Source organism: Orcinus orca, chromosome 1 (genome assembly GCF_937001465.1).
Source record: "Orcinus orca chromosome 1, mOrcOrc1.1, whole genome shotgun sequence".
Lineage (NCBI taxonomy): Eukaryota > Metazoa > Chordata > Mammalia > Artiodactyla > Delphinidae > Orcinus > Orcinus orca.
Window position 1 is genome coordinate 187,614,263 of NC_064559.1, and position 106,972 is coordinate 187,721,234.

At 46.5% G+C, this 106,972-nt stretch overlaps 2 protein-coding genes across 2 annotated transcripts; one reads left to right on the forward strand and one right to left on the reverse strand.

The window, feature by feature from the left end:
• Nucleotides 1-22,978: 22,978 nt before the first annotated feature.
• LOC101281471 (signal recognition particle subunit SRP72-like) lies at nt 22,979-39,537 on the reverse strand. Its single transcript, XM_049696384.1, has 3 exons — nt 39,390-39,537; nt 38,962-39,121; nt 22,979-24,313 (listed from the first exon to the last, which is right to left on the reverse strand). The coding sequence occupies exons 1-3, from the start codon at nt 39,535-39,537 to the stop codon at nt 23,116-23,118; spliced, it is 1,506 nt and encodes a 501-aa protein (XP_049552341.1). The 3' UTR covers nt 22,979-23,115.
• A 16,675-nt stretch (nt 39,538-56,212) lies between these two features.
• Nucleotides 56,213-85,667, forward strand: SPOCD1 (SPOC domain containing 1). The gene is made up of 17 exons (XM_033422306.2): nt 56,213-56,308; nt 56,860-57,006; nt 57,700-58,059; nt 74,690-74,728; nt 75,727-75,903; nt 76,367-76,408; nt 76,563-76,623; nt 76,946-77,036; nt 77,795-77,954; nt 78,062-78,178; nt 79,831-79,956; nt 81,841-81,973; nt 82,203-82,353; nt 82,671-82,806; nt 83,345-83,434; nt 83,724-83,910; nt 84,827-85,667. The coding sequence occupies exons 2-17, from the start codon at nt 56,899-56,901 to the stop codon at nt 85,492-85,494; spliced, it is 2,646 nt and encodes an 881-aa protein (XP_033278197.1). The 5' UTR covers nt 56,213-56,308; nt 56,860-56,898; the 3' UTR covers nt 85,495-85,667.
• The last annotated feature ends 21,305 nt before the right edge of the window (nt 85,668-106,972 follow it).

Here is a 106,972-nt window from a genome sequence, read left to right on the forward strand (position 1 = left end):
TGTCTGGCTTAACAGTCTGGTCAAAATATGTCTGCGGATGGACAAGGTCAGTGATTGACTCCGTGGAAGGAGAGCCTTAGATGAAAAGACAGTCTGAAGAACAGGGAGCCATAGGGATGAGCTGAGAATGAGGCTTATGCATGTAGAGCAGCTTAGAGACGGCGTCACGCGGGCAGCATGCTTTCACATTTGAGTTTATTTCTGAAAAAGGAATGCATTCAGATGGTTTAAAATTCAAGAGCTAGGGTAGGTACACAGCACTGTGAAAAGTCTTTCTCTTACCCATATCTCCACTTCCTCTTCCTGGAGGCAACCACAACTCCTCCCACCCCAGTTCCTTGTTTTTCCTTCCAGAGATTTGCATACACTAAAATTTGCATATACCAGTACATATGTGTATATCTTGTGTGTGTAGCACTTTTATACAGTGCTAGCAGGCTAAGCACATCGTTGTACCTTTGATTTTTTTCACTTTACACATCTTAGAGCTTGTCTGCAATATAGTGGAAAAAGCCTGCTCATTTTTTAAAAAATATATTTACGTAGAATACCATTATGCTGATTTAACCCGTTGAGGCAGCATTTGACCACTGATGTTGGTATGACAACAGATGACAGGGTGAATAATTTTAGTTTGCACAGTAAATAATGTCAAAGTTACAGGTGGGTTCTCTTGGCCTGCTGGACTGTGATATCATCTCAGTGAAAGCAGACTGAGGGGAAAGTAACATTTCTAAGCACTTGATATGCCAAAGGGTTCATAAAGCAGTGGTTCTTTAACTTTGGTGTCTTGGAGAATTACCAGGGGAGCTAATTAAAAGTGAGGCTAAGCTGGCTTCTCCCTCCTCCACTGCCCCAGAAATTCTGATTCATTGGAACCAGTGGAGGGGGCGGGGGGAGCACAGGTTCCCATAAAGGTGGTCCTCAGACTCAGCTTTGAGGAGAACCGAGTTCTGCGGAGGGAAAAGAGCTTTCCACTGAAGGAGTCACTAAAGAGTTCATTAATTCAAATTATTAAAATAATTTAATTCCCATATTTTTAAGCCTGAGAAGAATTCATGAACAAGAAAATGATTTTTTCAAACGTTTCAGAAGGCTATGCAGTCTCCCCACCCCTGCCTCCCTGTTCTGTCTTCTTAGAGACAACAGTTTCTTGCCAGTCATTATTTTGCAGGGACATAAAGTCCCTACCACACTGCAGGGAGCACCATTGTGACTGAGGAATTACGCCTTGCTCCTAGTTAGAGGCAGTGCAATGGGCTGAGAAGAGCAACAAACTTGGATTTGGGAGTCCTGGGTCAAATGTCTTAAGTATCAGCGACTTGGGCTTCCCTGGTGGCGCAGTGGTTAAGAATCCGCCTGCCAATGCAGGGGACACAGGTTCAAGCCCTGGTCCAGGAAGATCCCACATGCCGCGAAGCAACTAAGCCCGTGCACCACAACTACTGAACCTACGCTCTAGAGCCTGTGAGCCACAACTACTGAGCCCAAGTGCCGCAACTACTGAAGCCTGCGTGCCTAGAGCCCGTACTCTGCAACAAGAGAAGCCACCGCAATGAGAAGCCCGCGCACCACAACGAAGAGTAGTCCCCACTCACCGCAACTAGAGAAAGCCCACGCGCAGCAACGAAAACCCAACACAATTAAAAAAAAAAAACCAGCAGCTCCCTGTGGACCAGGCACCGAGCTCAGGATTTTACATGCATTATCTCAGTTAATCTTACAATGACCCATTTTACAGAGAGCAAAACTGAAGCCGAGAGGTTTCATTATTGCCTGGGGTGGGAGTGGGGGTCTCACAGAGCTAAGGTAATGAAACTAGAAGTTTGAATTCAGGTCTAAAACCCTTGCTCTGAACCACTCTGTCTGGAGGACCAACCTCTTGGTCACTGGGCATTTGGGGAAAAGCTCTTCGCCACCCTCACTTATCCAGCCTCCATAACGCTTGATGGAAACCACAGATTCATTGTCTTTCCCACCTTGGGAGCTCTGTGAGGACGTGTCTGCATCTTGTTTTTCACTGTAGACGCAACACCTGCCATCTGGGCAGACAGCAGGCACCCAAAAAAGGACTGCTGTGATGGGGTTTGGGTAGAAAATCCAGGAAGGGTGAATTCCCATAACTGTTGCAATTCTTCAGCCCACTAATTTGTTTTAGAATTGTTTTAATTTTCAATAAGTGTTTCCCAATTATAGACTGATATGTGCTCAATACAGATCAGAAAATAATTTTTAAAAATCTAAATATACATAATTACACCACTAGGAAAAAACCCTTTTTTTTATACAGCAGGCTCTTATTAGTCATCAATTTTATACACATCAGTGTATACATGTCAATCCCAATCTCCCAATTCATCACACCACCACCACCCCCCCACCCCCCAGCGGCTTTCCCCCTTTGGTGTCCATACGTTTGTTCTCTACATCTGTGTCTCAATTTCTGCCCTGCAAACCGGTTCATCTGTACCATTTTTCTAGGTTCCACATATATGCATTAATATACGTGTTTTTCTCTTTCTGATTTACTTCACTCTGTATGAGTCTCTAGATCCATCCATGTCTCAAAAAATGACCCAATTTCATTCCTTTTTATGGCTGAGTAATATTCCATTGTATGTATGTACCACATCTTCTTTATCCATTCATCTGTTGATGAGCATTTAGGTTGCTTCCATGACCTGGCTATTGTAAATAGCGCTGTAATGAATATTGGGGTGCATGTGTCTTTTTGAATTATGGTTTTCTCTGGGTATATGCCCAGTAGTGGGATTGCTGGATCATATGGTAATTCTATTTCTAGTTTTTTAAGGAATCTCTGTACTGTTCTCCATAGTGGCTGTATCATTTACATTCCCACCAACAGTGCAAGAGGGTTCCCTTTTCTCCACACCCTCTCCAGCATTTGTTGTTTGTAGATTTTCTGATGATGCCCATTGTAACTGGTGTGAGGTGATACCTCATTGTAGTTTTGATTTGCATTTCTCTAATAATTAGTGATGTTGACCAGCTTTTCATGTGCTTCTTGACCATCTGTATGTCTTCTTTGGAGAAATGTCTACTTAGATCTTCTGCCCATTTTTGGATTTTTTTCTGCCCATTTTTGACCTTTCTCTCATCTTGTCTGCCTACTATACACACACACACACATATATAATATATTATGTATAACATATATATATTATGTATATATATAAAATGTAGGCAGGCAAGATCATTACATATATGATATAATGTACCCATATAAAATGTGTGTATTGATGTATATATATCCCTGTCCATCTTGCTCCCATTTCCCCCTGTTAAACAGGCTGAATAATCTCCACTTACAGGGCTCCAAGGAGGTCCTTGGGGAATTTTTGCTAGCACAGTGCCAGGCACACACTGACTGACTTTTTCTACATGAAAGTAAAAAGATGGCAGTATTTCAGGGAATTAGGGGGGCTGGACCTGTCTTGTGTTTTACCACAGGAGCCTCCAGCCCTACCTGTTACTCTGCAGTGCTGACTGCAGGGTCACCAACAGCCTCCTGGTTACAGCAGGATCCTCAGGAGCCCTCACTCCGGGAAAGACACTGTTTCCAAAGGACCCACGTGTCCGATCCCTGTGGCCTTTGCAATTCTCACTGTAGACAAACGTCTTGACCTCCTGTTTGTCTATAGTCTCCCTTGCGTTTGGTTGATGTGGGTCAGTCCTCTGGAGATAGAACACTTCTGGGGCGCGGATTTACTGTCATTTCTCTCAGCTCCAGGAGCATCCCCAGCTGTGGAGCTGCAGTAGATTACATTTCTGTTTAAACCATTCACTATCCATCCTGGGGGAGGGTTATACTACATCTCTGCCCTATTGAATTCAGGAGTGGCCATAAGATTTGATTTGGTCAATAAAACGTGGGTGTCAATGGCCGTGTCACTTCTAAGCAGATGTTTTCAGCTAGCTTGTGGTCTGCTATCTTTTTCTTTTCTCTCCACCATGAATCCAGCAATGTCCCTGAGAGGGGCTGTTCCTTCAGCCTGGAGTGACAATAATACAGAGTAGGGACAAGCTGACCTATGATGACATGTAACATGAGTGAGAAATAATTATTTGTCAGAGAAAAAACCACCTGTCTCTGAGATCTTGAGATCATTTGTTACTATAGCATAATCTAGCCCATCCTGCGTCTCTGTTACAGTGGCCTTGGGCATCTTACTTGACTTCTTAGAGCTTGAGTAGCCTCATCTGTAAAATTGGGATAATTGTGCTTACTTCACTTACAGGGTTTTTTTGGGGGGATTTTCATAAACAATGGATTAAAAGCGCTTAGCCTAGTTCCTGGATCTCAGTAGCTGCCTGTGAAATGCTAGGTGAATCTCAACCTGATTGGCAGTTGGAGAGAGGCCAGACACAGACGACTGACGAAGGGAGGCCTTCCATTAAAAAGCCGGATAAACACCGATGTCCACAGTAGCACTATTCACAATCTCCAAAAGGTGAAAACAAGCCAAATGTCCATCAGTGGATGAATGGATAAACAAAATGTGGTGTAGACATACAATGGAATATTATCTGGCCTGAAAAAAGAAGGACATTCTGACACATGCCGCAACATGGATGAACCTTGAAGACATTATTCTAAGTGAAATAAGCCAGACACAAAAGGACAAATAATATAGGATTCTCCTCATTTGAGGTGCCTTGAGTAGTCAAATTCATAGAGACGGAAAGTAAAGTGGAGGTTGCCAAGGGTTGGTTGGAGTGGGGATGGGCAGATTTAATGGGTATAGAGTTTGAGTTTGGGAAGATGGAAGTTCTGGAGATGGAAGGTGGTGGTGATAGCTGCACACAGTGTGAATGTACTTAATGCCACTTACCTGTACGCTTAAAAATGGTTAAAACGATAAACTCTATGTTGTGTATATTTTATCACAATTTTATTTATTTTTAAAAATTGGATCATTTGTCTTTTTATTATTGAGTTGTAGAGTTCCTTATATATTCTACTACAAGTCCCTTATCAGATATATGATTTGCAAATACCTTCTCCCATTCTGTGTACTATCTTTTCTACCTGAACTCTTTTTTTCAGTCAATATTTTTTTAATTGAAGTATAGTTGATTTACAATGTTGCGTTAATTTCTGCTGTATCGCAGAGTGATTCAGTTACACATATATATACATTCTTTTTAAAATATTCTTTTCCATTGTGGTTTATCACAGGATATTGAATATAGTTCCCTGTGCTATACAGTAGGACCTTGTTGTTTATTCATTCTATAAATAAAAGCTTACATCTGCTAACCCCAACTTCCTACTCCATCCCTCCTCCACACCCCTCCCCCTTGGCAACCACCAGTCTGTTCTCTCTGTCTCTGATTCTGTTTCATATTTTAGATTCCACATATAAGTATTTTACTACAATTTTTAAAAGCTGGATGAAGCTTCCTTTTCCTTTAAAATAAACCGCCCTTCAGGCGTCCCTGGTGGCGCAGTGGTTGAGAGTCCGCTTGCCGATGCAGGGGACACGGGTTCGTGCCCTGGTATGGGAAGATTCCACATGCCGCGGAGCGGCTGGGCCTGTGAGCCATGGCCGCTGAACCTGCGCATCCGGAGCCTGTGCTCCGCAATGGGAGAGGACACAACAGTGAGAGGCCCGCGTACTGCAAAAAATAAACAAACAAAAAAACCCCTTCATTCCTTTTTTTACTCTGCTTTATGTTGGGCCGACCTCATTTGGAGTCCTTTCTTGTTCTAGACCACAAATTTTTATCTTTTCCTTTATTATTCTTTTTATTACACACATCACACATGGTCATTATTAAAACAATTAAAATGCAGATAAGCAGAAAGAAAAGAAATGTACCCATGTACTCACCCTGCAGTAATAACCACTGTTTATGGTTTGGTATATCTCATTCCAAACATTTTTCTAAGCACTTATACATATAATTATACATACATCTATATACCTTTATACAAACTTCATTTAAACATAAAATCAGGTCATATTATATATACTGATATAAAATCCTGTTTTTTTCCCTACAAAATAATAAATAACATGAACAGTTTTCCACATTAACAAGTATAGATCTGCATTGTAATTTTAAAGGGCCTCACAGACACCACCTGTATATATGGAAGTAACATCTTTATTTAACCAACTCCCCATTGATCGACATTTAGGTTGTTTCCATTTTTTGGTTGTTGTTGTTATTATAAGCAAACTTGTGGCAAATATAATGATAATGGTACAACTTTTTTCCTATGTACCAGGTTCTATGCTAAACTCTTCACAAGCATTATTTAATTTAATCCTCACAAGAATGCTATAAAGTAATACAGTTATAATCTCTGTTTTATAGGTGAGGAAACTGCAATTCACAAAGGTTATTTGTCAACATCATCCAGCAAGTGACTGACAACACTGGGATTTGAATGGAGCTCTGCCTGGTACTACAGCCCATCCTCTCTCCTTTAAATTGCGCTGTGTCCCAACTCCTGAAATAGGGCTCCTTAAATTCCCTTTCCTGCAGCCACAGAGTGGGAGGGATTTGTGGGCAAGGGGCCTGGAAGGTCCCTCATATAACCCTTTTGAAACCTAAATACCAAGTCTTCCCTGGGGAATGTCCAGGAGGTCTGAGATCTGGGTCATCTCTGTAAGGGAGTAGGCCCAGCACTATCTGATGTCGCGTGCTCTCGACCTGCAGGTTTGCCTGTTGTCGGCTCAGCCCCAAGAGAAGCACACTGGGCCCACAAAGCTTTCTTTCCAGCTGAGGCTTAGAGGTTGCCAATCCAACCTGGAGTCTTGTGCTTCTTTGCCAAACAACGCAGGTGCTCCGTGGGTCCAGGCCCACGGCTTCGTTGAGTACACATCCCTGGGAGCAGCAGCCACTAAGAGGTGATTCTTTGTCCACTACACAGTTGGGGAACTGCTCGTCTCAGTACAGAACCTGCTTCGCCCTGCTTATACCTTTTAAAAAGCGTGTTGTTAGGTTCATACAAATTTAGAATTGTTATACCTTCCTGGTAAATTATCATTATGAAATGACTACCCCTCTCCATTATGAGATGTTTTGGGCTTTAAAGTCTATTTTATTCTGTAATGAATCTAGCCATGTCAGCTTTCTTTTGTTTAGTATTTGTACATGCTTTTTCTACCTTTCCACTGTCAACCTTTTTTGTATATTTATTCTTTAGGTATATTTCTTATAGACAATATATAGTTGGATTTTTATTATCTACTCTGGCAATCTTTGCCTTTCAAATGAAATATTTATTTTTTAAACCTCAAGATAATCTTACCATTATTTACAGTCAATATTCATTTAGACGTTTTACTTGGGATCATTTTTTGTCTGCCTGTAACAAAACATTTAGAATGTCTTTAGTGTATTTGATCTTCTAGTGGCAAACTGTTTCAGTTTTGTTTGTCTGAAAATGTCACCTTTATGGTTGGTTTTCTCCTCAATGCCTAACATGTTGGAAGAAAACAAATGTCAATTCAGAATTCTACACCCAGCAAAAATATCCTCCAGGAATGAAGACAAAATAAAGACATATCATCATTCCACTGAACTCTTAGTTCTTTCCACTTGCTCTTCCCTACCAATCCCAAGAATTTGGGCAGAGACCACAAAGATATTGAGCTTATCTAAGACTCATCTTCTTTTTACTTCATCTCATATCCTGATTTCCCGTTAAGTCCTGTAAACTGTATTACAATCTAACCACTTCTTACTTCCTCCACTTCTACTACCTTAGCTTAAACTACTGTCATCTCTCACCCAAACTGTAGCAATAGCTTCCTAATTGGTCTCTCTGCTTCCTCTCTTACCACCCACATGATGTTGACACAACATCCTTTTATAATGCAAAGGAGATATTGTTATTTTCTGCTCAGAACCCTCCGATGTCTCCCCATCACATTTAGCATCAAATGCAAACTCTGTGCATAGTGTCCATGATGTAGCTTCTCCCTACCTCTCTCACTTCATTTCCTACCACACTCCTCCTTGTTCACTGAGCTCCAGCCACACTGGACTCCTGCTGTTCCTCACTCATGCCCAGTTTGCTTCTATCTCAGGATCCTCCCAGGTGCTCCTGCTTCTGCCTGGAGTGTTCCCCCCAGAGGGAGCCCGCCTCCCTTCCTCACTTCATTCCCACCTCTGCTCAAATGTTAACTCATCAGTGAGGGTTTCCCTGAACTCCCTAAAATAAAATTCTCTCATTCTCTATCCTCTACTCTGCTTTAATTTTCTTCCTAACAATGATAACTTCCTGACCTTATGTCATATGCACTAGAGTATAAACTCAAGGAGGACAATAACTTTATTTTATTCATTGTATTCGTCCCTCGTGTCTCAAATAGTCCCTGGCAGGGAGGAGGTTTTCAATAAATATCTGCTGAATAAATGGATCTGCACAGTTGTATATGTTATAATGAGAATGCATATTAAAATATTTTAATGCAAATATAGCCCAAGTGTCTAACCTCATCAGCTTGTTACCACAAAGTTGGGTTTAATTGCCTGATTAACTTTTCATATTCAACCTGTAATGACTTCAGTCCCGTTCATGTGATGGCAAATCCTCAGTCTTTCCTCAAAGGTCCCCGCAGTTATTTCTGGGGGTCCCCGCAGAAGGGCTCACAGGAGTGATGTACTAGAGTTGGCATGTATAGCCTCCCAAGAGTTGATTGTTAAATATTCAGGAATTCTGTAAGTTGATTGTCATACCATGGTAGCTTGAAATTGGTCAGAGTGGAAGTACTTACACACTGGCAATCAGAGAATGCTATAAATCATGGTGGTGTTTTAAATAAAAAAAAAATCGTAGAGCCAGTTTACCAGTACGAGGTTCTACAAACTAATTAGTAAACTATTGTCTCCAAGTGGTATCAGCTGTCCTCCAGCTGAGCCCCCCCCCCCCCCCAATGGAAGGCTCTTGGAGAACCCTGCCTAGTGCCTCGTCCCATCCAGACAGGGCCAACGCACCTGCTAAGGCTATATCATATACTCTCAGGGAGCCAAGAGTCAAATTTAGGACTGCTTATCCAGTAGATACAGAAATGGAGGGGAGCTTTGAAGATACAGGGTTTCTCCAAAACCTCCCTCAGTGTCTCCTCTCACCAGCTGACTTTGAAAGCTCTTAGACTTTTTGTTTTTTTTTTAATCAAAGCTCCATAGTGGTGGTGACAAGGCATGGCTTGATGACTTTATCTCCACCCCCCATGCACCCACCCCCTGCCCCCTTGGAAGCCTCTGCTGGTTGTGTTTTCCAAACCCATTCCTCATTCTTCCTTACTGTAGCTGTGATGACAGAGCAGCAGAATGACAGAGCAGGAGACAGAAGAAGCCACCATAAGGACACTGGAGACAAAATAAAATCCCTTGACTCGCTTAAGCCACTGTTAGCTGGCTTACCTACTACCTGACCAATTCCTAACTGAAACACTTCTCTATAATATCCATCACCTTCCCCAAGCCAGCTAAGTAAAAACATATTTGCCATGCAAGTACAAGAGCCCTAGGCATCCTCCCCACAACTTGATGACTACCTCCAGGCCTCTATGTAGACTCTGGACCTGCCCTCGTGGTTCCATATATGTCCCTTCTGCCACGTGCTGCACTACCCCTCCCCACTGACCCACCCAAGCAGGAGGTACGCAGAAGATATTTCTCCTGAACCTGCTCCCTCCATAGGTCAAGGCCTTCACGTTGAGGAAATAGCAGAGTGTGGGCTTTTAGGCTTGTGTTTGAGCCCTGATACTTACAACTGTCCTGAGGAAAGTTATTCATTTTATTCTCAGTTTTCTCATCTGTGTAAGGAGGTCAATACTCCCAGCCTCCTAGGGTTGATCGCTGTAAGGATTAAATGAGAAAATGCCCAGAGTAAGTGCTCAGTGGGTATTAGCTCTTACAGACAGGGCTGTAATGAACTTTATGGTCCACACATATCACACCTAATAATTTCCTTAGGATAAATTCCTAGAAGAGGAATTTCTGGGTTACGGTTTCTGCTCATTTCGGATTTTGACCATACTGAAAATTGTTCTCCAAAAGGGTTTATACCAATCTGAGAATCTCCCATTTCTCCAGATCTTCATTAGTACAACGTATTATCATTTTCCTTACCTTTGCTGATTTTGTAAGGCAAAAAGAGCATCTCACTTTTTTCTTATTAATTTTTAAGTTGGATGTATTTTTTTTGTGTGGTACACGGGCCTCTCACTGTTGTGGCCTCTCCCATTGCGGAGCACAGGCTCCGGACGCGCAGGCTCAGCGGCCATGGCTCACGGGCCCAGCCGCTCCGCGGCATGTGGAATCTTCCCATACCAGGGCACGAACCCGTGTCCCCTGCATCGGCAGGCGGACTCTCAACCACTGCGCCACCAGGGAAGCCCTGGATGTATTTTTAATGGCTCACAATGTTGATCACTTTCTCATGTTTGTTGGTCATTTGAATTTCTTTTGCAAATGTCCGGTTCTCACACTTTGCCTGCTTTTCTGTTGGGCCATAGGAGGTGAGGGAGATGGAGGGAGGAGCTGAAGTTGGTTTGGGTGATGCGGTGGCAGAGGAAATGACAATTAGTAGATGGATATGAGAGAAGTTTAAGTGGTTTAAGTTTACATGGCGGTTTTGGTGATGGTCTGGATGTGGGTAGAGCAGGAGAGGAGAGAAGGCAGTTAACAATGACATCCAGGTTTCTGGTTTCAACTATTGGTTAGGTGGTGGTGGCTTTTTCTGCGATGGGGAAGATTGGGGGTGAAGATGATGTTTTTCCTTTTGGTCATTTGAGTTTGAGGTGCCCTGTGGAACATCAAAGGTTAGCAAACAGTTGGATTTGTAGGTCTGGAGCTCTGAAGACAGATGTGAGTGGGAGAGTCCTTGCTCTGCTCCTGGAGACCGTGAGGCAAGAGGACCTGCTAGAGAAACAGGAGACGTGCCAACACTGAAGAGATGGACAGAGAAAGATGACTGGGAAGGAGGGATGGGAAAATAAGTGGAAAACCAGGGGTATGAGGGGCCATGGAAGCCAAGGGAAGAGGGTGCTTCAAGAAGAAGGTGGTGAACAGTGTCAAAGGAGTTGAATAAGACAAACTGAGACATGCCTGTTCAGCTTTCCAGACGAGCAAGAGCAGTTTAATGGCGTGACAGTGGCAGAAGTTGGGCTACAGTGGGTTGAGGGATGGAGGAAGCAGATGCCGAGTGCCAAGTGTCTGTGGGTTTGGAACCACTAAGGAAGCAAGAGTAAAAGTGCTGGCTAGAGTGGCCCTGCCTATTTCCCCGCACCTTCACCAATACTGGATTTGACCATTTTCTACTCTTCACTTACCTGATAAGGTAAAACTTCCTTCTCATTAGTTTTATTTTCATTTATTTGATTGTCAGTGCAGTTGATTGGTTGTTTTCCTGAGAAAAGTCTCCTCTCCCCAGGTTGCTAGACTCAACAAATAAAAATACGGGATGCCCCGTTAAACATGAATTCCAGATAAACAAGAAATACTTTTTAAGTATGTCCCAAATACTGTGTGGGGGCATACTTACCCTGTAATTTTGACTGGCAAAGTTCCCCCCACCCCAAGGTTATAAAAAATAATCACCTGCCCATGTTGCTAGCATATTATCATTTCATTTAGATTTTTTAAGCCATCTCACGTTTATTTTATGAGATAGTATTCTAACAACTTTTTCTCAAGTGGTTAGGAAATTGTTCCAGCACTACTTATTGAACAAACTCTCATTGATTTAGAAAACCATCTTTGTCATATCAATTTTTTCTTTCCTTTTTTTTTTGGCTGCGAGGCACGCAGGATCTTAGCTCCCCGACCAGGGATCAAACCCATGCCCCCTGCAGTGGAAGCGCAGAGACCTAACCACTGGACCACCAGGGAAGTCCCTCATATCAAATTCTTTTACGCACTTTGGTCTCATCTTTCTATTCTGTTTCATTGTCATTTGTCTGCTGTGTTGTACTAATCATTTAAAAAACTTTTCTTCTGTATTTCAGGATGCTTTGACATCTTGGGGTCTTACTAATCCTGAAGAGACTGCCCCTCCCAGGGCTAGCTAATTCCTAGAGATGGTAAACAAGTTGTCTCCAAGTATGCGTATACAAGGCAGCCAATCCCAAACCCATAGCTATTGATCCAACCACCTTCTCTATCTCCCTCTCAAACACCAGGCCAACATTCCCCTGCCCTAAATCACCCCAGGGCAACACACAACTAGGGACCACTCTCAGAGCTGCTGAAATTATTCAAACTATTCAATCCTAAACCTGTTTAGCGGTTTACCCTGCCTTACCCATTTCTTCCTGTGAAAATCGCAGTAAACCTCTCGCTGGTGGTTTCCCCTTCCTCCTTCCTCCTGACCTACACTGATTGTTTCCTTACCTGGCCCAGCATGGCAGGGCATGCCCGTTCCTCTTGGGAACTGTAAATAGCCAACTCTTCTTTCAAAGGCAGCTGTGTTTGCGTCTGTCACCTTACCATACCCAATTAATACAAAATCCCAGGCACGTTTTAAAACCTCTGTGCCAGTGCCGTATTTTTTTTAATTTCTAAAACTTTGTAATATTTTAATGGATGGGCAGAAGTGTCTCTTATTTTTCAGACTTTTCCTGAATATTATTATTATTTAAAATTTATTTATTTATTTTTGGCTGCGTTGGGTCTTCATTGCTGCGCACGGGCTTTCTTTAGTTGCGGTGAGCGGGGGCTACTCTTCATTGCGGTGCACGGGCTTCTCATTGCGGTGGCTTCTCTTGTGTGGAGCACGGGCTCTAAGCACGCGGGCTCAGTAGTTGTGGCTCTCTAGGCTAGACTCAATATTTTTAATGGAGTTTGGCCGGAATTCCAGATATATAATCATATTAACTTTAAATAATGATTATTTTTCCTCCTTCTTTTTAATATTTATACCTCTTTTCATGTGCTTCCCTAATCAAATTGACTAGGACTTTCAGAACTCTGTTAATTAGAGTTGTGGTAGGGATCTTTGATTTTTCTTTACCTAATGGAATTATTTCTAGAGTTTCATTGTGAAGCACGATGCTTAAAGTTGGTTTGAGACATTTAAAAAAATAATCATTTCAAGGTATCATTTCCATTTTACTAAGACTTAGAATAGTTATGGATATAAAATTTATCAAATGCATTTTCATTATCTTTTAATAATATATCATTTTCTTTTTCTACTTATTAATAAGCTAAATTATATTAATAGATTTTCTAATATTGATCTTTTTATTTTTGTAAAGAATACCTGGAGGGCTTCCCTGGTGGCGCAGTGGTTGAGAGTCCACCTGCCGATGCAGGGGACACGGGTTCGTGCCCCGGTGCGGGAAGATCCCACATGCCGCGGAGCGGCTGGGCCCGTGAGCCATGGCCGCTGAGCCTGCGCGTCCGGAGCCTGTGCTCCACAATGGGAGAGGCCACAACAGTGAGAGGCCCGCGTACAGCAAAAAAAAAGAATACCCAAAAGAAGTCATGATATATTTTTCTTTTAAACCAATATTTTAGTCTATTTTCTAGAATAAATTATATTAATAGACTTATTAATATTGAACTATCTTAACATTCCTATAGTAAATACCTCTTGATCATGGCATATTTCTATCCTAATATACTATTAGGTCCTCTTTGCTAATATTTTTAAAAGAGTATAAACTCAGTCTATAAACTCAGTTACACAAGAAACATCACATTTCTCATTCTGCCACAATTTTATTCAGAAGTTTTGCATCAATATGTGTAAGTGAAGTTGGTCTATTCTGCTCCTTTTCTGCACTGTCCTTAAGTTTAGAGCACAGGGTTTTTGTAAAGAAAACCAGGAATATTTCCTTCTTTCTCTCTGGCCTGGTACAGTTGTCCCTATTAATTGACAAAACTGCCTGATTTGTAGGCTGTATTATTCCCATGTGATACCTGAGGAGACTGAGGTTCAGACTTGCCATCATTAAGCCTGGTGTCAAGGTCTCTGAGAGGCAAACCATATCAATGAAAGACAGTGTAGCATGGTGGATAAGAGTTTGGGCTGGAGGGCTAGGCTAACTAGTCAGGTGACCTTGGGCATCCTTCCCCCCACTCCCCACCCCTGAGTTCTTAAGAGAATTTAACAAGATGATTGCGTATAGAACTGAGGACAATGCCTGGTACATGGTAAATAAATACTAAACAGACAAGAGTTGGAAAACAGAATGGAACAAAACAAAACCCAGAAGGCTATTTGATGAACCAGGAATCAGGCCCTGGTTCAAGGGAGAAGAACTGTCCCAAGGATGACTCCTGCCGAGCTGAGGAAAACCCTCAGAAACTATCTCTGCTCATAGCAGCACCCCCTCTCTGGTACCCACATCCCACATGCCTTCCAAATTCAGCACCCCTTGCCAGCAAGGAGCTGCAGGGACCATTGCAACAGTCAGCCTTCTGCCTGGAGACCCCAGATTCTCCCAAACCAGGGCCCTACGTGTAGGTCCATCGTCGCCCGGGATTGCATTCAAACGAAGACTGTTGAGTCAATTGCCATTTTTACTGATGTGTCCTGAATAATGTAAAAGGGGTTCGATGAAGAAATCTCATACCTGAAGTGGCCTTCTCTCGCTCACACCTCCCAGTTGCCTTGAAGATTCAGCCCTTCACTCTCAACTCCCACCCTAGCTGGGTGAGCATCTTCTTTCTCCTTCCAGTCCTCCCACCCCCATTCCCTTCCTTCTCCACCCTGTGCCCACTCATGGTGCCCAGCCCCCTACAGGACCTTCGCCAGCAAGGTATTTTGTCTTGGGCTCTGATCGCTCCTCCCACAAGAAGCAGCTGTCCCTGGAATTTGTTGATGCTATTCTTTGGTGCCCTTGAGGATGATTTTTGTCTGCAGAGAAGACTATTAAGAAGGTTTATTTTTGGTTTTAAAAATGGAGTCAGTTGGGCTTCCCTGGTGGCGCAATGGTTGAGAGTCTGCCTGCCGATGCAGGGGACGCAGGTTCGTGCCCCGGTCTGGGAAGATCCCACATACCGCGGAGCGGCTGGGCCCGTGAGCCACGGCCGCTGGGCCTGCGCGTCCGGAGCCTGTGCTCCGCAACGGGAGAGGCCACAACAGTGAGAGGCCCGCATACCGCAAAAAAGAAAAAAAAAAAAAAAAAATGGAGTCAGTTTATTAAAATTACAAATTCACAAACTTTGGTTCTTAGGCTTATAAATCTTATTATTCTATTTATAAGCCTAATACATTTTAAGAATAAGTTTTAAGGAGACTGAATGATGTTTGGTCCCATTTACAAGCTCAGTTAATTAAACACCTTCACCACTGTAAAACTGCACTGATAAATTTAAATAGATTTGATTTTTTTTTAAGTATTTAAATTTTCTCACTTAACAAACAAAACCTTCCTAAGTGCAAAATAATTCTTATCAATCTAGAAAATTAAACTAATAAATATGGTGAGCCTAAAACTCACTTAGGTATTCCAATGTCGTGCATTACATTAGTAAGATTTCTACTGACAACCATACGTCTTAATCAATTACTCCATTACACACTTATGTTAGAGTTACACAGTTAATTGTCATTCTAATAGACCAGATACTCTTAAACATTACAAATACGTAAAATACCAAATATGAATAGATTTCTTCTTATCACAGCATTATTAATGCTATGGTTTTAGTTCTCTTAGACCTTTCTACACTTAATTTTAAATAATAATAGCTAACACTTACATAGCATTTTCTGTGTGCCAGATTCTGTTCTAAGTGCTTTTCATATATTATGTATTAGCTCGTTTAATTCTCACAATTCTTGACCACAAACTTCAAGTGGGCCCTGAAGGCTGCCTGGCAGTCACACTATATGGCAATGAATCCTTCACTCTCACATGCTTTCAAGTGACAATTTCATACATTCTTTCCAACCTCCGAACACCTCCTCCCCATCTCAGTCTCAGCCAGTGACCTGTCTCACAATGATTCGCTGGATTATTCCCATCAGCAACAGACATACTGTGATTTCTCCCACCTTATAAAGTAAGATGAAATAAACCTTGTTTTTCTTTTTTTTTTTTTTTTTTTAAAGAACAGATTTATTTATTTATTTTTGCTATGTTGGGTCTTCGTTTCTGTGCGAGGGCTTTCTCCAGTGTGGCAAGCGGGGGCCACTCTTCATCGCGGTGCGCGGGCCTCTCACTATCGCGGCCTCTCTTGTTGCGGAGCACAGGCTCCAGATGCACAGGCTCAGTAGTTGTGGCTCACGGGCCTAGTTGCTCCGCGGCATGTGGGATCCTCCCAGACCAGGACTTGAACCTGTGTCCCCTGCATTAGCAGGCAGATTCTCAACCACTGCGCCACCAGGGAAGCCCCCTTGTTTTTTTTTTTAAACCGTATTTTCCCTGCCAGCTATCAAGCCATTTAAAAAAACTCACTTTTGCGGACAAAATCCTCGAAAGCGTTCTTGTCCTTGCTCTCCATTCCTCTCCCCTCGTCTCCTCTAAACCTGCTCCAATGAGTCCTCCTCTCCCAGCGCTTCACCAAAACTGCCTTTGCTCATCTTGCCTGACCCATCAGCAGCAACTGACACAGCTGATCACCCTCTCTCTTCCTGGAGACACCACTTACAGGACCTCCCTCCCTCTGGGTTTTCCTCCTTCCTCACTGCTCTCTGTCTCCTTTGTGATTCTTCCTCTTTTCTCTTCTCTCTCGTTGGAAGCCCCAGTCTTGGGCTTTGCTGCTCCACTCTTTCCTGTGTAGTTTCATTCCCTTGGTGTGCCTATCCAGGTCCATGGTCCTCAGTATATTTATTTACACGCCTATGTTTCCCAAATTATATTGTCCACCCAGAGCTCTTTTCAACTCCATGCTCACGTATCCAACCACCTACTTACTCAACATCTGTACTTGGATGTCTAAGAGACATCTCAAACTGAACATGTTCAAAACTGAATTCCTGATCTTCCTCCCATTCCCAAAGCCTGTTCCACCCAAAGTTCCCCCCACCTCAGTTGATGAGGCTCCTTCCAGTTGCTCAGATCAAAAACCATGGATTCCTCTCTGTCTCTCACATCCCATATTCCAAACGGGAAATTCGTTGGTTCTGCCTTCAAAATATACCCAGAATTTGGCCATTGCTTACCACCTCCACTGCCATCACCCTTGTCTGAACCATGGTCTTTCGCTTGGATTGCTGCAATAGCTTCCTAGTTGGTCTCCCTGCTGCTACCTTGTCCACTCACATTCTGTTCTCCACATAGTACTAGAGGGATCCTTTAAAATGTGAATCGGATAATGTCAGTCCTCTGCTCAAAACCTCCAGTGGCTCCCCATGGCATTCCGAGTAAAAGGCAAAGTACTTGCAATGGCCTCTAGGGCCCTCCGTGTTCCGGTTCCTTGTCCTGCTCCTTTTCGCCTACTCAGCTCCAGCCACACTGGCCTCTGGTTGTTTCTCCTGCATCCCAAGCACGCTCATGCCACCACCATATGGGCTTCACACCAGCTGTTTCCTGGGCCTGGAAAGTGCTTTCCCCCAACACCTGCTTCCACTCATTCCTTCATCTCCTTCAGGTCCTCACTCAAATCTCACCATTTCCACGAGGCCAACTCCAAGCACCTTATTAATACAGCAACCTGCCCGCCCAGCCCTTGCTGCCTCTTACCCTGCTCTGCTTTTGTTCCCACAGCATTTGTCATCTCCAAAAAGACATACTTACTGATTGTGCTCACTGTTTGCCCTGCTAGAGGCCAAGACCTTTGTTTTTTTCCCCAATGTCTACTAAATGCCCAGAATGATGCCTGACATTGGTAGGCACTCCTCAGTAAACAGTTTTATATGAACAATTCCATTAGAGAAGTAAAATTTTAATTTGCATTTTATAGATGAGGAAGCTGAGGCACAGAGAATATAAGGAATTTGTCCCAGGTCACCCAGCCAATGAGTGGTGGAGTAGGACTTGAACGGACAAATCCACGTGCCTAAAAACTACCCTAAACCACCTCTTTGAAACTTAAGAAATGGGAAATTCCATGTAGGCTACTCCCTGGATTCAAGTTACTTATATTATCTAATTCTTTTTACTCAAAGAAGAGTACAGTCCTGGGAATTCCCTGGTGGTCCAGTGGTTAGGACTCCATGCTTTCACTGGTGTGCCCCCCCACCCCCCCAAAAAAAGTGCACTCCCACTCAGGTTGGGACTGAATTTTGCTTTTTTTTTCTCTTAAGATGTGTAAACATGATTTTCTGTTTTACAGTAAAGACCTTTGAACTTGATGAGATCGCTCATTCTGTCATGTTCTTATGGTCACATAACTCTAGGCACCAAACATAAGCTCCATGAAGACAGATATTCTTGGATACTCTGTATCTTCTGTTCCTTACTGATTCTCCAGTACCTAAAACAGTGCCTGGAGCAAGGCAGGCACTCCATAATTGTTTGTCAAATGTCGGATGGATGATATTTGAGATGATAGCCAGTTAAATTTTAGCTATATTATATGGCTTTGTCTGACTCACAGTCACCATTCATCATGCCATACTCCAATTTATTGCACACACTACTTGTTCCTTCCGCTTTTCGTTGTCTGAAAGTGCTAGAGTGCCTACTGTGTACTGTGATCCTCCACTGGTTTTACTTCCCTGGGTAACTCCTCCCAACTCCATGTGATCTGGGCGGAGTTATCAGTCATGGTGCCCAAACCATTAAGCCATGGAGGGGTGAAGCATGGCCCAGCCCAGCCCAATCCTATGATTGATTGACCCTGTTAACTGAAGCAATCAGCTGGGAGTTTTTATTATTGTTGTTATTATTATTACTATTATAATTAACAAGACGTTAAGGTACTCTTTCTTTTTTTTTAAAAAAATTATTTATTTATTTTTGGCTGCGTTGGGTCTTCGTTGCTGTGTGCAGGCTTTCTCTAGTTGCGGTGAGCAGGGGCTACACTTCGTTGCGCAGGCTTCTCATTGCGGTGGCTTCTCTTGTTGCGGAGCATGGGCTCTAGGCACGCGGGCTTTAGTAGTTGTGTCTCGCGGGCTCAGTAGTTGTGGCACGTAGGCTGTAGAGTGCAGGCTCAGTAGTTGTGTCGCCCAGGCGTAGTTGCTCTGTGGCATGTGGGATCTTCCCAGACCAAGGCTCGAACCCGTGTCCCCTGCATTGGCAGGCGGGTTCTTAACCACTGGGCCACGAGGGAAGCCCAAGTTACTCTTTCTTATGTTTCACAAGGGAATGAGGTGTAGGCTGTCAGTGAGGTTGCCCCTGAGGATGCCAGTGGATCTCTTTCTGCTCACATAGAGACTGTGTGGCATGAGGGCATGGAGCCAACATACAAATAAACGTAGAGAGACGGAGAGAGAAAGAGAAAGTGAGGGAGGGAGGGAGACAGAGAGACCTATGCCATGCTTTTTAATATTTATTTATTTATTTAGGCTGTGCAGGGTCTTAGTTGCGGCACACGAGATCTTTAGTGACAGCATGCGTGTGGGCTTCTTAGTTGCGGCATCCATGCGGGATCTAATTCCCCAACCAGGGATCAAGCCCGGGCCCCCTGCATTGGGAGCACGGAGTCTTACCCACTGGAACACCAGGGAAGTCCCCTATGCCATGTTTTAATGGTAGTTCTTCAATAGTATTTAAAATCTTTTCTTTGATTATTGGTCTGTTCAGCTTTTCTACTTCTACTTGAGACAATTTTGGTAATTTGTTTTGATAGATTATCATCTTCTTGTGGGTTTACACATTTGTTGCCATGGTGTTATCTTGTTATCTTTTAATTCCTTTAGCTACTTCTGTATCTATATCTATCTCTCTCTCTCTCTCTATATATATATATTTTTTTTGCATTACGCGGGCCTCCCACTGTTGTGGCCTCTCCCGTTGCGGAGCACAGGCTCCGGACGCGCAGGCTCAGCGGCCATGGCTCACGGGCCCAGCTGCTCCGCGGCACGCGGGATCCTCCCAGACCGGGGCACGAACCCGTGTCCCCTGCATCGGCAGGCGGACTCTCAACCACTGCGCCACCAGGGAAGCCCTATATATATATGTTTTTATACTTAATTAGGCTTGCTAGTGGTTTTGTACTTTAAAAAAATGTTTTCAAAGAACCAACTTTAATTTATCCTTTTAACTGCTTTTTTTAAAATATATAAATTTATTTATTTATTTTTAAAATTTTTGGCCGCATTGGGTCTTCATTGCTGCATGCAGGCTTTCTCTAGTTTCGGCGAGTGGGGGCCACTCTTCGTTGCGGTGTGTGGGCTTCTCATTGTGGGGGCTTCTCTTGTTGCAGAGCACGGGCTCTAGGCATGCGGGCTCAGTAGTTATGGCACGTGGGCTCAGTAGTTGTGGTCCACTGGCTTAGTTGCTTCGTGGCATGTGGGATCTCCCCAGACCAGGGCTCAAACCCGTGTCCCCTGCATTGACAGGTGGATTCTTACCCACTGAGCCACCAGGGAAGTCCCTTAACCACTTTTTATTTCTTTCTTTTCTACTACCTTAATTTCTTATTTTATTTTTATTAATCTTCTTCTACCTTTCTTCATTTTGTTATTTCTCTAGGTCTTAGGTTGCGTATTCAGTTCATTTGCTTTCAGCATTTTTTTTTTTTTTTTTTTTACATTTCATTTGACAATTACAATTTATTTGAACTGAGGTTTCAGTTGCTTAATAATGACTGATAATAACGACTGGCAATTACAATGACTTAGAGAACTATAAATTTCTCTGTGTGCCTTGGGTCAAAATTTTCATTGGCGGATAATTTTCACCAAAATTCTGTAGCTTAGTTAACCTAAAAAATTATTATCCTTCACCACAGAAATTTAATGGAATCCTAAAATCATAAATTTACTAACAATTATTTTTGTAATGGGGTTTATATTCAGAAGGAATAAATATCTGTCACTTACCAAAAGACTGTTCTGAGAGCTCAAAAAGTATAATGCCATAATAAATCATTCATATATGAAGGTCTCTTGTTTAGATGCTACCACAGTTTATGTTAAACAGAAAGGCAGCACCACATTTCTTACTCTTGTAAAGGAGGAAAGCCTTTTAAAAAACTCTTTGAAGACGTTTCAGTAGATATGTTCAGAGTCAAACACAGCAGCACTTTATTAACAAGGACAGAGCAATATGATCACAAGGAAATACTCATAAGTCTAAACTGAATGCTATCTTGGGCAGCATAAAAGGAATACTAACAAGTGTAGGCATCCCAGTGTGTCTGTCTCACACCTGTTCAATGGGAAGGTGACTCATAAGCCAGGCAAGAACAGAGCGACACTGATACCACACACTGACTACTTCATTACTTTGAGAAGGGTAGTGAATGGTCATACCCCCAACTAGAAAGAGGAATCATTTGAGACCTATCAGTTGGGCCAACAGTTCTGTTAAGCTTTAATACTGCCTACTCCTGAACTCTGGTATTAACCTCCTCTCTGTGTAGGAAGTCAATGTTCATGCTCTTGATAGGGGCTGTTTAAATCTTTCTGATTTCTGTCAAATCCATCTGACCTCAGAGCACTGGGTCTAAGAGTCAACTTCTTGCAACATTGATGTCTTTCCCTTGAGATCTTTAATAGTGCTAAATCAGCATAATGTTATCATAATTTGAAAATGACATGGGGGCACAAAAAAGTCCTAATTTATATACATGTGTATATATGTATATACATACACATTCTTTTCATTACTATATGTGTGTGTGTGTATATATATATATATATATATAGCATCCCATATTCCAGTATCACATGGCAGAGAATTTACAGTCAGAATAATCAAGACATTTAATTTAGTTTTCCTGTGGCCACTCATGTAGTGAACTGAAAAATACCAGTGTATTAATAAGGTCCCTTTTTATTACATGCTATTTCTAAGCAGATATTTGGAATGCTCAGAAGACTCCACTTTCAGTCTCCTAAGGCCTCCTAAGACATAATTTAAAGTGGGACTTGATAGAACAAATATCTTTGCACTCTAGTTGAAACAGAAGTAGCTTCTGTTTATATCCTAGGAAACCTTGGATAACATGCCTTGTTTGTGAAATTGAAAAAAACAGCAGATCAGCACACAAAGAGAAAGGATGCAACAGATATCAAAGTGGGTAAATGCCCAACTATTCTGACTCCTCCTCATCTGTGCAAAGCAAGGTGGTACAAGTAGGCCAAGTCTGACTGGGCAGAGTTTGAGGAAGATGCTTTTCTGTTTGATGAACAAGAAAATAATTTTATGAAAACGTGGGGATGGGAGAGGGAGCAGCTCTGTGCTTCTTGCTGTGTTACCTTTTTTATGTTCCCAGTGTCACTGAGACTAGTTTAAAAATAGCCTACAAAAAGAATGTTCTAATCACCAGCCACCTTTTCCACCTTTCTTCTTTTTCTGTTGCTGTTTCTTTTTTGTTGCTGGAGCCCCTGCAGGTTTCTGGTGTCTTGGGGGTATGATATTACTTGTAGATGTAGATGCTGTTGCTGCACTGCCAGGTCGTGGGGAGGTGGGTGGGCTGCTCACAGTTTTACTGGCATCCAATTCAGATGAAGCTCCTACAGTTGCTCCCTGGGTCCCTTTTCCAATCTGATCCTTCTTTTTACCCTTCTTTCTTCCTCGGTAGTAAGAACGTTCACGCATTGGTAGCCATCTTTCTGGATCTGGGGTCACTTTTGGGTCATAATTTTTAGGCAGTTTTCCCTTCTTTTTTTTCTTCTTTTTTTTCAAATCTCCCTGTCCTTGCTCCTTTGGTTGACTATCTCCAGCAACTTTTCCACCCTTCTTCCGAATGTACGTAGCACCAGGAGAATTTTCAAGAGCCTCAACATCTACTTTTAGAGACATACTATCTGATGAAGGCAAGTGTTTACTAAGGGCTTTTGCCTTCTCAGGATCTACAAGTGAGTAAGCAGAAATAAGCTGTGCCAGGGTGTGAATATCTTTTGGATTTTGTTTCCATAGCTGTTCTAGGTCACTAATTGCCTCCTTCTTCCGTCCATATTTGAGTTTGAAGTTTGCAGCTTCTCTTATCAAGGACAAATGAGCAGGAGATTTGGGCTGACGGTTTTGATACCACTGGATAGCTTGTGTGAAGACCTCAATGGCACTGTCAATATCTTCCTCATGGCTGTACATTGTCACTAATGCAGACACCATGCCTGGTTTATGCTTTTAACTGCTCTATGCTTCTCAATATCAAACATGCTTTGGAAATATTACCTTGGGAAATTTTCAGCTGTGCCATGGTCAGCTTAATTTCAGCAGCGTTTTCTGGATGCTGATCTGCAAATTCCTGAAGCAACTCTATTGCTTTTGTGTGCTGCTTTTCACGGCAGAGCTGGGCAGCTTGGATTAACACAGGAAGGAGATGCTCAGGACTTTGGGACTGTAAACTGGCAGATATTTTGCGACACTGTTCTGCCTGGTTTGTGTACATAGCAAGTAAAGCTTTGTTAAATTCTATAGCTTGCAGTTGTTTCTTGGAAAGCTTAAACTCCACTCCTTCTGCATTGGTTAATTTCACCTTCTTCTTGGAGTCAAAGACATTTTGGTCCTTGTTAATTGTAATGATGTTATTTGCAATCACAGCTAGCAGTGCTACATCTGTTGGTTTTAGTTTTATTATCTGATTGTAAAGTTGCAAAGCCTCCTCTGTATGACCCTGAAGCTGCATAATATAGGCCATCTGCCCGTGGATGATGGCCAGTTCTGCCTGTGGGTCTTCTTCAGTCCCATCAGAGTCTTCTGATAATGAACGGCGGCAAAGATCTTCAGCTTTTTGCAGGATTTTAATTGCCTGGTTCAGCTGGCCTTGTCCTATCAGCGCACATGCAGCATTGTAGCACAGTTCGTGTGTGCCTTCTTGGAGACCCAAGTTCTCTGGAACCACTTTTTCCCAGTTACTTTGAGCTGCAACAACTGCTGAAAGGTTTGTTTTTCTCTCCTCATCATAATCATCTTGAGAGTTTCGGACAAGATCTCTATACACAGCCAGGCATTCATCATAGCGTTCTAATCGGTACAACACTTGTCCATAAAGCTCCTTTAGTTTGTCTGTCTGCTGGTTGGCACTTTCTATTGTCTTCAAGGCATTCTCAATTCTGTTCAGCCTGTACTCACAGTATGCCTTCTCGAAGGAAAGAGAGTTATTGGCAAACACTTTGGTGTGAGTATTGATGACATTCAAGGCTTCCTTGAAACTTCCATTCTGGATAAGGCACACAACTTTACAGTGTAGGGCAGTTACATCATCCTTGTTGATCTGCAGTATCTTGTTGACGGTTTTGAGAGCGCGCGTGAAGTCGCCGTTCTGGCCATAACGGTTCACTTCACTCCAGAGCGCAGGTACCGAAACCCCCCCACTCTCAGCATTTTTTTAACAGTAAAATAATTTGAAGTTATAAATTCTCTTCTGAATAAAGATCATTATACCCCATATGTTTTGCTATAAAGTTTTCTCTTTTCCTTAATTTTATTATTATAATTTCTGTTTTTATTTCCTCTTTACTCAGGTATTCTCTTCCATCCACTTTTCCTGGCTAATTCTTACTTGTTCATCAGATTTCAGCTTAGACGTTATTCCCCAGGGAAGTCTTCCTGACCCTGCAAATCAGGTTAGAGCATCTTGTTATAAACTCTTACAGAATTGATACTTCTTCTTAATACACATCAGGAATGATTATTGGTGCGATCATCTGTTTACTCTCTCTTACCTACTAGGCTGAAAGCTCCTGGGTGCAAGGACCAGTTTATCTTGTTCTGTGTTTCAATGTGTATTTATTGAATGAATGACCGAAAAATGGTTATTAGGGAGAATGTGAAACAGTACAACTCTTTGGGTGGGGAACTTGAAAATACTTTTTAAAAATACACGATTGCTTATACAATTACCCTTTGTCCCAGAAATCCCACTTCCAGTATTCTGACCTAAAAATATGCTGGGAAAAAAAATGCTGCAATGATTTACGCGCAAGTTTATTCATTGTGGCATTATCTGAGATAACAAAAGGTTGGAACCAATCCAAATGCCCATCACTAAGACTGGCTGAATCAGCTGTGGTCCATTCACACAGTGGAATACTCTCCAGCTGTAAAAAGAAACGTGGAAGGTCACTGCAATGGAGTGATCTCCAGATATATTGTTAAGCAAAAAACACAAGGTGTAGAACGGAATATCTAGGATTCTATCTTCTGTGTAACAATGGGGAAGAAAGGGATATAAATATGTATACAAATTGTTTATATTTGCAAAAAGAAACAAAGAATAAACCAAAATAATAAAAATGAAAATGATACCTTATGTGGGAAAGGACAGGGTAGAGGGACAGCAATAGAAAGGAAAATTTCCACACATAGACTGTTATGTGGTTTTGACTTTGGAATCAGGTAAATATTTTACACATTCAAAAATAACGTTAAATCAGAAAGAGAGGAGTAAAAAGCAATCTCTAGAATTTGAAAACAATCTGAAATGAAGAACCTTGAATGTGTATCAAGTTACTGATATAACCAGTCAGTAAAAATGATTGTTTCAAGTGGCTTTACAGCACAGCATATCCACTACATCTTTTTTTTTTAATAGATCTTTATTGGAGTATAATTGCTTCACAATACTGTGTTAGTTTCTGTTGTACAACAAAGTGAATCAGCCATATGCATACATATATCCCCATATCTCCTCCCTCTTGAGCCTCCCTCCACCCTCCCTATCTCACGTCTCTAAGTCACCGCAAATCACCTAGCTGATCTCCCTGTGCTTTGCTGCTGCTTCCCACTAACTGTTTTACATTCGGTAGTATATATATGTCGAGGCTACTCTCACTTTGCCCCAGCTTCCCCCTCCCCGACTGTGTGCTCAAGTCCATTCTCTATGTCTACGTCTTTATTCCTGCCCTGCCACTAAGTTCATCAGTACCTTTTCTTTTTTTCAGATTCCATATATATGTGTTAGTATATGGTATTTGTTTTTCTCTTTCTGACTTACTTCACTCTGTATGACAGACTCTAGGTCCATCTACCTCACTACAAATAACTCAATTTAGTTTCTTTTTATGGCTAATATTCCATTGTATATATGTACCACATCTTCTTTATCTATTCATCTGTTGATGGACATTTAGGTTGGTTCCATGTCCTGGCTATTGTAAATAGTGCTGCAGTGAACATTGTGGTACATGTCTGTTTTTGAATTATGGTTTTCTCAGGGTATATGCTCAATAGTGGGATTGCTGGGTCATATGGTAGTTCTATTTTTAGTTTTTTAAGGAACCTCCATACTGTTCTTCATAGTGGTTGTATCAATTTACATTCCCACCAACAGTGCAGGAGGGTTCCTTTTTCACCACATCCTTTCCAGCAGTTACTGTTTCTAGATTTTTTGATAATGGCCTTTCTGACTGGTGTGAGGTGGTGATACCTCATTGTAGTTTTTTGTTTGTTTGTTTTATAAATTTATTTATTTAATTTTGGCTGTGTTGGGTCTTCGTTGCTGCACGTGGGCTTTCTCTAGTTGTGGCGAGCGGGGGTACTCTTTGTTGCGGTGCATGGGCTTCTCATTGTGGTGGCTTCTCTTATTGTGGAGCACAGGCTCTAGGCGTGCGGGCTTCAGTAGTTGTGGCACACGGGCTCAGTAGTTGTGGCTCATGGGCTCTAGAGCGCAGGCTCAGAAATTGTGGCGCACTGGCTTAGTTGCTCCACAGCATGTGGGATCTTCCCGGACCAGGGCTCGAACCTGTGTCCCCTGCATTGGCAGGCGGATTCTTAACCACTGTGCCACTAGGGAAGCCTCTCATTGTAGCTTTAATTTGCATTTCTCTAATAATTAGTGATGTTGAGCATCTTCTCATGTGCCTCTTGGCCATCTGTATGTCTTCTTTGGTGAAATGTCTATTTAGGTCTTCCACCCATTTTTTAACTGAATTGTTTGTTTTTTTGATATTGAGCTCCATGAGCTGTTTATATATTTTGGAGTTAATCCTTTGTCTGTTGTTTCATTTGCAAATATTTTCTCCCATTCTGAGGGTTGTCTTTTCATCTTGTTTATGGTTTTCTTTGCTGTGCAAAGCTTTGAAGTTTAATTAGGTCCCATTTGTTTATTTTTGTTTTTATTTCCATTACTCTAGGAGGAGGGTCAAAAAAAATCTTGCTGTGGTTTATGTCAAAGAGTGTTTTTCCTGTGCTTTCCTCTAAGAGTTTTTATAGTGTCTGGTCTTACATTTAGGTCTTTAATCCATTTGGAGTTTATTTTTGTGTATGGCATTATGTAGTGTTCTAATTTCATTCTTTTACATGTAGCTGTCCAGTTACATGTAGTGGTGCCCATTTATTGAAGAGGCCTTCTTTTCTCCATTGTATGTTCTTGCCTCCTTTGTTGTAAATTATGTGACCATATGTGCGTGGGTTTATCTCTGGGCTTTCTATCCTGTACCATTGATCTATATTTCTGTTTTTGTGCCAGTACCATACTGTCTTGATTACTGTAGCTTTGCAGTATACTTTGAAGTTGGGGCGCCTCATTCCTCCAGCTCCATTTTTCTTTCTCAAGATTGCTTTGGTTATTCGGGGTCTTTTGTGTTTCCATACAAATTGTAAAATTTTTTGTTTTAATTCTGTGAAGAATGCCATTGGTAGTTTGATAGGGATTCCATTGAATTTGTAATTGCTTTGGGTAGTGTAGCCATTTTCACAACATTGATTCTTCCAATTCAAGAACATGGTATATTTCTCCATCTATTTTATATCATCTTTGATTTCTTTCACCAGTGTTTTATGGTTTTCTGAGTACAAGTCTTTCGCCTCCTTAAGTAGGTTTATTCCTAGGTGTTTTATTCTTTTTGTTGTGATGGTAAATGAGATTGTTTCTTTAATTTCTCTTTGTGATTTTTCATTTTTAGTGTATAGGAATGCCAGGGATTTCTGTGCATTAATTTTGTATCCTGCAACCTTACCAAATTCATTAATTAGTTCTAGTAGTTTTCTGGTGGCATCTTTAGGATTTTCTATGTATAGTATCATGTCATTGGCAAACAATGGCAGTTTTACTTCTTCTTTTCCAATTGTATTCCTTTTATTTCTTTTTCTTCTTTGATTGCCATGGCTAGGACTTCCAAAACTATGTTGAATAAGAGTGGCTAGAGTGGACATCCTTGTCTTGTTCCTGATCTTAGTGGAAATGCTTTCAGTTTTTCACCTTGATGCTTGCTGTGGGTTTGTCATTTATGGCCTTTATTATGTTGAGGTAGGTTCACTCTATGCCCATTTTCTGGAGAGTTTTTATCATAAATGGGTGTTGAATTTTGTCAAAAGCTTTTTCTGCATCTATTGAGATGATCATATGGTTTTTCTTCTTCAATTTGTAAATATGGTGTATCACATTGATTGATCTGCGTATATTGAAGAATCCTTGCATCCCTTGGATAAATCCCACTTGATCATGGTGTATGATCCTTTTAATATGTTGTTGGATTCTGTTTGGTAGTATTTTGTTCAGGACTTTTACATCTATGTTCATCAGTGATATTGGTCTATAATTTTCTTTTCTTGTGATATCTTTGTCTGGTTTTGGTATCAGGGTGGTGGTAGCTTTGTAGAATGAATTTGGGAGTGTTCCTCCATCTGCAAATTTTTGGAAGAGTTTGAGAAGGATCGTGTTATCTCTTCTCTAAATGTTTGATAGAATTTGCCTGTGAAGCCATCTGATCCTGGACTTTTGTTTGTTGGAAGATTTTTAATTACAGTTTCAACTTCATTACTTTTGGTAGGTCTGTTTGTATATTCTGATTCTTCCTGGTTCAGTCTTGGAAAATTGTACCTTTCCAAGAATTTGTCCATTTCTTCATGCTTGTCCATTTTATTGGCATATAGTTGTTTGTAGTAGTCTTTTATAATCATTTGTATTTCTGCAGGGTCAGTTGTGATTTCTCCTTTTTCATTTCTAATTTTATTGATTTGTGTTCTCTCCCTTTTTTTCTTGATGAGTCAGGCTAAGGATTTATCAATTTTGTTTATCTTCTCAAAGAATAAGCTTTTAGTTTTATTGATCTTTGCTATTGTTTTCTTTGTTTCTATTTCATTTATTTCTGCTCCGATCCTTATGGTTTCTTTCCTTCTACTGACTTTGGATTTTCTTTCTCTAGTTGCTTTAAGTGTAGGGTTAGATTGTTTATTTGGGATTTTTCTTGTTTCTTTAGGTGAGATTGAATCGCTATAAACTTCCCTCTTAGAACCGCTTTTGCTGTGTCCCATAGGTTTTGGGTTGTTGTGTTTTCATTGTCATTTGTTTCTATGTATTTTTTTATTTCTTCTTTGATTTCTTCAGTGATCTCTTGGTTATTTCGTAGCACACTATTTAGCCTCCATGTATTTGTGATTTTTACAGGTTTTTTTTCCCCTGTGATTGATTTCCAGTCTCATAGTGTTGTGGTCAGAAAAGATGCTTGATACAATTTCAATTTTCTTAAATTTACTGAGGCTTGATGTATGACCCAAGATGTTATCTATCCTGGAGAATATTCCGTGTGCACTTGAGAAGAATTTGTATTATGCCACTTTTGGGTGGAATGTTATAAATATCAATTAAATCTATCTGGTCTATTGTGTCATTTAAAGCTTGTGTTTCCTTATTTATTTTCTGTTTGGATGATTTGTCCATTGGTGTAAGTGGGGTGTTAAAGTCCCCCACTATTATTGTGTTACTGTCGATGTCCCCTTTCATGGTTGTTAGCATTTGCCTTATGTATTGAGGTGCTCCTGTGTGGGGTGCATAAATATTTATAATTGTTATGTCTTCTTCTTTGATTGATCCCTTGATCATTATGTAGTGTACTTCCTTATCTCTTGTAACAGTCTTTATTTTAAAGTCTATTTTATCTGATACAAGTATTGCTATTCCAGCTTTCTTTTGATTTCCATTTGCATGGAATATCTTTTTCCATCCCTTCACTTTCAGTCTGTATGTGCCCCTAGGTCTGAAATGGGTCTCTCTCTAGTAGACAGCATATGTATGGGTCTTGTTTTTGTATCCATTAACCAGTCTTTGTCTTTTGCTTGGGGCATTTAATCCATTTACATTCAAGGTTATTATTGATATGTATGTTCCTATTACCATTTTCTTAATTGTTTTGGGTTTGTTTTTGTGGGTCTTTTTCTTCTCTTGTGTTTCCCACCTAGAGAAGTTTCTTTAGCATTTGTTGTAAAGCTGGACATCTTTTGTTTTTTTTTAACTTTTTAAAAAATAAATTAATTTTATTCATTTATTTATTTGTTTTTGGCTGCATTGGGTCTTCATTGCTGCGCGCAGGCTCTTCTCTGGTTGCAGCGAGCGGGGGCTGCTCTTTGTTGCGGTGCATGGGCTTCTCGTTGTGGTGGCTTCCCTTGTTGTGGAGCATGGGCTCTAGGCGTGCAGGCTTCCGTAGTTGTGCGGCACGCAGGCTTAGCTGCTCCGCGGCATGTGGGATCTTCCTGGACCAGGGGTCGAACCCATGTCCCCTGCACTGGCAGGCGGATTCTTTTTTTTTTTTTTTTTTGCGTTACGCGGGCCTCTCACTATTGTGGCCTCTCCCGTTGCGGAGCACAGGCTCTGGACGCGCAGGCTCAGCGGCCATGGCTCACGGGCCCAGCTGCTCCGTGGCATGTGAGATCTTCCTGGACCTGGGCATGAACCCGTGTCCCCTGCATCGGCAGGCGGACTCTCAACCACTGCGCCACCAGGGAAGCCCGGCAGACGGATTCTTAACAACTGCGCTACCAGGGAAGCCCTAGCTGGACATCTTTAAAGAAACATTTTTCAGGGACAAAAGAACCGCAAAGAAATCTTAACACTTCATTTGGAAGTCGTATTGTTAGTAAAAATATTGGCATTATTTTTGAAACTATTTTATATAGATCACATGATAATGCAAATCAGTAATGATGTTAATACTGGAATCCAAGATCTTCAGTGTCTGAGAAAAGAGATATGAGGATAAGACCAAAGAAGTTAAGTAAGAGCCTTGAATGTTACATGTGAATTGGAAATATTAGCAGAAACTCATAATCCTTTTATTTTTCTGTTCAAAAGTATGTACTTCCCAGTTCTGTTCACTGAAAAATTTGGACGCAGTGATAACCCACCATCAATGAGCATACCTAGTGCCCAGATGTCTTTTCCAGCTACCATGAACCACGGCGCCTTGGAGGATTGGCTAATTCCAGGTCTAGGGCAGGAAATAGACAACGTGAGCCTGGGACATCTTGTTGGGTCAGAAAGCAAGGACATTGTCAAAGAGTAATGGGATCACGTCCAAAGGAAATATAGAAGCCAAAAAGAAGAGACACCCACTGGTTAAAGATGGGAGAATTTGAATAGCAGAAAGAACAGTGACTGATAATGCTTGAAACACACTGAATATATAAGCACTCATTTGTCCATATTGATGCTCAGAGAGAGAAAGCCGCAAATCAACCAAATATCATTAAATACCATTGAAGGTAACTCGGGCATAATTCCTCATCCTGAGGATTAGCAATGAAAAGGAAAGAATTAAGACTTTATCCTGTCATTCTTCTACTATTTCATCTCAACCGAAAAGCCCGAGTTTATGAGGGAAAGTTCCTTATAAAAAATTCCAGCTAATAAATGTGGAAGGATTGATAGGATTAGAAAATCATCTTTTTTACAGCCCCTAATAAAATAATGGGTTCAGGCAATAATCACCAACGGATGAAATTATTATATGAAAAGTTGTTGGGGAGTTTTATCATGGAAGGGTCAGGCTGTCACCGCCTGAGCTCACTGGTTAATCTTAGCACCGCTATGTGTGTCTCCTGATGTGATGTCATGTGACAGCCCCGCCTATCAAGTGTCTGCCTGTGCTTGGATTCCCTCAGAAAAGCAGACCCTAGGAAGAGGATTTGGGTTCAGATAGTTTATTTGGGAGATGATCAGAGGAAGTACCTTTAAGGGAGTGGGGAGGTGAGGCAGGGAAGGTAGAAACCCAATAAAAATGAATTAATGAGTGGGATACCACTCAGACAGCTGGGACCCAGTTCTTCTGGGCACCCTCTGAAATGCTGTGCAGGACATATGTTAGAAACCTCCTCTGAGAGGCAAGGAAGCTGGAAGTGTTGAGCTACCCGCCCCCACCCTGCTCTGGTCAAAGATCGCTCCTGGGGTATTAATACCCCGGCTCCTCTCAGGACCAGAGAATGCCCTCAGGATGCAAGACTCAGAAGGGCACTGGGGGGACTCTGGGCTTCCACTGCAGGGGGCACTGGTTCGATCCCTTGTTGGGGAACTGAGATCCTGCAGGCAGCATGGTGCGGCCAAAAAAAAAAAAAAAAAGAAAAGAAAAAGAAAAAAAAATGAAGGGCTTTGGTACAGCCCGTCTGCAAGTGGCCTCCAGGATTGGCCAAGAGGAGCTGGCCAGGCACCAATGCCAGCTGCTCTGGTGCCTTGCCGGAAGAGTTGACTTCTAGTGACAGGAAATCCTGGGGATGGAGAGACGAGGTGAATGATACACACAGAAGCAGGTGGACAAACCCAGAATGGGGGACATCCTACAGGACAAATGATTTCTTCAACATGCTGTTCTCTGAGCTGGTTACCACTGGGGGCAATGGGCCGAATCCCACTGGAGCCCCTCTAAAGACCAGCGAGGAGGAGGCCTTGGAGTTGTGCCTCTTAAGGCCAGAAGCTGAGGCGTTTATCCAGGACTCCCGTCCCCCACGGTGGAAGGTAGCTCCAGGGACGTCAGCTTCCTACATTTCCAAACTATGCCTGCTGGAAGGCTGAGAGGCCTTCCCCAGCTAAAGAGAAGGCCGAGGCAGAAAAGCCCAGGGAAGCCACAAGGCGCGTTTGAAGTGGGGGTCAGGGTGCGGGCAAGGTGCACAGAACCAGCCCCCTAGCTGCCAGGAGTCACCGGGCCAGTGGGATGTGGGGAGGGGCACCACCGTGGTCTGTAAGCGTCTTGGCAGATTCTCACGTGGGCTCAAAAACGAAGAGCCAATGGCTAATGTGGCTTTCAGCCAAGGTGGCCCCTGGTGCCTACTTAAGTGGCCCCAGAGCCTCTACTGGTGACGGTCCAGTGCCCATAAAGCCCCCTGTAGCGGTGATTGATGGAGAGGGCTCAGCAGTCTCTGGGCACTGACTCCCTTCCCTTCCTTGTGGTCCCACAGGTCCGGTTCCCTCATCCCAAGCCCCCCTGACCTCTTCCAAGGTCATGCCTCATCCTGATCCTTTTCCCTCTCCCAGCCCGGTGACCCCATTTACTTCCCGGGTGGCACATGGTGTGGGTCTTCTCTGTTCTCTTTTCAATCTGTAATTAAGGCGTAAACTCTTTCTCCTGCTTCCTTCAGGACCTTCCCTTTCGATTCTCAATAGCATTTTCTTCTCTCGGCAAAAGCAGCCTCTTGAAAATCAAAGGCTCTGCCTTTCAAAAGTGTGGTTTCTGATGTGAGCTTCAGCAGACTATCTGGGAAGTTAAAAAAACAATGACATCTGAACGTTGGCTGTTTCCCTCTTTTTACATTCCAGCTATAAAAGCACTAATTCTCCTGGAGGTAAAGTGGAACCTCTGATTGGCTGAGGAAGTGGGGAAAATAAAAGCGAAATAGTTGCTTTGAGCTGTGCTTGTGTTGCCTTCCTCCATGTCTATGGCAGGTTTGTTTCGCAGTCTGTTACATGTCTTTTAACTTTGCTCCTATAGTCTCCTGTCATTCAGAAGTGAAATGTTTCTATGTAGTCAAATCTATTCACCTGTCCCACTTTTCTTCTAATGGTTTATGAGGTTTTTAGCATTTAGTTCTTTAAATCAAAGGTACTTTGTATGTGTGTCTGGTGTGAGGTAGAGTTCAAATTTTATATTTTTCAAATTGGACAGTCATTTGTCCTCATGCCATTGATTAAACAGTCTATATTTCCCTTGTGGATTTGAAATGCTAGACTTATGATAGATAATATAATTTCTCTTGTTTTATAAGTATTTTTATTTCTGGATTGGCAGTTGTCCCTTAATTTTACTCATTAAATTTTTTTTCATGTGGGGAAAGGGAGAGATGGTGAGTTACTGTTTAATAGGTACAGAGTTTCAGTTTGGGGTGATAAAATAGTCTGGAGATGGATGGTGGTGATGGTCGCATAACAATGTGACTGTACTTAACGCCACTGAACTATATACTTTAAAATGGTTAAAATGGTAAATTTTATGTTATGTGTATTTTACTACAATAAAAAATTCTAAAATTGATTTCTACTTGTGTGTGTTTTCTACGTATCTTTTCTTCTAGTATAACTTGAGAATCAGCTTGTCAAATTCCATTAAAAAAATACCTTCCAGGGCTTCCCTGGTGGTGCAGTGGTTAAGAATCCGCCTGCCAATGCAGGGGGCACGGGTTCGAGTCCTGGACCGGGAAGATCCCACATGCCGCGGAGCAACTAAGCCCGTGCGCCGCAACTACTGAGCCTGCGCTCTAGAGCCTGCAAGCCACAACTACCGTAGCCCGCGCGCCTAGAGCCCATGCTCCGCAACGAGAGAAGCCACCGCAACGAAGAGTAGCCCCTGCTCGCCGCAACTAGAGAAAGCCTACATGCAGCAAAGAAGACCCAATGCAGCCAAAAATAAATAAATAAATTTATTTTAAAAATACCTTCGATATTTTGATTGAAATCACATGAAATTTATAGCTTACTTAGGGGAGAAGTGACATCTTTATAATACCGAGTCTTTCCATCCAGGAACGTGGTGTGTCTCTCCATTTATTCAGATCTCCTTTTATGTCCTTCAGTAAAGTTTTATAATTTTACTCACATCAGCTTATTCCTAGATATATAGTGGCTTTAGTTGCCACTGTGACTGGAATCATGAGTGTGGCACAGGACTGTCACTCAGGTCTGTCCCCAGCCCAGCCCCTGAGATGAATGACAGCATCCAAAAGACACATGAGACAAGAAGAATTGCATGAGTCATTTCACCAAAAGCCTCTGCAATAGGCAGCAGAGAAACCTGAGTTTGTCATCAAAGGGGTCAGAGGGAGAAACGGAGGTGCTGGAGGTCGGGACCGAAGCTCAACATTAATGCTGATGTAGTTAAAAAGCCTCTTTCACTCTGCAGAGCAAATTGTGGCTTTGGAGCCAGGAGACCTGAGTTTGAACCCTGACTCTGTCACTCACTAGCTGTGTGGCCTTGGGCCAGTTGTTTAGCTTCTCAGAAGCTCAGTGTCCTCACGAACAAAATAAGGGTGAATTCTAATTATATATTTAGTTGTTTAATTAATTGTCTGTCTCCCACCGGACTGTAACTCCACACGGGCAGGGTCCATATGGGTTTAATTCATCAATGTGCAGGGCTGCTGCTAGCCCATACGGTGCTTTCCAGGGAGTTCAAACAAGGCATCCTTCTGAACAGACACAGCTCTGTGAGCCCCCAACTTGGTGACTGGTTCATGCGCTGCAACTCAGCCCCCACTTGTCCCATACTGGGTGCCCTTGTGCAGTGAGTGACCTGCCCTGTGTGTAGAGTCAGTGCTTAGCCTGGGCCTGGCACATGGGAGGCACTGAAGAAATTTATTGAATAAGTTGATGATTCGATGTGGGGTTTAGCGAGAAGGAGATGAGGAAGTCCCTGAGGGGTTCTCATTTGTGCTCAAAAAGAAGTTCTCTACAGGAGTTCTCTGGTGGTCTAGTGGTCAGGATTCAGTGCTTTCACTGCCATGGCCCGGGTTCAATCCCTGGTCAGGAAACTGAGATCCCACAAGCTGTGCAGCGCAGCCAAAAAAAAAAAAAAGCTCTCTACTTTCAGGCGCCAAATAACATGGAATTGTCCAAGTGCTTTACTTCCTATATTTCTGCAGGGGCTTGGGATGGCGTCTCCTCGCACCCAGACTGGGACCCCTACAGGAATGGACCAATCTGATGACCTGGTGAGGTGGACAGCCCAGGGCATTTTTGCATGAGGCCTAGGAAGCCTCCAAGAAACAGCCTCCCTCAGGGAGGAGGGAGCCTCACTTGGTAACAAAGCCTTGAGCAATCCAGGGAAGTAAAGATGAAGAGTAACTGGGGAAGCTCTCTGAGGAGGGGAATGAAGTGGTGCCCTGAAGCATGAGGAGGTGCCAGGCGCATGAAGAGCAGAGAAGAGCATTCTAGGCAAGAGGACAACATGTGCAAAAGTCCTGAGGCTGGAGAGAGGTTGCTTGTCTCCTTTGGCGAGTTGAATATTGGCCAGAGTAGCTGGCCTTCCATCCATCTTTTTACAGAATCTTCACTGATTAGGTGCCCTTTGGGATTTCCTGCAACCATCCTCCTCTTCGTGAACTTGGTGAAGATCAAATGACTGAGTCACACCCTCACTACACCACCGTCTCCCCAGTATGTATTCCTTCCCTGAGTACAGCCAGCCTAGGAGTTGAGAGTCATCCCATCAAGATAGGTAAGACCTCAGCTCCACCGTGTATCGGCTGTGGACTTTGTCGACCCCCTCCTTCACCCTCTGTAAAATGCGGATAAGATTACTGACCTGACTGAGTTGTTGGGAAAATTCTCAATAATAAAGGCAAGAACAAAGGAAAGATAATTTAAAATGCCAGGAAAAACATAAAGATGCAGAAGTAAGGAAATATACAAGCTCACTCCTTGACTCAGCAATGAACAATATTTAGATGTTCACAGTAATCCTTAAGTTTTTACTTTTTTTTCCTTCTTTCTGTGCTGGCTGGAACTTTCAATACAACATAGAACAAAAACAGTAATAGTGGGCAACGTTGCCTTGTTCCTGACTTTCAAAAGAATGGTTAGGGGCTTCCCTGGTGGCGCAGTGGTTGAGAGTCCGCCTGCCGATGCAAGGGACACGGGTTTGTGCCCAGGTCCGGGAAGATCCCACATGCCGCGGAGAGGCTGGGCCCGTGAGCCATGACCGCTGAGCCTGTGCGTCCGGAGCCTGTGCTCCGCAACGGGAGAGGCCACAACGATGAGAGGCCCGTGTATTGCAAAAAAAAAAAAAAAAAAAAAAAAGAATGGCTAGAATGTGTGCCATCCGAGATGAATGCTAGCTTAAGAAAATGTGGGAATGGTAAAATCTGAGTCCTCACAGAACCTCTGATCCTTTTCTTCTTGCAACTGAACAATGGTTTTCATGCTTCAACCATTCCAGGACTCCACATTACCTATGGGGTAAAGTTTAAGCGTTAAAAAACAAAAACAAAAACCCAGCATTCAAGGCCTCTTACCCTTTCCCAATCCTATGTCTTCAGGGTTCACCCACTCTTCTCATTCCAAATGTCTGTACATTATAGAACACACCCTTGATGGTATCTTGAATTATAATATTTGTCCTGTGCCTTTATGCCTGCCTGCCTTTGCATAATGCTCTTCCTTTTGCCTGGGATACCCTTCCTTTCATGTACTCCCACTCATCTTTCAAAGGCCAGCTCACCTCTCCAAGGATGCTTTCCTCCTACCCTCTCTAGCATTTGGTATAAGACCCTTTTACAGTCTGGGGCACAGGCCCCAACACATACAAGGGTCTGTAAGTGTCTGTTGAACAAACACATAAATGAACCCTAAGACTCCAGGTCACCAAAAGGAAAAAAAAGTCCCATTCTTCCAACAAATCTAGGCCTCAGCCTCCAAACTCCCACATGTGTTCAAAAATGTTGTCTTCTGCCTTTATAGTGGATCAACAGATTGGCTGAAAATAAAATTCTTGAGTCACACTTTCTCTCCTTGGCTGACATTGTAGGTGGTGCTCTATTGAATTCTAATGCTGGATGCTGTCACGAAGAAGTCAGAGGCCAGCCTGGTGTCCCTGCCTTGTAAGTGACTTGTCCCCTTTCATGGAGTTGCCCAAAAGATTCTTTCTGAACTTTGAAATCTCATCACTTTATTAGAATATATTTGGTATGGATCATTTCAAGTCTGTTTCCCTGGGTCTCATTTACTTTTTAATGTCTCTCTTTTTTTTTTTTCCTAAAACATTTTCTTGAATTATATCTTGTAATCATTGTTTGATGCCATTATTTTGGTTTACTTCTTCTGTTAGGTACATACGGTTTCTCTTTGTCATTTTCTTTCATCAGTTAAATTAAAAAGAAAAAAACCTTTTCAGTTCATTTTTCTCACTCTTCTTATTTCTCTCCCCTCTGTCCCTTATTGTGTTTCAGCAGAGTCTGTTTCTTTCATGCTACTTTCACCTTGGCTTTCATTTCTGTGACATTGTAATTTCCCTGAACCCTGACAGCTTGTTTTATTTCCTTTTGTCATCTTGCTGTTATTTCCACGGGCTCTTAGATTTCTTCTCTGTACTCTTGTTTTGTAGAAATAAATGCTTCATTGAGGATTTTTGTTTTGGTTTGGTTTTATTCTGCTGAACGTTCTTTGGTTTTTGTTTATTTGGTTCTTCATTTGATGCCTTTGCTTGCTCTTGTCCTCTTGTTTTTGTTTCTTGTATCTGTGTACCCCACTTGAGATGGTTCATGGTTGATTACTAATATTTGAGTGGTGCAAGTTTTCCCTGGACCAGCTGTTTGCAAGAGGTTTATGCTGGGGAGGGGCCAGAGCTCTTTCAGGATAGCAGGAGTTATTCTTATGACTCAGGAGTGCGTATGAGTTCTTTGAGCCTTTAGCTGGTTGCTAATCATGATAGGGCGTTTCGCCGTTTAGAGTCCCTCCCCTCCCCCCCCCCAAACCTCATTTGTCTGTGTGATTCTTTTTTTTTTTTTTTGCGGTACGCGGGCCTCTCACTGCTGTGGCCTCTCCCGTTGTGGAGCACAGGCTCCGGACGCGCAGGCCCAGCGGCCATGGCTCACGGGCCCAGCCTCTCTGCGGCATGTGGGATCCTCCCGGACCGGGGCACGAACCCGCGTCCCCTGCATCGGCAGGCGGACTCTCAACCACTGCGCCACCAGGGAAGCCCTGTCTGTGTGATTCTTAATTCAGCCTCAACTCGTCTGTTTCACGACACCCAAGCAGGTCCAGGGAAGCTCCTGACATGGGCCTCTACCCACCCCATCCATTCCATTTCCCTGGTGGCGTGCCCCTCACCATCTCACTCTGAAAGATGAATTCTCTGCTTCCTCCTGAGCCCCTTTCCGACCTGCCCTGCTGTTACCTGCTTTTCCACCGAACTGTGATTCCATTGTCAGATCTCTCCTGGTTTCCTCAAAGATGGCCTTTGCATCTTTTCCCCCCTTTGTGTTGCTTTCTGGGAAGAGAAGTGGGGAAGGACCAACTTGATCATTTTCAAATAAGACGTTCCAACTGCATCATGGATACTTCCGCTTCTCTCCTCTACGGTGGCTGCCCGTCGAGTCTATGAGCGCTGCGGGATCGGCCTCTGTTGACCTCTCTGGTCTCGTTTTCATTGCCCTCCACTCTGTCCACAGTGCACTCTATCATTTCCTTGGAAGCCCAAGATCTTTCCTGCCTCAGGGCTTTTACTCATCCTTCTCCCCCTTCCTTCTGCTCTTTACCTGGCTGACTCCTACACATCCTCCGGATCTCAGCTGAGAGAGTCACCTCCCCAAGGAGCTCTCCCTGACTTCCCAGCTGGGGTTCCACAACCCTGTCAAATGCTCCAGTGCTCATCACCTTTCCTCCTGGTGCACAGTCAGGACACATCGTGATCTTTCCCCCCATGCTGCTCTAATTCCATCCAAGCAGTGAAACCGGGCACTTCAGTAGCCCACGAGGCTTTGTTCAGGGTGAAAGCACAATTGCCATTTGGCCTTTTGAAATCCTGACAATAGTACTGGGATCCTCATTGCAGGGGTAGCCAGAGTTCCTGGGACTCCCAGGGATGGAAGGAGGGTCTTTGTGAAGAAAGGCCAGGCGCCTCCCCAGGAGTGTTTAATCCAACGAAGAGGGACAGAAGATTCAGCAGGGTTGTTTCCTGGTATTGTTAGGGCGTCGGCCAGTGGCGGGGTGGGGCACTGGTCCACAGAACTCTCCGGAGGGAACAGGGCTAAGCTGCCTTCCTGAGACAGCTTCGGTTGTTCTTTTAATTGTGTTTTGATTGCACAAAGGACCTTTAAACAGCACTAAAGGCAATGTTTAAAAAGAAAGAAAAGCCACTGGACCCCATCCATCTTACACATCTGATGTGCTGGAAAGAGGCCTGGGCTTGGAGTCCAGCACACCAGGCTTGGCAGCCCTCTTTGCCGATTCCTGGCTATACCACCTCGGGCAGCCTGTTACCCCCCTCTCTCTGCCTTAGTTGCCTAACCTGTAAAGGGGAACAGTTTCTACCTCATGGGGATTTGGGGACAGTTGTGGAAGTAAGTAAGATCACATATGTGGAAGCCGTTTGGCATAGTGTCTGGTGTATGGTGGATACTTAGCAAAGCTTCTTTTTTTTTTTTAAATCAAGGCAACTGTTTTCATTTTCTTGAAATTTTCAGAAAGCTTCTGCCAAGCCTTCATCAAGTCCAGATGAACATTTTGCACTTGTGATCATGCTTTAAATTTAATTTTGCAGTCTGCTTGTACACTTACTGTATCCTAAGTACTTGTTTCAACATTTTCATGATTATTTCATAGTGGACGAGCCACTGAATCAATGTGTCATCATTTATGTAGCCATTCTTCTGCTATTGGACATTTTTCAGTGTTGTAAATAATTCCGTATCGAATTCTGTATTCTATATTATTGTTGCTTTCATTGGTATCTCATTTGTGTTTCTCCTACTAAAGGTTGAATATTCTTCCACGTTTACTTACTCCTGCTATTTCCTCACCTGACTTGCCTGCTCATGACCTTTGTCTGGACTTCTCTTAGCAACTCAGATATTTTTTATTGCTGTGTATGAAATCTTTACATAATATAGACATTAACCATTTGTCATTTTCCCCACTCCCTGGGGACAGCTTAATTTTAGTTGTTTTCTTAATAGACAAACTAAGTGTTTCATCTATCAGTCTTTGTGTTTGTGATTTCCTTGGTTGAGTTCATTGTTTAACCAACAAACACCATGTGTAAAATAGGCACATGGAGAGGTGGGGGGAGGGAGTAAAGGACACCCCATCTCCTGATTTCCAGAAGGTCTCAAGTTGGGGATAGACATGAACACAGTCACGATGTTGCCCCAGTAAGTGCCAGAACAGTAAGGGTTGCACCAGCACCAGCAGTGGACTGAGCTCTCTCTCTGCGCCAGGCCGCCTTCTAAGAATTTGCATACACTCTCTCATTTAAGCCGCACAGCAACTCTTTGACTTAAATACTGTTATTATCCCCATTTGATAGATGAGGAGAACGACCCTCAGAATGATTACAAGACTTGTCCAAGCTCCAACAGCTAGTAAGAGCTGAAGCCAGTATTTGAAATCAGCCAGTCAGGCTGTAGAGCTTGCCTTCCTAACCACCAGACTAAACCAGCTCCCCAGGGCATCCCCAGAGTGGTGATGGTGGTGAGGACAGCAGTGGTAGGGATGGAGCTGTACATCAAGGAAGGCCTCCAGGAGGAGGTGTCGAAACTGAGAAATGAAAGATGAAGACAACTTCACCCTCAGGCAAGGGGCTGTGGAGGAACGGGCATGCCATAAAGAAGGAGCAGCTTTTCCAAAGGCATGAAGCTGTGACCCCCCTGAGAGACTGTGATTTGGCCAGTAGCCTCAAAGTACAGGTGGTTCTTTCATTATCCACATTTTATTTATCTGTGTATTCATCACAGGCTCCATGTTAGGTGCTAGGGATCCAGAGGTGAACAGGACATTCAAGATACCTGCCCCATGGAGCTTTCGCTCAAGGTGGGGGAAACAGACAAGAAAGATGTACTGAACATTTGTCATTCATCACTGCTTAACAGTTTAAAAAATTCCTTTCTATCTGTTGATGAGCCCTTATATCTTGAGTTTCTCCTTCCCGAAGCAGAAGTCAGCCCTCCTTGAAGCGTGCAGATGTGTGACCTACTTTCCTCCAATCACACTCACCCCCTGAGACCACCAACCAGGAGATGGCTATGTGTGGGAACAGCTACACGTGGGGCACACCTTTTGCTGGCCTGGGTGGTGGCCAAGGCAGTACTGGTTCCGGGGTCTGTGACAGCAGCAGCTCCCCCATCAGTCCAAGTTCTGCAATGTGCTTCTTGGAGATGCTCCTGAGCTGCATCTAGAGCTCAGTTCTCCATCATCCAATGAGCCTAACATCCCTAAGTAAATTCTCTTTCTACTTAAATTGGCCAGAGTGGACTCCACTGTCTGCAAGCAAGAATACTGTGAATATGTCGACAAACAAATAAATACGCACACCAGGGAAACCAGGGGGTTTTCCCAGGGTTCCCCAGTGGTGGAGTCGAGATCCAAACCCAGGAGAGTGAGAATCCAGAGCCAGCATCTCCTCCTAGATGCCCCTGGATCAGCGCCCCCTGCCTAGTGGGTTCAGTCCTACAGGGCTTGCTGGCCTCAGGTGACCATCCAGTCTTCCATCTTTCAGGTAGAAGAACACGATTTCCTCTCCCCTTGTCAGGTGCACCATTTGCAGGTGGCTGGGAAGGAAGCCTTTGCATGTGGCGCCCGGGTCCCAGGCTTTTGATCTCTTGCAGCGACTGCTGTACTATCTTCCTGCCCTGAGGACTGCAAGGCGATGGGATCGTGTATTTTTGTTAATGTTACTGTCACGCAATTCTGTATCCATCTCATGGTCAGAAATAAGGGAGGGCTACAGCCTGACAGGGCCTGTCGCAGGAAGGGAAGAAGGGGAGAAGCAACCCAGGTTGTGTGGCCTGGAGGTTGTGGGCCATCTGAGCCCCCCACGTCTGTGTCTTTGTGGGGAAGGAGGGCTCAGTGCCCCTGGAAGCCAGCTGTTTGCCCTTGACCTCACTGTTAAGACTACTACTGCAGAAGGGAAAATGGGGACTCCTGCCCGCAATTCAGGGTCTGCTTTAGTTAACTCAGCATCTTGTTCTGGGAGACAAGACAACTCGCCCAGACCACTGAACTGACAGCAAGGGAAGTCGATTGCACACAAGTGGTCTATCCACTGGTAGGGCCTGCCTGTTAGCAGCAAAAGACATGAGGTGTTTTTCTGCTGAATGCATTTCTTTGCATTTTCCAAAGCTGGTGGATCAATAGCTACAGAATTTCTGTCTCAGCTCCTTACACCCTCAGGTGGGAAGATGCGCCATTAGATAACTCAGGTTCCACTGCTGTCAGCGACGGCTGGCCATGGCCTCTCTAGACCCTCATGACAGCCTTGTAGGGTCTGAACTACTGTGAGTATTTCAGAGATACGGAAACCGAAGCTCAGAGAGGGGAGTCATTACCCAAAGTCCTAGAGCTGGTCCTTGGCTTCAATGCCCCTGTGCATGTAATCTGTTTGTTATTACCATTGTCAGTTGCCCGGGCTAGGAGTAATAATGATCCTCAGAGAGGGAAAGTTGCCACTCCAAGGTCACAGAGCCAGTGAATGTCAGCTCTGGAGTTAGCAGCCAGCTCGTGGGATTGCAGAGCGCTCTGCTAGGAGAGCTCGTCAGCCTGGGCTTGTCCAGCCTCCACATGCCTGCCCTGGGAATAACGGAGAAAGGCCAGAGGCACTAAGATTTGTGTTTCTCTGAGCAGCCCCCAGAGGGAGAAGCTGGCTCCTTCCCCATCCACCATACCAAGGGCATCAATTCCTGGCTCCAGAAGGACCTACTCCCCAAGGCTGCAGTTCTATTTTTAGCCTTGAATCCATCAATAAACAGAGCCCGGCAAAGCAGGCAACTTCTGGCTGCCTGATATTAGTAAGAAGAAAGACAAGGACTGTTTATTAAGTATTTTCTGTGTGCTGGGCATTATGCGACATGCTCCACATGGATTATCTACTGAAATCTTCACAACATTCCTATGAAATGACTACTATTATCATCATCATTTTATGAGTAAGGAAAATGAGGCTTGAAGAGGTTGGAGAATTCGCTTGAGGTCACATGGCTGATAAGCTGCAGAGTCAGTGTCCAAATGCAGATTACACCCAGGTTTGTGGGACTCGAAGTCCATGCTCTTTCCAACCTGGGAGTCTCCAGATAAGAAAGCCTGGCAGAGGGAACAGCACAGGCAAAGGCAGGGAAGTGTGAAGTGCAAGGCCTCTTTGGGGAACAGTGAATAGTCCAGTGAGATTTGGGTTGAGAAGGAAGATGAGGCCAAGGCCTAGAGCAGGGCAAGATTCTGTAAGATCTTGAATCCCAGGGGGTTCTGGATTCTGGATTCTGGAAAGACTGTGAGTGGAAAAATGATATTGTCATGTATGAGCTTTAGAAGTAGAGGATGGATTTGAGGGAGAGACTGGGACTACTCCCACTACTAATAGCGGTAATAGCTTCCATTTATTGAGCATCTACTATGTGTGTTAGGAGTATTAGGTGCATCTCATAAGTTATCACCTAATAGACTTTGGGGGGCTCATTCAATGGTAGCTGTTTGGAGGCTATTATTATTTCTCTTTTACGATGAGAAAACTGAGGTATTGAGAGGTCAAGTAACTGCCCGGGGCCACTAGGATTGGAATCCGAGTCTGGTTGATTGCAGAGACCTTGATGCTACCCTGACCAGATGGGAGGGCGAGTAATAAAAACAGTTTTAGGCAAAAGGACATTTATCTAAAGTCCAGGAATGAAGAAGATAAGGTAGGTTGCAAAGATCATAGAGGCAGAATTTTTATTTTGTTTTGTTCTTTAAATAAGTTTATTCACACACACTGAGGACAGCAGTTACGTCACTACGGTTACAAAGTTTTCTGGGGCCGGAACTGGCAGACAGACTCAACCAGGGGAAAGGGCATTTTTTCTGCAGGGCAGTGGCTGGGGAGGGAGGAAAGGGCAGGGTCCAAAGTTCAGGTGTGTCCAGCAGCTTCGAGGTCCCCCATGGTCAGAGGTGCAGCCAGGGCTGGGGAAGTGGAAGCCCAGTAGCAAGGGGCAGGGGTGAGTGAAGGGGGATGGGTCAGTCTGAGTCTCAGCTTCATCTGATATCTGACATCAAAAGTCTCCAAGGAGATAGGAAATATACCCGTCCCCTGACACACATACAATAATGGGGGTACATCAAATGTCAAAGGGACATAGGAGCCAATTGAAAGAGCTCCCGGTGAGCAAAGCTGGACCAGTTTGAGTGACAAAAGAAATAAAGTAGCATTGGATTACAACCCAAAGTGTACAATAAATATCCATGAGTCCTTACTGATACAAATAAATGATTGAACAAATGATGTAAATAAATGTATTAAGAAGAGACAAATGCCCCATGTGGATTTCCAAATAATTTATGTAGACGTTCCGCCCTCAGGGAGGTGAAGAATAACGCCCCACTGCTTAAGTGTGTGTTGCACACAGTGACCGCCTTCCTGAGTACAAGGGTGGGGGTGAGGGGGACACAGAATAACTTTTTCAGTGGAGAAACCTGGCAAACGCAACCTCAGCCAGGTGATCAAGGTCGACAGTGCTAAGCAGTCATGTTGATATGACGTGTGTCCATCAGCAATCTTGGGCAGGGTGCCAGCAGCTTTGCATAAAAACAGGCATGAGGGCTTCCCTGGTGGCGCAGTGGTTGAGAGTCCGCCTGCCGGTGCAGGGGAACGCGGGTTCGTGTCCCGGTCCGGGAGGATCCCACATGCCACGGAGCGGCTGGGCCCGTGGGCCATGGCCACTAAGCCTGCGCGTCCGGAGCCTGTGCTCTGCAGCGGGAGAGGCCACAACAGTGAGAGGCCCGCGTACCGCAAAAAAACCCCCAAAAAACCAGGCATGCCCACCTGCAGCGGCCACAGCCCGGGGTTACTGCTGACTGCGTCTGTCCACGACCCTGTGGGATGGGGATCAGGAACCCTGGAGCATCTGGCCATTGATCGCCTCAGCTGCTAGGAGCTCAGAGGCACAGGAAATCCAGTCCCTTCAACCATGGCCCAGGTCTAGAGGGGGAGCCGGGCTCAAGCGGCATCTTGGGAGGGCTCTGTCAGAGGCCCAGCAGTGCCAGCAAACTTGACTGGGATCCCTGGCTACAGAGTTCACAGTGTCCAGTGACATGACCTTGAGTCAGAGGAGCAAAAGTGCCTAGAGGAGGTCCCTGGGGCTGGGGTCCAGGCAGCTGGCAGCCTCAGCAGAGGCCTTAGCTACAGTGGCGTATCTCCACCTTCAAACGAGACCAAGCCTCAGGATGAGGCGCTGCATCCTTGTGTTCTGGAACCTCTTGCCTGGGGCCCAGAGGGTCTGCTTCTGGTTTTCCAGTTCATGAGTCAACAACCTGGAACATGTCCTTCAGCAAATCAGAGAACCTGGGAGGCGGAGCGATGTTGAGCCAGAGGCCCGTCCAGGCTGGTCTCGGTGGAGGGGACAGCGCTGTGACCTATGAGCGAGCAGCCCCACTGCCTTCCGCTGAAGATCTCTGGGGCTGGGGCGTGCAGTGCACAGCACTAGTGCTGTTGCTGGCTGGCAGGAGCTGGCCCGGAGCTGGCCGTGCAGGGGGTGCCTCCGGGGAAGCTTAGCTCCCAGTGACTTCTGTTCTCCCTCCAGGGGCTTGCCTCCTGGCTGCTCAGTGTGGTCCAGATCAGTCCCTTCATTCCCTGGGTTCCACAGCTTGTGAAGCCAGGTGGAAGAAAGTGCACAAAGGCATCCATGGAAAATGAACTTTGTCCTCTCTGGCCCTCCCCAGAGGCTGGAGAAGCCAATTTACAAAAATCAGCTCATCTCAGGGAGTGAAGACTGAGCTTCCCCCTAGATAAATCCATGGTGGAATCCAGTGTGGTAGCCAGAGGGAAAGAGCAGAGCCAAGGCCCAGCCTGTTGAGTAATTGACTGGAGGGAATCCTGCCAGATGAGAGCTGCCTGGTGCCCCAGCAAGGCCCCCAACCCTGGGAACTGCTGGGAAAAGCAGAGGGAGAGGTGGAATTGATAGACCTCACGGCTGATGACAGGTAAGTCTGACTTCCAGGTTTCTGGCTGGGAGGACTCAGTGGATAGGCCCCAGGACACTGGGAGGGGGATGTAGGAGGAGGACCAGGTGGGGCAGGAACCCAGCGTCCCTGGCTAGAGGCTGGGAGCGGAGATGGCGCCTCTTGGACAGGGAGGACAAGGCCCTTTGTGTCAGGACTCCACATCTACTCACTCGGCTGGTGCCCAGCCGGGAAGGCCCAGCCCCGGAGCCCTCAATCAGTGGCAACTTCTCTGCCATACGAGCAGCACCTCGGCCTCCTCCATCAGCACCCTGTCTCTCCCTGATTCTCAGGAGCCCCTTTGTTTCTTCCCATCTGGGCTCCAGGCCTCAGCTCTCCCCATCCCCTTCCCTTCCTCCGACGCATGGAATTTCCGGCCCTGCAGCCAAGTGTCACCTCCCAGCCTGCCAATCTAGACTGGGCCTCAGACACTTTGGGAGCGGGAAGGGAGGGAAAGAACCACCAAGTGTTGGTCTTTGGTCTAGGTGCTCCTCACGTCACTCTGCCAGGTGCATTGCCGCCCTCTCACTAATGGCAGCCCTGGGATTTGAACCTACGTCTGGCTGGCTCCAAAGTCAGTGCTCTTTGCGCAAGAGGAGAGAGCTGTACTGCCCACATGCTCTAAACACTGAGGCGGCCCCTTGCTCCTTCATCTCCATCATCTCCTCTTCCCTGCTTCCTTCTCACTTGGCCGTAAACTCAATGCTCCCTTTTCTGGAAATCCTCTCCCCTTGACCTTGCAATCCTCTCCTTCCTTTTGCTATCAAACTGCCTGCTTGGTTTCCTCTGTCACCCCACCCCTTATCCCTCTGAGTTTTGATCAACTCAACCCTCACCCCTTCCCCACACACCCAGCGCAGCCACTCCTGCTGGAGTCACCAACCCACCGGGCTTCACGATGGGCCCTTTCTTTCTTTTTTTTCTTTTCCCTATTATGGTTTATTACAGGATATTGAATATAGTTCCCTGTGCTATACAGTAGGGCCCTGTTGTTTATTTTATATATAGTAGTTTATATCTGCTAATCCCAAACTCCTAATTTATCCCTCCCCCACCCCCTTTCCCCTTTGGTAACCATAAGTTTGTTTTCTATGTGTGTGGGAGTCTGTTTCTGTTTCAAAAATAAGTTCATTTGTGTCATACTTTCAATTCCACATACAAGTGATACGCTGGGCCTTTTCTTAGTCCTTATATTTCCAGGTTCTTCTGTAGCAATTGACACTCTCTTTTTTAAAAATTATTATTTATTTTGGGCTGTGCCGGGTCTTAGTTGCGGCATGCAGACTCTTAGTTGCAGCGTGCATGAGGGATCTAGTTCCCCGACCAGGGATCGAACCCGGGCCCCTTGCTTTGGGAGCACAGAGTCTTACCCACTGGACCACCAGCGACGTCCCAGGCAATTGACACTCTCAACAGATAAACTACTCCTTGAAAAAATAAAAGATTTGTTTTTCCTTAAAAATGTAAAGGAAATATATGACCCCCCAAAAAATAGAAAGAAGAAAGAGAGAGAGAGAGAGAAAGAGAGAGGCAGGCTACTAAGAATTAGAAAGTAGTCATTAACCCAAATGAACTTATCTATGAAACAGAAACAGACTCACAGACATAGAGAACAGACTTGTGGTTGCCAAGGGGGAGGGGGTTGGGGGAGGGATGGATTGGGAGTTTGGGACTAGCAGATGCAAACTATTATATATAGAATGGATAAACAACAGGTTCTACGGTATAGCACAGGGAACTATATCCAATATCCCGTGATAAAATATAATGTAAAAGAATATGAAAAAGAATGTATATATATGTATAACTGAGTCACTTTGCTGTACAGCAGAAATAAACACAACATTGCAAATCAACTATACTTCAATAAAATAAAAGAAAAGAAAAAAAAAGAAAAAGTGGTCATTAAGAAGCGAGAAAACGGCACTGTTAGGATGCAGAGTCATTGGGTTTCTCCCACGTTGGTGGTGGGAGTGTAAGTTGGCACTACTTAGGAACACAGTCGGGCATTAGGGTGTAAACTCCAACATTCACCCATCCTATCTAGTAGTCACCTCTGGTGCCAGTGTCACATCCCCTTAGTTCACCTTTAAGCCACAGCTGTAAACCCCCTCCGCCCAGCTCAGGACTCACGTGTGCTGACAGCTCCCCCCACAGCATAGGTACACATTTTTCTGTTTTCTGCCCAGGGTTTTCTCCACTGGGTGGCTGGGGGTGGCAGCACTCAGCCCATGCACAAGCACAGCCTAGAAACGTAGGGAAGTTAGCATCCCGGGGGCATCCCTTGATCAATGGGGCTCAGGAGCCTGCAGATAAATGCCCCTGCTGTCCATCCTTCAGGCCCACAATTCTGGGAACGAGCCCCCGGCAGTCACCTCACTATTTCTCCCTTATGTTGTATTTTCCTCCTTCCCTGTCTCACTCTCTCCTGCTTCCTGGCATGACTCCTCAAATAAATTATCAGCATCCCTTTTGTCTCAGGCTCTGCTTTACGGGACCCAAACTAAGACAACTGTGACCCAGCAATTCCACTCCCAGCTCCATATTCAAGAGATAATCTTACCAGGTACATCAGGAGATACAAGAATGTTTCTGTTGGCACAAAAGCACTGGCAGGAGAACAGACACAGAAATTCTCGAATAACATACAATGGAGTATTATACAGCAGTCAAAATGAATGCAGTAAGGTTAAGTGCAACAGTCTGCATGGAATTTAGCAACATAATTTTGAGTGATAAAAGTATATCACCAGGGCTTCCCTGGTGGCACAGTGGTTGAGAGTCCGCCTGCCGATGCAGGGGACACGGGTTCGTGCCCCAGTCCGGGAGGATCCCACATGCCACAGAGCGGCTGGGCCTGTGAGCCATGGCCGCTGAGCCTGCGCATCCGGAGCCTGTGCTCCGCAACGGGAGAGGCCACAGCAGTGAGAGGTCCGCGTACCGCAAAAAAAAAAAAAAAAAAAGTATATCACCAGGGGGACTTCCTTGGTGACACAGTGGTTAAGAATCTGCCTGCGAATGCAGGACCCTGGTCAGGGAAGATCCCACATGCCACCGAGCAATTAAGCCCGTGCGCCACAACTACTGAGCCTGAGCTCTAGAGCCCAAGAGCCACAACTACTGAGCCTGCATGCCACAACTACTGAAGCCCATGCGCCTAGAGCCCATGCTCCACAACAAAGAGAAGCCACCACATTGAGAAGCCCGAGCACCACAACGAAGAACAGCCCCCACTCACCGCAACTAGAGAAAGCCCGCGCATGGCAACGAAGACCCAACCCAGCCAAAAATAAATAAATAAATAAGTTAATTAGTTAATTAAAATAAAAGTATATCGCCAAATATCACACTCAACTGGTACCCTTTTTATAAATATTGAATACTAGAAAAAAATATACTTTTGGGAAATAGATATAGATTTGATAAAACTACATAAAAAAGAAATCAAGAGAACACGGAACACAGGATTCAAATTCACTTTGGGTGGATTGAAGTGTGGAGGACCAGATTGTAGATGCAAGTTCTTATCAGCGTTTTATTTTTCATATTGGGCAGTGGCTCCATGGATTGTTTTATATTATTAAAATAAATACATAAATTCATAAGCAATTTAAGGGAGGCCTTGTATGGACCAGTGATGAGAATCTGTACTATATACCCAATGACTGTGATAAAACTAATTATGTATTATATTATGTTTGTAACTTTTCTGGGAGCTTAAAATTATTCCAAGAGAAATGACTTATTAGCAGGGGGAAAAAAACCTCACGGAAACCAAAATACTCTTTCCTTGGCGTTGGACTTGAGGTTGAACTACCAGCTCTACTTCTCTTCAGATTGTGCAGGATCCTAGGGAAGTTACTTCACCTACTTGAACCTCAGCTTTCCTCTTCTGTAAAAAGTGAATAATGATGCCTTATAGCGCTGATGAGAATATTAAATGAGATAATATACAGAAAGTCCTGACCCATAGCAAATGTTCAATAGATATTTTCTAAAGAAACCATCTGACGCCTGCATCCTGTCTGCATCCTCCCATGTGGTTACTCCATCTCTGGTTTCACTTCTATGGGTTCAATGCAAGAAGCATCTGAGAGGGGAAAAAAAAAAAGTAAATCCTGGTGATAAATTGAAGTAAGTACTGACTGTAAAAAAGTTAAAGAATAATTTTATACGTCTTAAAAGAAAGGGAAAAAAGGGTGAAATTAAAATAGCAAAGAAATGGAGATGTTTTAGGAGGGGTGAAATCATGTTAAAGGAAATTGTCTTACTCGGGAGAAGAACAAAAATGTCAATGTAGACTTTCTTGGATAAATATAAATGAAAGTTCATATGTTATAAATTTAAGGGTAACTGTTAAAGATTAGAAATAGGAAAATATAATTTCCAATCTGGTGGAGGAAAATAAAGGGGGTAAATATAATTTGACAAGTCCTAAAGAAGGCAAAAGGAATAAAAAGAAAGCAGAGAATTCGTGATAAGAAAGCATAAAGAGCAATGGTAGAAATAAGACCAAGTATATCAGTCGTCCCAATCATGTGAATAGGTAAAACACACTAATGGGAGACAAGAGGCTCTGATTGGATTTCTAAAGCCTAACTATATGCCGTTTACAAGACGAATAGTGAGAAGCAAAACTACACGTAAAGGATGAAAATAATAGAAAAATTACACCAGGTAAATACTGACTGAAAGGCAGAAATGTATTCATATTAATATCAGAAAAACTGAATTAAAGCAAAATAACATTAATAAGAAGAAAGAACATTTGGCACTGATGAAAGTTATAATGTACTAAAAAGATTTAAAATTATTTATGAATTTGTATGCACTTTAAAAAGTGTTTTGAGGTATATACAGCAGGAACATACTGAAGTAAAGGGAGAACTTGACAAGTCCACAATAATGGTGTGAGATTTAAAAACACACCTCTCAGAAATTGATAGATCAAGTAGATGAAAAATTAATATATTATAGAGGAAAATGTGGAAGGACTCACTCGGCATCTATACCCACACCCTAGTGTGCAGAGGATGGAAAGCTAAAAACTGTTTCCCAGAGTCTCTGACAGCTAGTGTTCCAGATGTGGATTAGTTTCCACCACTTGGTGCCACGGTGCAAGATCTAGAAGGTGGATGAGAGGCAGAGATCATTGTCCTTTTCCTTGGGCTGTTATTGCCTACAAGCACAATCCTAGAGCCATCGAGTTTTTCTGTGTCAATGACTGGCCTCTGGTTTTGTGAATGTTAGGAAGCGGTGTCTGTGTTGGCAGTGCTGGTGTCCCACTCTTTGGCTTGTTACAACAGTGTATCATAAACGTGGTTCTAGCGATAGATAGCATCGCAGAGACCCAACCTCAAGTGCACTCCTACAGCCCTTCCAATGACTCTGTAAAAACTTAATGCTCATTTTGCTTAAAATACCTGGAGTGGTTTCTGTTTTGTGCACTGAGCGCTGATTTCTACAGATTCAGATTACTATAGATTACTATGGATTTGAAAATGTGGTTATAAACCTTTAATATATAAAGAGGCAAGAAAAGCTTACACCATTAAACTGAGAATTTACATTATTTCAAGCACACAAAGATTTTTAAAATTTATTTTATTTTATTTATTTGTTTATTTTTGGTTGTGTTGGGCCTTTGTTTAGGTGTGTGGGCTTCTCATTGCGGTGGCTTCTCTTGTTTCGGAGCACAGGCTCTAGGCATGTGGGCTTCAGTAGTTGTGGCACTCGGGCTCAGTAGTTGAAGCACACAACAAATATTAACGGCTCACAAAGGAAATCTTAAACATTTCTCAAAGTCAACATTATATACCGTTTTCTCTCATCACAATGCAGTAAAATTACATTTATTTTCAATAATAACAGGTAGCTTTAATTTTTTCATTTATTTGAACCCTAAATGCACACATAAACTTCTAAATTATCCATGAATAAGAGAGTAAATTATAACAAATTATAAAATACTTATAGCTGAATGATGATAAAAGCATCACCATTACCTATGAGGGCTTGTAGGATGCAGCTAAAGAAGTACTTAGAGAAGAATGTATAGCATTAAATGAATTAATTATGAATAAAAATAGTTTTAAAATGAGCTGAAGGTTCAGGTTAAGAAGGAATTAAAAGAACAATAGTAAACCAAAGGAAGTTGAAGAAATCGAGTAATGAAAGAAAGAGCAGAAGATAAGGAAGTAGAAAATATAATGACAATGGAAATTCCCTGGCGGTCCAGTGGTTAGGACTCGGCACTTTCACTGCTGGGGCCCAGGTTCAATCCCTGGTTGGGGAACTAATATCCCACAAGCTGTGTGGTGCAGCATATATATATATACACACATACATATATATATGTATATATATAATGACAACAACAAAAAAAAAAACAGATAACAAACAAAACAAAAGTCTAATTCTTTGAAAAACACCCTAGAAAGACTGATCAGGAGAGAGAGAAAGAGAACAAGCCCAAATAAACATTATTAGGAATGAAAAGGGGAATATAACTCTGATACAACAGAGATCTTTTGAATCATGGAATACTATGGACAACTTTGTGCCATTACATTTGAAAACCTTGAAAAAATGGACAAATTTTAGGAAAATATAAATTGCTAAAATTGTTTCAAAAACAAATAGAACTGAACAAACCAATAGTCATTTAATAAATCAACGTAGTAGTAAAATGTCTCATTCACCAAATGGCACCATATAATTTTCCAATGAATTTCACCAAATGTTATAAGGAGTAGAAAACCTAGGGACTTACCTGGTGGCGCAGTGGTTACGAATCCGCCTGCCAATGCAGGGGACACAGGTTCGAGCCCTGGTCCGGGAAGATCCCACATGCCGCGGAGCAACTAAGCCCATGTGCCACTACTGAGCCTGCGCTCTAGAACGCGCGAACCACAACTACTGAAGCCCGCACGCCTAGAGCCCGTGCTCCGCAACAAGAGAAGCCACCGCAGTGAGAAGCCCGCGCACTGCAACGAAGAGTAGCCACCGCTCGCTGCAACTAGAGAAAGCCCGTGTGCAGCAACAAAGACCCAACGCAGACAAAAATAAAATAAATACATTTAAAAAAATGAAATAGGGATAATAACAGTATTTACCTCTTAGACTTGGTGTAAGAATTAATATAGGTAAATTAAAAGAGATAAACATAGGATTAATATAGGTTAAGGATTTAGACCAGTCCCTGGCTTGAAGTAGCACTATTTGTATTAGCCATCATTGTCCTTTTATCCTCTATGCCACGTGGTACCTTCATTCCCCCTTTCTTTACCCAGTGGTGGGAGACATCCATTATCTGAATGGACCAGAATAACAGTCCACTTGGTCTTAGGGGTCCTGGTCCACGTCTCTGCTATCATGGCCAGGACATTCCATAGTGGGAGGTCATCTCACTCCCCAAATTTTTTCTTTAGAGCAGTAATTGTGGTCATTGGTGACATCAATCTCAACTCTTACCTCATTTGTGACCCTGGCAGCCATATCGTGAGAGTTTTCAATATGGATCACGCTACAACTTCCTTCTTTTTTTTAATTAAAATTTATTTTCTAGAAGTTTTAGATTTAAAGAAAAATATTGAAGATTAGTATAGAGAGTTTCCATATACCCAGCACTCAGTTTCCCTCACTAACATTTGCTTTTTTAATTCAACATTATGTCTTTGAGATACATCCATGTTAATCTACATATACCTAAATGTATTCATTCTAACTGGGTGTAGTAATTCATTGACCTGGAAGCTTCTCAGCCTCACATGTCACAGGTTCAGTGCTGGGGAATTCCATCTCCCTCTCAGTGAGGTCTATCAAATCCCTGGTTCTGAAATGAAAGTATTTACATAGTCATAATGTTATAAATGTCATTTGGTTTTCAATGTTAAGAAATACATACAGGCAAAGTATGGCAAACTGAATTATGTTTACAAGAGAGAATGTACATGCTAACAACCTTAAAGCAAAAGTTAAGGTTGAGTTGATGGAGGAAGGCAGAAGGGGGGAGGGGAAATCAAGGGAAATTATTCATTTCACACGGGAGAGTCAAGAGATACAATCTAAAGAAGAAACAGACATTTAAGACTATTATTTAAACGGATACAGTTGACCCTCCATATGTTCTGGTTCCAGATCTGGATTCAACCAACCTCAGATGGAAAATATTTTTTTAAAATGTTCAAGAAAGTCCCCAAAAGCAAAACTTGAATTTGCTGGGCACATGCAAAATACTTACACAGCATCTACCTGAGGTATTATAAATAATCTAGAGATGACAAAGTATTTGGGAAGAGGCACATGCGTTATATACAAATGCTGTGCCATTTGATATAAGTGACTTGAGCATTCGGGAATTTTGGTGCGCCTGGGGGCTGGGGAACCGAATCCCCCATACAGAGAGAAGACTGTAACAGCAACCAATGGAATAAAAAAAAAAGAAGATGAATATAAAAAAAAAACTGGGAGGAGAAAGGGGGAAAGGTTGATTAATGAAATCACACAGCAGGTAGTCAATAGATACTGTTAACATTAATAAACCAAGTAATAGAGGCATGAGTATATTATTCATAGTTATATGAATTTTTTAAAAAGAGAGAAAGAAAGAAAGAAAGGAAGGAAGGAAGGAAGGTTGTTCCCAAGAGTTGGGGAGTGAGACGACATTTTTAGCTTTTTATTTCTAATCTCTCTGTTGGGCATTGCATCGGGTGTGCATTCTCATCTATATGAATTATATTTGAGATAACAATAATTAAAATAAATAATTGAGCAAAAATCTAGATCTGATTCTGACACTCCTCCAGAGGTTCAGGCACTAGATCTGATTCTGACACTCCTCCAGAGGTTCAGGCACTAGATCTGATTCTGACACTCCTCCAGAGGTTCAGGCACTAGATCTGATTCTGACACTCCTCCAGAGGTTCAGGCACTAGATCTGATTCTGACACTCCTCCAGAGGTTCAGGCACTAGATCTGATTCTGACACTCCTCCAGAGGTTCAGGCACTAGATCTGATTCTGACACTCCTCCAGAGGTTCAGGCACTAGATCTGATTCTGACACTCCTCCAGAGGTTCAGGCACTAGATCTGATTCTGACACTCCTCCAGAGGTTCAGGCACTAGATCTGATTCTGACACTCCTCCAGAGGTTCAGGCACTAGATCTGATTCTGACACTCCTCTAGAGGTTCAGGCACTTTCAGTAACTCCCCATCGCCTTATGAACAAGTTTAAACTCTCAGGCAGGCAGGCAAGCAGGCAGGCAGGTAGGTAGGTAGGCATTCAAGGCCCTTTGTCACCGGGCACCTCCTCCGGGAAGCCCTTGGTAGGGGAGAGCGTCCTCTGCCGGACACGGACGCCAGCACGCCTGGGGTACCGCCCTTCGCGTATCAACAGACTCCGCCCTCATCCCGCCCTCAGGGCTGCACGCCTCACGTGTTCTCAGGCCCTTTACAGATGGGGGTGGAACCCCGAGAGGTGGAACCCAGAGACCCCAGGTGAGAGCGCGTAGGTCGGTGGGGGACTGCCGGGTCAGGCCTGGGAACCTGACTGGAGTGTCTGTCAGACCCGGCCCGATGTGAGGCGGGGTCGGTCAGGAATTATGGGAATTAACGTCCTTACGTGTCTGCTTGGTTCAGAGTGGTTTAAGGGCTGGGCTTTCTGTTGGGGAGAGAATCCCGGCTCTTCCACTTCTTATCTGCGCGTGTCCTTGGGCGAGTCACTGAATTTCACTTTCCTCACCTGTGGCTGCCAGCATGAAATGAAATAATGCACAGAAGTAACTAATTAGTAAATGATAACTGCTGTTATTATGGCCCATTTAAGCAAAAGTGTGAACTCCCAGAGAGGGGAAGACCTTAAAGGTGGCCGTACCTCAACCCTACTTGGAGACAGGCCTCCCCTCCCTCACCTGGGGTGCTTACATCAGTGGTACCTGGAGGTGCCACCTGTAAGGGAGGCAGCCTCCCAGGTTCCCACTGGCCTGGTGTCCTGAGTGGGCTGGCGGGTCAGACCCTCCGAGATGAAGTCCCTTTCTGTCTCCTCACAGGGCCTGCCTTCTTCTTTGGGCCCCTGTCGGTGGGCAGACATGTCTCAGGAGGCAGCTGCAGAGGGTTCCAGCACAGAGGACCCCGTTCTCAGTCTCCACAACAGCTGTGGGCTTTTCCAGGAGGATATGGAAGAAACCAGCTCCATGGTAGGCCTGGCACCAGACCTGCCAGGAGGGAGCTCTGGGGCCCCAGTTTGGGTGGGCAGCAGGAAGAGGGTCCTCAGGGAAGAGGCTCAGCAAGGTGCCAGCTCCCAGGTAGTGGGTGCTCCTGGGACTAGCCTGGAGGCCAAGGCCCACCTGGTGGTCCTGGGGCTGCAAGCTATGGGAGAGAGCCAGGATTCGGTGCCCGGCCCCAGGCTCCACATCCAGCTGCCCACAGTGCCTGCCCACAGGAGGGCTCAGGCCTCCAAGAGGCTCCAGGTTACAATGCACGACATCTTAGCTGGAAGCTGGCCCAGGAATCTTTGTAGTGCGTCCGTGGGAACAAGACAGAAAAGCAGGAGGTCTGAGGCCCCCTCAGAGGATGAGGGAGCTGATGACTTCTTGTGGCTTGGTCAGAGCCCTGGTGGGGACAAGCCCCAGTCTGTGGGAGACTCCCCCCAAGGTGCTGACGTGGAGTCCTTGGGAGGCCCTTGCAGTCCTCTCTCTTGCAAGGACACTGGGTGTGGGCCTGGAGATTCAGGTGGAAGTTGGATGAGCTGTGCCTCAGGGATTGAGAAGTTTGAATATTTGCCCACTGCAGAGGGCGGGACCCAGCCAGGCAGCCCCTGTGACCCTGTCAGGTCCCCACTGCCCAGTGGAGGCGAGTCCCTTCATCCAGCTGCCCGGGATCCTCCACAGAGCCCTGTACTGTGCCTGGGAGTGTCAGGAAAGGCTTCCACAGAGCAGCAAGAAGCCAGACACATCGTGGGGCCTGGCGGTGGTGATGGCCCTGCCACCTCACACAACCAGGAGGAGTTGGAGGTCAAGGTTCAGCCAGTGTCTGGGGGGATGCCAGGACAGGGACTCGCTGCTGCCCTGCAGCCTGTAGCCAGCAAGGCTAGCTCAGGCCCATGCATGGGGCAGAGAAGATCCAAGTGTGCTAAACAGTTGAGAAGGAGCCCGGTGCCCCATGCCCAGGACCAGGGCACTGACAGATGCCCAGACGACTCCAGCCAGGACCAGGCAGAGGAATCCAGCCCAGGAGACTGCCCCAAACTGGTAGGTTGAGTCTGAAAGGTTGAGATAGGAAGGGCATCATTATCTTTTGGAGTCAGTGAGTCCTGGATTGAAATCTTATCTCTGCCCACTTCCTTGTTGAGTGACCCTGGAATAGTTTTTAACCTGTTTCCTCATCTGTAAAAAGGGAATACTAATTCCAATTTAATGGTTTTTTTTTCATAGTATTTGCATATAACCTACACACATCCACATCCTATACTTTATTTTATTTTTTTAAATTTATTTATTTATTTATATTATTATTTTTTTTTTGCTGTACATGGGCCTCTCACTGTTGTGGAGCACATGCTCCGGACGCGCAGGCTCAGCGGCCATGGCTCACGGGCCCAGCCTCTCCGCAGCATGTGGGATCTTCCCGGACCGGGGCATGAACCCGTGTCCCCTGCATCAGCAGGTGGACTCTCAACCACTGCGCCACTAGGGAAGCCCTAAATTTATTTTATTATTATTATTATTTTTTGGCTGTGTTGGGTGTTTGTTGCTCCGCGCGGGCTTTCTCTACCTGTGGTGCGGGGCCTACTCTTCGTTGAGGTGAGCGGGCTTCTCATTGCGGTGGCTTCTCTTGTTGCAGAGCACAGGCTCTAGACGCATGGGCTTCATTAGTTGCAGCACAGGGGCTCAGTAGCTGTGGTTCATGGGCTCTAGAGCACAGGCTCAGAAGTTGTGGCGCACGGGCTTAGTTGCTCCGTGGCATGTGGGATCTTCCCAGACTAGGGCTGGAACCCATGTCCCCTGCATTGGCAGGCGGATTCTTAACCACAGTGCCACCAGGGAAGCCCCAATGGGGTTGTTTTGAGCAGCAGTCCCTAACCTTTCTGGCACCAGGGACCAGTTACATGGAAGACAATTTTTCCACGGACCGGGGTCAGGGGATGTTTTCGGGATAATTCAAGTGCATTACATTTATTGTGCACTTCATTTCTATTATTATTACATTGTAATATATAATGAAATAATTATACAACTCACCATAATGCATAATCAGTGGGAGCTCTGAGCTTGTTTTCACTTGCCACTCACTGATAGGGTTTTGATATGAGTCTGCAAGAAATTGATTTGTTATGGTCTCTGTGCAGTCAAACCTCTCTGCTAATGATAATCTGTGTTTGTAGCCGCTCCCCAGTGCTAGCATCACCGCCTCAGCTCCACCTCAGATAATCAGGCATTAGATTCTCATAAGGAGTGCGCAACCTAGATCCCTCGCATGCGCAGTTCACAGTAGGGCTCACGCTCCTATGAGAATCTAATGCCACCGCTGATCTGACAGGAGGCGGAGCTCAGGCGGTAATGCGAGCAATGGGGAGCGGCTGTAAATACAGATGAAGCTTCGCTCACTCAGCCGCAGTTCACCTTCTGCTGTTCAGCCTGGTTCCTAACAGGCCACAGACCAATACCTGTCTGTGGCCGGGGGATGAGGACCCCTGGTTTTGAGGGTTAAATGAGATGATGGTGTAAACTAACGTGCCTAGCATAAGGCACAAGGTAAATCCATTTATGTTAAATTTGCTTTTCCTTGAGTGTTATAATAGCCTTATGAGACAGGCATTAGCCCTGTATTTCCAGATGGGGAAACTGAGGCTCAGAGAAGTTATCAAACTTCTCTAAGCTCACACAGCAAGGGAGGCAGTGCCTGACTGTGTTCCCTGTATTCACTGCTTCCCTTTCCATTGTTCTTTTACTGATAGTAATATTGGTCATTTTATAAATAATCATAGCTAACACCAAAGGCAGAAGATGGCATTACCTGTGTTTGATGTATATTTCTCACATAGTTGAATTTTTATTTAAGTATTTGATTTACAATATCATGTTAGTTTCAAGTGTACAGCATAGCAATTCAGTGATATATATATATATACACACACATATATATATACACATATATATGTATATATATTGTTTTTCAGATTCTTTCCCCTTATAGGTTATTACAAAATATTGAGTATAGTTAGTTCCCTGTGCTATACAGTAGGTCCTTGTTGGTTATCTATTTTATATATAGTAGTCACATAGTTAAATGTTTATCACATTGATTGAATATGTATTCTGTGCTAAGTGCTTTTGGTTTAGTCTTCACCTGAAGCCCAGAGAGGTAAGGTTATAGGCCCAAGGTCCCACAGCTGGTAAATGACAGAGCCAGGATGCAGACCCAGGCAGTCTGTCTGGAGAGCTTGCTGGGCTGCTTGCTTGTGCACATTCCCCGCTAGCATCACAGCAGTAATAGCAGCTGGCCTGCCTACCACGAGTTGGGTATATTCCCGAGCTCTTTATCTTCCATCTTCCTAACAACCATACGAGGTAGATACTAACGATGTATACCCATTTTAATGTTGTGGGCACTGAGGCTCAGACAGGTAAAGTGACTATGTCAAGACCAAACAACAAATTAGTAGAACTGGGATAGGAACCAATGAGCTGCCTGTGTGATTTACCACTATTTGGTACTATAATTACATTAGAAGTGCTATTACATTGTCTTTGCAAACATCACTCAAAAACATTAATTTTTAATAAAAAAAACTAATATGTGTTTATTGTAGAATATAAGGAAGAAATAAAAATCCCCATAATGCCAACATTATCAGCTATCTCCTGTTAACATTTTTTTTGTAATTGCAACACGTTTTATTAATAATGTCAAAATTCTATTAGAACCTAGTCTATGTTAAGTTATAAGATACAGTTAATATTCTTTTTTTTAACATCTTTATTGGAGTATAATTGCTTTACAGTGGTGTGTTAGTTTCTGCTTTATAAGAAAGTGAATCAGCTATACATATACATACATCCCCATATCCCCTCCCTCTTGCGTCTCCCTCCCACCCTCCCTACCCCACCCCTCTAGGTGGTCACAAAGCACCGAGCTGATCTCCCTGTGCTATGCGGCTGCTTCCCACTAGCTATCTATTTTACGCTTGGTAGTGTATATATGTCCATGCCACTCTCTCACTTTGTCCCAACTTATCCTTCCCCCTCCCTGTGTCCTCATTCAAGTCCATTCTCTATGTCTGTGTCTTTATTCCTGTCCTGCCCCTAGGTTCTTCAGAACGTTTTTTTTTAGATTCCATATATATGTTAGCATATGGTATTTGTTTTTCTCTTTCTGACTTACTTCACGCTGTATGACAGCCTCGAGGTCCATCCACCTCACTAAAAATAACTCAATTTCATTTCTTTTTTTTGCGGTACGCGGGCCTCTCACCATTGTGGCCTCTCCCGCCACGGAACACAGGCTCTGGACGCGCAGGCTCAGCGGCCACGGCCCACGGGCCCAGCCGCCCCGCAGCATGCGGGATCCTCCCGGACCAGGGCACAAACCTGTATCCCCTGCATCGGCAGGCGGACTCTCAACCACTGCGCCACCAGGGAAGCCCTCGTTTCTTTTTATGGCTGAATAATATTCCACTGTATATATGTGTCACATCTTCTTTATCCATTCATCTGTCGATGGACACTTAGGTTGCTTCCATGTCCTGGCTATTGTAAATACAGCTGCAGTGAACATTGTGGTACATGACTCTTTTTGAATTACGGTTTTCTCAGGGTATATGCCCTGTAGTGGGATTGCTGGGTCTTATGGTAGTTCTATTTTTAGTTTTTTAAGGAACCTCCATACTGTTTTCCATAGTGGCTGTATCAATTTACATTCCCACCAACAGTGCAAGAGGGTTCCCTTTTCTCCACACCCCCCCAGCATTTACTGTTTGTAGATTTTTTGATGATGGCCATTCTGACTGGTGTGAGATGATATCTCATTGTAGTTTTGATTTGCATTTCTCTAATGATTAATGTTATTGAGCATCTTTTCATGTGTTTATTGGCAGTCTGTATTTCTTCTTTGGAGAAATGTCTATTTAGGTCTTCTGCCCATTTTTGGACTGGGCTGTTTGTTTTTTTGATATTGAGCTGCATGAGCTGCTTGTAAATTTTGAGATTAATCCTTTGTCAGTTGCTTCATTTGCAAATATTTTCTCCCATTCTGAGGGTTGTCTTTTCGTCTTGTTTATGTTTTCCTTTGCTGTGCAGAAGCCTCTTAAGTTTCATTAGGTCCCATTTGTTTATTTTTGTTTTTATCTCTATTTCTCTAGGAGTTGGGTCAAAAAGGATCTTGCTGTGATTTATGTCATGGAGTGTTCTGCCTGTGTTTTCCTCTAAGAGTTTTGTAGTGTCTGGCCTTACATTGAGGTCTTTAATCAATTTTGAGTTTATTTTTGTGTATGGTGTTAGGGAGTGTTCTAATTTCATTCTTTTACATGTAGCTGTCCAGTTTTCCCAGCACCACTTATTGAAGAGGCTGTCTTTTCTCCATTGTATATTCTTGACTCCTTTATCAAAAATAAGGTGACCTGGGACTTCCCTGGTGGTCCAGTGGCTAAGCCTCCGTGCTCACAATGCAGGGGGCCCGGGTTCGATCCCTGGTCAGGGGACTAGATCCCACGTGCTGCAACTGAGAGTTTGCATGCCACAACTAAAAATCCCACGTGCCGCAACAAAGATCTTACACACAGAAACAAAGATTCCGAGTGCTGCAACTAAGACCCAGCACAGCCAGATAAATAAATAAATATTAAAAAAATAAAATAAGGTGACCATATGTGTGTGGGTTTATCTCTGGGCTTTCTATCCTGTTCCATCCTGTTGACATTTTGATATATGTCCTTTCTTCCATTTTTTTCCTATGCATATAAGTCTTTTCTTTGCCTAGAAAGGGGATCATGCATGTCACAATTTATTTTTTTTAATTAATTAATTTATTTGTTTTTATTTTTGGCTGTGTTGGGTCTTCGTTGCTGTGTGTGGGCTTTCTCTAGTTGTGGTGAGCAGGGGCTACTCTTCATTGTGGTGCACAGGCTTCTCATTTTCGTGGCTTCTCTCGTTGCGGAGCACGGGCTCTATATGTGCGGGCTTCAGTAGTTGTGGCACGTGGGATCAGTAGTTGTGGTGCACAGGCTTAGTTGCTCCACAGCATGTGGGATCTTCTCGGGCCAGGGCTTGAAGCCATGTCCCTTGCATTGGCAGGCAGATTTTTAACTACTGTGCCACCAGGGAAGCCCCATGTCACAATTTATAACTTGATTTTTTAGGTATTAAAAAAAATTGTTTTACAATGAATTTGTTAACACAGAGTGAGGAAATCCTGTTTAATACCTCCCGGCCCAATTGCCCTTTGTCTGCTGTTAATGGTTAGCATCCTTCCAGTCTCCTTTTTATAACTTCTATACATATATGAACATCTGTATATTGAAGGCACCTTTTTATATATAAGTAGGTTCATGCCATGCCTCATTGTTCTGGGACTTACACTTTAATTTTCAAGTGCTGTAGTATTCGAAGGTGTTTCCCAGTTGGTACATACAATTTTGCAAATCTGTGCTTTCCCTGAACCCTGCCTCATAGCGGTCTACAGGCACTGCCAGGACCAGAGGATGGGCTGGGTCTTCCTCTTCTCATTTCCGACCACTGTCATGTAAGTTAAGAGCACAAAGCTCAGAGGCTGACAGACAGGCATTCAGTCCTGGCTTTGCCACTCTCTGAATGTGACCTAGGCAAGCGGCCTCACCTTTCTGAGTATAATTTCCTCATCTGCAAAATGGGGGTATTAAAAGTACTTACGTCATAGGGCGGTGTGAGGAGCAAACGAGATGACACATATGTGTGTTCAGTATTTAGCATAGTGCCTGGTACAAGAAGAAACTAAAAAATGTTACCTGTTATTGATGTATACAATTTTGTCCTGCTTTAAGGACTGCCGGGGTGAACACTCCTGTGCATCTGGCTTCTCCCCATTTCAGATTATTTATTTGGGCCAGATGCCCGGAATTGGAATTCCTGGGTCTGCAGTGTTTTGAGGGGGTATTTGAGCTTGGTGGTGGAGCCAGGTTCCTGCCCACCTTGACTGGAAGCAGCCCACAGCTGCTCTCTCCTCCAGGCCCCATCGTTGACTCTGCGGCACAGCCCCATCATTCCACAGCTTCCCAAACAACCTGTTGCCACGGCAACTGGTGCCAGCTGAAGGAGAAGAATTGAGGCTGGGCTGTGACAGGGACGGGCAGGTGGTTGAGGACAGGGCTGAGTGGGGCGTGGGCAAGCATGGGCATAGTGCCCAGCTGATCTGCATCCCCTTTGAGGGCCCTGGCACCTTCTCCTGGAGGCAGCTTGGCTCGTGTCGGGGCAGATAGACGGGTTCAAGGTCAGGCTTTGCTTCTTACAACGGAGTGACTTTAGACGAGAGATGTCTCTTCTCTGAATCTTGTTGCCTCCTCTATGAAATGTGGGAATCAGCTGGGCCCCAGAACTGCTGGGAATCTGGTATGAGAGGCTGGCTGTGTTGTATTCTTTTGGTGTGAGATAGAGACTCTTAGAGGGGGGGTGGGGAAGTTGGTTGAAGCGCCATTTTCTTCTCTATTTGATCCCCACGGGGGTCAGTTAGGTCTGGAGCCACTCAGCGGATGGGATAGCGGGGACGTGGGGAGGGCAGCTCTGGCAGTGTCCCCTGTTCTGCCTGTCACAGCTCGGGAGGCACACAGCTCCTCCGGCCCCACCTAGGCTCCCACGCTCAGGTACCCCGTCTGCAGCTAGGAAGCATCAGGAGTTGTGAGAGGGAGGAGCATGTCTCCAGCAGATGGACAGCCTAAGAATAGCTCTTTAAGTGCTTACTGTATACCAGGAGCTTCACATAGGTCATCATCTCATGTTTAATCCTCACAATAGCATGAAAAGTCAGTGTTAATACCCTTGTTTTGCTCATTAAGAAAACTGGGATTCCGAGAAGCTAAGTGACTCACTCAAGGTCGTGCAGTAAGTAAGCAGTGGAGTCAGGATTTGAATCCAGGCCTGTTCAGTTCCACTCTGTGCACTGAGCCAGGATGCTAAAGGCCTGGCTAAGGGATTTAGATTTTTATGGGGCTTTATTTGTTCAGCAAACAGGGAGTGCTCCTCCAGGATCTCAAAGTCCAGTGTGGGGAGACAAACAAGTAACCAGAGTTGAGATTCAGATTGACACCTAGCAGATTCTGGATACCCAGAGAGCAACTGAGTCTTCCCTAGGGAGGGGTGTGTGGGAGGGCTTGGAGGTAGGGTAGGGCACAGGAGGGGGCTGTGGGAGCTGGATCTGGGCAAAGGAAGTGGGTGTGCAGCAGGCAGAGAAGGTAGGAAGGGCATACTAGGAAGAGCGCAGAGCACATGCAAAAGTACAGACACAGGGAGCAGCTTGGAGCATTGCAGGAGCAGAGCAGTAGGTGGGGTGGGGTCAAGAGGGGAGAAGGAAGGTGGGAAAGATCATCGAGGACAACATTGCTTAAAGGGAAATGGAGAGACTGAAGTCTGGTCAGGTACCGGGAGGGACTCTCTCAGGGGCAGGAGCCAAGGAAACTTAACAACATCAGAGTTTATAGAGAGAGCTTGCTGAGTCCCAGGCGCTGTTCTAAGAGCCGTGAATAATGATAATGATCCTTGCATTAACACTATGAGGTTGATACTTGTATTATCCCCATTCTACTGATGAGAAAACTGAGGCACAGAGAGGTTAAGTAACTTTCCCAAGTTCACACATATCCTAAGTATTGGCAGTAAGTATCCTATTGCACGAATATACCACAATTTATTTATTCCTTGACTCCACGTGGACATTTGGGTTGTTTGCAGTTTTTTGCTATTACATATGGTGCTGCTATGATGAACAGTTTTGTATGTTTCTTGGTACATGTGGGCAAGAGTGGCTCCATGGAATATTCCTGGGAGTGGAATTGCTGGGTTATAGGGTATACACATATTCAACTTAAACAGTGCCAGATGTTTTCTAAAATGGCTGAAAATAGTTTGTACTCCCACCAGCAGTGCAAAATTCCAGTAGCTCCACATCTTTACAAACACTTGATGTTATCAGACTTCAATTTTTGCCAAAATAGGGATACGCTATGGTGTCTCAATGTTGTTTTAATTTTCATTTCCCTATTACTAAGAAGAATCTTTGCATGCATTCTGGTCATTTCTGGTTAAGTCTTGCCAAAAAAAATTTTTGGTTTTAACTTTTCCTTACTGATCTGTAGGAGTTCGTTATGTATTCTAGATACTCTTCCGTTGTCAGCTATATGTTTTGCAAATATATTCTCCCAAAGTGTGGTTCATATTTTGCTTTCCTTATGGTGTCTGTTGATGGGTAGAAATTCTTAATTATTAAAAATTGTTTTATTGCGGTAAAATATACATCACATAAAATATACCTTTTAAACCATGTTTAAGTAAGTGTACAGTTCAGTGACATTAAGTACATCACGTTGTTGTGCAGTCATCACCACCATCCATCTCCAGAACTTTTTCATCTTCCCAAATTGAAATTCTGTACCCATTAAGCAATAACTCCCCATTCTCCCCTTCCCCCAGCCTTTGATAACCACTATTCTACTTTCTGTTTCTATGAATTTGACTATTCTTGGTACCTCATATAATTGAAATTGTACAATATTTGTCCTTTTGTGACTGATTTATTTCACTTAGCATAATGTCTCCAAGGTTCATGTTGTAGCATGCGTCAGAATTTCATTCCTTTTTAAGGCTTAATAATATTCCATTGTATGCCTTTACCACATATTGTTTATCCATTCATCTGTTAATGGACATTTAGGTTATTTCCAACCTTTTAGCCATTGTAAATAATGCTGCTGTGAACATTGGTATACAAATATCCAAGTCCCTGCTTTCAGTTCTTTTGTGTCTATGCCCAGAAGTGGAAGTTGAATTGAATTGGAATTAAAAAGAGGTAGAATTGCTGGAGAAATTCTTAAGTTTAATGTATCCTAATTTATATGTATCCTAATAAGTATAATCTTTTTAAGGAATCTCTTTCCTATCTCAAGGTCATGAAGATGTTCTTCTATGTAGTGTTGTGTTTCCTTTCACACTTAGGTCTATAATTTGCCTGGAATTGATTTTGTGAGTGAAATGGGGTATATCACTTTTTTATATGGATACCCAATTGTTTCAACACCATTTACTGAAAATTCTGTCCTTCTCCAGTTATACGCAATGCCAGCCCTGTCATAAATCAAGTCTCCATATATGTGGGATTGGTTTTGTTCTCCCTATGCTCATCTTGTTTAAAATTTCTTTCCTTATGCACATATTTTATATTAATTATAATTAATAATAAATTAATTATAATAATTATATTATAATATATAATTATAATATAATTAATTATAATAATTATTAATACTTCTTGATATCTAGCAAGAAAAGTCTCCCAATTTTGTTATTTTCAGGAGGATCTTTACTCTTACTTTTTTTTCTCCTTCACATAAATATTACAATCAGCTTGTCAATTTCCACACTTGAAAAAACCTGTTGAGATCTTAATGGGAAATATACTGTACCTGTAAATCATTTTAAGCAGAACTAATATTTTTATAATATTGAGTCTTCCAATCCATGAACATAGTATATTCCTCCATTTATTTTGATCATCTTTATTGTTTTTCAATAAAGTTTTATACGTTCTTGCATATAAAAGTCTTGCATATCTTTTTCAGATTTATTCCTAAATACGGTATCTATATATAATATTTTGTTATGGAAAATTTCAAATATATGTAAAAGTAGATTGAATTTTAAGCAGGAGTTGGCAAGTTATCACCCACGCTTTGGTCACCTCAGCTGGTTTAGTAAATAAAGTTTTATCGGAGCACAGGCACAACTATTTGTTAACAAATTGTCCATGGCTGATTTCCTACCTCAGTGGCAGAGTTGAGTGATTGCAATGGAGACTGTATAGCCAGCAAGCCTAAAATATTTTCTCTCTGGCTCTTCACAGAAAAAAATTACCGGCGCCTGGAATGAAATCTCTTGTACTCATCACCCAACTCTAGCAACCACGCATTATTTTCTCTAAAGGTTGACCATAATTCCTTAATATCAAATATTTGTTTAATATCCAAATTTCCAATAGTTTCATAAAGATGATAATTTATTTTTATACTTTGTCTTTTTAAAGTCAGGATCTAAGTAAAATCTACATGTTGCAGTTGGTTGATATGCCTTGTAAGCCTCTTTTAATGTATAGGTCTGTTTCCAATCTTGTTTTTCTTGCAGTCATTTTTGAAGAAACTAGGTTGTTTTTCCCGTAGCTTATTGCATCGCTGTGGTTATAGTGCAACCTCTGTCTTCCTCTGTCTTCTGTATTTTCTGTGAACTGGTGGTTAAACCTGGAGCTTTGATTAGATTTGGATTCAAAGTTTTGGGGCCAACTACTTTTTAGGTAGTGGTACGGTCTTTCCATCAGAAAGCACATACTGTCTGATTTTATTTCTTTATGTTTTTATGTATTATAAAATGGTAACTTTTAAAAATTGCTGTTTCTAACTATTGATGGTATATAACATGCAATTGATTTTGCAGAAATCTTTTATTAATTTATATAATTTACCTATTAGGATTTTTTTTTTTTGCTTTCTATGTAGGTAGTCATATAACCTGCAAATAATGAGAGTTTTGTTATTTCCTTTCCAATTCTTACATCTCCCCCACCCCCTTTCCTTACTGTGCTAGCTAAGACCTTTAGTATAATATTGAATAGAAGTAGTAATAGGGTAACAGGGAACTTTGTCTTGTTCTGGATTTCAAAGGGAATGTGGTCATCATTTCACCATGAGTGTGATGTTTGCTGTGTTTTTATATAGATACTTTATCAAGTTAAGGAAGCTCCCTTCTATTCCTGATTTGCTTGTTATTCTGAATGGACAGTACATTTTAAGAAGTATATTTTCTGCATTTTTTTGATGTAATATTTTTATTCTCTTACTAATGTTAATTTAATGAGTTGGGTTTTTAAAATATTAAGTCAATCTTGCATTTCTGGAATAAACCCCAAATTGATCATGTTATATCTTTTTTATGTTTTCTGAATTCATGTTGATAATATTTGGTTTGGAAATTTTGTATTTCTGTTGATGAGTTAACTGGCCTGAAATGATTTATTCTTACAGTGTCCTTGTGAGGTTTTGGTATTCAGTTTTGCAGCCTCATAGAATGAATTGTAGAGCGTTTTCCCTTTTTGCATTTGCTGCAGTAATTTGTATAAAGTTGGAATTATTTGTTCTTTGAACATTTCGGTAGCATCACTGGTTAAAAAAAAGAAGTCTCGACTGGTGTTTTCTTTAGGGAAGATGATTCCTTCCCTACTGATTCAATTAATTCTATGCTTATAGATTTATTCAGTTTAAAAAATTTTTTCCTTGAGTCAATTTTGGTTAAGTTACATTTTTCTAGAATTGTATCCATTTAATCTGAGTTTTCAGATCTACTTGCATATTGGCATAAAGTATTGCACAATAGCCTCTTATCTTTTTAATATCTGTGCACTCATGATTACTCATTCTAAATATTGTCTTGTTGTCCTTTCCCTCTTTTCCTTAGGCAGAGAATTGTTTTTTTTTTAGTCTTTTCAAAGACCTGATTTTTGGTTTTGTGGATCCTCTCCACTATATGTTTGTTTTTAGTATCATCTTTCTTTCCATTTATTCTCTTATTTTTATAATATTTTAAGAATGATGCTTAGTTCATTAATTTTCTATCTTTTTCCTTTCTAATAGTCATTTAAAGTTCTAAAGGAACCTCTAATGATGATGTTAGTTCCATCCACACACTCTAATATATGTCTTTCTTATTATCATTCAATTCTCAGTATTTCATAACTTTTATTACAGTTTTTCCTTTGGCCTATGTGTTATTTATTTATTTTATTTATTTTTTGGCTGCATCGGGTCTTAGTTTTGGCACACGGGATCTTCACTGAGGCATGCGGGATCTTTCCTTGTGGCACATGGGCTCCTCCCTAGTTGAGGTGCGCAAGCTCAGTAGTTGTGGCACATGGGCTTAGTTGCCCCTCGGCTGTGGGATCTTAGTTCCCCAACCAAGGATCAAACCCACGTTCCCTGCATTGGAAGGTGGATTCTTTACCACTGGATCACCAGGGAAGTCCCTGGCCTATGTGTTATTTAGAAGTGTATTTCTTAATTTCCATTCATATGAGTTTCTTTCTTTACTTTCTTTCTCTATGTTTTTCTGTTTGTTATTGCTTTTTAACTTAATCATATTATGGTCTGAGAAAGTGATCTTTATCTGAGTCATCTGATGTGGTAGCCACTATACACTTGTGTCTACTGAGTACTTGAAAGTTGGCCAGGGGACTTCCCTGGTGGTCCAGTGGTTAAGATGCTGTGCTTCCGATGCAGGGGGCGTGGGTTCAATCCCTGGGAACTAAGATCCCACATGCTGCGTGGCACGGCAAAAAAAAAAGAAAGCTGGCCAGTCCAAATTGAGATGTACTGTAAGTGTAAAATACATACAGGATTTCAGTGACTTAGTCACTGAAAAAAAGAAATTAAAATTTCATTAATAATGTTTTTTATAGATTACAAGTTAAAATGATAATATTTTGGATGTTTTGAGTTAAATAAAATATAAAATGAATTTCACTTGTTTCTTTTTACCTTTTTTAATGTGGCTAGAAAACTTAAAAATACACCTATGGCTCGCATTTGTAATTAATTGGTCAGTGTTGGTCTAAAAAATACTAGTCTTTTGAAATTTGTTGAGATTTGCTTTATGGCTCAGGTTGTGCTTAATTTTCATGTATGTTACATGTATACTTGAAAAGAATGTGTATATTAAGAACAGTGTTCTATATATGTACACAGATTAAACTTCTTCATTGTTTTCATTCAATCTTTTTTATCCTTACTGATTATTTTGTCAGCTAGATTTAGCAGTAGTTAGAGAAATACATTAAAATTTCATGCTATAGTGGTGGTTTTGTCTTTTTCCTCATAGCTTTGTCAATTTTTACTTTATGTTTTTTGAGATTATGTTATTAGACGCTTATACATTTAGAGTTGTTATAGCTTTCTGGTGAAATTGCTAATCTTTATGTAATGAGGTCTTTGTCTCTAATTATTTTTTGCCTTAAAGTTCGTTTTGTCTGAGACTAGTGTAGCTACAAAACTTTATTTTGGTTAGTATTTGCCCACTCACATATTACTCCATTTTTTTCTCTTAACCTTTTTGCATTGTTGTGTTTCATAAATAGGTTTTATAAGTGTCTTATAATTGGATTTCCTTTCTTTAAAGTTCTGATAATTTTTGCATTAATCTGAAATATTAGTCCATTTACATTTGTTGTAGTTATGATTTATTTGACTCTACTCCTACTGTCTTATTTTGTGCTTTGCATATATCCTGCATTTTCTTATACACTTTCTCCCTTTTATTACCTCCTTTTAGATTGATTACTTTTTCTTATTCCTTTTTATCCCTCTATGCCCTGTTTGTATTCTTTTGGTGGCTGTTGTAGAAATGTTAACACAAATACCTGACCTATCAAAGTATAAAGGAAGTTACTGTCTTTATCTTCCTCTGAAGTAATACGATGATCTGGGAATGCTTTAGTTCCAAGCATGCACCTTCCCAATTTATGTGCTATTGTTATCTAGTAAGTTGGTCCTAAGTTATTTTTTTAATCCCACAAATTACACAAATATTATAGTTTCATATAATCAGTGTTCGTTTAGATTTAACAACATAGTTATCATTTTCTTTGCTCAGAATTCCTCTCTACATCTCAGCTTTTATATTTGGGATCATTTTTCCTTCCTTCTGCCTCAAGTTCATCCTTTAACATTTTGTTTATTGAGAAAAATAAAATTATCAAGAAAAACAATAACTCTCTTGGTTTTCTCTATGATATCTTTATTTTTTATTTTAAACCATTTTTAAAATTGAAGTATAATTTACAATATTTCAGGTGTACAGCAAAGTGACTCAGTTCACTGAATCTGTTCTTTTTCAGTTTCTTTTCCATTATAGGTTATTACAAGATACTGAATATAGTTCCCTGAGTTACCCAGTAGGTCCTTATTGTTTATCTATTTTATATGTAGTAGTGGGTATATTGTAAATCCCCAACTCCTAATTTATCCTTCCCCACCCCCGCTATCCCCTTTGGTAACCATAACTTTATTTTCTATGTCTGTGAGTCTATTTCTGTTTTGTAAATAAGTTATAATATCTTTATTTTATCTTCATTCTCAAAAAATATTTTGTGTGGATGCACAATTGATATTTTCCTTAAGCATATTGAAAATATTCTACTATGTTTTGCTTCCATATTACTATTGACAAGTTAGCTGTTAGTCTAACTACCATTCCTTTGTAGGTAGAATGTCTTTTTTGTGAGAGGCAGGCATTATAGCGTTAGCGGTTAAAGGTGTGGCCTCAGACTGCCAGGATTTAAATCTTAGATCTTTGGTTTACTAGCTGTATGACACTGGGCAAGCTGATTAACCTCTCTGTGCCTCAATTTCCTCTTCTGTAAAATGGGGGCAATAATGGTACCAGTACCTAATTCGCAGGGTTGTGATGAGGATTAAGTGAACTAACAAGGAAAGCATTCAGAACAGTGGTAGCACATTTTCAGTGCTATTAAAGTGTTAGATTTTTTTTTCCCCCTCAGTGCTTTTAGGATCTCCTTTTTTTAAAAAATAAATTTATTTTATTTATTATTTTTGGCTGTGTTGGGTCTTTGTTGCTGCATGCGGGCTTTCTCTAGTTGCGGTGAGCAGAGGCTACTCTTCATTGCAGTGCGTGGGCTTCTCATTGCAGTGGCTTCTCTTGTTGTGGAGCATGGGCTCTAGGTGTGCGGGCTTCAGTAGTTGTGGCTCGTGGGCTTCAGTAGTTGTGGCTCGCGGGCTGTAGAGGGCAGGCTCAGTAGTTGTGGACACGGGCTTAGTTGCTCCGCGGCATGTGGGATCTTCCCGGACCAGTATCCCCTGCATTGGCAGGCGGATTCTTAACCACTGCTCCACCAGGGAAGCCCAGGATCTCCTTATCATTGGTGTGGAGCAGTTTCACTATGATGTGTCTAGGTGTGGATTTACTTTCACTTAAACTTTTTGAAATTCACTGAGCTTTTTGAATCTGTAAATTGTCGTCCTGTATCAAGTCTAGAAAATTCTTAGCTGTCTGTCTTCAAATACTCCCTCTGCTCAATTCTCTCCTCTCTCTTTCTGGAACTTTAGTTCCAGAGTGATATTAGTCCTTTCGCTCTAGCCTTTGTGTCTCTTTGATTGTGTTTCACGGTCTCTGTGTTGTAAATATTTTGTATAATTTCTTTAAGTCTGTTTTCTAGTTCACTAGCTTATTTCAGCTGTGTCTAATATGCTATTAAACCTATATATTGACTTTTAAATTTTAATAGTTATTATTATCATATTTTTATTTCCAGAAGTCGTGTTTTGTGCCCAACCAAATCTGCCCTTCAGATTATATATATATAAATATAATATTTTTAATACATATTTTTGCCCTTCACTCATATGTTCTACATTGCCTTTTATTTCTTTAAACATATCATACATACATATGTTGTATTCTTGTCTGATAAGTCCAGTATCTAAAGCCTTTGCTGGTCTGATTCTGCTGCCTATTGTTTGGGAACCTCATAACACTGGTATGTGGACCCCTGAGAACAGGGGCCAGTCAAAAGGTTTTAAACTGTGAAGGACTATTCTTAATCTCTTTCCTGTTTTCCTTCCCAGATGTCCCTTGTTTTCTCTCTGCCACCCCCTCCCCCCCATCTCAATTTACTTTTTTGAAAGGCTGATTCATTCCCATGGTTAAAAAAAAAAAAAGTGAAAAATCTCCCTCCCAACTCCCAGTCCTATTGGAAGCCTCTGATATCCAGTTCTTGTGGATACTTCCAGAGATATTTCATGCAGATTCAAGCAAATACAATGAAAAAATCTTTCTCTTTTTAAAGCAAATGGTAGCACACTACACACATTGTTCTGAACTTGTCTTTTAATTTAAAAAGTATGTTTGTGCTTATAAAAGAGACACATGCTCATTCTGAGTAACATAAATACCCAAGTGTCTACAAGTAGAAAGTGAAAATCCCCCTGGAATTTCATTCCCCAGAGATAACTTCTATTATGCATCTATAAATATATATTTACATAAATGGGTTTATGCAACACATACTGCTCCATAACCTATTTCTTTCTTTTTCTCCAAACAATACAGCTTGACATCTTTCCATGAATCTTACCATATCTCTCAGTGCTCCCCACATAGCCCAGCAGTTAAATGCCTGGGCTTCGGAGTCAGACAGAACTAGGTTCTAATCCTAGCTCTGTCACTTAGTAGCTATGGGACTTTTCAGAGCCTCTCTGAGCCTCAGTTTCCTCATCTGTAAAATGGGGATGGAAATAGTACATAGTTCATAGTGTTGTTCTGAGACCTTAATAAGATCATGTATGACATGCTTCTTCCAGGGTCAGCTGCTTTATAAGCCCTTGATGAATGGTAGTTTTTTATTACTACTCACTCTTTTTAATGGCCACTTAGAATCCGTAGTATGATATGTAACCATTTATTAACCATTACCCTTTTGATGGACACTGGATTGTACCCAATTTTTTTGTTGTTGTTATAATTGCCAACCCAGTGAACACTGAATGTACATCTTTCACCTTTGTGTGTACTTTCTTGTGAATTCCCTGCAGTGGGGTCACTGGGTCCTCTGAATTCTAATGTCTGTTTCTTCTTTCTCTCCAAGGAGGCAATGAAAATGGCCCATGGGGTGAAGCATGTGTATTACGTAGGTTTTTTCCTTTTTATTACTGCTGTTTTTTCTCTCTCTCCTGAGGTGTGGTGGGGTGGGAGGGGTCCTCCCCAGAGACGATCCCAGCCCCCTGCCCCAGCCTGCCCTCCTCCGGAGCTTCCTAGTACTCCCCACTTCCTATGACGTGAATCTCAGACCTCTGTTTTCCCCCAAACCTTGGAACCTGACCATTCATGATCATTCATTCAAGGATTACTTTTTACACCCATCTACTTTCAAAACAATTCCCTGTGGTTTGTAATAAATTAAAAGAATCAAAACACACTCAAATGGGTTAAAGTCTAAAGAAAGCAAGAAAAGGGGGAGGAGAAGGGGAAATCTTGTTACAACACCCCACCCCCCAATCCTGGAAAGGTACAACGTCTAGGCTTAAAGTTAATACTAAGCTTCCTGGCAGCCAATGCAAAAAGGGGAGCAGGAGAGATTCTATAGCTCATTAGAAGACCCAGAACCACTCTGCATCTTGAAATGGTCATGAAGGGCTTCCTCTCAGGGGCAATAGAGGGGTGATCAGCAGGCTTTCAGAGGGGGTGTTGGACGTGTTCGCCACGTGGCTGTTTCAGGGCAAAAGGCGAGTCAGTGACCCTGGAAAAGGGGTATGACAGAGCTTTGAGGAAGAGAAGGTGGGCTCAGAACAGGATATGGCTCCCTGGTAAGATGTATCTCTGGTCAGAAGGGTGAGAAGGGTCTCAGTACAGGGTCCAGGTAACTCTGAACATGGCTGGGAGTGAGAGGGGAAGCCGAGAGGATGGGAATGAAGACAGGCTTCTCTCCTGGGATGGAGGCCAGGCAGTCAGCAAACATTTATAGAGCCCTCCTCTGTGCCAGCCTTTTCTGGGCATTAGGAATACAATGGGGGCTAAGACGTACATGCTCCCTGTCCTCATGGAGCTTACAGTTCAGCGGGGAAGAGCGAGGACAGTAAACAATTGCAGGTGAGGTTAGTGCTCTGAAGGGCTCTTCTCCCCTGGCAGGTTGGTTCTGGGGCAGTGATCCACCTCCTGGGGGCCATCGGCTACGGCCAGGCAGGGGGGCTCCTGCCTCTGAAGCTGGAGGTTCTGGAGGACGTGATGGAGGTCAACTCAGCCTCACCTGTCCAGAGGCCCAGATTGAAGGAAAGGCCCGTGGCCCGGGGCCCCACGGGGTGCCAGGTACAGAAGATGTTCTTTACACTGACAGGTCTCTTCATCCTGTTGGGAGAGGCACATGCACACCTGATTCACAGAGATGGTGCTGCAGCCCAGAGAGACGCCGTGACTTGCACATGGTCACACAGAACGTAAAAGCCAGAGGCAGAGTTAGACCTCTGCTGGCTGGCCGCCCCCGGGCGGTGGTCTGTGCATTCCTTCTCCTGCACTGCAGAGTTCAGGAGCTTGACTGGAGCAGAGGAGGAAGGGAGGGGCTGGGCCTCCATGCATTTGGGGACAGAGCAGTTGTTGACCTTTGTTCCTGGCCACCCCTCATGTCCTGCCATTCCAAGATCCTCTAGCCACCTCCCTCAGGGGGGACAGCATGGGGCTCTGGTGGCCTCTCTGACCCCTTCCACCATCCGAGGAGTCATTCCTTTCTGCCCAGGGGCTCCACCTTCTTCTGCACATGCTCATTCTGTTGCAGGAGGGGGTTCCCGTTCAGGAGGCTGGTGCAGAGTGTCCAGGGGTGAGTGCTTCTGCCCTGGCCACGCGGCATCCCTCCCTGGAGCACGGGTAGGGGGAATGTGGGACTGGGGAGGTGACTGGGGAAGCAGGGTCCCCCTGGGGCTGGGAGGCTGCACCCGGGGACAAGGCCTCGGGTCCTCACCCCTCCCCTACAGTGTGGCCCAGTGGAGGCTGAAGAGGAGGAGCCTGGGGAGCAGGCGCGGGGAGAGGACTCAGGTGAGGGGCCGTGGAGGGTGCCCCTCAGCAGCCGTCTGTCTTCTAGGGACTGCTGAGCACGCAGGGGGCTCCCACCCAGCTCTGGGCCCCAGCCCCTGCTAAGGCTCCTCTCCTCTCCCACCCGCAATCAGCCTGTAGTCCTTCCCCAATGGGGTGGGGACCGCTGGCTGCCTGGACTCGGCTCCCAGACAGACATCCTAGACGCCCTGGGTCTCTGAGGGTGGGACACTTGCCTTGCCTGCCTAAGCCCCTCAGCATTGAGTCACCCCCTCCCCTTGCCCCTGAGCATCCACTGGGTGCCAGAGACTCTGTTTCCCCACAGCTCAGCTTCAGCCCCAACAGGAGAAGCTATCCCTGGATATTGGGGTACGGGGCACTGTGGTCCGTGCCATGCGGGAGGCACTGTGGAGTCGGTAAGGCCTTGTTCCTCGTTCCCTGACATCCAGGACATCCTGAAGGGCTGCCTTCACACACACCACCTCCCAGAGCTGTGCCGTGTTCTAAGGGCTTCTGTGTGTACGACTAACCCCATTTTATCCTGTGAGGTCATTTGCCCACACGTTTGAACCTGGGTCTCTCTGGCTTCAGGGCTGTGCTTTCTCATTAAGCCGCTGCAGCTCTCAGTGTCTGCTCAGGTCCTCGTGGATGTCGCCCACAGCAAATGCTTTCAGACACAGTGAGACTCTGTGTTGGGACTATCTCAGAGATCTGAGCACAGAACTGTCACTTTACTAATGGTGAGGCCAAGGCCCAGAGAGGACAGGGTTTTGCAAAGGTCACACAGCAAGTCAGTAGCAGATTCAGGGTTACATCCAGGGCCAGGGCTCCATCCCCTCCCGTGACCCATGCCTTGCCCTCCCCCCACCAGGCTTCCTCCCCTCCCTCCATACCCCGGTTTACTGGCCAGGGATAGAGCAGGGGCTGAGCAATCCGATCTTGCTTTTCTACTCATCGTGTGGCCTCAGGCAAGCCCCTTATCCTCTGTGAGCCTCAGTCACCCCATCTGTAGATGGAGAATGATAATACCTCTTCTTCACGGAGTTGGGGGGAGAATAAATGGGCTCATGTAGGAAAATGTTCAGAATAGAAACCAGAGTTGGCCCAGACCCTGCTCTCCACCCATGTCTCCCTCTCGGGCTCGGTGCCCTGGCCCTGCCCTTGTGCCCCACAGCCTTCAGGAGCGCCCAGACCTGGCGCTGAGTGAGGAGGCCGTGGAGGGCATCGCTGCCGGCATCGAGGCAGCCCTCTTCGACCTGACACAAGCCACCGACGGCCGCTACAAGAACAAGTACCGCAGCCTGCTGTTCAACCTGCGGGACCCCAGGAACCCGGTGAGTGGGGCTCTGGGCTAGGCTGGGTCCCCCTCAGAGGTGGGAAGCCCTGGCAGGATGTTGGGTGGGGCTCTCCAAGCGGTGTGGTGCAGCCCCTGCCCCTGCAGGACCTGTTTCTCAAAGTGGTTCACGGAGACGTCAGCCCCCACGGCCTGGTGCGGATGAGCTCGGTCCAGCTGGCCCCCCAAGAGCTGGCCCGCTGGCGGGACCAGGAGGAAAAGAGGGTGAGCTGTTGGGTCAAGTCAGGACATGGAGAAGGGGTTTGGGGAGGGGGAGGTCCGAGGATGGAGCGGGAGAGACAGACAAAGAGTGAGGAGGAAGGTGATGAGACAGGGGAGCACAGGACAGACAGAAACAGAAACGAGGGAACAGAAAGATCGGGCAGACAGGGAGAGAGTCAGAGAGACTCTCCCCACCAAAAAAGAAGGGAAAAGAGGCAGAAATGAAGGGGATTGGAGATGGAGAGCTCAGTAGAGAGGTGACACCAACGGGGGTGTTGTCTTCCACTTGCTTTTCTATGGAGCTGGGCTGGGGGGGTGGGGGGACTGGGGATGTTGGCGCAGAGTCTGGAATCCAGGATTGTCATCCGCCATCCATGGGGCACAGACCCAGTGTGATGACCCTGCTCCAGTCCAGCCCCAGAAGTTCCAGAAAAGGCTGGAAGTCTTCCTAGTGCCCCAGGCTGAGCGAGGAACCCCACAGCCTCCAGCAGTTCACAGATACACCCCCATACACCCAGGGGGAACTGCACAGGGGCAGGGGAGGTGTGGGCACTGAGCCAGCTTCAGGAGATGCTTGCATAATGTTTGTTGGTGCCCCAGTGAGAAAGGGACTGACCGAGGGAGCAGGGCCTGTGGTATGGGCTAGGGCAATAAGGCCCTTATTCTGACAGACACTGGGCTGGTTAGAATTAATAACTGGAATCCGTTAGGAGCATCTGTCCACTCTGAGCTTCTGTCCGGGCACTGTGGGCGACCAGGACCAGCTGTGTAGATTGTGGAGCCAGTGCAGAATGAAAATACGGGTGCTTTGTTCAACGATTAAGAATTTCAGGGACTTCCCAGTGGTTGAGACTCTGTGCTTCCACTGCAGGGGGCACTTGTTCGATTCCTGGTCGGGGAACTAAAATCTCGCATGCGGGCAGCGCGGCCAAGAAAAAAAAAAAAAAGAATTTCAAGATGATGGCAGTATTTAGCATGGGGCCCTTCTAGGCACAGGGCCCTGGGCTACTGCTTGGAGCCCATGCCCACAAAGCCAACCTTGCTGGGAGGACAGGGCTTCTGTCCTTCCGGGGTTGTTAGAAAGGAAGAGACAGGCTTTCAGGAATCGTTTCAGGTAGGATGACACTGATCAGCAATAAGAATCACAAGTAGCATTTACTGTGAGCCAGGCTCCAGGCTAAACACTCAACATAAGCTGTTTAATATGATGCTCTTAATTTCATTTCTAGAGAACAGATCAACTAAGGCTTAGAGCAATGAAGGGCTTGCCCAGGGCCACACCATCTTGTGGGCCTTTATTAATGACAGCTGGTGCTCTAGCGCCCGTGCTCTTTCGACTATCCCACACTCTTCCCAGGGCAGAGGGTGGGTGGGATACAGTCGGGCAGATTTGACTCGTGCGAGAAGGCGAAGTTCAAGAAGGCTTCCTGGGGGAGGCCGGGTTTGAGTTGGAGGGTGAATGAGTGGAAAATGGAGAAGTAAGGTGGATGGTGGGGGGTCTCCAGGTGAGGGACTGGCAGAAGCAGAGACGTGGAGGAAGGGAAAGGGCTGGCACGGAAGGGGGGCCACAGCGGAGGGGCTTCAAGGGAGCACTTGGGCTCTTGGTGGCCAAAGTCCTCCAACCCTGGCTGAGCTGGGGCTGCTCCGCCCCTCAGAGCCTGGAGATCATTGAGCAGCTGCAGAAGGAGCCGTGCAGCCTCCCGGCCTCCAAACTGACCCACAAGGGGGAAGTCGAGATCCTGCGGGACATGGACCAGACGCTGACCCTGGAGGATCTATTGGTAAGTGGGAGCCTGACGTGGTGCCAGGCAGGGCCTGTGACCTCGGATCCCACCCCTCACCTCACCAGCTGTGTGGCCTTGGGCAACTCATCTGACTACGCTGAGGCCCACGGTCTTCATTGTAGATAGGGGCGTGACGGTGGCCGCACAGGGTCTGGGTGAGCACGGGGTGAGACAAATGCCGGCACCGGGCCTGTCCGCACCTTCTCAGCGCTGCTGCCCCTCCTTTTGGCCTAACCCCAAGGCACCTCCTGTGAGTAGTAGTGAGTCCTGTCTCCGCAGTCCCCCCCAACCTCAGGCATTCCGACCAGATCCCAGGTTGGGAAGCAGGAGGGACACGCTGTTTGAGGCAGGGACTTTTCGGATGTAAGGAGCAGAGACTTGCTCTATTCAGCAGAAGAACTTAGGGATGCGCCGGCAGGGCACCACCTGGAGTCCAGAGCAGCCTGTGCAGAGTGTCCTTTTCTTTGTGGGGGATCTGCCCCATCCTCCTGTCCATCCTGCTTCTTCCTCCCCCTTGGCCCCTCCTCCTTGCACATGGCTCAACAGGATGGCTCAGCAGCCCTCGAATCAGTGAACCCATCCCCTCAGCCTCCTGCAGCCAATCAGAGCGCCCCCTTGGCTCACTTTAGTCGCTCTCAGGAGAAGGCTGCTCCGGCTTTGGTTGGGCGTCCCGTGGGTCAGATGTTCACCCCGGTCTAATCAGCTGTGTGTCCGGGATGGGGGAGCGCAGGGTCCCTTGAGCCACGTTCGTTCGCTGGGGAAATGGCAGTGACCTTGACCGACAAAAATCCCTGCTCTCCCTCACCAGTATCCAGGCCAACAAGCAGACCTCCTGGCTGTGCGGAGAGGAGCCCTAAGAGGGCGTGGCTGCTCCCCAACCCAAACCAACCTGTATTCCCTGAGTAAATTGAATGTAAATATAGGGGGAGGAGCCAGAGAGAGGAAAGAGAGAGCGGGCGGCAGAGTAGGGGAGGGGAAGATAACACAGAATAGCAACATTTCCTCCGATTGAACACCTACTATGTGCCACTTTTACCAACAACGCCTCATTCAAACCTCACGATATAACCTACGAGATGGGTGATGCCAGTTTCCTGGGTGAGGCACCTGAAACCGTTTGCCCAAGGTCACTTAGTTGGCAGTGGGGGAGACTGGAACCCAGGCTCTCTGACTCCAAAGCCTGTGCCTTGTCACTGCTCTGGAGGTGGTTTTAAGGCAAGAGTGAGAGTTTCAAGATCTTTTCAAATCTTCCTGAAGCAATCAATGTTTGTTGTGTGTTTAAAGCTGTTTCTATTATGAGGAAAAAAGGGTGATTTGGCATTGGGCTTCAAGGTTCTTAAAAACGTTCATTCTCCCCAGTTCTGTCGTCTGCTTCTGAGAACTCGTCCTAAGGAGATAATTGAAAGTTTAGGAAAATACTTTCAGCATAAGGATGTCCTCAGTGTTATTTGTTACAGTGAAAGCCTGGGAACGACCTGATTGTCTAGCAGCAGAGGTGATGCGTACACTCCAGCCCACCCCATCAGTGCAATGTCTACAGGGACGGTGTAACACGGCAGATACCTTTGCTGTGCTTCATGGACACATGAACCACAAAAGGACCCCCGAAACTCTGTGTATAGATAAACTATTATAAAGGAACACCCGGAGTATCAACGGTTGTTTCTAAGTGGTGGGACAAGGGGGGATTTTTTTTTTTTAATTTTCAAATTTTCTATATTTTCTAAATTTTCTGTAACAAGTTCACGATACCTTTGTGATTAAAGAATATATTATTTAGAAAAATAAAACCACAGCCCTGAGGGCCCCCTACTCATGGAGGGCTGCTGACCTCCCCAGCCGCCTTCCCGGCCCACCCCTCTCTCCTCCTTTGCCTCCCAGGAACCCATGGTGTCCATAGACTGCGGCCCACTGGCCCTGCCTGCCACGTCGAGGGGCACCACGGAGCAGCACGAGGACACCACAGAGCAGCACAAGCACCACTTCCTAGACCCCAGCTGCCGCATCTGCATGGGTGGGAGGGAGACACAGGAGGGGCACAGGGGTGGTGGGTAGGCTGGGGCTGAGTGTGGGGTTCAGCGGCAACAGGGATTCATGGCTTGGGGAGAAGGTGGTGGGGCGGGGGTACCTGTGTTCCAGGTCACCTCAGAAAGGACCTGGTTCAAACTCCGTTTCTAATGCCCTGGGCTGGCTTCAGCCTAGCTGCCGGCCCCCTTTTCAGCTCCTGCCTCTGCTCTTTGCAGACTGGAAGCCCTTGTATGAGCGGCCAGCCTCCTTCATAGCCACCAGGAGGATGGGGGATGATGCTTTCCAGAGAGCCCCAAGCCTGGTCCCTATGTCCTCTCCAGAGATGCCCCAAACCAAGGAGAAGCCTCCCACGGAGCCCAAGGACAGGTATGGGGCAGTGGGCAAGGAGGTGGGCAACTGGCAGGGTGGGTGGGGGAGGCCACCTGCTGGGGCAGCAGACACAGGCTGGGTTTTTCCATATGGCCTTAGGCAAATCCTGCCTCTTGTGTGGGCCTCGGTTTCCCCATCTGTGCAATGGAACTAATCATCCCTGCCTACTGGTCTCTACCACATAAGGCCATGTTTGGACCAGTGTTCCAGCACCCACAGTGGAGACACAGGACCTTCTCTGAAAACTAAGGAGCTGCTGGGGAAGCCCTGGTGACCTGTTCATCTGGCCCTGTTCTCTCTGTCCCTCCCTCTAGGCTCCAGATGCCTGCTGGGTCCACAAAAGCCCTGCCCAGCCAGCCGCCCTGGGAGGGGTCTCTGGACATGTTCTCCATTAAGCAGTTCCGGGTCAAGGCCCAGCTGGTCTCGGGGCACAGCTTTTGGCTCATCCGGGTACTCCTGCCCAGCTCGCCGAAGACGCCCTTGCACACTGACCAGCCCAGTCAGCTACACACACCCCCGTTCATTCATTCACCCACCCACTCCTTCTGAAACAAGTCATTGGCTCCCTCTCTGTGCTTGGCCCTGTGCTAGGCTAGATGCAGCCCCACTCGTGCAGAGACACATGGGCAAAGGACTCCCTATAACCCAAGGCATAAAGCAGGAAGGGCCCAGGAAAAGGGTCTGGTGCATCCTGGCCCAGAGTAGGGTTTTAGGAGTTATTGTTGAGTGAGTGAACGATCAGCCAAGTGTTGGATGAGGGTAGGGGTTAGAGGAGGGAGTGAGGGGCTCCTGAGAAGTGGAGGAGATTGGCCAGGACAGGCTGTAGGCCTCCAGGGGTAGTTAGGGCTTTCCAGCAGCCACTGGGGCTCCTGATATACTGCCTGTCAATCCTCTTGGCCACAGGCTGTGGCTTCCGGGTAGCCAGTATTGAGTCTGCCTAAAGTGGGCGGGAAGCTGGGAGGCTGACTGGCCTCCTACCTGTCCCCAGGCCCTGCCCCAGGTGATCCGCTCTGCAGGCTGCATCCCCCCCAGTGCTGTCTGGGACTTTCTGGCCAGCATCTGCCCAGCCGAGGCCAAGGTAACCACCCACCCTTGGGCACCACCTCTCCTCCTAGCACCATATCCCCAGCCCTGAGCTCTTTTTCACTCCAGCTCTGGAGCAGAGGCCTGGTTTAAGATATCCAGGTCCAGTTCCCACTGTGACTGCAGACTCACTGTGTGACCCTGGGCAAGTCCCTCTGTTTCCACCTCTGGAAAATGGGGCCACCCTTCCTCACAGGGTTCTCAGAGGTTCAGATGAGACCAGGGGTGTTCACAGGAGCAGAGAATGATTGTTCCTAAACCTGCTCTTCTTCCTGCAACCTCAGGACGTCTGCGTGGTCAGACTGTGCCCACAGGGCTCTCGGGACACCCAAAATTGCCACCTGCTTTATTCCTACCTCAACAACAAGCAGTGCCACGGCCTGGCAGCTGTGGAACAGGTGGGGGTGGTCCTGCTGCCCCTGCCTGCCTTCCAGCCCCTGCCCTCCAGGCTGCGCCCTCTTGGAGGCCCAGGTGAGTGCCCAATGCCCATCCCAGGCCCTATCTCCCCTCACTTGGTGACCAGACAGACGTTGTAGACACAGTCACCCCTGTCTCCATGGAGGCAGACACATCTCAGAAGGGAACTTCTGAGATGGGCAAACGTGAGAACAAAAACTTCTGAAGAGCTCAGACTTGTATATTGTTTACTATATGCCAGACACCATTCTGAAAGCTTCACTTATATTAATTCAGTTAGTCCTCAAAATAACCCCTTCAGGATGGTGCTGTTAATTTTTTCACTTCATAGATGAGGAAACTGAGGTAGGGAGAAAGCAAGTGTCCAGAGTCACAGCCAGTCAGTAGCAGAAACTGGCCTGCTAACCACCACACATACAGTCTCTCCCATCAGGCACCTTGATGAGAAACTCACCAGTCACATTTGACCCCAGCATAGCAGAAGAGGCAGGAACCACCAACTGGCTGAAATTAGGACCTAAATAAAAGAGGAAGGAGAGATGTTTTCACCACAGCTATCCTGGGCCAAGCTTGGCTTTTGTGCCTGGATAGCCTCCAGGGTGTGGATCCAGGAAAGCATGGGAGGGGGCTGGAGGGGGTATCAAGGGGAAGACTGTACCTGTTGCTGAGTAGTGTTTGATCTTTCTGGGCTGCCTGTCCTGGGGACAGTGTGGTACAATGAATCATGCAGCCTTGAGATTAAACCATCCGTGCCCCAGTCTCAGCCAGGTGAACCCTTTCACACACTGTGAGAGCAAATCTTACACCCTCCTACTTAACTTTCCTAGCATCTCATGGGCCCCATCTCACTACTGGAAAGCTCTTCTTGGGGTCTAACCTCCAGACCTCTTGCCACAGCCAGAATGCAGCTTCTGGGGGCTGTGAGTTCTCTCCGTCCAAGCCTTTGGTCTCTTTCCTCCTCTTTCTCCAGGCCTGGAAGCCACTCACGCAAGCCTGTTGCTGGCTGTGCTGCTCCCCAAGGCAGGGCTTCTGGCCAAAGCAGAGTTCAGCCCCTTGTGGGGGAAGGTTCGCAAAATGCTCTCCTTCAACAGAAAAGCGGAGATGAGATGCCACCAGCCAGAGGCCACAGGGCCAGACGTGGCCCTGAAGGGATCCCCTCCCCCGGTGGGTGCCCTGCAGCAGGGCCAGGGCAAAGGCAGCCTGGCCCCAAGGGGAATCTGTGCTTGGCAGAGGCCTGCCAGAGGCAGGGGGAGACCGTGGGGAGAGCCTGAGACCTGGCAGGGTCCTGGGCGAGGGCAACGGCATCCAAACCCAGGCTGGCACCATTCCTGGCATCCCTATTCAGCTTCACCAGCTGGCCATGACCAGCACCTCCACCGGGCTTCCTGTCCCCGCCAAGCCCTGCTTCAGCATCTCAAATCCCTGGTGGCCATGAGCCAGCAGTTCCAAGCCTCACTGAGGTCCCTAGGCCAGGAGCAACTTCCCCGACCTCCTGCCCAGCCTCCTGCAGCCGCTGGGATTCTTGGCCTCCTCTGCCAGTCCCCTGCAGCTCCAGAGCCCCCTGGCCCATCCCTTGACTCCTCTTTGGGGTCTACAGATGGAGCCGGCTCTGAGCGTCCCCTTCCTGCAGAGACCTGACCCTCATTACCCACCAAAAGAGGGGCTTTAATTCCCTAACCAGTGCTGAACCCTGAGGTGCTCCAGAAAGAGCAACAGGGGCAGAGGAAGGGGATGGTTAGCTGTTTGAATTTCCTGTTCTGCAGTTTGCTTGGTGTTAATTTTTGGTTTAATAAAGAATTTGGCAAAGTTGAGACTGCATCTGCTGGCTGGACAGGAGGGACCCTGGGCCTGGCCACGTGTGGGTTGACGTGGGTGTGTCTGGGAGTTTCTGTGCACAGATATAGCAGAGCTAAAGTGTTAGGGATGGAGGGGGCAGCCTTGTCAGCTGCTTGTCTGAGGTCCTTAACCATCACTGTGCACCAGGGTTCAGCTGTTGCCATGGTGGGCTCTGGAAGCATTTTGCAAGTATTTTGAATTGGGTGGAAGAAGTGATGGGAGAGAAGGCAGCACTAGGTTGGGGGGAGAGAGAAAAACGAGGCTTTTGAAGGGGCATAGACACTTAGAGATTGTTAGAGAGGAAAATGAGAGCAAGTTGCAATGGATTTAAAATTTTTCAGTTACCAAGAGTTTTTCCTTTGGAGAGTTGGGGGTTACCGCCGTAATCCCTACGCGTCTCTGTGTGTATCTGACGGTCGCTGTGTGTGCGCATGCCTGTGACCATATGTCTGTGTGGGTCTCTGTTGAGGAAGTTGGGAGGTCCAAATAGGATGTCTCCTCTCTGTTCCTCTTGCCAGCTCCTGGGGACTGATACTGGAGAAAGCCAAGGGCCTTGGCCTGGTGGGTGGGGGTGGACATTCAGGATGGGGTTGGAGGCTGGTGTTACAGGGCAGGATGGTGCTGCTTTGCCTGGGGCCTGGAGTGAGCTCTTAACAGCAGCTACAACTGGAAGGCATCTCCGTGTGTGTGTACCTCCGGAGAGCTGAGTCTAGGCATTGCCATGGGAACTTAACTGTCTCCTCACTACCTAACCCAGGGTCCAGAAGCAGGGCCTGGCTTGGAGGACAGAACTTGTGGCAGGACCCCACCGTTCACCCCTGCCCCGGCCTGAAGGGGTGTATCTCTTCCCACCCCTTCTCTGAAGTCTACCCATGTACCAGCCTCGCCCTGGGCTGGGAAAGATGGGGCAATAGTTGGGGGAGTCCCACTTCTCTGCCCCATGAGCTGTGCTGCTGCCCTACCCGCGGCCGACAGCAGAGGGGGCCCTAGGCCTTGGGATGGAGGTCGGGGCTGGCAGGACTGGAGGCCAAGCTGGAGGCGGGGCGGAGTGTGGGAATTTAGCCGTAGGGATTGGGCGCGTGTGTGTGTGTGGGGTGGGGTGCCGGGGGTGGGACAAGGAGGGGGTACTGGGCAGGTGAACCGCGGGTGGGGGGAAGCTCCGAGGGCCTTGTGAGGGCCTCAGTGCTATATGCAAATTACCCAAATTACCCTGCAACCTGCGGCTTGACTCAAGTCGGCAGCAACTTGGGTTATTTTCTTAACACAGGGCAGTTGGGGGACGGCTGTGCGCCCTCTCCCTCCAAGCCCAGGACTTCCTCCCGTTTGCTGCCTTCCCGAGCACTCAGGGGAAAAAAAGCTCCGTACTCTGGGCTGGGACTTCCTTTCGGAGCGTCAGTTTTCCCCTCTGTAGATGGGAGTGATCGTGCGGCCCTCTGGCACCTCGCCCCGCAGAGAAGGCTATAGGTGAACCCCGAAATCCTCAGCCTGCTTCGAGGATGGGGGCTGGACAGCATGATCTCCACCCACCTTTTGGCGCTAGTCCGCAAGCCTCTTGCCTTTCTTTTGGCAGAGGAGGCCAGGAGCGCGGATTAGGCGAGCTGTTGCTAGGGGGCGTGACCGGAGGTTGCTGGGCTCGGGTTGCTAAGCAACGCTGGGCGGGGCTCACGTTGCTGGGCCGGAGTAGGCGTATCAGGGGACCCGAAGAGCCAGCTAAGCTTCCCTAGGTTTTAATGGAAGGCGGCCGTCGACACTGCTCTCCCCGCGACTTTCTGCGGGCTTCACCTTCCCCTGGGCAGGACGCCGTCTCGGAGGGTCCTTCCGGTCATACCCTCCGAGACTCCGTTATCCTCTGGGCTCTGGAGCGAGGAACCCTGGGTCTTTGTGCCCGTGTCTACGCGTTTGCTAGTGCGGTAGGGGGAGGGAGGGTCGCTTTTGGGTTTCCATAGCAACCGCTCCAGTGTCACCCCATTGCTCCCAAAGGTTTGAGCGGTTGCGTGTGTAAATTTACATATATCTGCATGTCATTAACATAGAGGCGGAGCCGGAACTTTTTTGGGCAACTATCCCTGGACAGTTCCGTTTGCTTCTCTCTCATCCCGCCTGATGGGCACGTGGGCCGCGCATGCGTGAGTGTTTTGCTTATTAATGTTACCAGATTTGGGGTGGGCGGGTGAACTGTAATAGTGACCACCGGTTCCCAGGCCCCGCAGTCACCTCATAGAGCTGTTTGGATGAATCCACGTACCCTTGACCAAAGACCCAGTCCCACCGGGCAATGCCAGGCCTGGTTGGAATCCCAGTTATGCCCTTTCTTGTCTGTGTGGCCTTGGGCAAGTTTAGTTGTCCTCTCTACGGCTCAGTTTCCTTCTCTGTGGATAGGGATACTAATCCCTAACTCATCAAGTTATGTGAGGGTTCAATGGGATGCCACTTTTATATGCATTTCTTGCTGCTCTTGGCATACAGTATCCACTTAGTGGTAGCTCTCTGCCTCCCTCCATGGAGCCCAGCTCCTCTCAGTCTCCAGCCAAAGCAAACTGACTTCTTTGCAGCTCATGTCATGACAACTAAACACCCGGAAGAACTTCCAGATGTCAGGGCAGACTGGGTTCGAGGCACAGGATGAGGACTATTAGTTTGCCTGTTTGTCTTTCTTGGATGCTGGAGGCCAGGTTGGTGAGAAACACGGACACCACCCCACCATCACCACCACTACCACACACACCTTCACACCCTTGTCTCAGCAACCAACTGTTTCCAGAAACCTTGCATTTCTGTCTCAAAACGGCAGCAGGGAGGTTGAGAGACTTAAGAACCAGAGCTAAGGTGATCGAGAAAGTACTCTCCAGGACTGAGATGTCTGGGGAGCAGGGTCCAGCAGGAGGCTAAGGTCAGAAACTTTGCTTGAAGAGCCATATATCTGAGCCTTTACCAGAGAGGACTGGGGGACCCTGGGGCCACTCCTTTGCCCTTTCTGGTCCTCAGGGTCCCCACTGTGGACAACTGGGACTCCTCTGCTGTGATTTGGGGTGGAGGGCTCAGTATGGAGAACCCTCTCACTGCTGCAGCTCTGTAGCAGTGCCATGGAGGAAGTGAGTTTTCTGTTGGGACAGAGGCTGCGAGGTACCCTACCCCTTGAGCGTGGCTGGGATGGAGCAGTAGATATCCTGGAAGTTCTTGTTCTTACTTGGACTCTAATTGTTCCAGATAGCCTCTTCAAAAGCTGGGAAGTCCTGCCTGGGTCTAACTTTACCTTCCTGCTATGGCAGAAGCTCCTTCTCTCCCTCATTTTTGCTGGTGTCTCTGTAACCTTAACTGCTAGGGTCAGAGGGGAGGCAGAGCAGGCGTTAAAGGAGGAGAATCAGTTCCACTCTGTGTTGGTCTCTTAGTTCTCAGTTAGGTTCAGATAATTAAAATAAATGAGATTGGCTCCTATCCTGGGTAGAGGAAGGTTATTGGTGATGAAGAGGGAGTATAGAAGCTGGATTCCGATTGGTTGGTTGGCTTCCTGGAGGAGGTAGAATTACCTGGGGGCCATACCCTGCTGTTGTCACTCTGACACCATGCAGGACTGCTGTCTGCCGGCGGATGGCAGTGAGCCACTTCCTTCCCTCGTAGCCACCTGTGCTCCACAGGTAGGGATTCTAGGGACAGGCTGAGAGCCTGGCAGTGCCCAGTTGGCCTGCTTGTGTCCCGCTCTGGGGGCCAATTAAGTCTCCATCTCTAACCGGGCCGATTAACAGTTAATAAGGCAGCAAACACCTGCAGCTATGGAGGCGAATTAAGAGCAACAGTCGGCATAATACACAACCCGATAAGCGAGCAATTAACAACCGGAGAAAGATTAATAGAAGCAATTACATCCTACTCGGGGCTCTGTAAATACGACTGTCAATGGCTGACGGATTCAGTGCAGTGTCTCCTGGCCCCGCCCCAGGCTGCAGCCTCTGCAGGGAGGGAGTCAGGCCAGCCAGCCTGTGGATTCAGGACCACAGAGTCATATATACATGGAAAATGTGCATATACACAAATGTAGACATACATAGACAGACATGCTCACAGAGATAGTCCACAAAGTGCAGTCACACAGATACACACATCCTGTACTGTCACCCACACTCACATTCACACAACACAGAGCTACACATTGGTCATTCGGAAATACACACCGACATACACAGGAAAATACCCACAGTGTCATAAACAGACACTTCCCTGTTTTAGACAGAGCCACACAGACAACCAGACACACAGTGACACTCACATACACGATTTGGATATATAGACACACAGCTCCATACTCCTAGGGTCCCAGATGCATGTGGCATCTGTCCTCCTTTGATGCCCACCTTGCAAAGGGTCGTGCATAGTGGGTGAGAGCTGCAGCTGGGCATTGGTTTGAGAGTACTGGAGTGCGGGTAGGAAGGGACAGAATATTTGTGAACATGTACGCAAGCATGTCTGTGTGCATGTAAGTCTAAGCATGTATGTCCTGGCAAGAGTGTGTTTTACCAATGTATGGGCATGTTCCTGTGTGTAAGCACGCATGTGTCTATACATCTGAGTGCCTGTATGAGTGTCTGCGTGTCGTGATGTGTGCATGGGAACGGGTACATGTGCTTGTGTGCAGCGTACCTGTGACTACACACGTGGGTTTCCAGTTCATGTGTGATGCTATGTCAGTGCCCAGGTCTGGGTAACTGTGTGACGGTACCTCAAAGTGGCTTTATGTGTGTCCTGTCTCTGTGCTGGGGCAGATGAGGGAATTCTCTATGGGATGCTTCCCTGGGGAACCTGCGACTTCTGCTGACCCCAGGGTCTACCTCCAGGGATTGAGGCTCAGAGACTGTCAAACATCCTCTAGGACTCCTTGGTTTTCATCACAGGGACTTCCAGCCCCTCTAGTGGGACTCAGCACCATTGGGCCTCACCCAGGTAGGAGGAGAGAAATGAGAACAGTTTCTAAAGGAATGGACTTGGAGGTTAATTTTTCCTGGTTGAAAGCCAAGTCAGGAGTTCACTGAGAATGCTCACCGTCCTCTCAAGGCCACAGCTCCAGTCCCCACCGGGCCCTTCTCACTCCAGCCTCCACCTTGGAGCTTCCCATGGAAAACCCCCAGACCCAAGACTCATGCACTTAGCTCCCAGCCTGGGACATACGCCATCATACACAGAAACCCCAGACCACAAGGATACAGTCAAGCAGACACACACACATAGACAGTCATGAATATAAACACATAAAATTCTACTCACAGTCACACCCAGACCTATCTGCCCACGCACAGTCTCACCTCACACACAAAATCACACACACGGGCTCCCACGCAGCGATGCCCACACACACCTGCACTCCCACGTGCCCACCTTCCCATCCCTCTCTGAGATGAGCCTAGTGCCAAGCCCGAGGGCCCAGAGGGTCGTCCTGAGACAGGTCCCCCCCACTTCCCCCAACACTAGTCTGGCCAGACAGCGGAGGCCTCCAGGCCCCAGGAGAATTCTCCCTCACTGCTAACCCGCCGGCTGACAGGCGGGCACATTGAGGCCTGGCTCTGCCAGAGGGGGGCATGGTGTAAATAAGGGGGTAATGAGGCTCACCAACATCCCCCATCCCCCGCCCGAGACCCAGATGCGGCCTGCCCCAGGGCCTCTCACTGTGGGCAGGGAGGAGCTTCTGAGCAGAGACACACATTTACAGGGATTTACACGGAGCCACCCACACAGACGCAGACCTCCACAGGACACAAAAGGACCCAGACACAGGCAGTGTCTGGCGCTCCCCCTTTAGCAGCCCGTCAGTGGCACCCCCTCCCAAGGCATGAGCCACTCGCCAAAGCCAGGGCTGACCTTGCAGATCGCCTGGCGAGGCCCCTCACTCCCCCTCGGCCTCCCACCATATAATGAAAGCAGACAGGAAACAGATCTGAGGGCCCCCAAAGCCAAAACATCTGCCTGTCAGTCTCTCCTTTTGTCAGTCAGTCGAGCCTTCTGTTTGACTTTTATTCATTCAGTCTTTGTTTTTCACTTGTTCATTTGTTCACTCACTCATTCAACCAATAAGGACGTTAAACAAATCATTAATTTCAGGCTAATAACCTGGCTGCCCTCCTGGCCTCCTGGCCTCCTGGCCTGGGGATGCAATTGCTGGGAAGGGAGAAAAGGTGGGTCTGGGCTCTGAGGGAGAAGGGGAAAGAGTGGAAAGGGTATCCCCCATCCCCTACTTCTTCTTCAGTCTCTCAAAGTGAAAAAAAAGGTGTTTCTTCTGCAGCTGGAAGGAAAAAAAGCCAAGTCCCAGGATAATAGATAATAATGGCCAACACTTACAGGCTCTTACTCTGTGCCAGGCACCGTTCTAAGTGCTTTACATGAATTAACTCAGTTCATCCTCATTACAACTCTATGAAGCAGTTACTATTATTAACCCCACTTAGGGGCACAGGGAGGTTAAGTAACTTGCCCAAGGTCAAACAGCTTGTCAGAGCCACCCCAACTGTTTGAAGAGCCTAGGGCAGAGTACAAAAGGAGGCCTCTAGCCCTCTACCCGGTTCCCTTCTCTCCCATCCCTGGGCTCCCTGTGGCTGCACGAGGGGCCTTGTGTGCATGCCTGTTGATGCCCCGACACTCGAGACCCTGCTTGCCACACTCCTGGCAAAGAGCCGCCCTTCTGCCTTCAAGCTTGAGGAGAAAGGACATGGGAAGAGGCCACCAGGCCCTGGCGGCCAGTTTAGGGCTGTTTGGGGAGGGAATTCCAGGATCCTGGGTCAGAGTATAGTTTAGAAGGGGGCTGGGGCTCCAGGTGGGCACAGCCCTGTGGCACTGTGGACCTTCAAATTCTTCACCCCATGCAGAAGAGGGCCAAAGTGGGGTCCTCTAAAGTGGGGGGTCCAGGGCAAGAGCCTTGGTTGCCCAGGTCTGAAAATATTGGAGCTAGTAAATGGCAGACCCAGCATACGATCCCAGGCTCTCTGGTTAGAGGCAGCTCTTAACGGACTGATGGGGGCTGAGGGGGGCAGGGGGCTGGTGGGATGGGCAGAGGTTGCTAAATTTTACTTCTCCATCCCCACTCCCAGCCCTGCCCTGACCAAATTCAGGCCGTCCCCGCCATGGGAATGCTCTGTGCCCAGCTCCATCTGGGCGTCGGGGCTCCCAAGGATGACTTGATTCTCAGTCTTGTTGCCCCTCGCATCCCATTCTCACTGACATCCCCACCCCTCCTGCAGCAGGGATTAGGGAAGGAGTGGAGGCTTCTGGGATTGAATGGGTACCAGTAACACCAACACATCCAGCTCCCTGCCTCTGTTTCCCTGGCCCCAGGATTCCTTCTGGTCTCCAGAGGCTTTTTCACATAATTACCCAGGCTAGGAATTTCAATCTCTGGTGCCAGCCAGGTCCTTGTTATGCAAATATAGGCAAATGAGATGCAAACGGAGCAGTCCCAGATTAACAGAGAAATCCCCAGCAGCTGGAGGAGTCGCCATGAAGTCAGCTCACTGGAGCTTCCCCGAGCTCCCCTCATCCAGTCTCTGTCCACCTGGATGTGTCTGGTTCCTCCCATCCTTGATGCCACTCTTTCACCCCCCTCAGGAGCTATCTGCTCAGACACAGAGAGGGTCTGGACAAGAGGGGACACCAGGGCCCAGGCCCCCCACGACCTTTCCATCTGAGGTCTCTGCCCTCTCCCCACTCTTAAGACATCCAGGCAGGGGTGGAGGTTGGGGTAGGGGGTGAGTGGGGCTGAGAGAGAGGGAGAACTCTGTCTTGCCCCTGCAGAAGAGAGAATTCACACACACACACACACACACACACACACACACACACAGAGGCATGCAGAGTTGAGTGCGAGAGTCACCCTTAAGATGTACACACATATGCACTATTCAGACACAGGTGTCACGCACACCACCACACAAATCTGGCCAAGCTCCCCAACCTTTCTTTCCCCAGCACACAAGAAATTAAGCCAGAGACATCAACAGGCTGTGGTAGGAGGGCAGGCTCTGTCCCCATTCCTGGGGCCTGGAGGTTAGATGCTAGTGCCGGTAGCAGGATCCTGGGTCTGCATGAAGACAGAAGGAAATAGAAGATCCTGCCCAGGGCATGTCCCTGGGAAGGAGGCTGGGTGTGTGTGGAAGTCTCAGCAGGAGCACTGCCCACCTGAACCCCCGGAGACAGGGTTGAGGCTGGTGTCTATACCATCAGGCGCTGCCTGGGGGAACCTGGCCCGCTGGCTGGTCCAACCAGCCCAGGCCCAACTTCTAAAAATAAGAGTCAAGAATCTAAGCTCCTGGTTGGTTCTGCAGGAGCCTGTTGCCTTGGCAACGCCTTCTCAGAGGCCTCCCTCCCGGCTGCCCCGTTTGGCTGCTGGTCTCTGTGCCAGTCCCCTCTGCTGGCCCCTCTGTCCCGTCCTCCTGGGGAGGGAGGTGGGGTGGTAGGGCTGGGGGTGGAATAGCCTGGAGGCCCTTGGGGGCTCCAGCTGAGCACAGTGGCCTGAGCGTGAGCCCTGTCTGGGGCTGACCGTGTCAGAGGCTGTCTGACTGTGGATATGCAGCTGTGTGTGCGACAGGACCCGCATCTGACAGCCTACATCAGGCTGTGCCTCTGTGCATCTCTGCCTGTGCTGTCTGTGACTCTCAGAGTCCCTGTGGACGACTGTGCCCTCTCTCTGTGGATCCTGGTCCATGTGTGTGGCCGTGTGTATCTGAGTCATGAGGGAAGGCCTAGCCTTGGCCTTTCTGTGCCTGCCCCTGCCCACGGCCCCCCTCCATGCGGGCTTCCCCTTAACCCTGCCCACCCCCATGTTCTGGCGCAGCAGGCTGGGCACACACAGGGGCACAGGGGTGCCCGGCATGAGCCAGAGGTCAGGTGGCGACTGGGCCAAGGTCAGCTTCTTCCAGGGTCTGCAGCCGAATATTGACTAAGCCCCAAATCTGCCCCTTTGGGAGAATGGGGGAGAAAGCCCCTCCTGAAATCGTGCGATCTAAATCTGAGTGCCGGCGTGTACGCGCTACAGTCACGGTCAGAGGCAGAGCCTCCCCTCCCCCACCCTACCTCCCCTCTCCAATTAATCACCGAGTCCTGTCAAATCTCCTCATGATCACTGCCCCAGCCTGCCCCTCCTCTCTTCCTCTCTGTCACCACCGTCCAGCCCAGGCCAGCCCCCTCTCTCACCCAGATGGTTCAACAGACTCTGAATGGCTCTCCCCAGTTCCTGGCCTCATCCTGTCTCCCATGCCCCATTCTGTGGCCACAACAATGCTCTTTCTAAAACACAACTTGGATCTTGTTATGTTACAGCCCCTGCAGAGGACCATCCACTTTATTCTCACAGCAAAGCGCTAGCTCCTCAACCCGGTCTAGGTCTCTGCTCACTGACTGGGTTTACCTGTTGCCCCTTCACTCAGCTACACAGCTACTAAGAGTTGCCAGAAGAGGTAAGGATCTCTCTTTCCTCTGTGCTTTTGCACATAATGTTTCCTAGCCTGGGACCAATCCTCCCTCCTTTTTTTTTTTTTCAAGAGGAAGACAAAATATATATTTCTTATTATAAATCACAATTTCACACAAACCAAAAGAGTTTATAAAAACACATGAAATAACCCCCACATCCCTTTTATACCTTCTTAAGTGGCAGTTTGACTGACACAAAGATCTAACTACTTCACAGCATATAAAAATAAGAAGCGGGGCTTCCCTGGTGGCGCAGTGGTTGAGAGTCCGCCTGCCGATGCAGGGGACACGAGTTCGTGCCCCGGTCTGGGAAGATCCCACATGCCGCGGAGTGGCTGGGCCCGTGAGCCATGGCCGCTGAGCCTGCGCGTCTGGAGCCTGTGCTCCGCGATGGGAGAGGCCACAACAGTGAGAGGCCCGCGTACCGCAAAAAAAAAAAAAAAAAAAAAAAGAAGCAAAGCTAGATATAGACTATACCTCATGACCAATGTTTGAGCATCCTATCTTTCTTAGAAATTACCCAGATATCCAAAATTATACTTACCATTTATACTAGCCAATCCTCCCTCCTTTGGATAAACTTTCACATTCTGAGACTCAGCATAGGCATCACCTCCAGCAGGAAGCCTTCCCTGACTGCCCAGGCTGGGTTAGGAGCCTCTGTGTTCCCATGACATCCTGGGCTGCCCCCTTCCTCCCCTGCACACACACTGCACATATTTCTAATGACTTTTCCCCAAAAATTTTGTAGAAGATTTAGAAGAAACAAAAAAGTATTAATTGAAACAAAAAAAATCACCGATAATCCTCTCTTCAGATTTAACTCTGTTTATTTCCTTCCAGACTTTCTTTAAATGAATTGATTGAATATTTTCATTATAATATTTTCGTTATAAAATTAAGAATATCCTACATGTACAGTTTCTTTTCCTGCTTTGTTTCACTCATCATTATATAATGAGCTTTTCCCCAGGTTATTAAAAATTCTTCAAGAACATGACTTTTAATGTTTGTATAATATTCTTATATATGGATATATCATAAGTTATTTAACCAACCCTCTATTGCTAGACATTTATGGTGGTTGTGACTTTTCACAGTTATAAATAATGGCAATAAGCATCCTTATGCGTGGTTCTTTTCCAACATCTTTGGTTACTTCTTGGATTGAGTTCCTAAAAGTAGATTAAGAGCACCAAGGGGTCTGTCTGTTTTAAAAGCTCCTGACACCACAGCCCGATGGCCTTTACCCTTCCATCAATGGAGGCTGACAGCGCCCCAGATTTCAGTTCTCATCAACACTGGTGCTATCTTTAAAAACAACTATTCATTTCAATAGGTAAAACTACATCATATTGTTTTAATTTGCATGTCTTTGATTACTGGTGAGGATAAAGCTTTTGTATCTCCTCTTTTGTGTCATGCACAGATCACAGTGAGCTATAATTATATTTTTACATCCTGCCTCTCCCTCACCAACCTCAGCTCTTGAGGGCAGAGCCTGTTTGGGTCCAATTCTCTGTATCAGGAGCAGGGACAGAGGAGGTGTTCCCAGTGTACTGGATGGATTTCACTGAAGACTCTGTCTTCAGCCTGAACTTTGACGTTGGGAAGACCTGGAGTCAAGCTTTAGCTCGGAGGATTGAATTTGGGCAAATGACTTCACCTCTCTGGGCCTCAGTTTCCACATATGATAAGTGGGTCTGAGTGAGGGTTAAACACGATGAAGAGTGTGAAGAGGCATATAAAGGGCTGTGAGGTATTGTCTGAGGTCTGCTCATGTTTATGTACACGGGGCCGAGGGAGGAAGGAATGTGTGGCAATGGCCAACTCCCCCTTCCCAGAGACAAGATGGTGCCCAGATGCCTCTTGGTCCAGAGGTGGGCAGGGAGCTCAGAGCACAGAGTCCAGGTAAGACTGGGAAGGCCTGTGGCAACCGTCAGCCCTGAGTTCAAGTTCAGCTGACTCAAGGACGTTTGTGTCCTTGTGTAAGTCCCAGAGGGGAATTGCTGGCTCTGTTCACATCTGGCAGGGTTTCTGTGTTGTGAGCTGTTACCCACACCATTGCCTGGTACGGTTTAATCACCATCACCAGAGAGGGAGAGCACCTCTGCCCTGGTGACACAGCATCTCTTTCTGAGATCGGCCCTCTGCCACATGGAGTGTCTTAGAGACAAGCCCTCACTGGGGGCACCCTCACCCATTCTGGCTCAGGAAACGTTCCAAGACAGACACACACAATTTCTGTGAACATTACCAGCCTAATGATACTGTCATTTGAGGTCTGGAAATGAGGAGAAATCGGCTTTTTCTCAGTAATTAATGTGAATGATGGGCCTTGAGATGGAGTGGCAACCCCCCAAAGTGAGAACCAAGCTCTCAGAAAAGTCAGCCAGGTATCTCCCTGCCTCCAGGAAGGTCTGCGTATCCATCCCTGGCGTCTGTTTGGTCTCCCTTGGATGGGCCAAGGCCCCCCGCCCCTTTCCCTTTGTCATTCCTTTAGGGATCACTTTAGGGGTTGAGCCCTGATGGTCAGGAAGTTCCTCCTTGAGTCTGCCCACAGTCCTTCGTGCTGCAATTCAGTTTACTGTGCCGTTGCCCTCCTGAGAACTGCCTTTTATAGGGGTGGGTATCCTTGGGTTAGTAGGGGCTTTCTTAATCTCGTGTGTTGAAAGCAGAGGTGAAAACACCTGGGTAAGAGTGGACTGAAGTGAGGTGCTCCAGGCTTTGTAAGGATGGAGGGATTGGGGCAGGGCTTGGCTCTAGCAGACAGAGGGCTAAAAGCCGACCCAGCTTTCCTTTCTAAGTGAAGTATCACCAGATTCATGAATATTTCTCTGGGGCCCTGCCTCAGCTTCCCTACCACCCTCAGGGGAAAATGTTTTTCTCCCATCCCTTTGTCTTCTTCATTTGTTCACTTTTGGTGCTGAGGAAGGAGACACGGAGTAAATCAGCTCCAGGCCCTGCCCATGAGCAGCTCTGAGTCCAGCGGGACAAGCAGACGCTGGTGCTAACAGCTCTGAAACAGAGTTTACGGTGTCACAGAAGGAGGTTACAAAGGGAGCCCAAAGGAGAGAAGAACTGATGCTTTCTGGAGGAATCTGGGAGGTAGAGGAAGGGTCCTGGAAAGATTCACTGAGAAGTCCAGGCAGAAGGAATGGCACGGTCAAAGGCTGGGAGGTGAGAGAGAGGCTGGTACGATCAGAAAATGGGGTCTAGATCCTGGGACATGGGGTGGATGTGGAGGCAGGAAGAAAGGGAAAGCTGGGGGGTCTACAGGGGTCAGATGGTAAAAGGCAGTGAATGCTGAGGTAAGGAGTTTGAACTTTATCCCTAGAGCACTGGAGAGCCAGTGGGGGTTTAAGCAAAGGAGGAATATGGTTGAATTTGTTCTTCAGGGTGATCACTTGGGGAAAATACTGTCAGAGGCTGAGGGACAAGACTAATAGCTACTGTCACATGTCTGTGGTCCTGAACAAAGGCAGTGGGTTCCAGAGATGTTAAGAGGGGAGATCAGATGGGACCCCACAGCAGCTGTGGGTGAGATGGGTAGTTGCTGGTGGTCCAAGGTCAGGAAGCCAAGATGAGTCTCAGCACAGTCTCCTCCTCCTCCCCTGAGCCCCCAGTGGCTCCCTAGGCCTCCAGGAGAATGTTTCAATCCCCTGGAATGGCATTCCCAGTCTGACCCTACCTACCTCTGTGGCCTCAGCTCCTCCCACCCACTGTGCTCTGGCCCAACTTGTTCCTCCATTAGTCATGAGCTCACATCACCCACTCCAGCATCCAAGCCTTTGCTCATATTAATTAGTGTCCCCCCCACCCCCCGCCCCATGTCTCCCCTCCTCCCTGCCTCCCCAAACCCTCCCCACCTCCTCAGTGAAGGAGGCCCTGTCTGCCTCAGCTCCCCTCTGTCCCCACTGCCCACTTTCCCTCCTTTCCTCTATAACTGTCACTTAGCAAAGGCCTGGTCAGACCATGTCATCAGCACAAAGTTGTTCAAAGAAAGATCCTTAAAGGAGAACTGTAGTCTTGGGCTCAGGTCAGGGCTAAGAGCCAGCTCCCATCCTGCAGGGGCTTTGATGGGGCCAGGCCTGCTGAGCAGTCTTGTCTGCAGCTATCTCGCCTTGGCCAGTGGAGATGTCCAATGGAATTGCTGTTATTGCTTCAAATTAGGCACCAATTTTCCCGTGTAATTGTTTGCTAATTGACATGAAATTCTAATATAATTAGTTGGGCCCCTTATCGGGGAGCCTGGGGAGCCAGAGGCAGTGGGGGGCCACTGGAGCAGGGAGGGTCTAGGAGGCTGGGGAAATGTGTCTGAGAGAGGAGGCCCTGAGCTGCCATCAGGGCTGAGACAAGGAAAGGTAGAGACTGCAGAATCTCACAGTTGAAAGAGCCTTTGGAGAGGCCAGCACTTGCTACCTATCTTTCAGATGGGGAAACTGAGGACAGGTAGAGGGAGGAACGTCCTGGGAGCTGGTGGCAGAGCTGGACCAGATATCTGGGTCAACTGTCTACAGTGACCACAGCTGTGGCCTGACTACGGGTCCTTATGACATGGCCTGTGGCTGGCTGGCCTCTGTTTCCAAGTAAAGGTGCCCCTTTGAGAGGGAGGAGGGGAAAGTGGGAGAGGTCGTGGGTACCAGACCCCTTCTGAGTAGGAAATGCAGTAGGTAGAAAGCCTAGGAAGGATGTCAAATGGTTAAAGTTGGAGGAGCAATGGGGGCAGACAAGAGGCTCTGAGCCTCTCCCTGAGGAATGACTTCGGTGTGGAGAGGAAGATGGGGAGGCTAGAAAGCCCAGCTTTTCTCCCTCCTCACTTGCCAGCAGATACCACACACACCCCCCATGCCCCACCCCAGGCTTTTTGCCTCTTCCATCGCTCTGGAAAGGGTCTGGCAAAGGTGCAGGAGCCAGCTCATCCAGCTTATTAGAGCCCATTGTAAATGTTTCGGACTTTTGCCAACCAGTTGACTTCATGTTAGTAGTTGAAATTGACCATCACGGGAGGCTTTACACCATGGAAATTGACAAATGCTACAAATCAAGGCTACACCTCCCTACTCCCTACCCAGAGCCAGTTAAACAGTTACCCGCACACCACTGAAACCATCTGAAATGTGATGCAAGAGCCTCGGAGATTCTAATCATGTTAGGGCTGGAGGGTCTCTAAGGGAAAACTGAGGCTCGGGAGCCACCCAAGACTTCGTCTGTGGCCCCCCAGACTCTCAGTCCAGGCTCCCCTACTCCCCAGGACCAATAACATCTGAGAGGGCTGCAGAGTTGCTTGAGGATTCAGCCTCAAGGGAGAGGAAGGAAGCACTAAAGGTGGACAGGTTGGGTCTGATGGCCAGGATGGGGCAGACGGAGCCCAGGGGACCACAGGAGGTCATGTCGAAAGGGGCTCCTGTCAACAGCCCAGCTTGTTTCCCTGGCTCTCTCCCAGGCAGCAGGGTAATTTGGCAAGAGAGGAGAGGCTGTGGGCCCAGGCAGGACTGGGAGGAGGGGCAGCTAGTACCCAGGACCATTCTGGGGATGCCATTTTAGTCACCTTGTCCCCACGCCCACTCTCTACCCCTAGCAGCCGGTCTCTCCAAAATTGACTCTCACGCCTCAGGTTGCTCTCCATTCTCCTCCCTGCAGTGCATCCTTAATCTCTCCTACTGCATTAGCTCCCAAGGTTCCATTCTCTCTAATCCCTATCTTTACCCAAATCTCTCCTGTTTCTTGGTCACCATCCCTGGATGTCCTGAAGGCGCCTCAAGGCAGTGTGTCCAAAATAGAAAATATCGACTTCCCACAAATCCTTCCCCAACTGAGTAAATAGCACACTCCCCCTTAGGGCCTTTGCACTTGCAGTTCCCCCTATTTGGACAGCTCTTCCTCCAAATATCCCTCACCTCCTTCTGCTTGGATGTCACCTTCCCAGAGACACCTTACCTGACCACCTTACCCCAAATCACCCCCATTCTCCTCTACTTCTCCTGCCTCCTTACCCAGCACTGTCCTTCCTTGTACTTAGCAACACTCACATGCCATGTATTTATGCTTTTGTGTCTAGCTCCCCTCCCCCACTGGAAGGTAAACTCCACATAACCACAGCAGTTATGTGGTTGTCAGGTTCTAGAAGTTCCTTGAGATCCTAGGTTGTATCCTTGTCACTCGCTCAGTGCCAGACATTTTTAGTAAGCTCTCACTAAATATTTGTTGAATGAATGATCGAATGAGCCTCTAACCAGTTGCCTTCTCCAATCCTGACTCCTCAAATCCACCTTCCAGTTGCCCTGTGTCCTTCCTTAAACAAACTCGACTATGATTGTTTCCTGTCCAACGCTCTTCATAGATCTCTTGCTTTCAGAATAAAGTCTACCTCTAGTTTAGCTTACAAGACCCTCCGTGATATATTTCCAGCTTAATCTCCAGCTTCACACATCCTCCCCCAAACAACTGCACACACACACACACACACACACACACACACACAGGTACAGAGCCTGGATATGCTATTTCTGCCTTTGTGTAGGGTTCCCTCAGCCCTCAGGTGGTCCTCTGCTTTCTCTGACTCATTTATTTCTTTTCTTCATTCTGTCCCTAGTGTTTCTGGAGCAGCCCCTTGGCGCCAGGCCCCTTGTTGAGGCTTACTGGGAGGGGTTGGCCCCTCCCCTCCTCAAAATGCTCCCCATCTGTCAGGGAAGGAGGACCTGAAATCATCTTCTCATCCCTAGTTCCTCTTGTCCTTTGGGCATCCTGATGTCACCTCCCTGTCCCTAGTAAGGCCTCTGGAGGGCCCCCAGGAGGAGGCAGCAACTGGCTCTCGTCTGCCTCTGGCTATGGGACCACACATTATTGGCATGACCAGGAATAACTGGATTTGGGGTCTTTGTGCCCCTCCCCCCAGCTTCTGGGAGATAGGGTGCAGAGTGAACCCTCCCTGTCAGGGCCCAAACTAGGGCCTGACAGAGTAAAGGGAGCATGGAGTGATTCAGGCTGCCGCTCTTCTCTAGCAGTTCTGAGCCACGGTGCTCTTCACCCCACAGGGTCCAAAACCCAGGGAGAGTTGAGGCTGTTCAAGTGAGTGGAATGTGCACACACACTTGCCGGTCTCTGGGTGTGCATCCGTGGACCTGCCCTCTGAGCCCGGTGTCAGGGGCCTGTCTCACACGCCTGGCTGTGTTAGGCGTGCTTAGGGATGTGCCCAGATGCATCTGAGTTAGGGCTCGTGTGCGCATGTGCTTGTTAGGAGTCGGCACCGCCTTGGTACCCTGGTGGACCTTCCTGCACTCTAGCTTGAATCTCAGTGCAGCCACATGTTGGCGAAGATCTCAGAGCCACGCAAGCCCATTGCCCAAGACAGATGAGCTCCCCCCAGGGCCTCAGAAGAGCGCGAGCGTGAAACAGGCGCCGCTCCGCCCTTCGGGCTAATGGCTCATCCTCCCTGGCCATTGCCTCCGAGAGCCCATTGAGCGCCGCGTGGGTCGGCGAGCCGGGAGGCCGGGGTTGGGGGAGGAGAGGGCCGGGGCGTGCCCGGGGCTGGCGGCCCGGGGTCCCTGTGAGGAGAGGGCCGGGCCGTTCCCTCAGCCTCCCGCGGGTGCCCAGAGAGGCCCAGTGTAGAGGACAGGCGGTGTAGAGGACAGGCGGTGTAGAGGACACACAGCGCTGGGGGCATGGGCGGCTGTGAGCGTCGGGCCTGCTCCCCAGAGCGCTGTGTCCCCAGCGCACGCTCACGGACACCCACTCCTGCACCCTTGCACAGACACACCGACACTCGTGGGCGCCAACGCCGGCGGAGGCACTATGATACAGACACCTAAGTGCACAAATGCAGGGACACGATCGCAGCTTTGTGCAGGGGCTGGGCGCGGACACACACGGACAGACACACTCAGACTCCTTCCTACAAACACCCGCCCCCTAGGCTCACTGGGGCAAACGCTCGTCCATACGTGAGCGCAGACACACCGACACACCCTCAGTGACATAGGCAGCGAGCACCCAGATGCACTGGCACACTCGCAGACACACGCAGGACCGGGAACACGGACACACACAGACACAGACACGCTCGAGCGGACTCGTCCTGGAAACACAGGCTGGAAACACAGGCTCGCAGAGGCAAACGTTTGCCCACAGCGCGCACAGATGCGCGACACGCTCCCGTGGATGTTCACGCAGTGATGGAGACCCTGACACCCGTGCTCCCAGTTACTGGCTCGCAGCCCACGCCGGGCTCGCCCCGTCCCCACAGAGACCCAGTCACAAAGCACGTCCACCCAGACACACGCCACACACGCAGGCGCGTGAGCAGACACACCAGCGCCGCACACACAACCGCACAACGCAGACGCACTTGGGCCCCAGCTGCCTTTGAAATTCAAATCCGCGCTGCCTTTCTCGGCTTTGCGACCCTGCGGCCGGCACCCCGGCCTCCACGGAGGGCCCCGGACGCCTTACCGCCGCCCGCCCCAAGCGGAAATGAAAATTCATTTCAGGGGAGACCTGGGCGGGGCGCGGGGTGCGCGGCAGCCTCAGCGGGAGTGACTTTTGTGAGCGGAGGGGTGCGGGGAGACCGTGTTCCTCCAGCTATGTGACCTTGCCCCGGTGGCCGGCAGTTTCTGGGTAGCCTCAGGAGGGCCCCGCCTCCAAAAGGCAGGCGCAGAGCTCACCAAGTTGGTTGGGAGTGGGGAGCATCGCCAAGGTCTCAGGCTGGGAGTGCCGTGTGTCCCCGGGGGACTTCCTGGCAAGAATTAGTTCAAAAAATCCCCAATGACAAGAATAACCATGTCATGAGTACAGATCAGCAGACACACGCAACACACTAATGCACATCCCTTATCTAGGCATATACATATATATAAAACACCCAGGCCCGCAACCGCCCACAGACACACACCAAATAGTATCACACACACAGGCCCCCTGGGGAATTGAAGGCCTGCCCACAGCTCCAAGTGCATGCAGGAACACACACCACAGGCTGGCACAGACACGTACCAAACACTGACACACAGACACACACAGGCCTGAAAGCACTTTCTCCCCCCGCCCCACACACACAGACAGGCTCGAGCACACACTAAACAGAAACACCACACCCTCTGGTTCCACACAAACTCCAACACCACCAAACACTGCCCTGTCAACACCCGGCACATTCCCCCAGACACTGAGGGGGTGCACAGATCCCAGTGTCACACACAAGTATGCGTTCCACACCACACATACACCCAAACAGAAAAATCAGTGCACAAATACCCCACATACCCTGCACGCAAAGACACACACACACACACAGAGCAGAGATCCCCGGAGCCAGGCCCCGGCTTCTGACGTACAAGGCCTAGGCAGACACACACAGAACCTGCAGGCAGGCATACCGTATACACACAGAGACTCTCCCCCCACGCATTGACGCATACAACCACCCACACGTGTACCCGAGCTCAGCCCCGCTCACTCCCACTCTGACATGCAGAACGCTGGCTCAGTGATGCATCCCAGGGCCTCTCCCTTCCAACCACAGCACTCAGGAGCCTTCTTTCCCCTCCTCCCCTGACCCCCAACCCCTGCCTCAGCCACAGGCCTCACGTCCAAGCCTGGACCCCAGAGGTCAGAGTCGCCAGGGTTGGCAGTGAGGTAGGCCCAGCTGCTCACCTGGCAGTGATTGCTCTCCTGCCAGCACGAGGTGCTGTATGCTTAAGCATGAGGGATGTCCTCCTGGGGTGAGTCCCCATGCGGTGGTGTCTGTGGCAATGGCGGTTCTACTTGCCAGGCAAGTGTGTAGGCGTCAGCAGGCCTGTGCCATGTCTTTCCCAACACCTTCAGCAACTCTGGTTGTCTCCCCCAGATCTAGGTGTCCTGCTTCAGCCTCTCCCTTCAGGGAAGAGGCCCTGGGAGTCAGACCCGTCTCAGATCTCTCACCCTGAGGGAGCTGGTCTTCTCTGGAAGATCAGCTCTAATCCTGAAATAAATTATTTTCCACAGTTGGCATTTGGTCTGTCCTCTGGGGGGTAGCAAGGAGGCTAAGGATGAGGCAGGATTCAGGCAGGGCCTTACTGAATGAGGGGAGGCATGGGTTCTATCTCTGCCTCTCTCTGAGCCACAGTTTCTTCATCTGTGAAATGGGAGTGACCCTACCAACTTAAAGGGTCGTTCCAGGGGCTAATTGTGACAATAAGTTAAAAACAGCCGGCACAGTGTCAGGCCCACAGAGGGGCTTTGCAGGATGAGCTGGTCCCTCTAGACCTCTAGGTCACCCCCACCCTGCCTGCTATGCTTGTGGGGTCCGACTTGACACAAGCCCAGTTCAGCAGGATCCAGGTGACACGGAGCCCACCTGGGGGCAGGGAGAGAACCTGGGGCATCTCAGACGATGGGAACACATTGACCCCCTGACTGCCAGTGTGCCCCGTGCCTGCTGAGTGTCCCAGGCCCTCTCCAAGGGATCCCCCCACCCGACCCCGAGTCGTTGCCAGGGCTCCTAGCCTCTAAGGCCTGCAGCAGTGGGGAGTGTGGGAGAATTTAACAAGGGGAGTGCTTGGGCTGCCTCCTGTCAACTGGGAGGGATTGTCTCTGACCTCAGTCTAGAGCAGGAGGTGACAGGACTGATAGGTAAGCCAGACAGGTCCCCGCTGCACCAGAAAAATGGAGGGGATCGTGTCCTGGGGTTGGGTGTGTTGGTTAATTATATACCTGCGTACCCCAGTCAAGTGTATATGTCTGTGGGACAGCGACTGTGTAAAGTGTGTGGATATGTTTGTCTGTATATGCATCTGTGTGTATGTTTGTATGTGTTTACACAGACAAGGATGGCAGAAAAGGAAGAGGGGCTTCCAAATAAGGAGAGGAGGTGCTGCAGAGAAGTGGATCCGGATTCAGTTTCTCTGCAGGGGTCACGTGCGCACACTGTCCTGGTCACACCTTGGCTCCCGCTGCCTCCTTCGCTGCAATGATCTCAGCAGATGAGAACTCCAGCTGGTATGGGGCTCAGGAAGGGGGCACTGGGAAGGCCTCAAGGTCAGGGCCCCATTCTGAGTCATCTCCATGACCCCCAGAACCAAGAACAGCCTGCAGCCCCGAGTAAGTCTGAAAGGGGCCCACATTCATGCAGACGACACCTCCCTGTGTCTGACACTGCGTGAAGCACTTCATCTTTACCGTCTCATGTGACTCACATCAGCTCTGTTAGGTTGGGATCATTACTTCCATTTTACAGAAGAGAAAACTGAGGCTTGGAGAGCATAAGTGACTTGTCCAAGGTCACACAACCAGTGAGGAACAGAAGCAGGAGTCCAGATCTGTGTGATCCCAGGGCCTGAACTCTTTCCAGTTCATCACGTGGGAAACCGTAAAACACAATTTTATTGGACAAACATTGATCGAAGATTGCAGACTGGAAGCTCTTTGAGGGCAGGGTCTATGCTTGTCCTTTCACCATTCACTCCCTCAACATTTGCTGAGCACCTACCGTGTACTTGGCATCGTGCTTTGTGCCAGGGGATCCAATGGTGGATGGATGGACAAGGTCCTTGCCTTTACAGAACTCATGGTCCAGTGGGGGAAACAGATGACATGGGTGTAAATAGACAACATATTTTCAGAGTAATGTGTGCTAGGAAGAAAATACAACAAGGCAATGGGATGGAGCGACTGGAGCGGTGCAGGTCGGGGCGGGGAGGGGGGAACTGCTTTAGAAGTGTCATCAGGGAGGCCTGCAGGAGGAGGCGATATTGGAACTGAGATCTTCCTGCTGAGAAGGAGTCAGCCATGCAAAGTGCCGGGAGGAGGAGGGTTTGGAGTTTTACAAGAACAGCAAGGAGACCTGTGCTACTTGAGC

What these genes read in the sequence shown, in the direction of transcription:
- SPOCD1 (XM_033422306.2), top strand. Translation starts at nt 56,899, where the DNA reads ATGTCTCAGGAGGCAGCTGCAGAGGGTTCCAGCACAGAGGACCCCGTT. An exon ending in CAGGAGACTGCCCCAAACTG is followed by an intron (nt 58,060 to 74,689) that starts GTAGGTTGAGTC and finishes CTCTCCAAGGAG; the next exon opens with GCAATGAAAATGGCCCATGG. An exon ending in CTGGTGCAGAGTGTCCAGGG is followed by an intron (nt 76,409 to 76,562) that starts GTGAGTGCTTCT and finishes CCTCCCCTACAG; the next exon opens with TGTGGCCCAGTGGAGGCTGA.
- LOC101281471 (XM_049696384.1), bottom strand. Translation starts at nt 39,537, where the DNA reads ATGTGTCCTGACTGTGCACCAGGAGGAAAGGTGATGAGCACTGGAGCA. An exon ending in GATGTGTAGGAGTCAGCCAG is followed by an intron (nt 39,122 to 39,389) that starts GTAAAGAGCAGA and finishes TTCTCTTCCCAG; the next exon opens with AAAGCAACACAAAGGGGGGA. An exon ending in TCATCTTTCAGAGTGAGATG is followed by an intron (nt 24,314 to 38,961) that starts GTGAGGGGCACG and finishes AAATGCTGAGAG; the next exon opens with TGGGGGGGTTTCGGTACCTG.